At 39.0% G+C, this 117,894-nt stretch overlaps 2 protein-coding genes across 2 annotated transcripts; both read right to left on the bottom strand.

Annotated features, from left to right (window-relative positions):
- Positions 1-5,638: 5,638 nt before the first annotated feature.
- On the bottom strand, positions 5,639-53,951 carry fam180a (family with sequence similarity 180 member A). The gene is made up of 3 exons (XM_088646918.1): positions 53,692-53,951; positions 10,190-10,287; positions 5,639-6,895 (listed from the first exon to the last, which is right to left on the bottom strand). Exons 1-3 carry the CDS (start codon positions 53,768-53,770, stop codon positions 6,572-6,574), a joined length of 501 nt encoding a protein of 166 aa, XP_088503044.1. The 5' UTR covers positions 53,771-53,951; the 3' UTR covers positions 5,639-6,571.
- A 34,227-nt stretch (positions 53,952-88,178) lies between these two features.
- mtpn (myotrophin) lies at positions 88,179-117,373 on the bottom strand. Its single transcript, XM_088646917.1, has 4 exons — positions 117,042-117,373; positions 110,189-110,302; positions 106,200-106,283; positions 88,179-89,425 (listed from the first exon to the last, which is right to left on the bottom strand). The coding sequence occupies exons 1-4, from the start codon at positions 117,111-117,113 to the stop codon at positions 89,339-89,341; spliced, it is 357 nt and encodes a 118-aa protein (XP_088503043.1). The 5' UTR covers positions 117,114-117,373; the 3' UTR covers positions 88,179-89,338.
- Positions 117,374-117,894: the final 521 nt, after the last annotated feature.

Raw genomic sequence — 117,894 nt, 5'->3', positions numbered from 1 at the left:
AAAATCCCCACGGGGCCAATTGAGGCTGATTTTTTAATAGCAAATTAATTTGCAGCATTAATAAAAATATGTAGACAAAACATTCTGCAGCCTTGGGGAACCTCTCCTATACTACTTGATTAACACAGCAAAAATGTTGGGATAAAAGGAAATAATAAGAATATAATACATTCATATTATGCTAATGCCTATGATTCCTTCTCCTCTAGTATTACTCCCTCTTGTTTCTTCTTGCAGGTCATGACACAGTACAAGAATAAGTAATAGGTTTATTCTATGTTGAAAAGAGAAGAAAGAAAACACAACATTTCTTAATGGAAAACTTTAAGTTAAACAAGGGAAGGGGGAATGGTGATTTGTTTTACATTTGCAGTAATCGGAGAACAGCCTATCAACAAGATAGGCAAACAATTTTTTTTATTTAAAAAAATAAATAAAAAAATAAGAAACAATGACATGTTCCTGCCTAACTAAAGCATTGTGTGACTTTAAAAGCTCTAAAAAATGGTTTAGATAGTTAAAAACCACTTTTTAATTGAACATTTAAAATACCTGAATTTAATTAAAAAATATACTGATTGTACTGATAATATGTCTTGATAGTAATATTAATATGGAGTCGTGTAACTAAGCAACTAAAATATCGCAAGGGGACATTTTGGAAACATTTGACATTCATTTTTAAATACATATATAAATATATTATTGTCCTTATAGTGGTAATAGGTAATGGACTGTCATGCAGTGCGCTACAACCAGACGGTTCAAACCCGATCAGAGAATTACTTTGTTTCTTACATAACCGAATATATAAAAATAGTCCACTATTATAGCTTGTTGTTGGCTACAGTGTGAGTGTGTGTATCTGGATGAATTATTATGAGTGATGGTTTCGTAATTTAGGATTTCTTCATGCAATTCTTTAAGATAAAGGAAGGAAAAAAGAGGGCTGTACTGTCATCTCACTGCAACCGGCTTGTACCATTTGTATGCCTGCTATTCGTTACAATATTAATAATGAATGACCATGGACAAAATGTAAACTGAAGAGTTAGAGAAGACACGTTGAGTCTTGTCTTTTCAGCTTGGAATGTAACTTTTACAGTGATCCTTTTGGCTATATTTTTACATGAGTAAAATATGAGTAAATGAGTAAAAGTAGATTGGATTAATAACTGAAGTAAGAAAACTGCTTTGGCACAGTGGGCGGTGAGACCTGGCTGGGGGGGGTGGGGTGGTATTTTGATTTTCCTGTGCAAACTGTATTCGCTACAATACTATAATGAGTCCCTAAGGCATACTGTTCAAATTTCGGAATTATAAAAAATGAACCTTTGTTAAATTTGCACAAGAGACAAAATGTACCTTATGAGAAGTTGTGTACTGCATACAAAGTAGCAGATTTTGACAAGCAGCTAATTTTGCTTGAAGAATTTAAAATCTGTACTGTCTGTACTGTAGCTTTATTTAATTGAGCAGAAAGTCACCTTGCTCTTACAAGCGGCTCTGTTAAGCAGAGTTTGTGTTAACACACCACACCCTTTGAATGAGCTTTAATCAACTTTGTCAGTTTTCCTTCCCCCCTGGTGCGAGGTGACAATGCAGGAAACTGGTTTTTTATTTTACTGGGAGTGTGAACATTGAGTGAGCACTGGGGCGTACAATGAGACTAACACAGTGAGATTACTGAGATGGATAGTTTTAGTAAATATGTTGACAAATATCTGAACTTTTGCAAGATACAATTCTATCCAGCTGTGAATCAGCTACAGAAGCAAACCATTCAAAATGAGCGAGGTACGCTGCTGTACAACGCGGTGGGCTTGTCACAACATAACGTGTCATATTCATACCGCATTATTCCGCATGCAAATTAGATTATGTTTATAGTATCCGGAATCACCTTGTAAAACTGCCAGGTGGAGCTATTTTAATTGTTCAAAGAAATGCTTGTTAAAAGAAAACTCATGCTATTGTAGGGCTATAACTGCAGACCTCAAGACATATAAGGCAGATGCTTAAGCCATCACATCACAGACACAGTCACATGGAAAGCAGTGAAACAGCTGTACACATATCAATAAAATATCTTATACTACTTTTTGTGCTACAGTATATGAATATAATTATATCATTTTTAATTTGTTTAGATATATTATATTCCCTGTTAATCAAATTCTAGAAGTATGCTTTTGTTTATGCAGATAACGAGCGAAATTCACAGAAAAGGTTAAAACACTATTACTTTTCACAAACTATTGTAGCGCCATGCGGGGCGCTTTAGCATGAACACGCAAGGCCGGCTGAGAACAGTGCCTGGGGGTGGGACTATGGGACTGTATATAGTAGGGCGGAGGCTGGGAGACAGCCCCTTCGTGTCTATGTGTCAGTGGAGGTGCAGCGCTGTAACCCCTGTCCTTGTGTGTGTACCTTTCCCGGTTCAAGTTCAAGTTAATAATTGTGTTCAACCATATTCTCTGAGTCCCATGCCTGCTCCATTCCGTACCAAAACCCGAATTCGTTACAGTATATAAACTAAATATGGTCAGAAGGAACACGTAAAAACGTTTCCAAAATAACCACATGTAAGACTTTGATGCTTAAAATGTTTAGGGAGAAAGTAGAATACTGTTGTGTATTTTTTCTTTAAAATACATTGGTGAACATATTAACCATATTATGTAAACTATATATGGCTGGTATTGACCAGCCATATACAGTTTACATAATATGTTTATGTTCCTAAATTAATATAGTTTCTGACCATCAGATGCGTTATGCTCCTCTTCTTTTATGCTCAGCTACTAAAATTTCCCTTTAGTTGTAAAATTCCATATAAATATTTAATACTAAGCGGATTAAAACGTGCACAGTAAAGAGATTAAATGATTAAATCTTTTCACTAATGACCAATGTACTACGAGAACCCCTGTCGGTCATTTTAGCCAGCCAATCATGTACTGCGGTACGCTGCAGTGGCTTGTGGGTAGTTGCGTGCAAGATGGGTTTGTACCTTGCAGTTTGAATGGCTGCATCTGTACGTGACCTTGCCCCCATGAAATTGTAGGAAAGAGGTTTAGTGGGCAGTGTAGTGACCATAGAATGTTTTAGTATACCGTACAGTATAACAGTATAAAGCAAGTATGTTTTTTATGTTTGTAATTTCTATTCTTGCAAGTACATTTTGTGTTCAGTTTGCTTCTGTGTGTTAGCTGGTGGGCAAACGTTCGAGGTGAAAATTCATCCACAAGGAGTGTACCTTTAAAGCAGAGATGACCGCACCAAACTTTATCGGCTCTGTATGTCGCTCAAGCCATTTCTCTTTGACACTTTCTTTAGTCTTAGAGGTGGGAAGACGCCTCCCCGGTCCCCCTTCCCTCTGCTTGCCTCACCTGTTCCCATTTTTAACCATTCTGTATCTGAATCGCAATGGGTGAGGGAGAGTAGGGAGAGAGAAACAAAGTGAACCCTGGTTTTATGATACTAGTCAGATTTAACATATTGTAACGCATATGGCCTCCGTTGCTTGTGAGAGCCGGCTTACCAGCGTGGTGACGTCACCGCCCTTCCCTGTGAATAGCAGGGACCGCAGCCAGTGGGCTGATGGGAGATTTCCCTTTGGCTCAAGTGGCTGGGTCCCTGCGGAGTGATGCCGGAGGCCGGGGTTCAAGTCCCCGATGGTGGAGGGGCGGCAGAAGCGAGGGCACCAACGTGAACCCTGAAGTGTTACAGTATGTTTGAACACAGGCTTGCAAATTATTTTTTACAAGATGTGGAAGTGCAACAATTTATCACAGTGCAAATTCTAAGACTAATTATTAATAAAATAATAAAATTAATAAAATATTGAACTGTGATATAACAGTCAGAAATCCAATCAGTGCCGCCTCTTCTCTGACAGAGCTCAGTGGGCTGTGCGCTGTTTCCTCAAATCACCTGCTAATTCATTTCACACCTAGAGAAGACAGGAGAATGTGATTGTACTGTGTACAAAATGTGTGTTGCATTTACAAACTTAAAGTGTTTAGGATATTTAATTAAAAAGTTAAAAAACTTACAGCTGACAAAGATTCTAAGGTGATCACAAGGAAAAAAAATCACCCATTTTTTATGGATTTCGTGTTTTTAACTTAGCACGTTTTTATGGGTTTGAAAACCAGGCAATATGTATTTGAGGCACACATGTTATTGTTTCCTATTTTTGATTTTCTTAAAATTAAAAGAATCGGTTGCCCATCGGGCCACACAATATTATGTTACATTTTTATGGTTTTGAGAGACTTCAGAAGGCTTCAACTGATGCATGAAAAAAAGGCATAAAGCCTTCTCGGGTTATGTCACTTGCACCTGCACTACTATTAGTAGTCACCTGCACCTGGGATCCGCTTTATTCAAACTAAAGTTCCTAAAAATGCAACCAGGTACTAGATATTGTTTAAATAAAATCTGTGAAAATTTTAACAAATCGCAATCTTTAAACCTGTAGGTTGCAGGCTCTGTGTCATTTGTTCACATTTATTGACATCTGAAACGTCATGTCTCATAAACAGGTATTTTAATAAATGAAGCTTATGAAAACCAAAGAAAAAAATGACTCTGAAAAAGATGCAAGAAGCTTGAAATTATTATTGTTAAATGAATACTGTTAATAATGACCAGACACATTATTATAGTTTCAGTGGTATTTTTAATACTGCTTTGTTATACTCGATTCAAATTAAAATATATATGATTTCGTTTTAAGGCTTGAATGGTGTTAAATTGCCCCACTGAATAAAGTATTTTGAATTATAAACTGGTGGAATAGTTGACAGTATTCATGTTTGCTAATTCCCGGTTTATTTCATTATTAATATAACTTAACATTGAATATGTTATAATATATATATACAAAAAAAACGTTAATATAGTGTACATAATACTTCATCATGCGTGAATGAGTGAAATTAAAAATAAAACGTGTTTACAAAGAAAGTGGATTACAGTAATACTACCAGCTATATAAATCCATATATTTGATACACGATTCCATATTATATGCCCTATTAATCAAATTCTAAAAAGTATGCGTTTCTCTTACTGTGATAACGAGCAGAAAATAAAAGGCTAATCACATAACTCACCTAACTTTGAACGTGTTGTGATATTTAGAAATACCAACAAATTCAATATAGTGTCAATAATATTTACTATTTTAGTTTTTCAAAGAAATGTTTATTTGTTAAAAAAAAATCATAGTGAGAGCTGCAGTTGAACTCCCCAACTTCCAGCATGCAAGTAACTTGCCTAAGCCATTACACCAACGCGCATCTTGACAACTTGGGCCATAACTGAACAAGGCAAGCTAAAAGTTTCCAAGTAATCGCGGGTGAATTAGTCAAATTGATGCAGATGTTTACAAAGAAAGTGTACTACTGTGATAATTTGAGCTATATGAATATAATTATATTGTTAATTTCTTTAGATTCACGATTCCATATTATATTCCTTATTAATCAATTCTAAAAAGTATGTGTTTTTTCTGATAACCAGTGCAAATATTCATAGAAAAGGTTAAAACATAATGTTTTGTGAAGTATATAAACTTAATATAGTCAGAAGGAGCACATAAAGATTATTCAAAAATAACCACAGTATGTAACTGAATGAAAGACTTTAATGCTTAAAATGTTTATGATGAAAATTGAATACTGGTGTATATTTCTTATTTAAACTACCAATACCAGCCACATACAGTTTACATTATACGTTTATGTTCCTAAATTAATATTGTTTATGACCTTCAGACATGTTATGCTCCTCTTCTTTTTATGCTTAGCTACTTAAATTTCCCTTTAGTTGTAAAATTCCATATTAATATTCAATATTAAGCGGATTTAAACATGCACAGTAAAGAGATTAAATGAACCACCATGAGTGCCGCCTGTAGGTCATGGTGGCCAGCCAATCATGTACTGCAGTATAACGGTAAGGGGTTGTACTGTGCATTTTGAATGGCTGCATCTGTATACTATATACTGTAGTACATTATGCAACAGTATAGAAGTGGACTTGGTTATATGCAAATTTAGCTATTTGCAACAGATCTCTGCACTGAACTCTTGCAAATATTGAGATCCTACTGTACTGTATAAAGCATTTGTCCTGCATTTAGAACCCACCCTTTTCAGTGACTGATTGTGATTTAGTTCCTTGCAATGGATATCAGATAAAGCATTGCCTATGACAGGTGTTCAACTTTAAACTTCATTCAGTCTTATTTTCATATTTGATTTCAAATAAATTGTTTTTCACTAAAATATAGTAGAACCTAATTTTATGGACTGCCCTACCAAAATTATTAGTTATTGTCATGAACATATTAACAATTTAAATTTAAACATATTTGGTGAAATACATATGCATATTGTATAAATGCAATATATACTACATATTTTGTCCTGGTATATTCAATGCATTTCACAGGAAATGCTATACAATTAAAAACATAACAAGTAGAAGTGGTGATTGCCAGCTTTATGTAGAACATATAAAATATATGGACAAAAGCATTAATATGCTTTTTTTTCTCTTAATATAGTAGGTCTTGTTTTAAAGCTTTGTAGAGTTTCACAAATGATTCTGCCCACATGTCCTTCTGGTGTCCTTTTGACTGAATCAGTTTGTGTGCTGTGTACACCAATGTCAAAACAGTTCGCTCAAAATCGTTCTTTCTTAGTGGTCCCACATGCATAGAAAGCATAGAGGTTAGCCGCCTGACTTCTGTGATTTTCCTTGGGAGTACATCTTCGCAGATCACTTCTAGATTCTTGCTTTTCCTCAGTGATGCCAGCTCCTCATCTTTTATTAAAAAGTGATCATATATATTATCCATCCACAATCCATGTAGTAAGATCTGAAAAGAGAAGCAAATCAGAAAACAGAACAGAGAAAGAACAATTTTCTAATCTGTTTAACATTTGTTTCAAACTTGAAATTATGGAAGCTCTTGGAATGAGCATTATATTCTGACATTCTTTTCTGAAATATTGAAAAAAAAGTACAGAGCTTTGTAGTTACATTTTACTGACTAGCTACAAAAGGGCTTTTATCTGAAATATATTTAACCAGATGTTTTTTATATTTTACATTGTTTAAAATATAAAAACTTTCTTTTCTTTTTCAAAACGTTTTTTTTAATCTACAGGCCCAGCTACTCTAAATGCCCTGTACTTATGTATGTATAAAACTGACATTTTTCTTGTACTAACAATTTCTCAGTGTAGAACAGCTATGGACCCAAAGATACGTTCATTGGTTCCAATTTTATTTAGAAATAGTAGAAATGTTGTTTCAGAGGTTCCTTTCTCATACCTTTAAAATGATAAGGCAACGTTCTACTTTCAATAAACTGGTTCATCACATTATGATTCCTTAAAACTTATTTTATAATAATAATTCACAACAAAACTGATCCTCCAGATCAATTTCCTGATTGTAAACAGAGAATCTGGTTAAATTCAATCATATATTTAAATCAGAACACATTCATAAAAATTAGATTTACTGTATAATATTTAGCAATGATTGTCTTCACAATGAATGGCAGAGTGTGTAAAATTACAATGCTCAAAAGGCATGTGAAAAAGATACATGGAATTTCCTTTTTAGATTCTGACTAACATGGGCTTTGGCTATAATTTTGTCTAAAATCAGAACCAGATTTTTTTTATAAATATTTTTTTTACAACTTTAACTTCTTTAGAAACAATTATTTTCTTAGAAAAAATAAAGTTTCTGGTAAAAGGCTGTGTATAATATGATTTCTGTAGTGAAGCTTCTATTAAAAGAGATTCAAGAATAATGCAATCTCTAGTGTAAGTGTTCAGTAGTGTCACTGGAGGGAACAGTTCTTCCTTGTATAATCCTTTTTACAACTGAATTTTCATAGGGGATTATTTATTTACAACCAAAGAAATGTTGTCTTCTGACTCTTCTGTGTACTACATGTGATATGCTGCATAGATTTTGTTTTTTAGTAATTACATTTTTTATTTCAATTTTTTACATAGGTACTATATTATGAATATTTTTTCCGATTATGTTGGAAATGTATTTTATAAGGTGAGCACAGTGAAGGACTGGTTAACATTGTTGCCACCCAGTGCTGGGACCCTGGTTTCAATTCAGGACCTGGGTTGCAATCTGCATGGAGTTTGTTCTCCCCGTGTTCAAGTGGGTTTGCTCCAGGTGTTCAGAAAATGGATGGCTGGGTAGAAAATGGGTGGATGTATTTCAGAATTTACTTTTATTGAGTCTGTTCTTCCTATAATTTCATGTTACAAAGATGTTTCCTTTTTTCTTTCCTTTTGTAGCGGCGAGGCTTATTAATAAGAAAGAATTAAGTGTTCTGAGCCTTCCCAAATGAGGCCCCATTTCTCTGTTCATCTCTGTGGTGCAGCCACAGAGAAACTATTCATGCAGGCTGATTTAAGGTTTCCTTTGATAAGGTTTCCTAGGACAGCTCCCAAAGGGGGATGCACTTAGCTAAGCCTGGCTATCATGTTCAATGGTCATCCATTGGCGCCTATCTGTCTAGGGAGTGCCAGATGGACATCTGGACTGCATTCCTAAGTGTCAGGAGTAAGTGACTCATATCTCACCTTGATCAACCAATCAGGGACTGGTAGGGCCGAGTAACCCACGTGGGACTCTGATGCCCATGGAACTTTCAGCCAATCAACGAGCTGAAGTTCCTCCAGGTAAAAACAGGCAACAAAGAGAGCCTGAGAGATTCAGTGGAGAATTCTGAGACTTTTCTAAAGGGAATTCAAAGGAGAATCCCAGGGCAGGATGGCCCAGAAGCAGAAGGCTCCTGAGGGAAGGACATTCTCGCAGCGCTCCTCCTGACCATCCTGAGACTCAGCCCGGACAACCACGGAACGGCCAGTGTGTCCGAGTGCCAGAACTTTCCTTTGTTCTAAGAGTCTAGAGCGGAGGTTGCCAGAGAGTAACCAGAGGATCCACCCGAGGTTAGCACCAGCAGCAGGCCTCGTGAACAGGTCAGAACTGTGGACAGCTGAATCACTATTCAGAACTAGCTCTTCATCAGGAACGAACTGGTCCTCTTCCTGACTTGCTGGGACCCACAGTCATCTTTTCTCCTGTGCGCAAACTTTGCTAGTTAAAACCAACACAAACTACCCGGTCAGTGAGCATCAGCACCGCACCGTTGCAAGCCACACAGCACAGTCTGGCACCGAGCCAGAGAGCGCGGATTGGACAGCAACAGCCTGCAACTGTTTCTTTGTGCCCGCAGGAGATCTGAATCCCCAGAGATTGGATGAGTATTCAACTTCAATGCATTACAGCTCGAGAATTCAATTGTTATCCCAACCAGTTGATATCAATTTAATTCCTAAGAGTTATGTACTTGTTTTGAGTATCTAATGTAGAAGTTATAACCAAGTTCATTTATGAAACGGTCTTAATGAATGATATACTGAACGTATGTCCTCTTGATATGTGTAACACTTTGTAACTGACTGAATATATACCTTTTGTATTCTGATAACCCTCGCGATAAGACCTGTTAGGTTTATATGCATATTCTATGTATTAATAAATGTATCCTCGTGTATTAGTACCTGTGTGTGTGCGTTGTTTGAGTTATGTTGCATGGTTGGATTCTAAAGCCATCAAAAGAATCAATTTTGTGATTTACTGCTACAATTAATAATTGTCCCAGTAAATGCCCAAACCCTACAGAACTGGTGCCTTCAGAGAGCACACTACATTTAATTTGGCGTCCCTGGGCCGGCTATGGCAATGCTACACTTTTATATATATTTTTATATTTATATTTCATTTTAAATGTTTATAATGTATATAAATGTATTAACTGATATTTAAATGTTCAAATAAACGGTTAAATAGTTATTTTAATTATTTTAGTGATTAATATATTAGACCTCTAAAGTGTAGAAATAGAATCCTGAAAAAATTGGATTATCAATTAATGAGTTAGCTGGATGTAACAGTTTTTGGTCTGTAGATTGACAAAGGATTAAATGGTCCATTGAAACCTTCCTTTTGTTTGATAGTTATGAAACTAGGAAAACATTGAATTATAGCATAATGACTCAGGCATTGAAATTATGAAATTTATTAACCTTAAATAATTTCTAGCTTTTAGAGGGATATGTCTTACCTCATAGAGCATGTTGACCTCCTCCACAGAGGTCTGAAAAGTAGGATTCAATAAACTGACTGTTCCTCTCTTCACTCTAAGCGCTGATGGATATAGAGCTGAAAGGCACAGGTAATGGCAAGAAAAGAAAGTTCACACATCATGTTACACATCACACCACAGAGATTATTTAAATTCAGATTTATGATACAAATGTGTATCTTTTTTATTTTTATATGTTTGTTTTTGGATGATTGTTTTTACTTAGAGAAATATAACTTGCAGACCAGAACATTAAGAGAAGTTAGCAGAAGATGGATTGAGAGAGAGTGGGAGAAATCACGCACATCTTAATGAGGAAGAATTATAATGCATGCTCTGAATAGCAATGCATTTTCCAAGGACACAGCGGGGTATGCAGCGGTAAAACGCGGTGGGCGTGTCGCGGTATAACATGTCATAGCATGCCATACCGTATAATACCGCATAATAACGCAAGTCAGATAAAAGTATCTGGAATTACTGCCAGGTGTAGCTAATAAAGCTCAACCTCTCATGTTGAGCTGTCAACAGAAAACACCCGGTTTTGACTCCCAATCACTGCTGAGGGACAATCTTTATTCAATTAAGAATTTAAGTTGTATACTCGTTAGACTTTTAAATTTAAACTGTATTACAGCATGTTAATCATTATACAATAAAATTGGTATATTTTATGAAAGCAAGATTGCTCAGTTGGACAAAAGTACACAACCTACCACCTTTATCATAAATATTTTAATTATGCAGAAATATCTTATGCATCAAAGTCTTTACCGAAGATATTACTAATAATATTAATAATGAATGACCTTGGACAAGCTGTAAACTCAAACTACCCTGGTCCACATTCTTTGTAACTGTCTTTGTAAACGAAAATACTTTATTTTTTCATTGACAAAAAGTAACACCACAGCATTTCGTTGATCCGATCATGCATTTGTTTCAAATAATACAAAGTACAGTAATTCTTGAGAATCTCCAATTCACCATGCCTTTCACATGCTCATAAAATATATTAATTTAGGAACATAAACATATTATTGTATGTAAACTGTACTGTATATGGTTGGTCTTGGTATTTTAAAGAAAAAAACACACACCAGTATTCCATTTCTCCCTAAACATTTTAAGCATCAAAGTCTTACATGTGGTTATTTCGGAAACATTTTTATGTGCTCCTTGCTCCTTCTGACCATGTTACTGTACGTTTATACAGTATACAGTACTTTGTGAGAAAAGTGATAGTTTTAAGTTTTTCTGCAAATACGCGTGATACCGGAGTAAACAAGCATACTTTTAGAATTTGCTTAATAGGGAATATAATATGGAATCGCATATCTAAAGAAATTAATAACAATATAATTATATTCATGTACTGTAACACAAACAGTTGTATACTGTATACACATATTTATTGATATGTGTATGGCTGTTTCAGCATTTGTCGTGTGACTGTGTTAGTGGTGTGATGGTTTAAGCGCTTGCCTTATAAGCAAGGGGTCGGCTGTTCAAATCCAGCTATCGCCATGAGTTTTCTTTTAACAAACATTTCTTTGAAAAACTAAAATAGCAATATTATGGACACTCTATTGACTTTTTTATATTTCTAAATATCACAACACTTTCGAATCTAAGTCATTTTTTAATAACAACGAATAGTCACCGTCTTTCCCTCTGAGTAGCAGGAACCTGTATCGTGTGGATCGTGTTTAGATATCCCTTCAGATTTAAAAGATTATTATTAATATCTTCAGTGTTGCATCTTTCCAGTTTAGCTGATCTTTTGCTGCTTACGCATGCTTACACAGCTCCCTAGGTAAATTATCATACTTGACTGAGAAAGCTTTAGAGAACTTAACATTTTTATTATCAACAAATTGTAAATATGACGTTTACATTGGCGTTATTAATTTTTCACTTGAGTGTATGGAGGAGTGTCAGCTGTCAATGAGAGCAGACCCCCCTCTTAGGCTGGGCAAATGATTTTTTTAATTTTTAAAAAAGAAATAAAAAAGTAGATATAATGATATAAACATTTACTGCAATACAATACTGCAATGTTTCGGCTGTGAATTCTTCTTCAGGTGTGAGGGTCTTCAGCTCAAAATGAAACGTTTGGAGTTTGTAAGGCTGTTTCGTGTTCTTCCTAGGATTGTTGAGGGGGGTGGGGGGCATTCGAAATTGTGAGTTATGCAAGTCAGATTATGAATGAATAAAAACATTTTATTAAAAACGCGTTTGAGTTTGTTTGGGTGCTGTACCAGCTGTACAGAAAATTAAAGTGCCCTTTTTCACTCAATGGGTGTCTGAGTCGCTGTGTCAGCCCTATATACTGTAATAATGCCACAATATGTCTTTTATGTGTCACAAAAAATTGACTTGCTTTAACAAAATATATTTACTAATCCTTTCGCCTGGCAATCAACCTGAATGTCCAACTATCTGTGAAACCAAAAGAACCACAATTGAACGAGTGTTGATAATAAGAGAATAATAAGAGTCCCAGTCACCCCCATTTCCATTTAAATCGCAAACGCGTGTTTGATTAAATGTCTTTATTGATTCACAATCTGCAACGTAAATCATTATCTTTGTCTTCTGCATAATAATGTTCACCTCGCTGTCCAGCATATTAATAATTGTAATAATAATAAACTTTATTTTATATAGCGCCTTTAAAGGTGGCTTGTCAAAGCGCTTTACAGGATAACAACAACAATAACAACAACAATATTGTATTTCATTGCACTTTGTCAGATCGTCTTATAATCACTTGTTGCCAGAATACCACCCCCCCACTCCAGAAATCATTTGTTTTGTTTTGCTTAGAGTGAGGTCAATGTAAACATCACACCTCTATAATAAAAAGTTCTATACAAATGCAGAGAATCATCAATACATACTGTATCACTATATATGTGTTTGTTATCTTAGCTTGTAATACAAAGTTGATCAGTTCTGAAATGACTGATCTTGTATTATCTGATCAGTAATTATCTAGTATTGTACTGATTTCTATATTGTTTTTATTTGTTGAGTATGTCAATTATGTTGTTCACTTGCATTTTTATAGAATACAATTGTGAATAATAAGCAAAATAATATTCAAGTGGTAGAACTGCCAGTGTGCATTGGCTGCAAAGATACTAGCAAAGGTTAATTGCACTATGAACCGCATAAAGAAATGTAAAATAGTCTTCTTTAGGTGTGAGGGCAGGAGTGGATTGTAGCAGGAATAAACAGCAAATCACAGGAGAACAAAGGGCAGGGCAGGTGAGAAGAGTATCCTGAGTGATCAGTGGGAAGAGGTGTGAAGATGAAATCGGTAAACGAACACAGTGATTTAAAAAATAGATCGGTCTGTTATTGAGAGCGGGGGGAAAGTGTAATCTGCCTGATACAACTATTAAGAACAATATAAGAATTTAATCTTAAAGAAGAAGTCTAAAGAACACTGGACAGCAGACTGTTGCTAGCTTCTGACAAGACAGACCGTAGCTTTTCCACTTTTTTGTTTCCCTTTAGTTTCCCTACCGGCCATGTAATATAGAAGTTTATTTTAAAAGGAACATAGAGAAACTAGGAACTAGAGAAATCAAGAAAGGCTTTTTTTCAATAGAATTAATGAATGCACATCCTGTTCACTGGGTTATTTAAATCCACATCGAGCAATCTCCAATACGTTCAGAATTTGATAGCCAGAATCCTGTATTGCTTTTAGATGCCACTTTTAATGGTGCTATATAAAATAAAGTAATATATTTACAGTAACTTAAAGTATATATTTAAAGTAATAATTTAACAATATTTGTAAATGTTTTATGATATGACTATGTTGTGAATGTCTGTAGATTGTATCTTATTTTTAGTTTTTGTTTTGTTTCACATTAATTTTATAAGAGAGGGTGTCATAGAGAAGACTCCTTTACCCCCATCTTGATTAAAATCGCTAACATGTGTTTCATAAAATACTTTTATTTTTCACAATCTGGCAATGCCAGACAGAATTCACATTCACTGTGCCCAAACGGCCTTGCAGATCAGAAAATCAAGGAAGAAAACAATTATCACGCCAAGCTTCTCAATGGAATTGCTTTAACTTGCTAATGTGGTACTGTAACAGTCCGGGTGGGGCAAGCTTCTAATGTCTCCTGACTTGGGCGAAAGGAACCCGTCTTTCATTGGAAGACAATTAACATATTCTACCTGTACATGAGAATGTAATGCTGGCACTTGGGCGTGATGGGGTGCTGTACCAGCTGTACAGAAAATTATTCAACGAGTTGTTTTTCATTCCATCCTGAATGATAATGACACAATAATATAAACACCCCTTAAGGTAGGAAATCAAATTTTTTAATTAAAAAAAAGAGATGTAAAGATGTGTTCCTGTTTAACTTAGAAATTGCATGACTTTAAAAGTGATAAAAACAGGTTTTGATAGTTAATGGCCACTTTTTGTGCATGATAAACAATTCGGGCACAGAATGGTTAAAAAGAAAGTCAGACAGGCAGGGGGGATGATAATGATATCAGAGCGCCCTACATTACAAATTCCAAGCATTTCATTTTGAGCTGAAGACCCTCACACCTGAAGAAGGATTCTCAGCCAAAACCTTGCACTATTGTATTGGAGTAAATGTTTATATCATTATATCTCTTTTTTTATTTCTTTTTAAACATTTGTTAAAAAAGTTTTAAAAAAAAGTCCCAAAGTTTCCATAATATTGCTATTGCTAATTGCTATTGCTACTGTCTGAGTCTCTGTGTCTACATTGTTTGTAAACAAACCGGTTTCACAGGTATTTTCAACCCCCAGTAAATTTCAAAAGTCACAAGATTTTGAAACACGAGGGCGGCGCCGATGCACTGCAAGTCCCCGTTACCCCCATTTTGATTTAAACCGCAAATGCGTGTTTAATTAAATGTCCTTATTGATTCACAATCTGACAAATGCAATATAAATCATTGTCTTTGTCTTCTAAGTATCTTAATAAACTTTCAGCATAGCTTTCTCCCTATTTAGATGTATTTTTCTTGGGATTTTGGGATCAAACATGGAAAGATTAGATTGTAATCGTTTTTATTTTTTAAATACATTTTAGAAAAGTGTAATCTATACTAAAAAGCTGTATTTATTTAATACCACTTGATAATTATATTAATAGAGATAAGAATTCAAGTTGATACTGTTTAGACTATTAATTATTTTAAACTGTTTTACAGCATCATAAACATGCTTAAAAGAGAAGAGAGAAAACGCAACGTTTTGGCTGTGAAGCCTTCTTCAGGTGTGAGGGTCTTCAGCTCAAAACGAAATGCTAAAATGTAATGTAGACTCTGAACTTGTTCAACTATGATGTGGGCTTGCTTGAGGTCACTGCCTTTCATCTGAAATCCTGCTTGAATCCTGCTAAACTAAAAATTAGACACAAGAAGAGAAGAGGCTCTGGTGAAATTTCTCTGTGAACTGAAGAGTTAAAGTGTAAAGTGTCTCCTCCTTTTAACGGGCAGAGACATGGTGCTTTAAACAAGAGAGTGTGGCGTTACTTTTTGTCAGTGAAAAAGTGTGTGTCTCTCTCTCTTTAAGGAAATGCCTCTCCCTGTTCAATCCATTGGAAAAAAGAAAAGGAGCATAAATCGTCTGATGGTCATAAACAATATTAATTTAGCATCAGAGATATTTTTTAACTGCACTGCATCGGAGAGAATACCATAGTGCGTTTTTTTTTTACTCCCTGGCGGAAACGGGCTTCCATAAGAATCAGTATACTGCAGCTTCTGGGAAATACATTTTTCCTGCATAAAAGTTTAACCCGTTCAGAGCGCCCTACATTACAAACTCCAAGCGTTTCATTTTGAGCTGAAGACCCTCACACCTGAAGAAGGATTCACAGCCAAAACGTTGCAGTATTGTATTGCAGTAAATGTTAATGTCATTATATCTAATTTTTTATTTCTTTTTTAAAAATTAAAAAAATCGTTTGCCCAGCCTAAGAGAGGGGTCTGCTCTCATTGACAGCTGACACTCCTTTATACACTCAAGTGAAAAATTAATAACGTCAATGTAAACGTCGTATTTATAATTTGTTGATAATAAAAATGTTAAGTTCTCTAAAGCTTTCACTATGATAATTTACCTAGGGAGCTGTGTAAGCATGTGTAGGCAGCAAAAGATCAGCTAAACTGGGAAGATGCGACACTGAAGATATTAGTAATAACCTTTTAAATCTGTAGGGAGATCTAAAAGGGATCCACACAATCCACACAATATAGGTTCCTGCTACTGAAGCGATTCAGAGGGAAAGACGGTGACTATTCGTTGTTATTAAAAAATGACTTAGATTCGAACGTTGTGAGATTTAGAAAAGTCAATAGAGTGTCCATAATATTGTTATGGAAAACTCATGGTGATAGCTGGATTTGAACAGCCAACCCCTCGCTTATAAGGTAGGCATTTAAACCATCACACCAGTAACACAGTCGCATGACATGTGCTCTAACAGCCATACACATATCAATAGATATGTGTATATACTACTGTTTGTGTTACAGTACAGTAATATAATTATATCATTATTAATTTCTTGAGATACGCGATTCCATGTAATATTCCCTTTTAATCAAATTCTAAAAGCATGCTTGTTTACTCTGGTATCGAGCGTATTTGCAGAAAAGCTTAAAACTATCACTTTTCTCACAAAGTACTGTATACTCTATAAACGTACAGTAACATGGTCAGAAGGAGCAAGGAGCACGTAAAAATGTTTCCGAAATAACCACATAAAAGACTTCGATGCTTAAAATGTTTAGAGAGAAATGGAATACTGGTGTGTATTTTTTCTTTAAAATACCAAGACCAGCAATATACAGTTTACATAATATGTTTATGTTCCTAAATTAATATTGTTTATGACCTTCAGATGCGTTGTGCTCCTATTCTTTTTATGCTCAGCTACTAAAATTTCCCTTTAGTGGTAAAATTCCATATAAATATTCAATACTAAGCGGATTAAAATGTGCACAGTAAAGAGATTAAATGATTAAATCTTTTCACTACCGACCAATCCACCATGAGTGCCCCTGTTGGTCATTTTGGCCAGCCAATCACGTACCGTGGTAGGTCGCGGTGGCGCACGGGTAGATGCCCGCGGTACGGGTTTGTACCATGCATTTTGAATGGCTGCATCTGTAAGTCTCAAATACTATTGTAGTGGTTTGATAGGTTTACTGAGACAATTATTAATTGTAGCAGTAATCACGAGGTTGTTCGTTGGGGTTTTTAGAAAATCAATCGTCAGAACAACTAACAACGCACACACACGGGTTCAATACACGGGATACATTTATTAATATAAACTGTGCACCAAACATATACTAGTCTGCCTGGATACGAGCGGCAGACCTTACTGTGAGGGTTATCAATATACAAGGTATATAATCTCGAAGAGATGCAAACACAAAGAGATACACAACAGAGAATATATGTCAATATATATCGTTCGGTTACCAAATCGCTAATCAGTGTTATTACCCACTGTTACTCTAAGCTCGGAAGTAAATACATTACTCATGAATTAAATTGATAACAACTTGTGTTGAGGTAAAATTAAATTCTCGAGACGCAATGTAGAACATGGGGTTTACTTATCCACTGTGTATGGATTTGGAATTTCCCGGCACGAACACCAAACCAGCTGACAGGCTCTGTTGCAGCCTCTGTTCCAGCGGTTGTCCAATGGGCGTTGTGGCTACCGGCTACCGGCCAACCAGTCGAGGTGCAGCTCGGTGTAGGACGGGCGGAGGAATCTGACTGCGGTGCGCAGGGCAGTCGTTGCTCCGAGGGGATCTACCAGCAGTCCGGCTGGCTAGTAGAAAGTCTCTATGCAAAAAGTGTGACCGCGAGTCCTCACAAGTCACTCTTTTGCCTGGGAAGAAACTGGTTCGTTCCCGGTCCAGCGCTGCTTCTGAATAAGCTATTCAGGTTGTCGACGAGGGTCCAACTGTAGGCTGCCGTTGATCAAGCGGAGCATTCACGTTGGTAGAATTCTGAGTACGTACGGGATCCTCGGCCTCGCGCTTAGAACAAAGTCCAAGTCCTTTTGCAGACAACAGCAGTTGTCACGTGATTGTCTCTGAGGATGCGCGAAAATGGCCAAGGAGAGCACAGAACTGAGCTTGCGCTCCCTTTTTGATCAAGACCCAGATGTGTGCTGATTGGTTGAGAGTTTGGCGGGCATTGGAGACCCACGTGGTATTACCACGCCCTGCCAGTCCCTGATTGGTTGGTCAAGGTGAGATATAAGTCACTTACTCTTGACACTTAGGAATGCAGTCCAGATGTCCATTCGGCACTCCCTAGACTGATAGGCGCCAATGGATGACCATTGATCATTATAGCCAGGCTTAGCTAATTGCATCCCCGTCTGGGAGCTTGGTTCTTATCACAAGAAAACATCTTAAATCAGCTTGCATGAATTCTTTCTCTGTGGCTGCACCACAGAGATGGAGGGTGAGATGGGGCCTCTTTTAGGAGCATACCAATGCTTAATTCTGTCTTATTAACAAGCATTGCCGCTACACTATCTTATGTCTTCTTCGCCAGCAACTGGCTGCAGCGATGCTGTGTAATTCTGTCCTGTTCATATGTTTGCCAAAGCACAGCTTATGTGGTAAAGTTTTTCTTATTAATTAAAATATTTTAACTACCTGTAACTGAAAATGAAGCAAAATAGTGTTATTATAAGCACAACAATAAAGTAATTATAGTCATAAACATGGTACGTGTTTTATTTGTTAATGGACTCATGCTGTGTTACATATATTCTCCACATCTTTTTATTTCCCCACAAAGAAAATTTTCCATCTGGGACAGCAAAGAAATTAAGTAAATAAAGACAAGTTTATGTCAATAATATAAATTATCTGCAGTCTACAGTGTGATAGGCATAACTGCTTTAAAGTCTGTATACAGTTCTAGGATACAAACTAAACCACTGGTGTCAAGCGATCAGTTAAATGTCAGCTAGTTTGACATTAAGGATATAACAATGGTTCAACTAAGAGGAGGTAAAACAGCCTATCTACAACACATTTAACAGTTAACAAATGATTCAAGGATTTCATCCCAATGATTCTTGAAAGAAGGCAAGGCATTAGCTTCAACAACATGGCTGTTGTTCCACTGTTGTACTACAGATCCACAACATCATGACTTAGCCAGCAGCCATATCACTCTGAAACTCACAACTGGCAACCCACTGAATGTAAGCAGGTATGAGCCTAGTCAGTACCTGGATGGGAGGCCTCCTAGGAAAAATTAAGATAGCTGCTGGAAGAGGTGTTCACGAGGAATGACAGCAGCCAAAAGCTTGGGAGAAATTAGAATCGTTTATTGGGATGTGGAGATTTGGCGTAACCCGCTTGGCTGAGGGCCAACTTCCCGGCCATTGGACAGGGAGGATAGGACCCCCATGCGACCAATTGGGTAGCTGCAAAGGTGGAGAGGGGGTGGAGGAGGGATGCAGAAAACGAACGAGGAAGAGGAGAGGGTGACGTTTGATATATGTGTATGGAGACCGGTTGCTTACGTCAGGATTAGTGAGAATTGCAGCAGCTGTGTCGAATGAGCGCGGCTGCCTTCATTCCTCCCGAACTTTCATTTAAAACTCCATTTAGTGGGGCCAGCAGGGGGTGCTCACCCTGCTGTCCATGTGAGTCCTAATGCCCCAGTATAGTGATGGGGATACTATACTGTAAACAGGTGCTCTCTCTCGGATGAGACGTAAAACCGAGGTCCTGACTCTCTGTGGTCATTTAAAAAAAAATCCCAGGGTGTTTCTCGAAAAAAATAGGGTTGTAACCCTGGTGTCCTGGCTGAATTTCCCATTGGCCCTTACCAGACATGGCCTATGAAAATGGCTTCATTACTCTGCTCTCCTCCCCACCGATAGCTCATGTGTGGTGAGTGTTCTGGCGCACTATGGCTGCTGCTGCATTATCCCGGTGGATAATGGTGGACATTGGTGGTGGTGGAGGGGAGTCCCCATTACCTGTAAAGGGCTTTGAGTGGTGTGTCCATAAACGCGCTATATAAGTGTAAGCAATTATTATTATTATAAAGTGTGAACAGAACTGGAGAGCTCACGCAGCAATGAGGGGCAATAGATCGTGACTCGGAAAGAGTTTTGTTGACCCTGATATACTGTGTACAATTTGTTACGAATGAATGGTACCATCTTAAAATGTTATGAATAACGGACATTTGCTTCAACTTGCTTATCAATAGATGGGGCTGCAGCGTATTAAATACAGAGCTGAAGTCCACCAACAGCATCTGAGCATAGGCATTGGGGTCCTCTAGTTGTTTTAGAACAAGATGCACAATGCTGTTAATTGTATCATCGGTGTCCTGCCGGTGTTTATATGCAAACTGATATAGATCCAGTACTGTGTTCACTTCTGAGCACAGCATCGATATCATAATGCTCTCAAAGCATTTCATCACAACAGATGTCAGTGCTACCAGCCTGTAGTCATTGTTATCTGAGGGACAGGGTTTTTTGGGTATTGGAGTATTGCTTTTTTCCACAGTGCTGGAACAGAGTGAGAGTGAACAGACTTCTGAAAGATAGGACACAATGCTGGTGTTAATTCCTCTGCACAATTTTTAAAAGAGATTGTAAAGGAAAAATTCATCAGAGGAGCAGAACACAGTCTTGTGCAGATTCAGTTTTATTGAGTTCAATAAGTCCAACAATACACGCTGGGTCTACCCCTCAGAACAGAGAAACTGCAACGGTTTCACAGCTCTTATATACAGTCAGAAGAAAGGTTGTTTCACAATCTGAGTGCTTGTCCTGTTCTTTGATATGTAATTACTTCCTGTCCTGCTCTGTCTAGGTTCTGTCCTTTGATATGCAGCAAACATTGGTCTGCTTTATCCTGTTTGTGGGTGTTATTTCTGTCTTTTATTATGTAGCATTTAGTCACTGGGGCTGCTAAAGCAGGTCAGCTTTATGGCATCTTAGCGTAACTTTTGTTTAAGGCTAAATTAACAGACCCCAGCAACACCTCTCACAGTGTGCTTAAGTGGTGACATTGTGATGCTGGATAAGTGAGATATACAGTATACATATCCCACTTCAGTCTCTCCTGTTAACCACCTGGCGATAGCCCTGGTAGGTTACCTATTAACCTCCACGTACACATCAGCAGAGCCCGTCGACTCATTTGACCTGGCGTTTTGGGTAATTTGCACTCCTCTTACAGCCTTAGCCATTCCCTATTGGAAGGACCTGAGCTTGGGAGTTTTGGATTTGATTTCCTGAACTCTGTTGAAGAATTGGTGGTGTGGGTGAGGGGTCACTGGTAAAACCCTAGTTCTTCTTCTCTGACTAGATGGACCAATTAATATTTCATGAATAGAAATCTCACAGTTTGGTAATAAATAATGATACTAGTCACAGAAACTAGCACTGAGGCTCCTTATGTGGCAACTGGCCAATGTCTCACCAACCTTGTTAAGAGCTATACATACCAATCATTACAGAGTCTGCCAACCTAATCATTATTCTGTGCTCCAGATTGACTTTTAATTTAGTCTTTTTGAATGACTGTCCTGTCTGTGTAACGAACAGTTCTTTCCAGACCCTATGCGGATGACACAATCCGGGGTAGTGAGGAAACACTGGGGAGAAAAGCCATGCAGGAATCGGGAATGAATACGGGGGGGCATGTCCAAAGTGCGCAGGTGTCCAGGGCAAACAATCCAAAGAAGAAATCCAATGCGAAATCCAAAAACACAAGCATAAGTCCATGGCCAGGTGGACTATCCAAAACAAAGGATTAAAAACTGGTACCGGGTCAGAACTGACGGGAGGGGAACGGGAACAGAGAATAAAACCTTAACGGGACCAGGCGCTTCCAGGTCCAGGACTTGCACAATACGGAGATCAGATGCAGAGCCCGGAGCGCCCTTAAGGAGGAGGGACTACAATCGTGACAGTCTGTTAATTACAGGACTGAAATTAACAGACTTGTAATTGCAGGTTAAACTACAGTACCTCTCCTAGTTCTCCATCTTCAGTCAGCTCTGCATTTTACTCATAATGGCTTCCACATTTCCACACCATTGCACAAATCACCACCAGTTCACTACTAAATGAACTACTCTAAATTATCATGTTTAACTTGGTCCAATTGGTGTCACACTCTCCGAAAGCTCAGTTTGTCATTGGTCAAATACAATGTAGATAATCCAGTTTCTTTGGAATTAACGTAAAATACAATTTCAGACATTAGACTGCAACATATAACACTTTCCTTGGTTGTCTCATAACAAAGAATATCATCAGGCACCTCTGCAATAACAGGATATTTCACAGGCCTCTGATGTGCACAAAATAAAATACAACACTGTTCCTTACACTTACATTTACCATCTGTCAGTTTATCCCCCCCTCATAGTTCAATCCAGTTTCCCAGATAAATGGGGCAGTTCTGTCCATCCTGAAGATTGGGATCCATAGTTTGGATAAGAATTATAAATGTTAGCTTGAGATTGTTGTAGTGATGACTTGGTGGTCCTCTAGGTCAAACCCATCTCTGAACCCAAAAATGGCAGGTTTCTTTGTCAATCCAGTCCCTCTTGCTGGGAGTTGAACACACTTTCCCAGGCCTCAAACAGATTCATTAATTGAGTTGTGCTTTATGACTGATAGGGTAACGGAAGCAGGGCCTTCGCTCTTAGAGTGCTCAGATATTATAACACTTGTAATGAGATTATTAAGAAAGCAGCTACTTGCCTTCCTGTTGAAGAAACAGAATGTTAATAACAGAGGTTTTTTTACACCAATTCTTTTCTCTCTACTTTCAACATTTTCTCACAAGATGTCCAAACAAACACAGGTCGTTATTCGTTAAGAATTCATGTTGATCTGGGTAGAAATCCTGCCCAATAGACTAGACCCATGCTCTTCCCTTGTCTCCTAACTAAGGGAGGTATGGTCAGTCAAGGTTACCTCTCAGCTCTGATAAGCCAGGGCCTACTGGTTTGTGCTCCTTCCATGAGGTCACAGAACTGACTGTACTGCCCAATTACTTGTCATAAAATTTCAGTGCTTAACAGGCCAGACTCTTGTGACTCTTATCTACCTCAGAGTTCCTGTATTTAAGTAATGAGAATACCTCTGGAATCCCTTCTCACCAGGTGGTGCACCCTGCTGTTTCCATTCTGTCTCATCTCTAAAGGAGGCTCATTCTTGGAGATCTTAGGTATTTGCATTTTCTACTCTGTAAGCGCCTGAACCTAGCAGCAGTGAGCAAGTACTGCAGTCATGTGTTAGGCAGCTAAGTACTATATTCCATCCCTGGCATCATGTCTAAAGGCCATCAGGTTTCCAAGATGATACCTTCATATTACTAAATCTCTCATATTTACATATAGAAGGTAACAAGCCACATTCCAGACTCTATTTATACATTTTTCCATCACCTTTTGCCACATATGTAAGTAGAGAAAAGACTTTCAAATTTCAATCTAGTCTTGAATATTGTGGATTATATCTTACACCTTTTGACCAACAGATCACAAAGAGTGAGACCGAAAGGTGTTACTGTATATCGGAGCAGCTTTGTTCTCCCACTGGATTCCCTTAGGGCTCTGTGTTGTCCCACACCCTATATATTCTGTATACAAACAACTCTAGAATCCCTTTTGAGAACACATTGTTAAATTTGCTGTGACTGTCATTGTCAGTCTTCTCCTAAACATAGATGACTACAGCTTTCAGACGTCTAAGTCAAACATATAGTGAGGAAGACCAACATAGTCATAGCTGCCAAGACCAACCTTTATAGTGCTGAAAGCACCCTTACTCATGTCTCCGTCACACCTCAACTCGATTTCTGTAATAAGTTTACAGTGGGTCTCTCTATTCACCTTCTAAATAACCCATATGGTATAAACTCCACTGTGTGACTTCTAACACATTTAAGGCTCTGTGATCACATTGCTCTAACTGTGACATCTCTTCACTGGCTCTCCATTATTCAGCTCATTGCCTTCAAAATTTTCATTTTAACCCTGCAATGCTTTACATTTTAATTACTTACTGTGAAATAAGCAGGGCCTAATTCTCTGCTAAGGCACATTTATTAATAGTTCATTTAGTATTTTCAGGACGTGTGATTTTAGCCACCTTGTTCTACAGCTCTGGAGCTCACTCCCTGTCAGTCTGAGAACTATAAACTCTTTTTGAGGTCTTACTTCTAAAATAGGGGTCCTAATCTTATTTTTCATCTGTTTTTTTACTGCTTTATTTATCTCAGCTTTGCAGGGGATCTGGAGCTCATCCCTATCCAACACCCTGAAAGAGGCACCAGTTCACCACAAGGCACACACAGACACAGGGCTCTATACACACTCTCACCAAGGTCAACATTTGACCCACCAACATGTTTCCGGACTCTGGGAGGAATCTGGAGCATAGGCATGGAACCCACAAAAAATGCTGGGAGAAGTTATAGACTCAATGCACACATAACCCCATTAATTGAACACAAGGCTAAGCAGTATGAGGAACAAGTGCTAATCACTGTGAGATTGTGCTCTCTTCATATATTTCAACTTTGTTTCAACTAAATTTATATAGCTAATTTAATACAAATACTATCTGGCTCATTTATATATCTTAGTCATTTAGGTCTACCTGTACTCTGTTGGTATTTGTATTTTTACATTTTAGATGCTCTTATATTTTCTGTTCACATGAGTTGCTTCCTGATTTACTTTAATCAAGTCTCTAATGTCTAGCCAGTCTGGCTGGCTAAACACACTCATATAGTCATCTTTTGAAACTCACAACCACACACAGAGCTCTTTCACCTACACACACGCACACATACATACACGTCGGCACACAAATTCATAAAAACCACACATATTGTACATATCTATAGCATTTTGCATTACATTTGGAAATTGTTGGATTATGTGTTGTATTTCATGAACATTTTAGTTATAATTTTGATTATAGTTGTAGCGGCAATGCTTGTTAATAAGGCAGAATTAAGTGTTGCTGTGCTTTCCCAAATGAGGCCCCATCTCTCTTTTCATCTCTGTGGTGCAGCCACAGAGAAGCTATTAATGCAGGCTGATTTAAAGATGTTTTCTTTTGATAAGGGACAGCTCCCAAATGGGGATGCACTTAGCTAAGCCTGGCTATCATGATCAATGGTCATCCATTGGCGCCTATCTGTCTAGGGAGTGCCAGATGGACATCTGGACTGCATTCCTAAGTGTCAGGAGTAAGTGACTCATATCTCACCTTGATCAACCAATCAGGGACTGGTAGGGCCGAGTAACCCACGTGGGACTCTGATGCCCATGGAACTTTCAGCCAATCAACGAGCTGAAGTTCCTCCAGGTAAAAACAGGCAACACAGAGAGCCTGAGAGATTCAGTGGAGAATTCTGAGACTTTTCTAAAGGGAATTCAAAGGAGAATTCCAGGGCAGGGCGGCCCAGGAGCAGAAGGCTCCCGAGGGCAGGACATTCTCGCAGCGCGCCTCCTGACCATCCTGAGACTCAGCCCGGACAACCACGGAATGGCCAGTGTGTCCGAGTGCCAGAACTTTGCTTTGTTCTAAGAGTCGAGAGCGGAGGTTGCCAGAGAGTAACCAGAGGATCCACCCGAGGTTAGCAAGCCTCATGAACAGGTCGGAACTGTGGGCAGCTGAATCAGTATTCAGAACTAGCGCTTCATCAGGAACGAATCAGTCCTCTTTCTGACCTGCTGGGACCCACAGTCATCTTTTCTCCTGAGCACAACTTTGCTAGTTTCAGCCAACACTAACTAGCCAGTCAGTGAGCATCAGCAGCGCACCATCGCAAGCCACATAGCACAGCCTGGCACCTAGCCAGACAGTACGGATTGGACAGCAACAGCCTGCAACTGTTTCTTTGTGCCCACAGGAGATCTGAATCCCCAGAGATTGGATGAGTATTCAACTTCAATGCATTACAGCTCGATAATTCAATTGTTATCCCAACCAGTTGATATCAATTTAATTCCTAAGAGTCATGTACTTGTTTTGAGTATCTAATGTAGAAGTTGTAACCAAGCTCAATTACGAAATGGTCTAAATGAATGATATACTGAACGTATGTCCTCTTTATATATGTAACTCTTCCTAACTGACTGAATATATATCTTTTGTATTCTGATAACCCTCACAATAAGATCTGTTAGGTTTACATGCATATATGTATTAATAAATGTATCCACGTGTATTTATACCTGTGTGTGTGCGTTGTTTGAGTTATATCGCATGGTTGGATTCTAAGGCCATCAAAAGAATCATTTTGTGATTTACTTTTACAATTAATAATTGTCCCAGTAAATGCCCAAACCCTATAGAACTGGTGCCTTCAGAGAGTACACTAAATAGTTTTAGTATAAATGTGGTATACTTTTTACCTTTACTTGTATTTATTCTAACAGTTGTGTAACTTTTAATAAACACAGCATCATGTATTCCATTTAGTTTCTTTTCAACAAGCAATGTTTGTTACTTCCAATCAGGTTGCAATCCATTTTTATTACTTATCCTACTTTTGAGCACACGTTCTGTGCTATAGTTTTCTGTATTATTCTTTCTCGCCCTCACCAGGGTTATGCGGTGGAAGGCAGAAGGTTATTCTTCACGTTTATACTCCTGTTCTTTCTTATATCACCCATCCAAATTTATACTTCTGTCCTCTCCACACCTCACATTCTTCTCCATCATCGCTACTTCTCACAGCCCGTCACTACCTTTTTTTATCCTTTTTGTTAGTTGCACAACCCCTTATTTCAACTTTGCTTTTTTAAGTTGACTTCTTTTCTTGACTTAGCATTGCTAACCAACATTCGTATGAATTTCCTTTCCATATTCTCATAATTTAACAACACTACAATTGCCATTCTGTTTTATTTCAATCTTAATACACAACTTTTGTTTTCGTGTTCCCTTTACCATCTTATTCATTATAATACTCCTCTTTAAGTGGTCTAGAACCGACCCTGTTTTATCTGGATTAGATATCATCTCCAGATCTATCAGTGCTGCCAGTGGAGCTGCCGGCAGACTTACAAGTACCCTTGTGAAGCAGTCAATCAGTGAACATGTGTCACGCCTTCATCCCACCACATTTTCACATGGAAGCGCACTCGCACTAATCACAATCCAGCCCTGAGCACTTCTGCTAAACGACACCGCTCCTGCCAATCAGCCAACCACGACACTCCATCAATCACCTTCTCCCTCGCACAATACTTAAACCCTTCAGAAGCCCCTATTCTTTGCCTGGTATTGTTTGTTTGTTTGTTTGTTTGTTTGTTTGTTTGTTTGTTTGTTTGTTTACCTTAGATTCTGTTTTCCTTCTTGCTCTTTGTTACTAGCCATAGAACTCACCTTTGACTACATCTACTGTCTTGCCCCTTCAGATTTGGAAGCCTGCTCGTTGACCTTTTGACTCACGGAACTGCTTTTTCGACTACAATTTCAGTCTTGCCCTATTCTGGTTTGAAACCTTCTCTCTTGCCTTTTTCTACAATCCTCGGAACTCAATTCAGAACACCTCTTGTCTAGCCCCCTAAGGTACCACATAGGGTTCATCTTCCCGTTTCCTCTGCGGGCCAATCCTGATAGAATACCGAGTGCTAATCATGGACCCCCGAGGACCTATAGTCTATATCCTCCCTCCTTAATCAGCACTCGCAAGCTCTGACCCAGTTTCATCACTCCCTTCAGCTCCTCGCAGATCAGGTCTCTCGGCTCTCGGCTACTCCAGCCTCCACCCCTGCACCTGTCCAGATACCTGCCCTGCTACCTGCTCCCGCAGCTGCTGCTGCCTCGCCGCTTCCTACAGTCCTGCCGCTGATTCCACCAGACAAGTTTGACGGGAATCCTATGAAATGCCGGAGTTTCATTGCACAGTGCTGTTTATGCATTCAGATGCACCCGGAATGCTTTACTTCTAATCGCGAAGCAATTGGATGCATCATCTCTCTCCTTACAGCTAGGGCTCTGGACTGGGCAACAGCTCTACTGTCTAGAGCAGGTCCTGAACTTTTGGACTTTTACCTTTTCATTGAGAAACTCCGGACGACTCTCGACCTCACTTGCCCGGATCTCGTCAATCTCTGCCTGTCCTCTATGCAACAGGGACCATGACCCCTACAGGACTATATAATTGATCTTCAGGCTCTGGCCACTGACTCCGCCTGGAACAACGAAGCTCTTATTTGCCAATTTCGTAAGGGTCTCTCCAAGGAACTGAAGGACCACCTAGTCTTTATTCCTCTTAGCCCTCACTCGCTGGATCTCGCTATTTCCCAGGTGGTTAAATTAGACGCTTGCCTTCAGGCGAAGAAGACAGAACCTCTCCAGGAGGATGCAGGCACACCTCTCCTTCCACCAAGAGAACCCGCAATATCTCATACTCAACTTACCCTGGAGGGGAAGGACTGTGCCTCTACCGAGGCTCTCCAGGACATCTCCTTTCCGCCTGTCCCACTAAATCCTGCAGTACCCAACCTGCGCGCTCAATTTCTACCACGGTTAGCAGTTCCTTCCCTTCCTCTGCGCCTTCGGGTCTGTTTCTGTGCTTTTGTCCTGGAATTCTTTTAAAATCTCCCTTTTGGCTTTTATTGATTCAGGTGCTGCCGAAAACCTCCTAGACACCTCACTCGTCAGGAAAACGAAAATCCCCACTGTGCCCCTATCTCCGCCTATCTCAGTCCACTCACTGAATGGGTCACCCTTGTCACCTGGATTGATTGAACTCCAAACTATTCCACTTACCCTCACCATCGACGCCACCCATGTGGAACAAATCCAATTTCTCATCCTGGATTCTCCATCACACCCACTCCTATTAAGATACCCCTGGCTTCTTAAACACAATCCCAACTTTTCCTGGTCATGTAACAAAATCCTCTCCTGGAGTCACCGCTGCCGTCGTCCTCTCAGGATTTCCTCAGCTCAACTACCACAAGACAACCCCTCCCTCATCCAGTCTCAATATGCTGATCTGCGCTCAGCATCCAGTAAACGGAAGGCTCTGTCACTTCTTCCGCACCACCCCTACAACTGTGCAATAGATCTTCTTTCTGGAACCCTTTCTCCCAGAGGGCATATCTATCCACTTTCTAGGGTGGAGTTTAGAGCCCTAGAGGAATACAGATGCAGCCATTCAAAGTGCACGGCACAAACACGTACCGCAGGCATTTGGCAACGTCATAGCGCGTCATCACGTGTCATAACGCGTCATACCGCGGTACGTGATTGGTTGGCCAAAATGACCGACAGGGGCACTCGTAGTGCGTTGGTCAGTCGTGGAAAGATTTAAATGTCTTTACTGTGCACGGATTGAATATTTATATGGAATTTTACCACTGAAGGGAGATTTTAGTAGCATAAAAAGAATAGGAGCATAACGCATGTGAAGGTCATAAACTATATTAATTTTGGAACATAAACATACAGTATTATGTAAACTGTATATGGCTGGTCTCTGTACTTTAAAGAAAAAATACACACCAGTATTCCATTTCTCCCTAAACATTTTAAGCATCAAAGTTTTTAACTAACATGTGAAATAACATGTGTATACAGTACTCTGTGAGAAAAGTGGTAGTTTTAAGCTTTTCTGCGAAGACGCTCGATACCAGAGTAAACAAGCATACTTTTAGAATTTAATTAATAGGGAATATAATATGGAATTGTGTATCTGAATAAATTAATAATGATATAATTATATTCATGTACTGCAACACAAACAGTAGTACTGTATATACTGTACACAAACAATGTGTAGGGCTGTTTCACCACTCATCGTGTGACCGTGAGAGTGGCATGATGATCTTATAAGTGCCTGACTTATAAGTGAGAGGTTGGCTGTTCAAATCCAGCTAGTACCATGACTTTTCTTTTAACAAACATTTCTTTGAAAAAATAAAATAGCAATATTATGGACAATTAATTGACTTTTTTATATTTCTAAATATCACAACATGTTCGAATCTAAGTCATTTTTTAATAACAACGAATACTTATCACTGTCTTTCCCTCTGAATCGCTCTAGAAGCAGGAACCGGTATCGTGTGGGGATCCCTTTAGATCTCCCTTCAGATTTAAAAGGTTATTAATAATATCTTCGGTGTCGCATCTTCCCAGTTTAGCTGATCTTTTGCTGCCTACGCATGCTTACACAGCTCCCGGGGTAAACTATCGTACTTGACTGAGAAAGCTTTAGAGAACTTTTTGTAATTGTAATATCAACAAATTGTAAATACAACGTTTACATTGGCGTTACTCATTTTTCACTTGAGTGTATGGAGGAGTGTCAGCTGTCAATGAGAGCAGACCTCCCTCTGTGGGTGCGCAAACGATTTTTAAAATTTTTATAAAGAAATAAAAAATGAGATATAATGATATTGTAACGCTATGGGGTTTTTGGAGTGGGGGCAGCGGTCCCCCTGGGTTCCAGTTAGTGCGTGATTACGCATCAATGAAAAACTGGAGGTTTAAAAAAAGAGAATTCGCTCACTTTTAGGTGGAGGCTGTGAAGTGTTTCACAAGTCGTGGTCTTCAAATTGCATTTAGTTTGAAGGCTTTCTGTGTTTCCCCTCCAAAGGTATGGACAGAAGAATATTCGAGCATGGTCAAAAAGCGTGGTTTATATGGTCTGTAGCTCAAATTCTGCTTAATTAAAAATTAGACACAACAAGAGTATTATTGGACAATATTGTGATGCTGAAAAAATCAATAACGATATAAATTCAAAGATCTAAATATATTTAATGCTTACGCCTGACATTAGAGGTGCCGGCCTGCACGGTGACCACTCGACAGCCGGCTGGCTGTGCCGAAAAATAAATAAAAACCGGTCTAACAACTCTTCAGCATACTTAAGCATACTGTAGTTTTTGTTAACACAAGTTTATCAGTGAAAAGACCACTCGCATTATCAGAGTAGAATAGGCATGCCTTCCAATCAAAGACAGTCCCCCTTCCCCCCACGGAAAGACAGACAAATGTTTTCACTGCCTGTTTAGTAGCTATTCAGAGGGAAATGCGGTGATGTCACCGCGCAGGTAAGCACCTCTAATGTCAGAGGTGCTCTGAAATATAGGACCAAAATATGAATTAGCTGAAATAATGTTTGTCTGTTAATCAAAGAATAAATTTCATTTAGACCATACATTCCATATTAAGCCAATGTGAGCATTGCTATAACAAGCACATTTGTCACAAGTGAATTAAATCAGTGAGTCTAAAAATGTTTTTTTTTATATAGTGTATAGTATGTTAAGGGCACTAGAAATGTATGTGAATCTTGTATTTTAAGTAACTACTAACTACCAAGTGAGCCAAATAGCCACCTCTTATGTACATAAAAATTTAGAATAAAAGATACTGATGAACCACTGCAACGTGAGAATACAGAACAGCGTTCACCTTTCATCTATTCCATTATTCATTTCACAAGACTGAAATTAATTTTGCCAAAGTTGATAACTGACAAATCATCTAGTTTCTTACAAAATTATTCAGACCTTGTTTTCACATTATGGTTCTTTAAAGCTTGCAATCATGGTGTTACGCATTCCACTCACGCCTCTCTTCCTTCTTGCATTCCCACGCGCACACCCTGTAAAACAAGCTCACGCCGCAAGTAAACGCCAATCACCTTTCTCTCCCATCTCTATTTTCTCTATCTCCTTTTTCTTCACTTCCCCGCTCACTATTGCGGATTCTCTTCGAGCTCCCTAGTGCGCGTTTATCTCTTGCTTTTCTCCGGTTTTCGATCTCCTAGCCTGCTTCTCGTTTTCGGTTTCGCCTTGTGATTTGGATTGCTGCTTCCTCGTTTGTACTTCCGTGTTCTGACCTATTAGCCTGCTTCCTGGATTCGATTTCGCCTAGTGTTTTTGGATTGTTGCTTCCTCCTTGTCTCTCCATGTTCTGACTTACTCACCTGCCTCTGGTTTTCGTTTTTGCCTAGCGTATCTGCTTAGTGTCTTTCTCTTGTCTTGAGTCCTGCATAGGATCCTATTGCCCTAGCAGCCCTAATCTTACAGAATAGTGAGCCAACATGGATCCAGCGGACCAGAACACCACCACCACCTTTTTGCAACAGCAGTCCCAGGCTCTTCTACAACTGACCACTGCAGTTCAACGCCTAGTGGACCACACCACCCGGCCACCACCCTCTCCAGTGGCTCCCATGCCTGTCCCTCCCCTGGCTGCTGCTGCTTGCCCCTCGCCCCCTCCCACCCCGGAGAAATTTGAGGGTGACCCAGCAAAGCTTCAGAATTTTTTAACCCAGTGCTGGATGGCCTTCCACCTTCGCCCAGACTGTTTTACCTCTGACAGAGAGAAGATTGCCTTCATGGTCTCCCACCTCTCTGGTCGAGCCCTGGACTGGGCTACCTCCCTCCTCGCTCGGAATCTCCCAGTGACTGCTGATGTCAACTGGTTCTCTGCTGCCATGCAGTCCATTTTTGGTCAGCTCCACTCCCACCATATTGCCATCTCCCGTCTCACATCTCTCACCCAGGGTTCCCGTTCTCTTCAAGATTATGCCATGGAATTCCTCCTCCTGGCCTCCCAAGTCCCCTGGAATGAAGAGGCTCTTATTCACCAGTTCTGCCAGGGCTTGTCTTCTGCTTTCCAGGACCACCTCACATATCTCCCATTGGACTTTCCCTCCTTGGAGCACCTCATCTCCCGTCTGGCTGAAATTGACATCAGGCTCCAAGAACAACGCTCCCGGCCTCTACCCCCTCCTGCCACCTCCCGCCTGACCTCCTTCTCCAGGCTGTCTTCTGAGGAGTGACGCCGCCGACTCTCCCAGGGTTGTTGCCTTTATTGCGGGGCTGCCGGCCATCTCTGAGCTTCATGCCCTCTCTGCCCCCCCTGTACTTCCCTGCCCTCTGCCAAGGTCAGTTTTACTTGCCCCTTCTGCCTCTTCTGGCCTCTTTTTGCCCGCACTAGTTTCAGGGGATGGATTCAAAGAATCTCTTCTGGCTTTTGTTGATTCAGGCGCAGAGGAAAACTTCCTAGACTCAGGACTCGCCACCACTTGGAATATTCCTCGCATCCCTGTTTCTCCCCCTATTCGCCTCCTCATCCTGGACGGATCCCCTCTCACTCTTGTTGAATGACAAACAATTCCCCTTACTCTCCGCATTGGCGCCCTCCACACTGAGAGCATCCAATTCCTACTCCTCCACTCTCCTTCCCATCCTCTGGTTCTTGGATATCCTTGGTTGAAGATGCACAACCCCCACTTTCACTGGTCCAACAGTGAACTACTCGCCTGGGGACCCAATTGTCATCATCGTTGTCTGCAGTTGCCTCTCAGACTTTCCTCTGTTCACATCTCCCAGGAGGACACCATCGGGATCCCTTCTGTATATTCTGACCTGCACCTCGCCTTCAGCAAGCAAAAAGCACTCTCTTTGCTGCCACACCATCCCTCCGATTGCGCCATTGACCTACTGCCTGGAACCCTCCCTCCGAGAGGAAGAATCTACCCTCTTTCTCTTAATGAATCTGACGCCCTGGAGTCCTACATCCGTGATTCCTTGGAATCTGGCTTCATTCGCCCGTCTACTTGTCCGGCCTGTGCAGGTTTCTTTTTCGTGGAGAAGGACGGATCCCTGCAGCCCTGCATCGATTATAGAGGTCTTAATGAGATTACTATCAAGAACCCCCGGTATCCCCTTCCACTCATTAACTCTGCATTGGAATCTCTTCAGGGGGCCTCTGTCTTCACCAAACATGACCTACGGGGTGCCTACAACCTCATTCACATCCGTGAAGGTGACGAGTGGAAGACAGCCTTCATTACTACTCTTGGTCATTATGAATATCAGGTCATGCCCTTTGGCCTGGCTAATGCTCCTGCTGTATTCCAGGGCTTCATGAATGACATTTTTAGGGACATTGTTCAGAAGTATGTTTTGGTTTACCTTGATGATATTTTAATTTTTTCTTGCAACATGGATGATCATGTCCTTCACGTCTGCGAAGTTCTCACCTGACTCCTCAATAACCATCTCTATGCCAAGTTGGAGAAGTGTACTTTCCATACGTCCAGGATCCACTTTCTAGGATATATAATCTCCTCTCTGGGTGTTGAGATGGACCCTGCTAAGGTCTCTGCTGTCCTGGACTGGCCCACACCCAAGAACCTGAAAGAAGTGCAGCGTTTCCTAGGCTTTGCCAACTTTTACCACCGTTTCATCCGAAACTTCAGTTCTGTTGTAGCACCCATCACCTCCCTTACTCGTAAAGGTCCTGGACTGGGTAGGTGGACCCCAGAGGCTGATAGGGCCTTTCCTCATCTCAAGCAGAACTTCTCCTCAGCCCCAGTTCTCCGTCATCCCGATCCCTCTCTTCCTTTTGTGCTCGAGGTCGATGCCTCCGTTCTTGGGGTTGGTGCCATTTTATCTCAACGCCATGGTCCGAAGGGTACGCTCCAATTGTGTGCCTTTTTTTCAAGACGCCTATCCCCTGCCGAGATGAATTATGATGTTGGGAACAGGGAACTTTTGGCCATCGAGCTTGCCTTGGAGGAGTGGAGACACTGGCTGGAAGGGGCCATCCATCCCTTTACTATCCTCACTGACCACAAGAACTTGGCCTACCTGCAATCTGCTAAACGCCTCAACCCCCGCCAGGCTAGATGGTCCCTGTTCTTCTCCAGGTTCCGTTTTTTCATTACCTATAGTCCAGGCTCCAAGAATCTCAAAGCTGATGCCCTTTCCCGCATTCACGACCCCACGGACTCCAAAGACCCTCCAGTGCCCATCGTGCCGCCTGACAGGTTCCTCGCAGCTGTACATTGGGACATCGAGGACAATGTGAGACGGGCTCTCCGGAACCTCACAGTTCCTCCCCAGTGCCCCCCAGACCGACTCTTTGTTCCTGATTCAGTGCGCTCCGCAGTTCTTCAATGGGGCCATGACTCCCGCTTCGCTGCTCACTCTGGCACCCGTCGTTCCATTGAATTCATTTCCAGGGACTTCTGGTGGCCTTCCCTAAAATCTAATGTAACAGAATATGTAAGAGCCTGCCCCACCTAGTCCTGCATAGGATCCTATTGCCCTAGCAGCCCTAATCTTACACATGGCTTTGAAGTAGCAATTAATATTTGTACATACACAACTAACTCCACACATTCAAAGCAAAAAAAGAGAGATGTAAATAGGTAATTAACAGAAAAGAAAAAATGGGAAAGTCAAGATTGCTGAAGTATTCCAAGCCTTTTGCTTGTCAAAACTAATTTAATTCAGGTGCACAAACATACCGTTTGGTGGCTTCTGTCTGTGTGTAACAATATTGGTTTACATGAATTCAGAATATATGCACCCATCTCCGTAAGGTCCCTCAGTCAGGCATTAATACTTTCATTGAAGTTTAAATAAAGTTGATGTTTTGTCTTTTGGCTAGACTTGACTATTTAGTTATGAGATGTACAATAGATTGTCATTAAACAACCTTATGTTTATTAATCTTCCTTGTTACGCACAGTGAGAATGATAATGTAATGATAATTAATTTAATCACAGAGTGCTCATAAATTGTGCTAGGAAGATAACAGATAAGTGTTCTGAAAGGTCACATATAAACAGGTTTTCGATGGACAGAATGATAGATTAACATACATCCAATTTTATTATAAGGGACTCTGGTCGTTATCCTTAACGGAAACAATTCAGTTTATACTACAGTATATTTTGCTTTGCTTGGTAAAATTTGCATGGTCACTTGTTCTTAATCTTTATAGATATCCATCAATACCACATCAATCAACGCTATTATCAGTTCAGGGAAAGATATTCTGCTTGCAATATGCATGAAGGTGTGGGTTTTAACAGCAATTGTAACAGCTCTTATCTGTTACTAAAGGGTGGAAATATTTCATTGTAAAAAGAAAAGGAAGTAGATTACAACTTACATCCTCAGATGGCTGTTTATTCTCATTATGAGAGCTTTCTTTGTTGGAATAAGGTTGCTAATTCCAACTGAATAAATTATTTTTTTTCCTCAAATATAACAAAGAGAATTCCATATAGTACAAATGCAAGCAGTTCTCATGGCCAGATTCAAATTTTTTTATCTTAATTTCTATGGGTATGTGGACACCTTTTCAAGGGCATTTTGTGAAATAAAATAAATTTGTAATCAGTGTTCAATAAATGTAATGTTAAGATTGAGAGTTTTTGTGAAATCCCTCTGGGACAGGACAGTGTCTTTCTGGGATATTGATTAGGCAGAGTTGCAGCAGGAGATGCATGTCAACTCTCCTTAATTCAGTAACGCTGCACCTCCATCTGTATTATTTTTTTATCTTTTTCTACCAACCTCTTCAAGAACACACTGTCATGTTAAGTGAAAAAAAAAACAATAACAAAGAGAAACACACTGCCTTGAACCCTAGAAAATGACAAGTTTTAATTTTAGTGTTTAGTTTATAAGCTTGTTATTTTAGTTGGTTTTGTTACATTATTAATTTGGGTGTCTCCTCTTGCCAGAAAGCGCTAAAGACACTCTTGCATTTTGAGTGTGGGTTTTGACTTTTTTTAAATTGCAACCCATAAATAAAGCCATATGGATGTTTTTAGGTCACATATCCACAGCTGGCAACTTTTTCATGAATGTTCATGTCACGCCCTCTGCAGCCAGAGGGCGCTCCTATTCTGTCCTGTCCCTAGTTTCCGGCCTGTCGTCCTTCTGCTCCCTCTCTTTCCCTTGGGCTATATATTTCCGGGTCTTGCACTCTGTCCTCACTCAGCATTCATGTTCGGATGTCCTGAGACCCGCCTAACACCAGGTCGCCCCACGTTGGCTACCTGAGGGCATAGGTTTCTATACGGCACTCCTGAACTCTTTGCACTAAGGAGCCCGGGCCTTTTTCCCATCTCGCCGCTACGCATATGGGTCTTTTTCCGCTCTCCTGCCTCATCACGGATAGTCCCTTTGGACGTCCATGACAGTTCAAAAACATGATGACATGAGAAAGTGTTACCTGTAGGTTACCTGATAACTCTTGGGGTGCGACACTGGAAGTGAATTGCAGAATGCTGGAAATACACAACTCAGTAGAAATGGCAAGCAGCTTGGGTGTGGGAGCAGAGCATAAGCAGGGTTGATCATCTCCCAGTGGATCTAGAAGACTTCCCTGAAGCATTTCTCTTGATCTGTGAATCTCTTTGGGCAAGACCCCACCTCACAGGGGAATCTCAGGTGGTTGTCTCTACCTTAAGCCCTGATGATGCTTAACATTTCAAGAAGCCACTGTCCTCCAAAGTTCAAAAAGGAGATTGAGTGATTCCTGGAGTTCACTGGTTTTTAAAGATTTATTAATTACATCACCACCACTGGGCCCCTGTCATTGAACTCGCTACAAAAGGTAACCCAGACACAGATTAGAGGATGGATCAGTACCCTGCTGCTTTCCAGACTATTACAGATCAATTCTGCCAAGTCTAAGTGTTGCACTGCCCTGACCTTTCTCACCTCTTGAAGATGATGTATAGCTATAATGGTTATAGGCATAGAGTAATATCTGTATATATACAGTAGTACTGTAGCTGGCAAGTATTGTGGTGCAGTGCCTTTTTTTCATTTCCTTTTTTTCCCTCAGTTGGTTTAATTCAGGTTCAGTATACACAGTACACTGCACCACACCTTTACAGACCTTACATTCCATACCTATTGCTACAATTAGTATCTCAGGAACAGCAACAGTGTGTTTTTGATTCCATGTGAATATCATTTTCAGATGTAATAGCACTAAGTGTGGCCCAAACTTAAAAAGGAGGTAGATTTTCTTTGTTCAAGCCTAAGGAGTCTTGAGAGAGAGCACATTTCATGTCATTGGTTTTCACCTGTGAAAAAAATTGCCAGTTGAGTAGCATTTGGAAAAATGTTTATCTTTATAGTGACTGCTTTGGGTTGTGTGGGTAAACCTGGTTGTTGTTTACTGCTAGAATGATCTGCAAATAACTTTTATGTGAGCAATCCTGCTAACAGGACCTTTAGTTTTTACATGTACAGTATTTAGATCTCAAACAGTTCTCTGTTGGAATTAATTCTATTTAAATATAGTGAACACCTTCTTAAAAGTTCAGCTTGTATTTTTCATTGGGCTGTTCTGAAACAGAAGTAATTTAAAAAATACTTAGTGTTATTTATCTCTGTGAAAACTGCTACCAATCACATGCAGGAAAAGGTTGGATAATTAGACAATAGTGGATTAGGGGTGGCATGGTGGTGCAGTGGTTAGTATTGCTGCCTTGCTGCAATGGGGCCCTGGGACTGTCTTCTGACAGTCGCTGTTATGAATGTCTGTAGATTGTATCTTATTTTTAGTTTTTGTTTTGTTTCACATTAATTTTATAAGGGAGAGTGTCATAGATAAGACTCCCTTGCCCCCATCTTGATTAAAATACTTTTATTTTTTCAAAATCTGACAATGCCAGACAGAATTCACATTTGCTGTAGCCAAAGGGCCTTGCAGATCAGATGATCAAGGAACGAAACAATTCTCGCGCCCGGCTCCTCAATGGAATCGCTTTAACCTGCTAATGCATCAAACACATTTACTGGCGTATTGTGTTTTAAAGAAGATGGGAGTTTTTTTAAATACATTTTAGAAAAGTGTAATCTATACTGAAAAGCTGTATTTATTCAATACCACTTGATAGTTACATTAATAGAGATAAGAATTCAAGTTGATACTGTTTAGACTTTTAATTATTTTAAACTGTACTACAGCATCACAATACACAATGCAACGTAAATCGCTACCTTGTCTTCTGCATAATAATGTTCACCTCTCTGTCCAGCAAATTAACAATAGTAATAATAATGAACTTTATCGTATATAGCGCCTTTAAAGGTGGCTTCTCAAAGCGCTTTACAGGATAAAAACAACAATAACAACAAAAATACTGTATTTCACAGCACTTTGACAGATCATCTTTAAATCAATTGTTGTCAGAATTTCCACGCCTCCAAACTAACAAGGGCTCTGAAAATGCCCTGTGGGCATTTCATTGATAAACTTGTGTTAACAAAAACACAAGTTTGCTTAGAGTTGTTAAACCGTTTTTTAGCTATTTTTTGGCACAGCCAGCCGGCTGTCGAGTGGTATTAAATGCAACTTTTTTGTATAGATGACTTTGCTAAAATGTATTTAAAAATAAAAATGATTACACTTGGCACGCCTGTAGCTTTTTCACGAAACCTTCATATCTTTGGAGGGGAAACACAGAAGGCCTTCAAACTAAATGCATTTTGAAGACCACGACTTGTGGTTCACAGCCTCCACATAAAACTATCAGTGAGCTAATTCTCTTTTTTTAAACCTCCGGTTTTTCATTGATGCGTAATCACGCACTAACTGGAACCCAGGGGGACCACTAACAGGTCTGTGATGCCCTTAGATGTCCGGGGCTGCACGCGCGCCACACTGAATGGATCAGCGTGTGTCTACCCTTCGCCCCTCCAAAAACCCCATAGTGTTACAATATCATTATATCTAATTTTTTATTTCTTTATAAAAATTTAAGAAATCATTTGCGCACCCACAGTGGGGGGTTCTGCTCTCACTGACAGCTGACACTCCTCCATACGCTCAAGTGAAAAATTAATAACGCCAATGTAAACGTCGTATTTACAATTTGTTGATAAAAATGTTAAGTTCTCTAAAGCTTTCTCAGTCAAGTATGATAGTTTACCCAGGGAGCTGTGTAAGCATGCATAGGCAGCAAAAGATCAGCTAAACTGGGAAGATGCGACACCGAAGATATTATTAATAACCTTTTAAATCTAAAGGGAGATCTAAAGGGATCCCCACACGATACAGGTTTCTGCTTCTAGAGCGAAAGACAGTGATAAGTATTCGTTGTTATTAAAAAATGACTTAGATTCGAACATGTTGTGATATTTAGAAATATAAAAAAGTCAATTAATTGTCCATAATATTGCTATTTTATTTTTTCATAGAAATGTTTGTTAAAAGAAAGGTCGTGGTACTAGCTGGATTTGAACAGCCGACCTCTCGTTTACAAGTCAGGTACTTAGACCATCATGCCACTCTCACGGTCACATGATGAGCGGTGAAACAGCCCTACACATTGTTTGTGTACAGTATATACAGTACTACTGTTTGTGTTGCAGTACATGAATATAATTATATCGTTATTAATTTCTTTAGATACGCGATTCCATAGTATATTCCCTATTAATTAAATTCTAAAAGTATGCTTGTTTACTCTGGTATCGAGCGTCTTCGCAGAAAAGCTTAAAACTACCACTTTTCTCACAGAGTACTGTATACATGTTATTTCACATGTTAGTTAAAGAATTTGATGCTTAAAATGTTTAGGGAGAAATGGAATACTGGTATGTATTTTTTCTTTAAAGTACCGAGACCAGCCATATACAGTTTACATAATACTGTATGCTTATGTTCCAAAATTAATATAGTTTATGACCTTCACATGCGTTATGCTCCTTTTCTTTTTATGCTACTAAAATTTCCCTTCGGTGGTAAAATTCCATATAAATATTCAATATTAAAATGTGCACAGTAAAGAAATTAAATATACATATACAGTACAGTTTACATACAGTAATATGTTTATGTTCCTAAATCAATATCTTTTATGAGCATGTGAAAGGCGTGGTGATTCGGAGATTCTCAAAAATTACTGTACTTTGCATGATTGGAAACAAATGCGTGATTGGATCAACGAAATGCTGTGGTGTTACTTTTTGTTAATGAAAAAATAAAGTCTTTTCGTTTACGAAGACGGTTACAAAGAATGTGGACTTGGGTAATACTTTCAGTTTACAGCTTGTCCAAGGTCATTCATAATTAATACTATTAGTAATATCTTCGGTAAAGACTTTGATGGCGACAGCTCAAACGCTGTACATGAGAGGTTAAGCTTTATTAGCTCCACCTTGTGGAAATTCAGGATACGATTCTTTTACTTGTGGTATCATGCGGTATTATTCGAGTTATACTGCGACAAGTGTAATGCGTTTTAACGCGGTATCGCCTGCTTGTTTTGAATGGCTGCATCTGTACATCCGGGAATCCCTGCAGTCAGGTTTTATTCATCCCCCAACGTCTCCAGCGTGCGCTGGGTTTTTTTTTGTTAAGAAGAAAGACGGCTCTCTACGACCCTGTATTGACTACAGGGATCTTAATAAAATCACTATTAAGAACCGCTATCCCCTGCCTCTTATACCAGCTGCTTTAGAATTGTTATGTGTAGCTTCCATCTTTACCAAGTTGGATCTCGGAGGAGCTTACAATCTTATTCGGATCCGTAAGGGGGATGAATGGAAGACTGCCTTTATGACCACCCACGGGCATTACGAGTACCTTGTGATGCCCTTTGGACTTGTTAATGCCCCATCGGTTTTTCAGGCTTTTATGAATGATATCTTCAGGGATCTCACAAATCCGTACTGGTTTATTTGGATGACATCCTAATTTTTTCCTCTAACTTTCAGGATCATATAGCGCACGTGCGGGAGGTCCTATCTCGCCTTATTGAGAATAATCTTTACACCAAGCTGGAAAATGCTCTTTTCATACGCAAAAGACCCATTTTCTCGGCTATGTTATCTCCTCCGGGGGTGTGGAGATAGACCCAGCTAAGGTCCCGGCTATCTAGGTCTGGCCTGCCCCTCGCAAAACAAATTCAACGCTTCCTTGGTTTCACTAACTTCTACAGGCGTTTTATCAGGAACTTTAGTTCCATTGCAGCACCCATCACTGCCCTCACCCGCAAGGGCTCCAACGTTGGTAGATGGACCCCAGAAGCCAACCAAGCATTCCTTAGACTCAAATAACCTCTTTACCACAGCCTGTTGCTGTTGCATCACCCGGATCCCTTTCTCCCGTTTGTAGTGGAAGTGGACACATCTGAATACGGAGTTGGAGCTGTCCTGTCTCAACGCCATGGTGAGAGAAATCTTCCTCATCCCTGTGCTTTCTTTTCTAGGAAACTATCCCCTGCCGAGGTCAACTACGATGTGGGTAATCGAGAGCTCCTAGCCATTAAATTGGCCCTAGAGGAGTGGAGACACTGGCTAGAGGGGGCTCAACACCCCTTTGTGATTATTACTGATTCTTACCATAAGAATCTAACCTATATCCAGTCTGCCAAGCGCTTCAACCCTAGACAGGCAAGGTAGGCCCTGTTCTTTTCCAGATTCGATTTCATCATCACCTACACACCTGGTTCGAAGAACCTGAAGGCTGACGCCCTCTCCCGCCTGCATGACCATCCAGGCCTTGTCAAGATTCCCGAACATATCATCCCTCCTAACAAGATCCTCGCTGTTGCCCAGAGCTCCATCGATCATCAGGTCAGACGTGGCCTCGCCAACACAACCGTTCCTCCACAATGTCCTTCTGATAGGCTCTTAGTCCCCAATTCATTGTGTTCCTCCATCCTGCAATGGGGGCATGATTCCCGCTCAGCAGGCCTCCCTGGTTCAACAACCCAAGAGTTGTTGTAACACTACCATCATGGTTGTGATAGATCGGTTCTCCAAGGCGGCGCATTTCATACCCTTACCTGCTTTACCCTCAGTCAATGTAATGGCAGACCTATTTGTCCAGCACATCTTCCGCCTCCATGGTATACCTAGGGATATTATTTCTGACAGGGGTCCACAACTTATTTCCAGATTCTGGAAGGCCTTTTGCAAGGCTTTAGGCACCTCTGTTTCTCTCACCTCTGGCTATCACCCAGAGACCAACTGCCAAGCAGAAAGGACTAACCAAAACCTCCTCACCTACTTAAGGTCTTACACCTCATCTGCCCAGGATGACTGGTCCTCTCTGCTCCCCTGGGCAGAATATGCCAACAACTCTCTTCTCACTTCAGCCACTGGAATGTCTCCCTTTTTCTGCTACTTGGGATACCAACCCTCCCTCATCCCTGAAACCACCCTTGGCCACGGACATTCCTGCCATTCGCCTCTATTTTTTAAAACTATGCCGCATCTGGAAATCTGCCAAGGCCACTCTCCAAAGGACTTCCCTGCATCACACGGGCGCTGCCAACAGTCACCGGTGTCTGGCTCCCGACTTTGGAGAGGGCAGTTTGTGTGGCTCTCCACCAGGAACCTACACTTGCATCAACCCTCAAAGAAGCTTGGTCCTCAGTTCATCGGTCCCTTCTGCATCTTCTCTCAAATCACTCCTGTCTCCTACCGCCTGGCTCTCTGGCTCTCCCCCCTCAAGATTCATCCCACTTTTCATGTCTCCGTCTTGCAGCCTTTCTATCACTCTCCTTTTTCTAAACCCCAACCTTGACCTCCCCTCCCCCTCATCTGATTGATGGCCTTCCAGCCTACACAGTCCACAAGATTCTAGACTTCTGTTGGTACAAGGGTTCATGGCAATTCCTGGTGGACTGGGAGGGTTACGGACCAGAGGAGAGATCCTGGATTCCTGAGAAGGACATTCTGGATCGACAATTTCCATCGTACAACCGTGGACAGCTCTACTAGGGTGTCCGAGCCGCCCATGAAGAGGGGGGGGGGGGGTACTGTCACACCTTCATCCCACCACATTCTCCCACAGAAGCGCACTCACACTAATCACACTCCAGCCCTGAGCACTTCTGCTAAACGACACTGCTCCTGCCAATCAACCAACCACAACACTCCTTCTTCTCCTTCGCACAATATTTAAACCTTCAGAAGCCCCTGTTCTTTGCCCGGTATTGGTTGTTCGTTTGTTCACCTACCTCGCCTTAGATTCTGTTTTCCTTCTTGCTCTTTGTTACTAACCACGGAACTCACCTTCGACTACGTCTACTGTCTTGCCCCTTCGGATTTGGAAGCCTACTCCTTGACCTTTTGACTAACAGAACTGCCTTTTTGACTAAGACTTCAGTCTTGCCCTGTTCTGAATTGGAAACCTTCTCTCCTGCTTTTTTCTACGATTCTTGGAACTCGATTCAGACTTCTCCTCTCATCCAGCCCCCTAAGGTACCACATAGGGTCCATCTTCCTGTTTCCTCAGTGGGCGAATCCTGACAATATGAGTCTGGTGTTAGCATACAGGGCCAACTCCTTGCTTAACACTCAGCTCAGCAGTTACTGGTGATTAAACTGCTAGCACATCTGGTTTTGAAACCAAGCTCAGAGGAACTGTGTCTTATCTTAGTTTAGGGATTTTGCCCTGAATCTCGTTGAGACGGGTCCTTGCTCTTTTCCCTATAAACGATTATTTATATTCTCAATATGTTTCTGGTCCTTCCCTTATAGCAACCTAATTGGGTGGTAACATAGTACTCACCCTTTGTGCCATCTGGGAATTACCGGAGACCTGGAGAATCCTTGCCGACTACGGCAAATGTTATGGGAAATTCTTCATCTGAGGAGCAGAACACAGTCTTGTGCAGATTCAGTTTTATTGAGGTCAATAAGTTCATCAACATGTGCTGGATCTGCCCCTCAGAACAGACAAACTGCAAGGGTTTCCCAGCACTTATATTTAGTCAGAAGAAAGGTTGTTTCACAATCTGAGTGCTTGTCCTGTTCTTTGATATGTAATGACTTCTTGTCCTACTCAATCTTGCTCTAGGTTCTGTCCTTTGATATGCAGCAAACATTGCTCTGCTTTATCCTGTTTGTAGGTGCTGTTCCTGTATTTTATTATGTAGCATTAACTCACTGGGACTACTAAAGCAAGTCAGCTTTATGGCATCTTAGTGTAACTTTTGTTTAAGGCTAAATTAACAGTCCCCAGCAACACCTCTCACAGTGTGCTTAAGTGGTGACATTATGATGCTGGATAAGTGAGATATATGTATGTCCCACTTCAAGCGGCAGTGATGCCATCGGGTCCTGTTGCCTTTTTCGCACAAATTTGCTTGAAAGATTGTGTACTCATCTGTGGACTTATTAGAAGCCTACCAGCACTACTGTCAGCTGTAATAGTATCTAATTTATGCACCAAAGAAGGCCTGTGTCTCAAACCACAGATAAAAGTCATTCAGCTCATTTGCTTTAGCCAGCTCATCCATTGTATGGAAGCTCTTCTTTGAAGAATTGACGTTTGTGACTGTTTTAATTGTTTGCCACAACCTCCTGGAGTTCATTGTTTTTTAAAGTCACTCTCCATTGTCTCCTTGTGTTGATTCCTTGCATTCCTGAGATTTAGTTTAAGCTCTTTTTGCAGTAATTTCAGTTGCACTTGATCCTGGTTCTTAAAAGTGAGTCTTTTAGGGTTGATGCAGTCTTTCACATCCTTAGTTATATATGGTTTATTATTTGGGTACACTGTTATGCTTTTCGTGGGGATGACATTCTCCACACATAAATTGGTGTAGTCTGTAACAGTCTCTGTTGCCTCATTAACCTCCAGGGTATTAAATATCTCCCAGTCTGTGCAAAGAAAACACCCTTTCAGCATCTCAATACTATCATCAGTCCATACATTTACAGTCTTAGCAGCTAGGTTCTGCTCTTGAGAGCTGTAAGTGGGGATGAGATGAACAGTATTGTGATCTGAGTTAGACAAAGGTGGTTTGGCTTTGGCGGTATAGGCTTGTTTTATATTACTGCATTTGTCAAGAACTCTGTTCCTTCTCTTCTCACATTTGTTATACTGATCAAACTCAGGCAATGCCATTTCCAGTTTACAGTGGTTAAAATCTCCCAAAATAAGCATAGGAGCTTCCAAAGTCTGCTGGAGTTTCTCATATACACAATCATTTCCACTGGGAGGAACGTAAACGGTGCATATAATAATGTTACTGAATTCTCTCGGAAGGTAGAAAGGGCTGAGACTCAGGCACAAAAGCTCAACATTTTTTTTGCAGATAATCTTCCTCACAGAGTATTGTCTGCATCACTTATCGTTCACAAAGACACAAATACCACCACCTCTGCTTTTTCCAGATGTTTAAATTCTATCTGAGTAAACATGGAAAAACCCCTCACTTTCACAAGAGAGTTGGGGAAGTCTTGTTGAAGCCAGGTCTCAGTAAAGATACAAGACTCACGGTATTCAAAGCATGCTCTGGTATTGATCCAAAGCTCATCCAACTTGTTCCTTAGGGAACGCGTGTTGCTCAGGATCATGGAGTGCAAGGATGGTCTGCTCCCTCTTCTCCTGAGTCACTGCCGAATGCCTCCTCTCTTGCCTCTTCTCTGTGGTCGGCGGTTTCCCCATGCACGAATGTACTCGGGCACATCTTTGAGGAAACTGCATGGGCTAGCCACTTTGCCGGATGGCCGTAATGATAAGAGCGCTTCCCTTGTATAAGAAAGCAGTACGCAACTGTTCCTTATGTGATCCAGCATGAGTAGGCATGTTGTTAGAAAGTTGGACAGGATCAGTGTCGCAAATAGTACCGTGTAGTTTACTCAAATAGACATGCTACAACACTTTAAAAAAAGCTAACTTAAACAAGAATCAAAAGAAACAAGAAAAATAGCAAAACAACAATAACAAAAATAACCAACTAATAAGGAATAAAGAAAAAAAATACAGAAATTATATGAGCACAGGTGTCCGTGTCACAGTAGGGCAGTGCCACGTGAATGACTTAGAGAAAGGAGAATTAAGCCGGAGAGAGTAGAAAAATAAAGAGAAAGGAAGGAAAACAGCAGCTAAGGCAGCTGCTGCACCTTCTTGGAGATTCTGGAGGCTTGCTGACATCGGAAGACCTGAAAGAAAAATGGTGGCACAGAGCCGCTGTCTTTCGAGAGAAGGGGTTGGAGATTCAATTCCATTTCTGGATGAATGTGATGAAGGTTAGATCTCAGCAACGCATTCAGTTCCATCTCATTTACAGAATTGAGATAATTATTTTCCTAATTTGATAATTAAAAATTTTACCAGGTCTTAAGCAGAAGATATTTTAATTAGTATTTACAAAACCCCATGTTGCTCTGCCTCCAGACATAAGGGATTGTACAATTGACTGACACAAGCTAAGGTAACGTGTACATTTTTTAACACGCTTGTGTGAAAATTTGAGTTGCTGAAAACATAGTCAAGTCAATTTATTGATGTGAATTAGGCACAGACCCATCATTGAATTCCTGTAATTGTTTTCCTAGTCATAACCTTCCTTTGAAACTCTTAATTCAAGTCTCATGGCTTAACTTCAAGTCTGGATCTGAATGAAAACATTCCATAAACTTACCTTACAGTTACCGGTAAATACCGCTAGTTACCGTAAATTCTCCTATAATACCGCAAGCAAAACAATAGTATCCGGAATTTCCGCAAGGTGGAGCTAATAAAGCTCAACCTCTCATGTTTGAGCTGTCGCCATCAAAGTCTTTAACGAAGATATTACTAATAGTATTAATAATGAATGACCTTGGACAAGCTGTAAACTCAAAGTATTGCCCTGGTCCACATTATTTTTTTCATTGACCATCTTTGTAAAAGTAACACCACAGCATTTCGCAATCATGCATTTGTTTCCAATCATGCAAAGTACAGTAATTTTTGAGAATCGATTCACCATGCCTTTCACATGCTCATAAAAGAGATTTATTTAGGAACATAAACATATTACCATATGCAAACTGTACTGTATACAGTATATATACATAAATATATGTATATTTAAGGTCTTAACTGTGCCCATTTAAGTATTGAATATTTATACGGAATTTTACCACTGAAGGGAAATCTTAGTAGCTGAGCATAAAAAGAATAGGAGCATACTGTAACGCGTGTGAAGGCCATAAACGATATTAATTTTGGAACATAAACATACAGTATATGGCTGGTCTTGGTACTTAAAAGAAAAAATACACACCAGTATTCCATTTCTCCCTAAACATTTTAAGCATCGAAGTCTTTAACTAACGTGATACCGGAGTCAACAAGCATACTTTTAGAATTTGATTAAAAGGGAATATAATATGGAATCGCATATCTAAAGAAATTAATAACGATATAATTATATTCATGTTGCAAAAAAACTGCAACGGACATAAAAACTCCCTTGCTTTTAACAGAGCGTTTCATAATTTCCAACTACGAAATTTATTTAAACTGCGACACTTATCATTCAACCAGAGCTCGAAATATCACAAGGATCCTCTAGAGCACAACAAAGACTGTATTAAAAGTATACTAGTGACAAACTAGTATACTTTAGATCTTTTTTCTGAACCGGGGAAAATCTGATCATGTTTCTCTATAACAATAATAAAAAACATTATTTTACATATCACCTTTATGTGATATCACCTTAAGGACAGCAGATACAAGGGTTAATTGCACAATGGACCGCGCAAATAAATTTAAAATAGTCTTCTTTAGGTGTGAGGCCAGGAGTGGAGGGCAGAAGGCATAATCAGCAAATTAGGAAAACAAAGAACAGGATAGGTGAGACGTTTATCCATAGAGCGAGTGATCAGAAAAAGGAACAGCTGTTACGCCCAGGTTTTACGCTCTCTCTCTGCTGAATGAATAAAAGCATTTTATTAAAAACGCGTTTGCGTTTGTCTGGGTATTTACTTTGTAATCTGTGGTTTACATCTACTGTATTGCTTTGAGATGCCACTTTTAAAGGTGATATGTAAAATAAAGTTTTCTTATTATTGTTATAGAGAAACATGATCAGATTTTCCCTGGTTCAGAAAAAAGACGATTAAACTGTAATCTTTCCACTTGTATGTCATCGGAAAATACAAGAAGTTTCTGCTTTGTGTAAGGATGGTATCAAAAAGTAATCTAAGTGGTGAGAAAGCTGTGCTCCTCAAAGCGCTTTACAGGATAAAAACAATAACAACAATAGTGTTAAGCTGGGCAAACGATTTTTTTATAGAAATACAAAATGAGATATAATGATGTGTTCCGGCTAAGACATTAACGAGTACAACCCCTTCTCTGTGGGAGTGCTGGCTGTGACAAATTAAACCGGTTTCACAGGTATTTTCAAAGTAGAAGGGGGCGAGATTTCCAGCGAAAGACACCTCCCCCCTCCAAAGCCAAGGAAGTACAGTACTTACTAGTTAAGAAGGCTAGGCTCCTCAATGAAATCGCTTTAACATGCTAATGCATTGGTGTAACAGTCCGGGCATGGCAAGCTTCAAATGTCAACTCGACTCGATTGGAAGACAATGAACATATTCTAGCCCTAAATGAATTAATAGCAAACATGGATAACATTAAAGACATTTTTCCAAAAACGTTTATAATAATACGATCTATAGTTGAAATCTGAGCCTAAATAAAAAGAAAAAGCATTTTCAGAGAGCAATCACGCTGTGTTTATGTAGAAAAAGTGATTAGGTTTATGAGCAATCTAATTACTTATTCGTTTAAAACGCTATATAAAATAAAGTTTATTATTAATTTGCAGGACAGAGCGGTGAACATTATTATGGATAAGACAAAGATAACGATCCTGATCAGTTTAGAAATCTGTGTACGCTGTAAGGTTTTTACTTCTTAAACTTTTAAAATACACGTTTCGAATAGAAAGAAATAATCTTCCTGGTACAGTATGTATAGCAAACCAGCACGTCTTTTTTCTCCAATCAGAGGGGTTAGACGCTTGGTTAAAAGCAAAGGAGATTGTCTGTTATAGTGGACATAAAACAAGAGTTCGCTGGCATTATATCCTAGAAGACACAGACCGGGAAAATGCCCGCAGCGTATTGTGCTTGTACATCGATGGAAATGTTCAAATAAATGTGCAAAAGAAATAAACAAAATAATCATTTATTTCTTTATCATATTGGCTAGCTAATGTCCTCTCTTTGCTAGTTAGTGGCTGTGTTTCTGTGTTGGGTAGCAATGGGTGACTGTTCTCAGGCGGAAGATGTGAACAGCTTAATTTTCGAGTTAAATAATTTTTTAAAATTAAAATTCATTCTATACAGCAATCGCATATTGGGTACCGTTTCATAAAACTTTCATGCTTAAAATGTTTAGGGAGAAATGGAAGACTGATAATGGAATGAAATGGAACGAATGATAAGTGTCGCAGTTTAAATAATTTTCGTAGGAGGGCTTGGACAGATTCCAAGTGCATTTTTGCAATTTACGTTGCATTGTCCATTGTGCTGCTGTAATACAGTTTAAAATAATTCAAAGTCTAAACTGTATCAGCTTTATTTACGGGTTGCAATTTAGAAAAAGTCAAAAACCGCACTCAAAATGCAATTTAGAGCTTTCTGGCAAGAGGAGACACCCAAATTAATAATATAACATGCCACTGTTTGTGCATGAACAAAGTTATACTGCTATTTCCTTAGATACGCGATTAAAAAAAAATTTTTTTTTGAATCCCCGGCGGAACACATTCCATAAGAATCAACGCTTTTCTATATCGCCTTTAAAGTTGGCTTCTCAAAATGCTTTACAGGATAAAAACAACAATAACAGCAACAACAATAATATTGTATTTCATTGCACTTTGAAAACCAAGTAATAACTTAACTATATGTGCAAATGTTTTATGATGTCGCTGTTGTGAATGTCTGTGGAGTGTATCTTATTTGCCTGTCTGTCCTGGCTCTCTCGCTCGCCCACCCCCCCTCTCTCCCTCAATTCAATTAAATTCAAGGTGCTTTCTTAGCATGACAGATGGGTACAATCAGTGTTGGGTATTTACTTTGCTTTGAGATTCCACTTTTAAAGGTGATATATAAAATCAAGGCTTTAACTTGCTTTAACTCCACAAGTCTGAGTCCTCGTGTCTGTCCTATCCGAACCCGAAAGTATACAATATGTATCTTTATAGCAGGTGGTGTACAACTTTTTAGCATAGATTACACTTTTATAAAATGTATTTAAAAAATAAAAACGATTACAATCTAATCTTTCCAGGTTTGATCCCAAGATCCGAAGAAAAATCAATCTAAACGGGGAGAAAGTTATGCTGAAAGTTTATTAAGATACTTAGAAGACAAAGATATCAATTTATGTTGCATTTGTCTGATTGTGAATAAAAAAACACATATATTTAAACACGCATTTACAATTTAAATCAAAACGCAATTTAAATCAATATAAAGTTTATATTGTAACGCATAGGTGACTATTCATTGTTATTAAAATGACTTAAATTCGATCATGTTGTGATATTCAGAAATATAAATTTGTTTGGTGCGAGTGAGGTTTTATTTAATCTCTGACCAAGGGAAACGTTTAATTTTTTCAAAGAAATGTTTGTTAAAAAGAGAAGTCATGGCTCCAGTTGGATTCAATCACAGACCATGTGACGTGGGAGTCAGGAACCTAACCCACAGCGCCACCGGCAAGGTCACATGTGGAGTGCTGAAAAAGCGCTACAGAAACATTATCAACAGACAATGTACAGCGTGTACTATACTTGTGTTGCGGTACATGAATATAATTATATCGTTATTAATTTCTTTAGATACGCGATTCCATATTATATTCCCTTTTCATCAAATTCTAAAAGTATGCTTGTTGACTCCGGTATCACGTTAGTTAAAGACTTCGATGCTTAAAATGTTTAGGGAGAAATGGAATACTGGTGTGTATTTTTTCTTTAAAGTACCAAGACCAGCCATATACTGTATGTTTATGTTCCAAAATTAATATCGTTTATGGCCTTCACACGCGTTACAGTATGCTCCTATTCTTTTTATGCTCAGCTACTAAGATTTCCCTTCAGTGGTAAAATTCCATATAAATATTCAATACTAAAACGGGCACAGTAAAGACGTTTACTGTAAATCTTTCTATGACAGACCAACGGACCACGAGTGCCCCTGTCGGTCAACCAATCATGTACCGCGATACCGCGCGTCATCGTGCATCACAATACGCAACGCCGTAGCCAATTACCTCCGGTACGTGTCTGTACCGTGCACTTTGAATGGCTGCATCTGTAAGTAATTGATTTTGGGGAGTGAGCCACTGCTGTCATCCGTCACCTGACCAGTTGGAGTCAAGGGAATTATTTCTAATTTAAGTTCTCATTTACACCTGTGCCTATAACCCTTGATTACAAACACCAGCTGTGTTTTATAAGATACCGGAAGGGGAAATTATGACCAGTCAGGTGATCCAGGTGTGAATAAATTATGTCAGGACTGTAATAGTCAACTTCTCTCTCAGAGCATATGTCTTTACTGGATGAGCAACTCAGGATCTTGCCTGCTGAACTTTGCATACTGATATGATTTCTCTGGTTTTAGAAATATAAATATATAAATCTCTGTATTAGACATACAAGGTTATGGATATTTGAAATATGTAAGAGGAAAAGGCTGCTTATACTGTATATGCTTTATCATTTTAATTTGATACTACACTGTATTTGTCTTAATTGTCTTAAATTTTTCCGATAACAGAAATAGTAGAATAGATCACAATTGCTTCAATTTACATGTGCAAAATAAAAGTTAAAACATATAAATATTGTTATTGAATTATTTTTTCATTAATTGACATTTAATGATTAATTGCATTTCTATAGTGCCTTTTATGTCAAAGAATTCCAAAGGACTTTTCATGTACAAGAGAGTACCCACTGTACACCATTTAAGTACAGCATCCACCTGGGTGACATGCATCAATATCAATATACAGCAGAACTGATGAAGTGGAAATTGCTTTTCCACAGGATTAAGGGAAGACTTTAGGCAGGCCAGACTGTTGAAGTCCAAAGAAGATTTTTTCCAGGGCACTGGGGCTAACACCTTTCCTCTTTCGAACAGTGCTATGGGATTCTTAATAACTGAGTAGTAAGGACCTCAGTTTAACGGGTCATCTGAAAGACATCTTAAAGCACAGAAATAAAACCATGCTCCCAGTGTGTCACCCTTCCAACAATTATGAGGCATCAAGTTTCTGGTAATTCTTAAATTGATATAGTGATAGTTTTGTTTATTAAAATAAAAAATAATCACCTTGAACACATGAGAAATAAATTCTGTTCTTGCTATCATTTTGTAGATGCAAATTCTAATTTAATTAATCTTGAGTGCTATACTTTTACTAAAGGTATCTTAATAACCTCTGAATTTATGTACAGGTACTGCAAAACATAGGGTAAATGTCTTTAGATACCACATAACTCTGGTCAGTGTTAAAACATTCACAATTTGTTGAAATGTGTTTACACCAAAAACAGAATAAACAAATAACCATTAACCAGAATAACCAATAACCATTTAAAGCCCTGAATTTTAGTGGTGTGTTGTCATACTAAGAGAACATTTCAGTAAGAGTGAAGAGTTGAGCAGCAAAAAATATTTAAGGTGTTAGCTGGAATAAGAAACACATGTATTGATACCATTACCAAGTGTTTGGTAAACTATTTCTGAATTACTGAATAAGAGTGTTTAAAAAGAAGAATGTATATACTTCTGTATGTAGCAGTACAAATCAAAGATTAAGAAAAATTAAAAAAAGCAAAACAGTCTTACCGTCATTCCTCCCATTGGCGGTAGATGTAAAGATGTCATAAAAAACAAGAACAACAATTAAAAGCTTCCAATGAATCATTTTTCTTTTAGAGAGTTAAATTGAAAACCACAGTGCCCACAGTTATAAGAATCACCTCTGTGACACTCTTTCTGTTTTTATGAGGACTGAAGCTGCTGTATTCACCTCATCCAGCTTCTGTGCTTCTTTTCTGGCATCTGGAAGTTATCAGGAACTAAGTTTCCTTCTTGCCAGCTGTTTTACCGGCAGTCAGCTCAATCCCGTTCCCATTTACCCTTGATAACAGCAGTCATTATTTAATTCCTTCAGTCTCAGCTTTGTCATTACTATCAAGTAGCAATTAAATTAAATGTGTTTGATTGTGTAATCCCTAATCTAAATCTCTTTTTTATAATTTTTAATATTCTAAATATGTATATTTATTCTAAAAAATATAATAGGAATAGCAACTTTGTGTACTTGGAAAAAAAGATTTATTTTGATAGTTATGTTTTTTTTGTTTTACAGAACTCTTATAGGGCAGACACACCACGGTCAAGCATGATTTCAAGGGGCCCAGAGTGAAATCAACATTCCTCAAATAATAGTTTAGCAACCTCCACCAAATATTGTGAAGCAAGACAGAGCATTTATTTTACAAGTGAAATGGTTATACCAGACACTTACAGTACACTTGCTTTTAAGAAACCAAAAAGGACTGGAGCATGGAGAGGAAAATCTTGAGCTATCTGAGTAGATATATCACAAAACTTGTCTTCTGTATGTAAGGTGCTCTTGGAGCATATTCTTCTATATCAGTATAAATAAATACTGCTATACATTTACATTTCTTATGTAAATGGGGTCTGTTTTGCTATCACTGAAGAAGACAATCTGTGTTTTTTCAGACATTATTTTGTTATTCTTGTAATGTTGCTTACTGTAAATGTTTTTCTTAATGTGTATATAAATTGCATTTTGTCTTTATGTTAGCTTTCATAACTTGGAGATCACATGATGCTCACAGGGGACACAAAATGTTGCTTCTTGATAATGAAAGGGAAATGGCTGTATTTTAATGAGTATTTCACTCAGATGTTTACTATGGAAGACTTAGAAATCAGTCCTATAATAAATAATATTAATATAGGTTGAAATGTATAGGTATGATAAGCACTTCAGATAAATATACTGGGCATCATATTCTACCAATTGTACTTATGGACACAAGAGATGTTATCCATATGGTGTTAACAAAACTCTGGCAGCAGTCTCTTGAGACAGAGTTAATGTTTACTGATTGGAAAATGTCTATGGTAAAACTATCCATAAAAAGGGTGAATATATTAACCCAAGTAATTATAGATCAATAGGCCTTATTTATATTATATGCAAGGCTACAAAATCAAACCAAAGGACCATCTGTATGGCAATAAGTAAATGGGAAAAATTAAAAAATAAAGATCAAAGCATATATTTGTGATGGCAAGTAGGAGTCTGGTATTTGGTTTTATGCTTTGCACATAGCGTAAAATATTTATCTTGATGAATATTTAATGTAATGTGATACCTTTTGTCTTGAATTATAATTTGAGTTTATTAACACTGTTCTATATCTTAGCAACTTGTACTTTTCTAATTCTCTGTCCCCAACCATTTCCTCATCTCTTTCCATAGGCCTTTTGTTTGTATTATTTTATTCCTAATAAACTAATCTAATTTAATAAAACAAAGCAGTCCTGATTTGAATTCACGCAAATCAACCTCACCTCTATCTTGAGTTCAGATTGTTAAGCATTATGCTTATTATCACATTAAGATCAGTAGATCACAAGACCTGCTTTCACAAGGCTTTACAATACCTTCTCTTGGTGTTTCAATAACGTCTAGAACATGTGGTCTTGTGTTAAAAAGAGTTTACAACATGGTCTAAAGTATAGCCACATGTACTACTCTTCCAGAATGTGTACGTTTGACTAGAGGTTCATGCAAACCTCCAAAACCATCTGATCCACATATGGTTATTTTAGGAAGGTGTTCATGTGCTCCATTACCTACATCTGTTGTAATGGAAAATCAAAAGCCATTCATACAATCATATACACTCATAATTGCAGTTGTACACTCATATACTGTACAATATATAATTACACACACACATTGGTGGACTCAGAGCGATGCTGTCAGTGTGATCATATATACAGACAACATGGTCCAGTGAGACACCTTCAGGAGAGCAAACCTACCCTAGTGCACATTGGTACCCCTGAACACTGGCGCTCTCCAGTGCACTGGACATACAGTAGATGTAGCCAAAACTACGGGGCTTCTTTTCACTGTGGGCAGCCGTTTCACCACAAGCACTGGATGTTCAGTCTGTAGAGGCTGTGGAGAGCTATAAATCTCTGGGAGCTTTGATTAGAGGCTGAGTTACACTGAGGGTAGAAATAATATGCTTTTAAAGACAATGTTAGTGAACAGTGTTAGTGTAGAGTGGCAGGAGAACTACCTGGGATTCAGGGATTTATACCGCAGGTCAGCTCTCACAATGTCTGAGCCCACTGGGATTTTAACCGGCAACCTTCCAGCCACAGGTGCAGAGCCTTAGCCACAGAAGCACCACTCTGCCCCATTAGTATGGGTCCTTATGTCCCAGTATAGTCAGTCAGAATTACACAATACTGTAAAAAGGCGCCATCCTAAATAGGTGCTACACATTGGTGGTGGTGGAAGGGAGTCTCCATTACCTGTAAAGTTCTTTGTATGGAGTGTCCATAATTATTATTATTATTATTATTAATAATAATAATTATAGATAATAATATTAGAGTGTGTGATCTCCTGTGCCTCTTAACAATGTTGAATGTTTAATATATGTAAATGTCCAATAATACTGAAGGTACAGTATGTATTGTGTAAAATATACTGTATGCAAATATAGTGTAAGCAATTATTATTATTATTATTATTATTATTATTATTATTATTAAGCCGTCTACAGGTATGTACTGTAAATGTCTCTGAATGTTGTGATAACTGTATATGCTTTTGGCAACACATCCATTTTCAAACACAGATACTGTAATTTGCCATGTCCGCAGCCATACTGCAAAATCAACACTCAGAGATCTTGTTTAGATTACAAGATTAGTTTACAATAGCACTTGCTTAGCTTCCCTGTTTGACTCTCAGTACCTGTTGAAAAAAAACAGAACAAATATTGGTCCTTTTTACATTAGTAGTTTGAAAGATGTATGTGCTCCCATAACAGCATAATAGTTGCTAGTAACACAAACATTACTTTCCAACATTACACTACTCAACATGTCACACATGCAAATCACATGAAATCATAGATATGCCGAATAAATAGTGCAGAATGAACTGTAGTATGTATACTGAACAATGAGATTAATAAACAAAAGTAAATGGAGATTGTTGAATACTCAGAATTTCACTAAATAAAAAATTTTCCTCTCCTTGATCATGGAGGATGGAACTGGAGCATGTGTTGTCCAAATAATAAATAAATTGGTCATGTAAAACTATGCGCTTTTCTGTGCATCTCACTTCATTTGATTTGTGTGTGTGACACATCGGGAATTGTATTTTTTTTTCAATTATTTGATTCATGTGGCCAACATTTTAAAACAACAGAACATTCTATGAAGGAAATATCTAATGTTCTGTTTTAAATATGCTGTACTGTTTCACAATAAAAAAAGGAATTGGACCACCTGTAAATGCAGAAGCAATGTGCTATAGAAAGTAGCATCACTAGTAATTTATTGTCTTATTAATTTACTTTCTTTTTTTAGATTTTAATAATAAAAATATTATACACAGTGATTTTGATTATTAGTATTTAAAAGCAAAATGCACTTAAAAAGCTCTATCATGTTTTATATTTAAGAGCATCTTTAAATTTTCTTACCCTCAACCTGCTGTGAAATAGTAGAACTGGTTTCTACTCCCATCACTGACAGGATGCACATGTTGGTAATTATGCTAATCTACTATTATTAACACGATTTTAAGATTTGATATATAAAAAATTATGAAAATGTCAATAAATTAAACAATTAAACAAAAATACGTAAGGTAAACTCCTTTATACTATTATCTTTATTTATTAGGGAAAGGGTCTTAAACATAGTTAGAACCTTCTAGCTCACAGGGAAAAATTCTACCACTGAAACAAACTGTCCCTCGGGTTTAACAATTTAAATTAAATACTACAATAGTTACTTTTTCCATTTTCTACATAAATTTTGATGAAACTACAGATACAAGCCTTACATTTTCCATTGCAACAATCACGACAGCAAATGTAGTTAAAAAGAGCACATCAACATGTTTCCAAAATAACCACAAGTGAACAAGTCAAAGAATTTTACACACGTTTCTAGAAAAAGTGTATCTACCCTAGCACAACCATTGAAATAAATATAATATATGACGTTATTGCCCTCATCCGAGCCAAAAACAGCCCCGGACTATCAACTCTCCTTTGGTGTTTCCCTTCCACCCTAACACACTTTCTATCCCCAGGACCATTAAGTACAACGTTTCCATCCTACAGGCTGATCCCTCCACTGGGGCCCTCTTTTCTGACTGCCCCATCATCTCATATTGCTTACAACCTAATCTGTTCTTGTTCACAGCTCCATTGACCGCCTTCTACAATCATCCACATCAGGTAATTTCCCCTGCAGCAGAGCTCGCTGTATCACCTGCAAGTATATATCTAACACCACACTCATTCAAGGCCCCTCAGGACAATTCTGGATCACCCAGGCGACCTATTGTACCTCCAGAAACCTCATTTACTGTATCTCTTGCTGGAAATGCCCAGCTATCTAGGTTAGGAGACTAGGAGACCGCTTCAGAGAACATGTTAGGGCTATGAAGATTAAAGATTTCTCCAAGCCCATTGTTTCTCATTTCACCTCAGATGGCCATGATCACACTGTTCTCTCCTTCTGCGTTCTCAAAGAGGGGTTTTAACTCTTTTGTAGCAGACAAATAAGTTCTGGGTCCCGAGATGAAGTTTAAACAACTGAGTTTATTGCATGCAAGGAACAATAAGATCAAAGTATTGTTTGGAATATAGGTACAAAACTTCCAGTTTATATAGCAAACTTTAGCCATTTCTGACGCAAACTGTTACAGTGGTAATGGGGGGCGGTCACCTGTGTTTGGACATTCCCAAGACCTTGACTACTTTGAATGGCTGGTTTTATCTTTCCTTAGTTAGGGGGTCTCTATCTTGCACTTGGAATCATGGACCTCAGCCATGTGGAGATCTATCATCAGGATCTCGGTATAGCAATATATATTAGACCCAACATGAACTCTGATTATTATTTGTGGCTGATAGATATGACAACACCTGGAATGTATTGATACCATATTCCCCAATATCAGAGTAATGCTCTTCAGGCCTAACAAGCACACTGTTGGCCCACCTTAGGAATTCTGTCATTCACAGAAACAGTAACAACATCTTTCTTTCTGTTCACTCACTCTCTGGTGCAGTGGCTCAGTGACAGTGTGACGAGTGGATCCAGAGATCTCATCCTGTCACTCGGATGGCAGAGTCAGTAGTCAGTACTTGATATGGACCCTCTCAACAGGGATGCAACGTCTGGCAGGGTATCTTCTTCACTCGCACCCATTTGGCAGGTATCAGGTCGTGTCCTCCCCCTACTGGAGGTCCCCAAGCTTCCAGCACCTGTTCATGAGCCCCGCGCACCGCTTCAGTTAACAACTACAATACTGCAATAGATAATTAGTTAGCAAACTCAATGATCCATTAGCCAAATTTGATCCCACCCGCAGGTTACATGGGCCGCAGGTAGACCATCTACTCATGGTGTTCCTTCAGCATGATATTTCATCAGTCAGTCTTTCAGAGTTTCATTCGTTCCACCATCCCCGCAGACTGAGGGTGATGTGGACATTGTAAATCCCACCTCACTCCCAGTGAGGTGATTACAGCCTGACACACCTTTACAGTGTAGTATCTCCCTAGATCAGAATCCAAGCGACAGGGCAGTCCCCACCAAGGGATTATCTTCATCACAGTAACAGAGGAAGTGGCCTCAAACCACCAGGAGAACAGATCCACCATCATTAAGAGTCCAGTGTTCCCTTTACATATTGGCAAGCTACAGTAGTCAATTCGCCAGTGCATGAAAGGTCCCTCAGTGGCAGGCCTTTTGAGCCATCGCACCCACACCTGAGCTGTAGTTCAGTTCATTTGATAAGCATCATATTGAGATACCACATCAGTGGCTACTGCTTTAAACCTAGTCCCCACCCAGTTTTGGGAAAACCAGCGCACCATTTGACTCACACCTGGGTGTCCAATGGAAGGCAACAAAAGCTTAGGCTGTGAGGGCATGCTGGGCGTCTGGTGTGATGGCAGCACCACACCCCATAATCATGCAGCCCCACATTTTTTCCTAACCACGTCCATTTCCCTGTTGTAGAGGCTTCAGCCTGAATGTCATGTAGCTTTCCCTTTTTCACCAACAGTTGTTCCCTCGAGTTACTGGAATCATTTCTTAATTATGTCACTTACACTGTACCACAGCTGTTAGCTTCAGTTAGCAGCTGCAAGTCTTCTAACAGTTCAGAGACCAACCCAGCATTCTTACCTGGAGTCCCTGCTGTGGTGAGGAAATCCTATTCCTCCACAGCCATCCAAAATGTTGGCATACATACACCAAATACAAACAGTATATACTGTAGGTATAAATTGTTACAGTTTTTTCTTTAGCATATTTCCAAGCTTCAATCAGTGCTCTCAACTCGGATTGCTGCACTGAGGCAGTGGGGAGGGACATCTTTCCGGTCGTTAGCACATCGAATTCTGTCATAACAGCTCAGCCTGTTCTCTGCTCTTCCTCATGCACCAGAGAGGACCCATCGGTAAACAGTATTATATCTTCTTAAATCTTCATGCACCCCACCCTTTGGCTACAGCATCTAATGCTCCCGAATAGTACAGTATCCCAGTGGGTGGTGCCTACCTCCATACTCCTGCGTTAGTTGTGTCACAAGATGTCTTTGTGCAGAAAGAAATCAGTTAAACTCCGGTTCCGGTCGAGAGGGAACGCTGGCGCATTTGGCTGCCGCTCCTCTCACCAGTTTTTCATTTCTATCTACTTATTTATGTTTTTTTTCCCTTTTTCTCCTCGATTGCACTGATTTCTAGTTTATCTATTTTCATCCGCTTCACGTTACAAGTTCACGGGTGCGACTTCCACTGCATTGTGAACTTACTCAACTGAAGACTTTCACCTCTTGCTACCGCCTTCTCTGGATTTCCTTCCCGTCTCGTTTCATCAATCATGTCTCTGAGGTACACTGCACTGCAACTTCTTCAACTAAAACAAAGCTACTTCCTGGTCAAAGACACATTCGATTACTGCCGTTTTACTGGGATTTTACGACCGACTCGCTACATCCATCGCAGCACAGGACACCGTTCTCTACGTTCGTCTGCCTGCGGAGTCTCTATCCCTGCCTTTCGCCGCACGTCTGTAAGTCCATCACGTACCGGCGCCGATCTAAAAAATCTCCTCTCACTACCGCACCTGGACCGCACTCCGCTTCCCCCCGCATCCCCGAGACTGGCCAGATCAGCGCTACTCAACACCCGCTCCGTTAACAGCAAGGCTCTTCTTTTATGTGACATTATCAAAGAAAAACAACTGGACCTTCTGTGCTTAACCGAAACATGGCACAAACAAAACGATGGACTCCTGTTCAACCAACTAGTTCCTCCTGGATATGGTTTCTTTGACCTTCCGCGTCTTTCAGGCAGAGGCGGGGGCATCATTGTTATTTACAACCTTTTTTACAGTCTAAGTCCTATAGCTATACCTCCTCCCTCTTCTTTTGAGTGTCTTGTTTTAAATATTTCTATCCCCCAATCTACTATTATTGCCACAGTTTACAGACCACCCAAACCCAGTGGAGTCTTCTTAGGTGAGTTTGCTGATTTTCTCTCATTCTTATCCCTTACATTTAAAAGGATCCTTATTCTAGGGGACTTTAATATACACATTGATTCAACTTCCTCCAGTCTGGCTAAAGACTTCCTTTCTCTTTTGGGATGCTTTGACCTTGCTCAGTTTGTTTGTACCCCTACACATAACAAAGGACACACCTTAGATCTAATTATTGCAAATGACTCCTTTGTCTCCCACTGCTCCCCCCTTGATCTAGGCCTCTCTGACCACTTAGCCATTCTCTTCAATCTGGAATTACCTGTTTCTAACACTTCCCCCTCACGCTCTGTAAATTTCCGCAACTGGCGATCAATTGATCACCCAAGGTTTGCAAATTCTGTTCTGTCCTCCTTATCCTGTTTCTCTTCCTCTGACCCTCTAGAGGACAAAATACAGTTACTTGACAATGCTCTTTTATCTACCCTCGACACCTTTGCTCCTTTAAAAACTCGAACCATCTCCTTCTCTCGCCCTGCCCCCTGGTACAATGACCATCTGCGTTTCATGAAGGCAGCCTCTCGCAAACTTGAGCGTAGGTGGCGTCTTTCCGGCCTAAATGTACATTATCAGGCCTGGAGAGATTACTTATCTGATTATAAGGTTACTATAGAGTCTGCTAGATCCACCTACTTCTCTCACATCATTGAAAATCACCAAAACAATCCCAGACATCTTTTCTCCACCATCAACAGACTGCTCAAGCCAAACTGCCCCACCACATTACCTGCCTCATCACAACTTTGCAACACATTCTTAGATTTCTTTAGTTCTAAGATTGACAACATCCGGCATCACATTCTCTCCACTACGGATATAATTTCCACACCTCCTCCCTCCTCATCCAACTTCTCTGGTTCCCGTCTCTCCAGCTTCTCTCTTCTTGACTCAGCATCCCTAAACAAACTAGTTACGCGCATGAAACCCACCACATCTATTTTAGATCCCATTCCCACCACTTTATTCCAGTCCTGTTTCTCTTCTCTCTGTCCCATTGTCCTCAATATAATACATGAATCCTTGAGCACCGGCATTGTACCAACGGTCCTCAAAACTGCTGCTATTACCCCAGTGCCAAAGAAGCCTAACATGGCTCTCGACAATCTTAACAACTTTCGCCCCATCTCCAACTTACCCTTTCTCTCTAAAATTCTAGAACGTGCTGTCACACTTCAGTTACATAACCACCTCATGACAAACAACCTTTTCGAACCCCTCCAATCTGGCTTCCGTCAACTTCACAGCACAGAAACCGCCCTAGTCAAAGTCACCAACGATCTCCTAATAGCTTCTGATTCTGGTTCTCTTTCCATACTCATCCTTCTTGATCTCAGTGCTGCCTTTGACACTGTTGACCATAACATCTTGCTTTCTCGTCTCGAGACTGTGTTTGGAGTCTCTGACACTGCCCTCAAATGGTTTAAGTCTTACCTCACTGATCGCTGTCACTTTGTCTCTCTCAATGGGTACAGGTCTGAAATTGGTCTTGTCAAGTCTGGTGTCCCTCAGGGCTCAATACTGGGCCCCTTGCTCTTCAGCATTTACATGTTCCCACTTGGTCAGCTTTTAAGATCACATGGCCTCAGCTTTCATTTTTACGCTGACGATACTCAAATATACATCCATACCAAACCCGACACTGATGTGGCTGTCTCTATTCTATCTAATTGCATCTCTGACATAAAAATTTGGATGACTCAAAACTTCCTTCATCTTAACTGTGACAAGACTGAAGTCATGCTTATTGGTACCCCCCATCAACTTCGCAAAGCCAGTCCTGTAACCCTGTCTGTAGATGGCTCTGTACTTGAGCTCCAATCAAAATTGAAAAACCTTGGGGTTATATTCGATTCTGGCTTAACATTCGACCCACATGTACAGCATACTGTCAAAACATCTTTTTTTCACCTTAGAAATATCGCAAGACTACGCCCTATGCTATCATTAACTGTGGCTGAAAAGCTGATCAACATATTTGTATTCTCTCGAATTGACTACTGCAATGCTCTGCTCCCTGGGGTATCTAAATCTACTCTGAACAAGCTGCAGTATGTCCAAAATTCAGCAGCCAGAATCCTGACCAGATCTAGTGCAAGTGTTCACATTACTCCTATCCTGGAGTCCTTGCACTGGCTTCCGGTCAAATTCCGCGTAGACTTTAAAATCCTCATGCTCACCTACAAGGCTTTACATGGCTTGGCACCTCAATACCTGTCTGAACTTTTATCGCCCTACTCCCCACCTCGCAACCTCCGCTCTTCAAATTCTGCCCTCCTTACTGTCCCCCAAGCCCGTCTACATTGTATGGGCGACAGGGCCTTCTCCTGCTATGCCCCCAAGCTCTGGAACTCCTTGCCCAAGGATATTAGAGAGTCACCTTCTCTAAACTCCTTCAAATCCAGACTCAAAACCCTCCTTTTCAGAAAAGCCTTTACTTAACTGGTTCCATTCTTCACCCCTCTGCTCTTCTTAATACCATCTTCCACGGTCTCCTCTATTGTTATTGTTGTATTGCTGTAATTATAATTGTGTCCTGTCTTGTGAAATTTTTCTTATTTATTGTTGTAGTCTTCTTATTTATTGTTATTGTCATCCTGTAAAGCGCTTTGAGAAGCCACCTTTAAAGGCGCTATATAAAATAAAGTTTATTATTATTATTATTATAACCCCTTTTTCACAACTTATATCTTTCTTCAACTCTCATAGCAGAAATGAATCAAAAAACAAAAAAATATCCTGAAACTTGGTTCACACCTTCCCCTTTCTCTCAATGACAGACTTGTTTTTGTGTAATCTTCCCTATTCACATGTAGGTTTCGACTTCACCCCTCTCTTCACCTCTCCCCACTTCAAACAACCTGAGTTGCCTCTCTGTCTCTCCCCTGCTCCCTCCTCCTTCACTCTCCCAGCTTTTGTTATCCTTTCCTATGCTATTTAATCTTTTCTGTCTGCCCTGTCTTTCTCACACCTGAAGAAGGCTCCACAGCCAAAACGTTGTGGTTTCTTTCTTCTCTTTTCAGCATGGAATAAACCTATAACTTGGCCTATATTATATTTATTTTCATAAATTTATATAATTATTTATGTTAAGAAACTTATTTTTATTTTCAGCTACCAAAATGTCCCTTAGTTTTATTATCTCATATTAGTGCTTCATATTAAGTGAATTTAAAGAAGTAGCACTACAAATTGAATGAAGCTAATATTTTAACTAGCATCTAATGTACCACAAGTGCCACCTGTTGATCTTCTTTGGCTAGTAAAGATTCAGTGGACTGTGTACCTTGACACGTCAAAGTCATCTTGACATGGTAATGAGTTTTGCTATGTAATCTGAGCGGCTCCAACAGAATGTGCTGTTTTACACAAAAGTACAAAAAGTATAAGTACAAAAGAGATGCAAATCAGCTTTCATTCAGGTGGGAAATAATCACCACAGGAAACTATCATCAAAGGACACACATTCCAGACTATCACAAGTACCCCAGCAACCCCAGTAGCCAAACCCAATAACCTGTACCAGACAAAAAATCCAGCAGCATTGCTCTCTGTATACTTCATTTGGTGGTTCTTAGGCAACATCTCCAGTTTGGTTGTCCCAAACTACATGGTCCCTTATGCCCCTCCCCTACTTTAATTTCTCGAAGTCTAATGTTCGGTAGGGGAGGAGGAAGAAGATGCCAGAACCCCTGGTGTCCGAGTCCTTTCATGGGTCTCCTCCCTGTTATTTGTCTTGTAATCTTTCCTTCTCCAAAGTTCTCTGACTTCTTCAGACTGGAGCTTTTTAAAGCCCTCTTAACAAGGGCTCATGTCTCGTTCTCAGAACGTTGGAAGTGATCCTTTAACAGCTCAGGACTCACTGAGGTACTGGTTGTATACACATGACCAGGTGTAACAGAGCATTAACATGCTGTTACACCTGTATTCGCACCCTGTTCTAGAATTCCCCTCCTGGTCACAGGCACAACCCCACATGCCACTTCTGAGCTGTGTAGTAATTAACAAGTTTCTGTCAAAGAACCTTTGATAAATGGCAAGTTAAAACAAGGAAATAAAAATTCACCAAACTTACAGAGCATCTGGCCATTGTGATCAATACAGCCCCAGCCTTTGGTCCATTTTTTCACTGTGTGTCATTTGTCCTCTCTTATTCTGTATCTAATGTAATTAAAATAGCATTTTTCCATACTTCATAATTTCAAATTGGTTTCAAATAAAGATAAAATGTATGATTTTGTTGTGATTCCTGTGGTAAGGAATGATGGGTGGTAAAGTTGCATTAGATTTCAATGTAGTTGAGTTTAAACAACACACCTCACAGCTGAAGAAGGCTCAACAGACGAAACGTTGTGTTTTCTTTCTTCTCTTTTCAGCATGGAATAAATCTATTACTTGTTCCTTTGAACAGCTACAAGATTTAAATAAATTTTGTTCACACTGATACGAACAGCCAACGTATCTCCAGTTCCTTCAGAGATGAAGGAGGTGGACGTCTTCTCTACACTCCATGTTCCAGAACTTCCCAAAAAGGTTCAATGATGTTTAGATCTGGTGATTGGGGAGGCCATGGGAGGTGTTTGACTTCATTCCGGTGTTTTAGTAAATCTGTGTAGCAATATGTATGGAGGCTTTATACAGTATATATTTATATATGTTGCTTAATATGCTTGTGCTGTCTTCATGGTATTCTTGGAAAATAAATTAGTTCTGCTTATATCATCCTGATTTGGTTTTAATACTGAAGGCATATAAAAGATAGCATGAAACAAAGTTCCTGTGACTTTTAAAAGTTTTTCATGACTTTAATTTCTTCCACAGATCCAGTCTGTAAACAGCTGTAAAAGCAATTAAAAAAAATAGAATCTTGAATTGGCACATGAATGTTTCTGCTTGGCAGTCTCTTTATTTTGAATATCATATTCCAGAGTTGATCATTTTACATCAAAGTTTCTGTTTTGTAAGATCAGTTTATATTTTAGACCACACATTTCAATTTGATTCAGTATGCCAAACTATTTCAGTTATTGCTACATTGTGGAATGTAATGGAGAAGTACTATATTAGTAATAGAAATATAACTATAAATACACAAGGAGCCTATAATACTGGTTTCATTAAAAATAAAGAAGGATAGCTTAGCGCTTCTGCATAGATATGTCAATTAGTGTTTTAATGAGTATGAAATAGACTCAAAAATGTATTTAACTAAGTATATTCAGTGTATTATGTTGAAATAAAAGTGTTGCACTTTTATTTCAACACTAGCACCAGACATCCAACAGCACAGTGGATAATTTTAAAATGTTTGTGTTTGTGTATGCCCTGTAATGGACTGGCATCCCATCCAGGGTGCAGAAGCAAATATACACTCCAAGGAGCCAACATGAATATTTAAATCACCATGCATTAGTATTGGACAGGTCATCATATTTAATATTGTAAGTAATTCAGATAGTTCAGATTTTTTATAGGGCAGGATTTAGAAGCATGACAAACAAGTTAATTCAACAATGGAGTGGAATCACAAAGTTTAAGGTCAAGGAGGTGACAGAGTAAATAGCTCCTTGATATATCCTTCCTGCAGACTAGCCAAACCACCACTGTGACCAACAGAGTGGGGATTCCCTACATAAGTATAACATGAAGACAGTTTGATAAAACAAACTCATTTGACTGTTGCTAGATCTCAGTTATGCACAGCATTTAGAATGAAACAGATGCAGCAGACAGAATGCAATGAATACAATAAAATCAAAAGATGGATAAAAAGAGATAAGTGTATATAAAAAAAATTAAAAAGATTAAAAACACTGCAAAATATACCAATAGAGAAACGGCAGCCAAAATGTGCTCAGCATACTCTCAGACCAGAACCAGCAAAAAGTTCTCACACAACCTTGATTGTTTACGCTGAACTTCCTCCTGTAGTCACTTAGACATACAGTACCTGCACTCAACTAAGAGAATGGAAAGTTCCCCTTTAATTCCATGACTGGCTAGACAAAAATAGAATCTTAAAATCATGACTTGTGGAACATTGCAGGGACTAAGGAGATTTGACAGTGCAGAATTCTTTTTTTGTAGTTGTTCTTATGTCTTCTTCCCAACAGAAACTATTGAGCACAAATAGTTTCATCTTTTTGAATACATGCGTTCTGTATAGCGTAATAAGGACTTTAATGAGCCATTTTCTTTTCTTCCTAAATGGGCTGTTGACCCTCTGGTAATCAAATTTGTCCCTTATTTTTTGTGTTGTGTGTTTTGGGGTAGACAGTGAGTGATGTTGTAACTGCTAGAGAATGAAAAGGGTATTTACAGAATACTAATGTCTGGTGCTAGTCTGTGGGTGCACTGGTGGTTCTGGGAGATATACAAAACCTGTTTGGGGGGGTCAGTACCTGCCTTTAAGTATCATCAACCGTGACACTTGAAAATATCCTCAGGCAGGATAGAAGTTAGATTCTGTCAAGATAACCAGAACACTAAAAGAGAACTTTAGTCTTCATAAAGGAGTTTTCTGTATTGTTTATTTTGTGGAAATTCTGATTCTGATATTGTGGAATATAGAAGAGGCTTGAGTCTCTCCTTGCCTATGTTACAATTTTTTGTAATAGCCAGTTGATTTTGTTAAGTGTGCTATTGGAAAACAGACTTTCAGATAAATATTTATTTGTATGGGATTTCAAAATTATGGGTTTAAAATACTGTACATACAGTAGGTGAATTGTCATGTCATTTGCCAAACCACTTCATACCATACGGTGTCACGGGAAGCAGAAGCCTACGCAGCAAGCAATGAACGCTAGCCAGGGTACAACCTGGATGTGGCACCAGTTCATCGCAGGGCAAGTGGAAACCCATCATATATGGGGACAATTTGGAGGCCACAGTAAAGACCGAGGGGGGAAATTTGACCCGGACACCGGGATAAATCCCTACTCTTATCACTAACCTCTGGCATCTCCTTCTGCATCTCTGACACCTGCCTTCTCAGGGCAGTCAGAGTGAGTGTCAGTAGCAAACAAACCTACCAAAAATAACCAACTCACAGCATTGACTACAGCAATCAGTCCCCCACAGAATCTTTTAGGGTGGTAGATCTGTTGCCTTCCTAATTTGGCGGAGCATGTGCATGGTGCGTAAGTGTAATTACTTACACTTATAAAGCGCTTTACAGGTATTGGGAACAACGTGCAGCATCTGCCTGGATGATGCCATGGCAGCCATAGTGCGCCAGAACGCTCACCACACATCAGCTATCAATGGGGAGGAGAACAGAGTAATAAAGCCAATTCATAGATGAAGATTATTAGGAGGCCATGATTGGTAAGGGACAATGGAACATTTGGCCAGGACGCCAAGGTTACACCCCTACTCTTTTCAAGAAATGCCCTGGGATTTTTAATGACCACAGAGAGTCAGGGCCTCGGTTTTACATCTCATCCGAAGGACAGTGCCTGTTTACAGTATAGTTTCCTCGTCACTATACTGGGGCATTAGGACCCACAAGGACCTTAGGGTGACCGCCCCCTGCTGGCTCCACTAACACCTCTTCCAGCAGCAACCTTAGTTTTTCCCAGGAGGTCTCCCATCCAGGTACTGACCAGGCTCACACCTGTTTAGCTTCAGTGGGTTGCCAGTTGCGAGTTGCAGAGTGATATGGCTGCTGGCATAACTTTTTCTCGGTATGCCATGTGGCATCCTGTGCAACAACGTCCTGGAAATCTGGGGAGATCTGACACAGCTGCTGATGCCGCTCCTCCATTTCCAGGCCATCTGCTTTTCCGATCTGTTCATGCCTGTGCTCTAGGAACCCCGCTAGGGATGGTGCGGTGGTGGAGCATGCCTGACCCTCAGCTGAGTGGTCATCTGGAGCCCCTGAGTGAGCTGGGATTACTACCTTATGCTCATTGCTCAGGTCCACTCTGCACATGTCCTGATTGAGAAATCCTTCTTTTGGCATGATTAAAATCGTTTGCTGGAGGTGGATGTAGGACACCTGCTTGCCCCACCTTCCCTAAATAGGGGGTCAGGGAGCTGCCCCAGCCCTGAGATAGCTAGTTCACAGTCATTGAACTCGCTATCACTCACCCGGCCCCTTTGTCATGTTCTGCGCTAACAGGCGGGTGGCTTGACCATCCAGCTCCAGTCTGGGTGTTCCACCATTGGTCAGACTCAGACAAACTGAGTTGGTGGCTGGAAGAAAACCTACATGGCTTTCATTCTCTGTCCCTTCCTGGGGACCGGGTGTGTTGGAAATCCTGCCGTCAAGGCAGGAACAATCAGGTCAATCTCACTCACTACCTGGCAGGCCTGAGAAATAGTGTTACCTGCCTGCACGTTCCCTGGGTCACAGAGGAGGGGATTGGCATCTGGGATCAGGTGTGTCCACAGCACACTAGCCACAGTGTTCAGCTGGGCCCCCTGTTTAACCTGTGAATGTTGCACCAGGGTCACCTGGCGGGTCAGGCGGTTGCTCAGAGAACTGCTCCTATGGCAGGGAGGCTGTTGGGACCTTGGTTAGGGCAGGACTTCCCTGTATATCTGGGAAACAAGAAAATATTTGTATTTTTTGTCCAGAGAGAACAGAATGAACCTCTGCATGGGCTACTGTGTTCTGTGGGCACTGTGTGAGCACAGTATAACTCTTGACTCCGCCTTCCTTCTGTGCAACAGGCTTAGAGGTCTTGACCTAAGCCCACAATTTCCCTTAATTAATAATAATAATTGCTTACACTTATATAGTGCTTTTCTGGACATTCCACTCAAAGCGCTTTACAGGTAATGGGGACTCCCCTCCACCACCACCAATGTGCAGCATCCACCTGGATGATGCGACGGCAGCCATAGTGCGCCAGAAAGCTCACCACACATCAGCTATCAGTGGGGAGGAGAGCAGAGTAATGAAGCCAATTCATAGATGGAGATTATTAGGAGGCCATGATTGATAAGGGCCAATGGGAAATTTGGCCAGGAGGCCGGGGTTACACCCCTACTCTTTTCGAGAAATGCCCTGGGATTTTTAATTACCTTACTGGCAATCCACCAAAGGTTACAGCTTGTTGAGCAGGTCCTGCCCAATGAGCAGTGGTTCTGTTTTAAATCCAGAGATATAAACAGGATGCACTACCTCCACTGGCCCCAACCTAAGTGGTATCCACATTCTGTGTAATCCTAGCCTGATTTTGCAGGTAACTGGATATATCCCATTTACAAGGTTCCATTCTAAGTCACATGCCCTTTCCCTTTGCTACCCAGTTGAGCTTGCCAAATAAACCCCGATGATATCAAACACATTTTAGCCCCAGTGTCAATCAGTGCCTCCCTGTGTAAGATGTCTCCCATGGCAACCTTGAGATAAAAGCTTCTGGTTTTTCCTCTCTGTCTTATCTTCCCCAGAAGCTGTCTAGAGCCTGCCTGCTCTCTGTCTTCAGGGTGGAGTCAGCACCCGAGTGGGAGTGGATGACCTCCTCTAGGCAGGGATTCTTCCATCCAGTCAGACAGACTGGGGGAACACCACCCAACACGACAACCACCCCCAACCCACAAAGACACACCCACCTCCACACAACCTGACACCCTTACAACCCCCACCGCCAACTCCCACCTACCCAGTACCCCCACTGTAGCAAACACCACAACCACTGCACCCCCCAGCACACCAAATCCCCTCACAGCACCACTGCCCAAAAGCACATCCACCATGCCGAACACTCAGGGTGACCCACACACACACCCAGCCCCACAGACAGCCCCACTCAACACCACCTCACACACTGCACCCCCCAACGCAGCCCCCCGCCCGGCAGCACAGTCCCTCTCGATAAGATCTGTTAGGTTAACATGCATATTCTATGTATTAATAAATGTATCCTCGTGTATTAGTACCTGTGTATGTGCGTTTGTTTGAGTTATATCGCAAGGTTGGATTCTAAAGCCATTAAAAGAATCAATTTTGTGATTTACAGCTACAATTAATAATTGTCCCCGTAAATGCCCAAACCCTACAGAACTGGTGCCCTCAGAGAGCACACTACACTCTGTTTTTGTTGATGATGTAAATGTCCGACACAAATTGTATACAGTTCCAGATAACAATAATAAATTGCAAAGATAATTCAAACGCTCACAATGAGATATCTAACAATTAGAATGTGGAACATTCAGGGTCTGGGCTCACCAGCATTTGGGCTGAAGAGCACTGATCCCAAGTTTATCAAGAATGTAAAGGAGACAGACATCATGATCCTACAGGAAACATGGTGTCAGGGAGACTTGGCTACCCACTGTCCCCCAGGCTACAGGGAGATCATGGTGCCCTCTGTCAAAAAAAAACAAATCACCCAGGGAAGAGACTCTGGGGGGATCACTGTGTGGTACAGAGCAGAGCTCAGTCACTCCATACAATTAGTAAAGAGAGAAGAGACAAGAGTTTGTCTTAAAATAAAAAGAAATATCATCAGCTCAGTAAATGAGGTTTTCCTGTCTGCTGTCTACATCCCGCCTCAGAATCCCCTTACTACAGTGAGGGAATTCTCCCCAGTCTCCACACGGAGATCAGTCATTTCCAGGGCCAGGGAAACGTGTTGCTCTGTGGTGTTCTCAATGCACATACAGGCACACTGGCAACACTCATGTATACAGACAATCCCCTCTGTACCACACACCGGTCACCTCACACAGGTGCAGCCGTGACACCACGGTCAACAGCACTGGGCGCAAGCTGCTCCAGCTCTGTCAAGGGCTGGGCCTGTACATCCTCAACAGCAGGACTAGAGGGGACTCTCTAGGCAGGTTCACCTACAACTCAGCTCTGGGCAGCAGTGTTGTGGACTGCGCCATCACCGACCTGGACCCCTCCTGTATCAGTGCCTTCACTGTCAGGCCACAAACTCCTCTCTCTGACCACAGCCAAATCACACTCTACATGAAGAGAGCACACCAGCACAGAGACACTGAAACAGCCCAGCCTGCTGTATGACCTCAGCCAGGTGTACAGATGGGACACAGACAACTTAGACAGATACCAAACTGCACTGGACAATGAAGAAATTCAGACACTGTTGGACACATTCCTAAACACTCCATATCAAACCAACAAATTAGGCATAAACTTGGCCACACAAAAACTAAATCACTTATTTCACAAATTAGCATCAAAATCTAAGCTAAAAACAACTAAATAAAAAAAAACTACCAAAAAACAAAAGCAAAAGAAAAGTGGTTTGATAAGGAGTGCAAAAACATCAGAAATGCACTACGACAACTCTCTAATCAAAAACACAGAGAACCACACAACACAGATCTGCGCCTCAGCTACTGTGGCATGGTAAAACTTTACAAACACATGCTGAAAAAGAAAAGAAACACATACATAAACAAACAACTTGCAGAAATTGACGAGTCACTAAATCAGAACTGTTTCTGGGAGAAGTGGAACAATTGAAATAAATCAAAACCAGAAGAATTGGCCATCCAAAATGGAACAATATGGCAAAAAAAAAAACTCTATCAAAAGCTCTCAAATACAAATCAATTTTGGAATTGGCTATCAAAGACAATCAAAACCCCTTAGACTCCCCAATCACTGAGCTGGAGCTACTGGACAAACTCTAGGCCCTCAGACCACGCAAAGCCTGTGGCCAAGATGGAGTCAAGAACGAGATGCTGTGACACGGCAGCTCAAAGTTGCAACAAGCCCAGCTCAAACTCCTCAATCTCATCATGACAGCTGGATGTTTCCCCGAGACCTGGAAACAAGGACTGATCATGCCCATCTATTAGGTTGGAGGTAGACTTGATCCTAACAACTACCAGGGCATCTGTGTGAACATTATCCTGGGGAAGGTATTCTGCAGTATCCTGAATACACGATTACTGGCCTTCCTTCCTTTCGAACACAATGTCCTCAGCAAGAGTCAGATTGGCTTCTTACCAGATCACCGAACATCTGATCACATTTACACCCTACACACACTGATAGACAAACACGTCCACCAATAACACAAACAAAATATTTTTACCTACAGTACATTGTTGATTTCAAAAAGCATTTGACTCAATTTGGCATTAAAGATTGTTTTATAAACTACTCCAAAGTGGCATAGGGGGCAATGTGTATGACATAATTAAATCAATGTATTCAGAGAGTAAATGTTCAGTGAAAATTGGAAACAAAAAGACCACATTCTTCACCCAAGGCCGTGGGGTGAGACAGGGCTTCAGCTTGAGCCCAACACTGTTCAATATCAACGAATTAGCAGAAATGTTGGAACAGTCTGCAGCTCCTGGTCTCACTACATGACGCAGAGATCAAGTTCCTGCAGATGACCTGGTCCTGCTGTCACCCACAGAACAGGGGCTGGAGCAGAACCACGCACTGCTGGAGCAGTACTGTCAGACCTGGGCACTGACAGTCAATCTGGACAAGACCAGAGTTATGGTTTTCCAGAAGAAAGCCAGACCTCAGAGAAACTGGTACAAATTCACACTCAACAACAACATATTGGAGCACACATCTAACTACACATATCTCAGTCTCACCATCATCTCATCTGGGTTTTTGCCCCATATGCCACTTTGGAGTAGTTTTTAAAACAATCTTTAATGCCAAATCGAGTCAAATGCCTGTTATAGTGTGGCCAGACAGGCAGCTATTGAATCCTTTCACTTAGCCTTTTTGCTAGCTTTCTTTAGCCCTTTCATTCCCCCGTTGTCCTCACGACGTTGAGGATGCTAGGTGCAGTCCTGTCTGCCTGCTTTGCGCCAGGGCTTAGCTGGCTCAGGAGCTTCCACTCCTTTGAGCAGGAGGGAATTGTTAACCCTGCCGGCTCTGACGGCAAACACAGTCGCCCGGAGGGACTGTGGACCTCATACTCCCAGTCTTTCTGCACTAATCTACTAATATCAGTCATTTTCATGGTTTGTGCATCAGCATGCATCACAATCATTTTTCTGACTAAAAGGTGGAGATTGGCAAGGAATAAACTGTTGAAATTTGCATTCTCTTCGCAACCCTCATAATTTCGCCCTGCAAAATAAGTGCGTCTAAGTCTCCCGTAATATTTGCGATGGGACTCAGCTCTCTCATGCTTAACATGATGGGCCATGGCCATGGCAGCAGTTGGGTTAATAAACGCACAGCACTCTAAGATCAGGGCTTGGCACAGCTCCTCAAAGTCATTAGAGACCTCTTTTGTCTGCCTAGCCATCCATTCATGTATAGCTCTGCTGGTTGTTTTTCTCACCAGCAACACTTTCTCCTGTTCTGTGGCATCTGACATAAACTGCAGTGTTTAACTGAGCTCATGAATGTAACTCTCGACATTATTCCCTGACACTGTGGGGTCAAATCTCTCTATGTCCTTCGCTAGCTGTCTCAGAGAGTGAGGATTTATTTTCTTAGCTTCTCTGCTGACGGAAGATCACAGGGGAAGATCACAGGGGAGGGCGGTGACGTCACCGCTCTGGTAAGCCGGCTCTTACACACTCTCCCCCACTTAACTCGCCGACCTTGGCGAAGGGCTATCCAACCCCGCTCTGACACCAATGTAACGCTTCGGGGTTCATGTGGGCGTCCTTGCCGCCGCTGCATCTGGTCAGCCCCCCACCGTCTGGGACTCGAACGCAGGCCTCCGGTGTCACTCAACAGGGACCCAGCCTGTTGAGCTAAAGAGAGATCTCCCTTCAGCCCAGCGGCTGTGGGCCCTGCTATTACAGGGAAGGGTGGTGACGTCACCGCTCTTGTAAGCCGGCTTTCACACTCAATGGTGGCCTCTAGCTCTGTTTTAGCCTTCTCAGCGACAGCTTTCTCAACAGACAAGACCTCTGATTTAGCTGAAACTTCTTTGAGTTGGCTTTCACATTGTTCATTTTCTTTTTCTCTCACTGATTATGTCTAACAACTCGACTTGTTCAGTCCTACAGTATGTCTCTCAAGTTTACCCTGAAGCTTTTGGATCTTTGATAACTCGAACAAAGTCAATTCAAGCTGTTTAGCGAGGTTTAAACTTTAAATTAAAGCGAAACTAGATGCGACCTGCATTGCGTTCCCAGAACCTCCCGCATTAAGCTGGTTCGTTACCTTGGCTACCAGGTCTACCTTAAGCTTTTCAATTCGGCAAAATTTAAATTCTCAATACTGTGCCATCTGTCAGGATTGTCGTTTCTAGAGAGCGTGCTTATTAGCGACTAAGTACGAAATCATAGTTCTACCTCAGAGTACCAGTAATGTGATGCAAGCTACATTAAGCGACACTGGCTTGGCAGAACCTTTCAAAATAAAAGTCCCCCAAAACCTGCCTCATAAAAAATAATTCTGTACCAGTTAAAATCACATTCATAGCACAACAACAATTTGTACATCCTCAGAACTAGGTGGAATGTGATAAATAGACCCACAGGTAATATGAAATTGCTGTTCTTCATTAATTTTTTGCTTTCTTACAATCATATTGGTGTTTTTATATCACTTCCTCCTTGCAAATTGACACAGAGCTGTCCACTGCTGGACAGGGAAAAGTATCATTCCTGACCCCCAGAAAATTGTCCCTCTCCAAAAGTAGTTCAGATATATTCTACAGACCCACAGGTAATAGAAAACCACCATGGTTTTCTCAGATAAGTGTCTCTCTCAAAACTGCTGGGGGTTATAGAGCACCTCCCATTCCCAGACTGCGACCATGCTGTCTAACTCCCCTCCTGACCAAACCAAAATTTGTGCCTCTCCAAAAATACCTCAGATCTACTCTACAGACCCTCAGCTAATAGTACATAACCATTGTTTTGTCATATAAGTGTCTTTGCTAAAGTTGCCGTGGTTTATAAGACTACTTGCTGTTCCCAGACTTGGACCGTGCAGTGATGGACCACTTCCCCTCCCGACCAAACCAAAATTTGTGCCTACTCAAAAATTGACTCAGATCTGTTCTACAGACCCCCAACTAATAGTATATAACCATGGTTTTGCCAGATGAGTGTCCTTTGCCAATGTTGCTGGGCCTTTTAGTGCTATGCCTTTTAGGGCCTTTTAGTACTATGCAGTAGAGTTGATATGTAACTGTTCAGTGGCTCCAGGATTTTTCGTGTTTCGTAAGTATTGGCATACTCAACTGTGAGTACATGGTTTGACGAGCATATGTATCTGTCTGATGCCTCCTTTATTTCTAGAAAACAAACACAACATTAGTTTAGTCTATACTATGTGTTGGCTGTGTTGTGATGTTTTGATAATTTGCTTTAATTCTAAATTTCTGTCAAATGCACGAAAGTACCGCCCAATAATGTCCACCTCTACTTATAGACTTTCCTTCATGGCGTATTGTTGATTTAATAGTACATTGCACTTTACTAACTCTTATAGCAATTACAATTCCAAGTGCTGTTCGCATTGGAATGTGCTCTGGGAATCTGAATCACAATAGTTTGTGGACAAGAGCTAAATTGTTGCTTCCAGACCACTGTTTGCTTACACTTTGAGCAATTCTGTGAGACTATGTTCTCTAGCAAAGACTTGTATATGAGGGTCGATAAACTCGTGAAAAACTCAGCTATATGTGCAAGCAAAAAATGACTGACTTCACGTATTTCGGTATGCAAGAAACTACAGTTCTATAAAGTCTACATGGGAAGTAATAAAGGTACTGTTTACTTGGCCACAAACAACCCAGGACATAAGGGGAATTATTAAATTGGCTGGGTCAATTTCTCTTGAAATCTATTGAAGATATCACTTTGCATATCTCATCTAACACTGACTTTGAAAGATAGCTGCTAGGATTGTTGATGGCAGGTTTGATCAAATTCAGTTAACAGCCAGACACAATCTTAAAACCTTTAGAATAGAATTCCATATTTATTTTGGTCTGTATTGCATTCCAATTATCAACACACCACATGACAAAAAACAGCACTTGTTTAGGGCTTTTTTTTAACCTGTTTTTGAGAATATAATGATAGGTGGCTTGTTGTGATCATTTGGATGACCATGCATTTTGTGTTTATTATTTAGACTAAAAATGATTGATTGTATTGATAGGGGGCTTTTGGAATGAATGCCTAAGATGTGGAATTTTCTTTTCTTGTTCCATTCCTCCTCTTCCACAAGGGCAGGAGACATACTTATTCTAGACAAATTCTGTCTTATCTTTTCACAAAGTTCCCTTTCATGTGCTTTGTTAAGAGTTCCTAACCTTTCCACACATTCATTTTGAACTTTACCTCAGAAATTGATATAGTCCATCCATCTTTTCGTATTGCTGAAATCTTCCCATTAGTATGTCTGTCCATATTGGGATTGACGACGGGAAATTTATTTATTTTTTCCAAAAAAAACGTTTTGAATCAAAATAGTCATTGGGCTCTTTGTTCTCCTGTCTGTTTATATCTGCCACTGCCTCAATGTACATTTTTTTAAATGGTGAAGAAATGGAGAATTCACATTCTCTATGCATCCAAAATCAACATCTGAGTCCTCAGCACCTATAACAGTGGGGACACTGCTAGTGTTCAGTCGTGACACTCGACTTCTGAGATTGGAAATTGACTGTGTGACAAGTGTGTTACTGTATCTACTACCCATGAAAATGCAGTTGTCATGAATATGAGCAGACAGGTCTTCTAATCCCATTGAATTAACTGACACTGAAGATATACATGCCGACTCTGCAAAGTTTCCTGAGTTATTTTAGCTGGTTTTGGAAAATTACCACTGTGCTCGTGTTTTAATTTCAGGGGTGTTATTATAACAGCTACCATCTAGATTTATACCATCAAAATCACTTCTACAGGCATCCATACTGTGCATTTTGCTTTCGGAAGGAATAACATGAGGAACAATTTCCTTGGGTGATGGATGCACTACATGCAATACTACTTTCCACTTCTGTGTCACCATTTAGCTTGACCTCCCTCTCCTGGGAAACCATCTGTTTATTGTCTGTCTTACCACAATAAGCCCCCAAAATGAGATAATCCAGCACTGTTTGAGCACCAATGCTGACATGATACATCGATGTTACTTTTTTTTTGGTAACATCTGACTTATGTATTACACTGCTGATTGCTTCACATTTGTTCAAGAAACCGAACCCAGTTTTCAATGCCATGACTTTAATATCACATTTTTCTGAGCAACATAGAAACCCTACAGATTCTATAAGATAAGGCACCCAGACAGTACTGAGGACCTGACACTAGGTTGAGAGCACAGTAGTAATTTTCCAAAACCAGCTTAATAACCCAGGAAGCTTTGCAGAGAGAATTCAAGAAAAAATCGAGGTGAAGTTTTTCAGAAGAACAATACAAACAAAATCACACTTTTCCCTTTCTCAGGAACTGCCTTTTCTGCCTTAGTGCAGCATCTCAAGGGAAGGTACATCAGGAAGTATACATGGGAACATGTGTTTGCAGCAAAAATCAATGAGACAAACCAATATTGTGTCATAATGTTTAAGTCCCACAGGTTTAACAACTGTATTACAAGATGCTCTAGGAACCCCTGTATCTGAAAATACATGGGTACTGTGGTCATAAGTCCTGTAAAACTAATTTTATCACCCCTGAAACCCTGCAAAATCTAAATGTTCAGGTAGTTTACATAGGGCTGACAGAGCATCCTTGTGAGACTTTAAAAGCAAGACCATCTAGTAAACATGAAAGACAATTGGGAGAGGAAATGATAAATGTCAGGGTGTATAAATTATATAATGAGCTGCTAGGAAAGGCGCAAATAATGTCTGGGGTTGGGTACAGCACATCCACTCTGAAAAAAATTAAATCTGAACATCAAGCTACTTGATAGTGACAAACCAGCTGCAGTTCGATTTTTGAAATAGACAACTAAAAGTGGAGATAAAACTAGCAAATATGTGATTAAGCAGCTCTATGAGGACCGCTGCCGTGGTAGAATTCTGGCCATCACAGAGGACAGTCACCACCCCGGGAATGAGTTCTTCACCCCACTGCCCTCAGGCAAGAGATACAAAAGCATATGGACACTTGCCACCAGATTCTTCAATAGCTTCTATCCACAAGCAGTGCAATTGGCGAACACATTCAGCCATGCCCCTCGGACCACACCTAAGCCTCATTATGATTTCTTTTTTATTGCACATCTTCAGTCATTTTTACATGTCTGCATTGTTTACATTCATACTGTTTAGTTGTTTACTTTGTACATTGGCTACTTAGTTGTACATTGTCTACTATTTGTACATTGTCTTGATGCAGTCTGCACTTTGTGTTTTTACACTTGTTTTAACAATCGAGAGACTTTCTGTAAGTAAGAATTCCATTGTACCAGTACATGTACTGGTTACGTATGGCAATAAAGTTCAAGTTCAAGTGAAGTCAGGACAGGTGAAGAGAGGTGTGAAATGAAACCTAAAATGAATAGAGAGAATTTAGAAAGGAAAACCAACTTTGAGAACACAGACAGAGAGATTATTGTGATATTCTAAATTCTCTCTTAAATTAATGCAATTAATTTAAATGTGTTTTATACCCATTTTGAATTAAACCTACGAGGTGCACAGACGTCATGGAAATTGATAAAAGGCAAAGCACAAGTCCAGTGTGGAAGAGTTCCTATAATCATGTGCAGCAGATGTGTTATATGAGATTTTTAACTTGCATTTTCAGATGTCCTTATTTTTAAGATCATCCCCTTTCTGTGGTACTGTAGAAATCCACTATTCCCATTCCAAAAACTGCCTGGCTAACAACTACCATCTCACAATAATTCTCAGTTTACATAGAAATTCTCAAAAGACTTCAATTTAAACCATAACTTGATAAAATGAGTTTCAACAGTCTCAACAGGTGTGACATTCCCCACACTTTCACTGGATTACCACTGGAGCTGTGTTTTGTCCCTCCTACTGTACATTTTTTACACTAATAAGTGTAAGAGCAATCACACAGACATCTCCATTAGTTATTAGCTAAATAATTATGATAAAAAGTCTGTATTACTCTAGTTCAAATATTTCAGTAACAACTGGGAATTAATTGTATTTCTATATAACTAGAATAAACTGATAAATTAGGATTTCTTCCCATAACCTGGGGAGAAGGTGTTTCATTTATCCCTTTACATCTGTATCTACCATTTCGATTCCTCCCTAGCTTGCTACAGTAACACTTTCCTAAATAAGATATTAAAACATTTTAAGATATTTAAAAATAATTTTGAATGTTTTGATCTGGCTCATGTTCATGACCATGGAAAATCTGTTCTTGCACATGTAACAGGGTTCTGCTACTGGAATAGCTCAGCTCCTGCATCAACAGTGCTCTCAGATCAATTCCCTTCGAGTGAGAGGCAGCAGACTACCTTAGGGTTCTCTTTTTAAATTTTATTAAGGATGAAATTGCCAGTATAAGAAGCCAGTCTTGTACTGGTCACGAGAAAGAAAAAAAAAAGATGCCTTTTCTTTTCTGCAAAAATAAAAATAATATCTGCATCTGAGGGTTGGACCCAAGGTTCTGCACTGAACACTTAAGCAGTCATGTGAGCATATTTTATAGCTAGCCCTATCAGGAGGCACAGCTGCCAATCATCTCATTAGTGCAGAATTCCCATGAGGCCATCAGTGCACTAGGGATAAGTGCGGTTCATTATCTTCCTGTGCACTCGTGGCGATGAGTGGATCTTCAGCTGAAAAAAAGATGACAGCTATGACACAAACATATACTGACTTAAACATAACGTGTGAATCTCATTATATTAGATATGCAAAGTTCTTTAAAGCTCACTTTTAGTGCATTTTAAAATAAAAATAATACTGGTATGTGAAATTGAAGAAACAGGATTTGGAACAGCATGCCAAATTATTATCTTCTTTTCTGAAGGACTATTTGATATATTTGATATATGACGCATACTTCAGAAATAAAAACAGATGAGCTTAGGAACTGTAATAACATTCCTGTCACAATGAAATACTACATATGAACAAATCTTAGAAAAATGCAAATCTCTCTTAAATTTGCAGTGGAATTTAATTAATGCAAAAATTTACCTTGTAAATCTAGACTTCTTTTCCTGACTTTAGATGTGTTTAGTTTGCAAGCAAATCAAACTGCTTTCTGCTGAAACTTTTAGGTTGAAAAAATAAGCATTGAGGCAGTGGTGTTACCACCTTAAGTTTTACTGTGGGACAGTGGTTAACATTGTTTCCTTGCAGTGCTGTGGGTTCAATTTCTGGGCTGCCATCTGTGTGCAGTTTTTTTGTTCTCTTCATGTTCACATGGGTTTCCTCTACTGGTACTCTCTGGTACTGGTAGGTTAATTGACTTCTGGGAAAATAGGCCCTGGTTTGAGTGTGTGCGTTGTCTGCCCTAAAATGGACTGGAATCCTGTCCATTCCGTCTCTTGCCTTGCACCAAAAGCATAAGCTCCCTGCTTGATAAAGAGGTTACAAAACAGATGGAATTTTACCACCAAGTCTTGATAGATGACATTGATGCCATATCTCTGAACCTAATCAGTAGTGGGCCAAACTTATGTTAATGGGTCCTTCGAGCTGAGATTTTAAACCAAGGTTCTGACTGCTTAGATATTCAGAACTGCATGTCAGTTTTTTAAAATTAAGTAATTGTCCTAATTTTGTCCTTGTCCAATATCGTGAATTAACTCCAGTCTGGGATTGTAGAGTTTATAGTCCAGGCTTCTTAAAATTAACCCTTAATTTAATTGGTGAAGGTATGAGTCCTGAAATCCATATGCTATTTAGTGATGATGTCTTACATTTGATCCTGCATTGTACTGAATGATTGAGTATTCACTATTGAATTCACTTTTGACTATTGAATGATAAAGTATTCACTGAGCCTCTTGTAAGTGCTTTGGGGTGAAAAATATTATAAGTGAAAGAAATGGCTAAATTTTGCTTTCACATTTCTATGTTTATGTACAAATGCAGGATATTTTTCAAATGAAAAATTGTCTAATCATAGAAAGGAGGTTTTCTGGACTAAGCATTTTGTTGTAACATGACAGTATGTCTGACTGCTGTGGAACATCCTGTTCACTCTTTCCTGCTATTTCTTTCTCAAAACAGTCTGATGGACATGATGTCGTTTCAACATCTTCCCAGCAGGTGGAAGTAGCCTTCAATGTAAGGCATATCAAATCTGCCTTGAAGTGTTATTAAACAATTAAACTATGCTAATTATTATATTTGTTTTTTAATCACAAATTAGAGAATATCTGTGTGCATAAAATAAATTGATATACTAATCTGGTCTCAAACAATACATCTGTAGATCAATTTTCCTGCACATGGTGTAACATTCAATTTGCTTTTTTTCTCAGAAAATTTGTTTAGGCTACATTACAAATCAAGCTCAACATAGATGTACAAATACAGTTTCACAAGCATTATAATGCTTGTAGCTATTTTTTTTTGTCAAAGTTAGCAAAATAGTCAAGGGAAATAAAAACAAAATGCAGCATACACTCCTGTTTATAATCATAAAGTTTTAAAAATAAATAATGGAAGTACCACATGAGTTTAACTTTGAAGTAACTAAATCACAATTACACATTTTGATATATGAGTTTTCAAAGCAACATGAGGCAACTAACACAGTTTCAAAGAGGCCAAATAGATGGTGCCTGGATTGAAGGTGCATTGGTCACACAAAATATAAAACTATTTAATGTGTAGCGGGGAAAAGTCTCAAAAATAATGACAGCATATGACAAACATGGACATCTGCATCGGCAAAGAGGAACAGTGGTCGCAAGTTGAAGGTCACTAACAGGGATAGATGGAAACTTCACATGAGAGTTGCTAAATGCCACAAAAGTACAGCCTCAAAAATTACCACAGAATTCAATCAGCACCTCTGTGACCCAGTCTCAACAAAAACTATATGTTGTGACCTTCTATTCAGAAACCACTTGAATCCAAGGCCAATGCACAAAGACGCATATCCTGGTGTAAGGAGCTTCTGGACCCCTGAGCAATGGCAAAAAGTAATTACTCTGATGAGTCATCTTTCACCCCATTTTCTTACATCTGGATGGGTTTATGTTTGGATAAAGCCAAAGGACGCCTTCAACCCACAATGTCTCTTGCCAACTGTTAAACATGGTGGGGGATCCGTGATAGCATTGGCAGCCATCATTAGGTCTGATGATTGCTCTGTACGGTCGTATAACAGCCAAGGAATGAGGCTTTTTTACAGGACCAGGTGCACCCTATGGGGCAAACACTGTTCCCTCATGATGTTCCTATATTCCAGGATAATAATGCCCCCATACACACTGCTAAACAAATTCAGGAGTGGTTTCATGAACACCAGGATGAAGTCAAACGCCTTCTATGGCCTGCCCAATCACCAGATCTAAACATCGATGAACATTTATGGGAAGTACTGGAGCGCAGAGTGTATAATAGATTTCCACCTCATTCATCCCTCAAAGAACTAGAGGCTTTTCTTCTTGAAGAATGGTGCTGTATCGCACTACACACAGTTTAGGACTTGAATGACAGCATTCCAAGAAAGACTGAAGCTGTTCTGAAGGCAAAGTGTGGTCCTACTCCTTGGTCCTTGATATTAATATATTGTTAGGTATTTCCGTTATTTGTCCATCCCCTGTACAGTGACTACAAGACTACATAACTGAATATAATGGTAACTGATGGAAACCGATACTAACAATTTAGGAAACTTCTTCTTTAAGGCAGACTATAGTTCATTCAGGCAATAAGATTAGTAGCTTTAAAATTTAACAAGGCTTGCATTATCATATAATATTTTATTACATTCTGCAGATTTATCCAAAGAAGCCATAGAACTGTAATAGGAGACAGTGAAGACGTAGTCAATAAAATTAATCAACAGGGGCTTTCAGCTGGAGACATATCTAAAACTCCAGTAGAATTGAAGATTAAATGGTTTCAGAAAGACTTCTAAGTAATTCAAACTTAGAAAAAGAGAAAAAATAATCATTTGTAAATTAAGTTTAGAAAGAACCAAAATAGGATTCTAAAGATTACCTTTAATGAAGTAAGTTTCTTAATTGAATTTTGGGAGAAGTACTGTAAATAATAGATTAACATATGCCATTTTTCTCGAGGCCCGAGGAGACGTAAAGATAAGGTAATTTAAATCATGACATTGCATTGCCTTTTCGGTTTTTAGACTTTTTCTTCAGCTACTACAATTTATTAAATAACATTATTATGGACTTGTGTTATCAAGTCTGGTATCAAAACTTTAACAGAGAACCTAAAAAACAGGGTGAAACTGACCTGCTTACTTAGTTGAAACTGAGTTTTCAGGAAAGGTGAACAGAGGAACAAAGTAAATCTCCTGGTTTCCTGTAATTCATTAACTTTTTGCTAAATTATTAATTTTCATCAACACACAGAAGCACAAGATAAAAGACAGAACAGACAGCGAGAGGAACAGGAGATGAAGAGAGAAACGGGAAAGGTACAGAAGAAAGAAGAGTTCCAGGCGAGAGGAACTTGTTCGTACCTGCTTTGGAGACCAGAGGTCTAGCTAAGTAGTTTGAACCTTGTTTACGAAAGCATCTAGTCCTTTATTTTAGGAAATTAAAATTTCCTTTATTGTGGAATTCTCCGGCCAAAAACATTTTCTCCTAAATTAAGGGTGCATTATCTTTTGAGATTCCACATTAAGGAAAGGGGGATTTAGCACTGGCTCATTCTTTTAATTTACGATGCTGGGTGCTTCCCGTTTGCCTGTTTAGGCATTACTTAGCATGTCAGGTTACATGGTTAGCATTTCAATTTTATGGATCTTAAGAATGTAGCTAAAACACTGTTCTGTAAATCTGTTCTGTGTACCCTTTATATTGTGTTTTGTGTAATGTGTTGTGTCTTTTAGTTTGTATTAATATTTGAACAAGTAATCGGTTTATTCCATGCTGAAAAGAGAAGAAAGAAAACACAATGTTTCGGCCATGGAGCCTTCCTCAGGTGTGTCAGAAGGAAGGTTCCACGGGTGAAATATTTTCTTTCTTCAGCATGGAATAAACCTGTTAACTTGTTCCTTTGCAACCTACGCATACTGATGCAACCTGAATTATTACTATTTGTCCTAGATCGCCTTTCATTTTTTTATTTTGTTGGAGAGTGCTTTATCTTTTAATGCATTTTTTTCTATGAAGAAATGTGTGAAATACATCTGGGTTGATTAGGTAACAGCATTTTTTTAAATAATCATTAATGACTAACTGTAACTGATTTGTTGCAGGGTGTTACTTTTCTCCAATATGATTCTAATTACAAAATCTTAGTTTTGTTTTTGACCACTAAACAGGTGTTAAATATGACAAGATAAAAAGATAATGTAAACTCATGAGCATACTGAATGCTTGGGACATTGGACTGATAATCAGTTTCCTTCTCAAAAGCATACAAAAAGAGTGAATACAAAAGTTGTATGCATATATTTGTTGGATTATCATGGCAAGAAACAATAAATTGTAGGGTTAACAATTGCAAAACAAGCATTGGTTAGCATTTATCCCAGTTATCTGAACAAAGGTTAGTCTGATTTAGGGCCTTAAATAGATTACATTTATAAGTGTACATGGGAAAAGTTTAAATGTTTTATATCTTAAAACACTTTTTGAATTTAAATGGTCCCCAACAACCATTTGACTTCAAAACCTTGTGCAAATATTGTGTTATTTTATGAAAAAATATTTCTGAATAATTAAAAAGTTATGGTTGAAGCTGACCCCTTATTACTGGTTGAAGTGGTGTCCTTCAAGAAACAAACTAACAAAACTGACAACTGACATCCTCTCACCTGTAATATGTCTCATCTTCTTATGATATATATATATTTAAAGCTGTTAGAGCATGTTCTTACAGTGAAATCAGTGTTGTGTCATAGTGCTAAATACAGTATACTTATATTTAATAGTTCTTATAATAATGTTTTTCAGACATATTAGAAGGATCAGACTCACTGTTAGTGTGGCATCAGTAATTTATCCTAGACAAGTGGGACAATTCCAGGACAGATTTGCAGCATTTCACTTATTACCCTTCAACCTTTTGATGATAACTGAATCTTCCCAAAAAAAGAATGTTGATCTCTGTTGCTCACAAGGGCCTATAGTTTGTGCACCTGTATACATAAGTCCTCAAAAGGGAAACTTCCTCTTTAGCTCTCTATCAAAAAGAGATACGTTGCTATAATCATGTGCAAGAAGTGTGCATATTTTTAGCAACACACTACCCCTATTTAATAAGTGTTGTCTCACTTTATCTAAGTTCATTATCTACTGCTCCAGGGTGTATAATTTTCTAATCTTAAATTCCAAGTTATTAGGTAAGAGAGACAGGTTACAAAATGACCAAACAGATAGAATATTCAGCATTAACAGGTTGCTCAAGCTCCAGAATTGCCACTGGTAGTAAATAACAATAAGCAAAGCAAAGGTTTCTCGAAAAGAGTAGAGATGTAACCCCGGCGTCCTGGCCAAATTTCCCAGTGGCCTTTACCAATCTTGACCTCCTAATAATCCCCATCTATGAATTGGCTTCATTTCTCTGCTCTCCTCCTCACTGTTAACTGATGTGTGGTGAGTGTTCTGGTGCACTATGGCTGCCGTCGCATCATCCAGGTGGATTCTGCACATTGGTGGTGGTGGAGGGGAGTCCTCATTACCTGTAAAACGCATTGAGTGGAGTGTCCAGAAAAGCACTATATAAGTGTAAACAATTATATTATTACAAAGGTTGATTTTACAAGAACTAAGAAATTGATTTCAATTTATATCAGTGGAAATGTATCCCAAACTTATTCAAATTACAAAACTGACTACATTTGTTTAAGATTTATTTTCAAAGTTTTTGAAAGATTAAAAACTTTTCAAATCTTAACACTGCATTGCAAAGAATATTGAATATTACATATTACATATAGCCGCTTCCTTCCCTAGGAAAAAATGTTTTACTGTTTTATGTTTTACATTTACTACCTTTTGGATAAGACATTATGTTGAAAGCTGTGCAAAGTTTTGTACTTCTTGTTAATAACTGTGATACTAAAGTTCAAGTGGAACTAATCAGGCAAAGGTGTTCTCCCTTATACTAAACAAACTCTGGCAAATCTCTCTCTTTTTAGGAGTCATGTTTACGGACAATCTCTAATTTTATTAATAGCTAAAAAAGTATGTTTTTCTGCCAAGTATTGCTACTTGAATTTAGTATTGTACAATGCTAGGATATCAGGGCAGCTTTTGAATGTCACGTAAAAGGAACATTTTTGCTATCAGGTAGCTTAACTTCCTAATTTTAAATCATATACCACAAGAAGAAAAATGTCATTTTAAGCCTAAAGATCTAAAGCACTCACCACCAAAGAAACAAAAACAACTATGGCAATTCTGCAATCTATGTTAAGAACAAAATGTCCCACTTATCAATATTCATACAATGGCAGCAATGAATTCCAGTTAACCACAAATCATGGAATTTTGGAGGATGTTGGCAGTAACTTTTATTGGAACAATAAAACTTATTTTAGTCAAACAGTTCTTCTCTACCAGAAACACGCACTTGGGAGTCTGAATCAGCACACAAATTACAGTTGGAACTGCAGACTGGCTTCACAATCCTAGTCTTCACTTTTAAAGTGATCCATTTTTAATACTCAATGCACTAGAGGCAATGACACCATGGGCCTTTAACTTTCTCCATCCACACACAACTTCTTAACCTCCTTATCATGCAAAAATAAAATAATGTAGAGGAAGAAAACTCAAAGATAAAGCAATAAAGCAAAACAATTATGTTTTTTCCAGATACAAGGCTTCATTATCTATATGCTCAAATAATGGATGTTAGGTTTTTGATAAAGTTTCGAGGCAATAAAATATACACTATTTAAAAAAAATGACTTGTCTGGATTATCCCCTTTGCTCCCCAACAATGATGTCATATATAACACTTATTTTACTAAGCAGTGTAGATAATATAGAAAGCAGAGCATTAATAGCAGGTTGTGCATGCATTGAGACCATTGTTTTCTTTATAAAGTGAAGAGGATAAAAATTTGTATACTTTATTCTACTAACCATCCAAAAACCTATTCAGAACTGAGTTACACCAGTCTGTCAGGCTATTTGTAAAAAATAGGGACTAAATAAAGGTTTTACAAACACAAATAAGGGATTTTTATCAAATGTTAAAAGATGTTTGCTTAGTTGCCAATACCAATAGCAGCCACCACTGCCAAGCAGACTGTGCCTCTTGACACATACGAGGTGATCACAGAGAAAATACGCCACATGCATATGCTACCAGAGATTTCAGATTCTTAATATTAATTAATTGATCCCTACAGTTCATTCTTAAAAAGAAAATACTTAATTTCTTTCCCTCATATTAGAACTTGATCTGGTCCAGAACTGCAAAGCCAACACCTAAGAAGTGTAGCTCAGTCTCTATGAAAATTTTTTCTTGATGAAATCCACTGCTGGGTAGTTTTTGCTCCTTGGTTTTGGTCCTGAAGGCAGACACAATTGAAGAGGAGGAGGTAATGTAAGCAAAAAATTAAAAAGGAGGCGAAGCAGGTAGAAGACTGTGGCTAAGGAAAGATGCCTGTCCACCTTTCCACTACTCTGTCTCTTTTTTCACTTCAGTAAAGCTTTGATGTCTGCGCTCTCAGCTGCTTCAAAGGCATTCATTCCATCTGGTCCTTTCATTTCCTTGTCAGCACCCTGTAAAAAAATAAAAATAAAAGGGGGATTAAAAATGACATCCAAAGGTATTCCTTCGGTCCTCAAGTCTTCATTCTAAAAAAATAACTAGAGGAAAATACATATACAACAACATTTCTTCTCTACTATAAGTTATTATTCAGCAATGTGAAACTCAGAAGAAGGCTTAAATGGAAATCCCACTCACCACAGGTCTTATTACCAATTTAATAGGTATTAAATTGAGCTATTATTATAGATATAAATTGGGATATTAAATTTATAGATATTTTAATAGATATTAAATTGGGCATCAATTTAGGCAAAATTTAGAACATTTGCAGTTTCATAAACACAACTCCAAAACATTAGAGATCATCAGAAAGGTGAAGAAAACTCCAATCTTCATGTCAAAAAACACAAGAGGAACTTATAAAATGCATAATGCAGCAGACTCCGTGATGTTGGCTCCCTATAGACAGCACAAATGATGAAACCCACCTCATTCGTTAGTGCTACGTTTTTGCCAGTTTGTGCCGTTGAGCAGTGTTTGTGCTGCTTCTGTTTCTGCGAAATAGCGCCTTGTTTTTTCGGGGTCGTGACATCACTCAGCCCCCCTGCAACATCATAGGGGAACTGTACTGGTCTCATTCGTTAGTGCTGCGTTTGTGCCGGTTTGTGTAATTGAAAGTAACTTCCTAGCTGCTTTCGTTGCCTAGATATAGTGCCTTGTTTTTGGGGTGATCATGTGACCATGCACAGTGACTTTGACCTCCAGTGACCCCATCTGCCGAGTTCAAGCGTTCTGTTACTGGAGCGAGAGTAACATTTCTGCAATTGTATTTCTCTGTTTATCCAGGTGGGGGGCGGCGGTTGATTTTGCTTTTAATACCAGTATCTTCTGTGTATTCGTGTGATCAGGAAAATTAAAAACTGTCACCAATATCATACCCTAATCAGAACAGTTGCGGATGTAGCCTTAAAAGGTGAACATCACCAAAAAACTGCATGTTCTTAGAAAGAGGCTTTAACTAACATGTTTCAATATTTCGTAGCTGTGTTCTTCTTTAAAAATCTGAAGAAGTAATTGGTTTCTCATAGTGTAATTTTAGAATTTATATGTAAATCAAGGACCGTTTAAAGATTCGACCCTCGGAAAAGAAAGAAGCTGGGAAGTTACTTTCAACAGCAAAAACCGGCACAAACACAGCACTGACGAATGAGACCGGTTTGGTTTCTCTACGACGTTGTAGGGGGGCTGAGGAATGTCACGACCCTGAAAAAACAAGTCGCTATATCTTGGAAACAAAAGCAGGACAAATGCTACTTTCAATGGCATAAACCAGCACAAAGGTAGCACTAACGAATGAGGTGGGTTTAATCATTTGTGCTGTCTGTAGGGAGGTCAACTTTATGGAGCTAGATTTCAAGGCACCTGTCTGTGTCTATAATGTTGAATGACATGCCAGACTGGATATTAGAAGATGTCTCTTTAACTGTCATTAAAAAAAAGCATTAACAATTGTGCACTGTCCTTTTTTAAGATGAAAGCCTAGCTACACTGATATCAAATAATAGCCTTGTGCTGACATTTGTAGATGCTCAAGATGCGAACAAAAAACAATTCACACCTAATAAGGACTACAAAATAAAACTTTAAATACTTAAAATAATCAGTACATTTACTTATTAGTATTAATACTGCTTTAGCAGGTCCCAAAGCTAATTTAAGAATTAATAAATTAATGACATTTTACTAGATTCAATTTAGTCCAAGTGACATCAATGAAAATCTTTAATTCAAAAATAATTATTTTAACTTGTTAATAGATTGAATATTTTTTATCTGGAATTATAAAAATGGTTAGTAACAGAATAAATTTGAAACTTTAAACAAAATTTTGAATTAGCTAATAGAGAGCTCAGTGGGAACAAAACCCTCTGTAAATCCCAAGTCAGAAATATTTGCAAACACTAAACCCTCTTGCATCTAAGACCATGGAACTGTGGAATTCTGTCCCTCTTACTAATTAGTCATTAAAAACCCTAATAGATGGAATCCTTGTAATTATAATACAGCAGATTTTTATATAGTAGATTTTGTCCGTTAAATCCTAAGTCTTATAAGACTTTTTGGATCACTTTCAACAAAAGAACTAGACAAGTCATGAATATGAAATCGGAAAGATGAGGACAGTCTTGTATTCCAATGATCCAAATAGTTTCATTTACAGATGCAGCCATTCAAAATGCGCGGTAAAAACCCGCGGTACAGTAACCTACTCGCAGGGCACCGGAGGGCACCGCGGTAAGTGATTGGCTGGCCAAAATGACTGACAGGGGCACTTGTGGTGCATTGGTTGGTAGTGAAAAGATTTAATCATTTAATGTCTTTACTGTGCACATTTTAATCCGCTTAGTTTTGAATATTTATATGGAATTTTACCACTAAAGGGAAATTTTAGGAGCTGAGCACAAAAAGAAGAGGAGCATAACGCATCTGAAGGTCATAAACGATATTAATTTAGGAACATAAACATTACTGTATGTACATAAACTGTACTGTGTATGGCTGGTCTTGATAGTTTAAAGAAAAATTACACACCAGTCTTCCATTTCTCCCTAAACATTTTAAGCATGAAAGTTTTATGAAACGGTACCCAAATATGTGATTGCTGTATAGAATGAATTTTAATTTTTAAAAATTATTTAACACGAAAATTAATCGGTTTACATCTTCCGCCTGAGAACAGTCACCCGTTGCTACCCAACGCAGAAACACAGCCACTAACTAGCAAAGAGAGGACATTAGCTAGCCAATATGATAAAGAAATAAATGATTATTTTGTTTATTTCTTTTGCACATTTATTTGAACATTTCCATCGATTGTACAAGCACTTGGAAACTGTCCAATCCCTAGTTCATCAGGCATTTTACCGGTCTGGTGCCGGTCTGTGTCTTCTAGGATATAATGACAGCGAACTCTTGTTTTTATGTCCACTATAACAATCTCCTTTGCTTTTAACCGAGCGTTTAATAATTTCCTAAAATGAAAATGATTTACTTTATTTCCCTCACGGGATCAATAAAAGTATCTATCATCTGTCTAAACTATGGGACAGAATTCTGGGTCTCCCCATACCAGAGATTATGGTAGGGCTTCAGAATGGTGATTGGCTGACACCATCTGACACCCCTCTGATTGGAGAAAAAAGACGTGCTGGTTTGCTATATATACAGTACTGTACCAGGAAGAGGATTTCTTTCTGTTCGAAACGTGTATTTTAAAAGTTTAAGAAGTAAAAACCATACAGCGTACACAGATTTCTAAACTGATCAGGATCGTTATCTTTGTCTTATGCATAATAATGTTCACCGCTATGTCTAGCAAATTAATAATAAACTTTATTTTATATAGCGTTTTAAATAAATAAGTAATTAGATTGCTCATAAACCTAATCACTTGCTTTTTCTTTTTATTTAGGCTCAGATTCCAACTATAGATCGTATTATTAATAACCATAATAACAACCAACCAACAAAAACAACCATATAAACATAATACCAACCAAAAACATAGATAACGACCACAATACAAAATCAAATATATCAAACCATTATACTCTCGCAAATTCCTCCAATTATCATAATCCCGCCCCTTATGCAAAACCAAACCCTCCTCCCATCCCAGTTTATCCTCTTTATCATAAACAAAATCCACCTCAACTTTCAACATAAAGCATTACTGCTTACTGGGTTTTTGAGGGGGGGGGGGGGGGAGGTGTCTTTCGCTGGAAATCTCGCCTGCTTCTACTTTACGAGTACAACCCCCTCTCTGCCGGTGTGCTGGCTGTGACGAATTAAACCGGTTTCACAGGTATTTTCAAAGTAGGAAGTACAGTGTTAAGTGGTAGCTGGGCTCCTCAATGGAATCGCTTTAACATGCTAATGCGTTGGTGTATCAGTCCGGGAGGGGCAAGCTTCCAATGTCAACTCGACTCGATTGGAAGACAATGAACGTATTTTAGCACTAAATGAATTAATAGCAAACGTGGTTTACATAAAATACATTTTTCCAAGAAAGTTTATAATAATATGATCTATAGTTGAAATCTGAGCCTAAATATAAAGGAAAAGCATTTTCAGAGAGCAATCACGCTGTGTTTATGTAGAAAAAGCGATTAGGTTTATGAGCAATCTAATTACCTATTCGCTTAAAACGCTATATAAAATAAAGTTTATTTAGAGATGAATGATCAGTGTCGCAGTTTAAATAATTTTCGTAGGAGGGCTTGGACAGATTCCAAGTGCATTTTTGCAATTTACGTTGCATTGTCCAATGTGCTGTTGTAATACAGTTTAGAATACAGTTAGTCTAAGCTTTATCAGCTTTATTTATGGGTTGCAATTTAGAAAAAGTCAAAAACCGCACTCAAAATGCAATTTAGAGCTTTCTGGCAAGAGGAGACACCCAAATTATAATGTAACATGCCACTGTTTGTGCATGAACAAAGTTATACTGCAATTTTCCTTAGATACGCGATTAAAAAAAATAAATTTTTTGAATCCCCGGCGGAACACACTCCATAAGAATCAGCGCTTTTATACAGTATATCGCCTTTAAACACATATATTTAAACACGCGTTTACGATTTAAATAAAAACGCGATTCAAATCAATATAAATGTTTATTTTGTAACACATAGGTGACTATACATTGTTACTAAAAAGACTTAAATTCGATCATGTTGTAATATTTAGAAATATTAATTTGTTTGGTGCGAGTGAGGTTTTATTTAATCTCTGACCAAGGGAAACGTTTCATTTTTTCAAAGAAATGTTTGTTAAAAAATAAAGTCATAGTTCCATGGGATTCAATCACAGACCATGTGACATGGGAGTCAGGAAACTAACACACAGCGCCACCAGATTTGATAATGCTATAAAAACGCTATAAAATAATGTGACTAGGCACAGAACAAGTTTACAGCACAGTTCAATAATAAATGCTGACCATGACTTTAGAAGCATAAATTACCTTACACTCAATTTAAACACAAGCTGTCTTTAGCCCTCTAAGCTGGTTCATACAGAAATGTAGAGATCCAGGCTCAGAACACACAGCTTCATTAGCGAATACATATGCAGGACAACTAGAGAAGACGTTTTACAGAGGATGGATTTTTAGAAACATCCCATCAGTGACATCACTGAAGTCAACTCCTAGGTACTGTAACTGTCGTGTGGATAGTTTCACAAGAATCGGACAAAGGTTTAAGCATCGCTTGTTCTAGATAAAACTGCAAAAAAAACAAAACAACAACCCGTAATGTACTTCTTTGCGGCTCTGTTTGCCCAAATCATATATTCTTGAGATATGCGATTCCCTATTATATTCCCTTTTCATCAAATTCTAAAAGTATGCTTGTTGACTCCGGTATCACGTTAGTTAAAGACTTCGATGCTTAAAATGTTTAGGGAGAAATGGAATACTGGTGTGTATGTTTTCTTTAACGTACCGAGACCAGCCATATACTGTATGTTTAAGTACCAAAATTAATATCGTTTATGGCCTTCACACGCGTTGCAGTATGCTCCTATTCTTTTTATGCTCAGGCACTAAGATTTCCATTCAGTAGTAAAATTCCATATAAATATTCAATACTTATATGGGCACAGTTAAGACATTAAATATACATATACATACTGTATACAGTACAGTTTGCATACGGTAATATGTTTATGTTCCTAAATCAATCTCTTTTATGAGCATGTGAAAGGCATGGTGAATCGATTCTCAAAAATTACTGTACTTTGCATGATTGGAAACAAATGCGTGATTGCGAAATGCTGTGGTGTTACTTTTACAAAGACGGTCAATGAAAAAAAGAATGTTGACCAGGGCAATACTTTGAGTTTACACTTACAGCTTGTTCAAGGTCGTTCATTATTAATACTATTAGTAATATCTTCATTAAAGACTTTGATGGCGACAGGTATCACGTTAGTTAAAGACTTCGATGCGTAAAATGTTTAGGGAGAAATGGAATACTGGTGTGTATGTTTTCTTCAAAGTACCGAGACCAGCCATATACTGTATGTTTAAGTTCCAAAATTAATATCGTTTATGGCCTTCACACGCGTTGCAGTATGCTCCTATTCTTTTTATGCTCAGGCACTAAGATTTCCTTCAGTGGTAAAATTCCATATAAATATTAAATACTACAACGGGCACAGTAAAGACGTTTACTGTAAATCTCTCTACAACAGACCAACGGACCACGAGTGCCCCTGTCGGTCAACCAATCACGTACCGCGGTACCCCGCGTCATCTTGCGTCACGATGCACGACGCCGTAGCCAATTACCTCCGGTATCTGTCTGTACCGCGCACTTTGAATGGCTGCTTCTGTACAATCGGCGCCACCTCTTCTCTGACTGAGCTCAGTGGGCGGTGCGCTGTTTTCTCAAATCAACTGCTAATTAATTTCACACCTGGAGAAGACAGGTGATTGTGATGTGATGTGATTGTACCAAATCTGAATAAAATGTGTGTTTTGTTTACAAACTTATTTTTTATTTATGATGTTAAATTAAATAGTAAAAAGAAACTTACAGCTGACCCAAAGATTCTAAGGTGACCACAAGGAAGAAAAATCACAATTTTTTTGTGGATTTCATGTTTCTATCTAAACCGATTTTTATGGGTTTTAAAACCATGCAATGTCTATTTGACACACTTTTTTGTTTTCTATTTTTGATTTTCTTTAAAATTAAAAGAATCGGATGCCCATTGAGCCACACAATATTTTGTTACATTTTTATGTTTCTGAGAGACTTCAAAACCCTTCAACTGATGCATAAAAAATATAGCATAATGCCTTCTCGGGTTATGAAGTCACTTGCACCTGTAATCCGCTTTATTCAAACTAAGGTTTTTAAAAACGCAACCAGGTACTAGATATTGTTTAAATAAAAGCTGTGAAATTTTTACAAATCACAATCTTTATGGCTCTGTGTCATTTGTTCACAAAGTTATTGACATCTGAAACGTCGTGTCTCATAAATAGGTATTTTAATAAGCGAAGCTTATGAAAACCGAAGAAAAAACAATGACTGAAAAAGATACTTGAAATTATTATTAAAATAATACTGTTAATAGTGAATAGATAAGAGAGACGAACGGGAACAGAGATAATAATATAATTTTATTGTTTTTGTATGTTTTTGCAAACTATGCAGTCTAGTGGCTTGACATACAGTAGGCTTTGTGCTCAAATATATATATAAAGATGCTGCCGGTCCTTGGTCAGTAAGATAAGGGGGAAAGTATTTGGTAAGCTGGCTGTATGCCCAGAATATGAAAAGAACTAACTGTTGTCTAGTCTGCAACTTAGATATAATTAATTGTCAGGTGTTGCTGTTTTATCATTTGTTGTAGTGTACATAATATTTACTATTTTATTTTTTTTAAAGTATTTGTTAGAAGAAAACCTCTACAGTAAGCAGGTATTGAACCCAGATCGCCTAGACAGAACCTCTATTGACAAACCCGCTGCACCAACGGGCTTCTCAGAAACATGGCTGAGATGAACAGCTTAAAAAGGTTCCGAAACTAATCATGCATGAATGAGTCAAATAAAAAATAAAACGAAAGTAGATTACAGTAATACATCCAGCTATATAAATACATAGGAACAAGTAATAGGTTTATTCCCTTCTGAAAAGAGAAGAAAAACAACAACATTTCGGCCGTTGAGCCTTCTTCAGGTGTGGGAGCTCATTAAAACATTATATTTTTTTATGAAGTAAATAAACTTAATATAGTCAGAAGAAGCACTTAAAAACTTTTCCAAAATAATCACAGTATGTGACCGAATGAAAGACTTTGATGCTTAAAATGTTTATAAAGAAAGTGGAATGCTGGTGTGTATTTTTTAAACTACCAATACCAGCCATATACAGTTTACATAATATGTTTATGTTCCTAAATTAATATCTTATGAGCATGTGAAAGGCATGGTGAATCGACACGTTATCTCCTCTTCTTTTCATGCTTAGCTACTAAAATTTCCCTTTAGCTGTAAAATTCCATATTAATATTCAATATTAAGCAGATTTAAACATGCACAGTAAAGTGATTAAATAAAGCAATTGTTTTACTAATAACCAATGCACCACGAGTGGCGCCTGTCGGTCACATACTGTGGTATAACGCACTGAACTGCAGATAATTTCACGCGGGGTGGGGTTTTACTGTGCATTTTGAATGGCTGCATCTGTATACACAATGGGCTCATGAAAGCCTTCTAAAAAAAGAAGGCTTTGATTCTTGATTAGTAACAGCTCAGGGAAGGTGACTCTCTGATATCTTTTGGGATAGACTACCAGAGCTTTTGGGGCACATCAGGAGAAGGCCCTGTCACCCATAGAGTGTAAATAGGTCAGGGAGAGAGATAGGAGTTCAAGTTCAAGTTTATTGTCATTATACTCATATACAGGTATATGGTATAATGAAATGCTATTTAGCTAGCTCTCAGACTATAAGTAGTACAAAAAAACAACAACAATACAACTGTATAATAAAAGAAAAACAAAGACAACAGGCAATGTGCAAAACAACATCAGATGTGCAAAAACATGCATCAACAGAATGAAATAAAGGATAGAAAATTATGGGGAGTGAGCTTTTTGACAGGTAGAGGTAGATTTCAATGTGTGTTTGAGTTTTTGGTAAGAAAGAAGGCACTGTGAGGTTCAGATCATAGGTGAGGAGACATGAATTTGAAAAATGAAGACTGCGAGGAGGGAAGTAGGGCGATAGTAGCTCAGACAGGTAATGAGGTACTAAGCCACACAGAGCCTTATAAGTGAGCAAGAGGATTTTAAGTCGAGACAAAGCCAGTGCAAAGACTCCAGGATAGGAGTAATGTGATAATTTACACTAGACCTGGTCAGGATTCTAGCTGCCAAGTTCTGGACATACTGTAGTTGTGGATTTAGATACCTCAGTGAGCAGAACACGCAAGTGTTGACCAGCTTTTCAACACCAGTTAGCAACAACATAGGATGTAGTCTGGCAATATGGAAGAAAGGTGGAAGAAAAGTGTTTTGACAATATGTTTCACATGTGTGTCAAACATCAAGCTTGAATCAAATATCACCCCCAATTTCTTCAATTCAGATTGAAGTACATTACCATGCACAGTTAAGGTAAATGCCTTAGCTTTTTTGAGTCATCCATGTTTTTATGGCAGAGATGTAATTAGAGAGCAGATACAGCAACATCAGTGTCATGTTTAGAATTGATGTACATTTAAGTAAAATAAATGCAAAATATAAGTATATATAAAACATAAATCAGGGATTCAAGAACATTTAGTTGTTTTAAGCACAGCCTAAGAGGTTTTCAAAAATCCATTTTATGATAGCTTTATCTTCTGTATAAACTTTATTTCTTGGCTCTGTAATGTGTTTTTACGGACTATAGCACTTGACCCTGAGGGGGCATATATTATTTGTAGGAGAGTCTTTTCTCACATTCTACATAGCCTTGCAAACACAAATCCAACATATTTGGTAGAAAAGATACAACATTTTGGATGTGTGGACTAATCAGGAATGTCTACCTGCTTCTTATACACAAGTGAAAACATTACCATTTTACATAAAATGCTACATGAAACTAGTGAAACAAATTACAATTGAAAGGAACAGGACTAAATTCTTCAAACAGTTGCTGAATCATTACAGATACTACACAGAATGATCTTCAGACTACTAATAAAATGCTAAGTTTAACAGGAAATCTACAAATATACATCTTATAACTCACTTCCTGACTATATTTTCACACTTCGAAGTCACCATTTTTGTCTGACAATCTTTAACTCACATTAGGCTGAACTAGTGATTCTCAGCTTCCAATTACTATAATTGCAGTGTGACAGTATTGTGTACCTGATGTGTCTGTTTTAAAGATCTTTTAAAATTTTCATCCTAGAGAAACTGAAGAGCAACTTATTTTCAAACTTCTTAAATAAAGAATGTAATCTGATTCAACGTGATTCAGTCTTGCTTAGCCCATTGTTCATTACAAGGGTGTCTTTATTCACAGAAGATGTCAAACAAAACGTTCTGATGTTTAAGACATGACATGCATCATTAGCCCTCATTAGATTCAACTTTGGCAGCTCTTGGTCAAGCAATTGTCTTGGTCTCCCTTCTTGCTATATCTTTGCACTGTTTCTCTATTCCAAAACAGCAGGCTTTTGTCAATGTCACTTTTATAAAAGTCTGAAACATTTCCACATTTACCGATTCCAATTACACATTGTTCAATATCTTTCACGGTAGACACAGATAAACAATCAAAATGTACATATCTCTGCATGGTTCTTTATGGTACTGAAATATAGGGTGACATTCCTTTCTCTAACTGTAATACCATTTTTACTTTCTGCACAGGAAAATGGCTTAGGTTTGCTTTTTAAATGTACGTTGCAATACTGTCATATGTTCCTTTTATAATTAACTGGATTTATTATTTTTTTAAACAAGCACAGGCTATTTTAAATATATCAGAAGATTGCCAAGCTTCTGGCAAATTTTTCTTTCTGGCTTCTGTTGAAAACACTGCAATGCTGTGTTCATAAAATAATGTTGCAGCAGTGTTTTCTTACAAATATCACACTACCATTTTTGTGTTACGTCCCCATGAATGTGCCACCTATGTGCACTTCTCGGTCAATATAAATGGCACTTCACTGAAACAATTTCATATTGGAGTAGTCCAGTATATGGCTGGTCTCGGTACTTTAAAGAAAACATACACGAAACATGGTTTCATTATGACTAGAATCGGTCTTGAGATATTTTTAACTTGATTTACAGTATTTGAGAGGTATGTCTTAACACCGATACTACAGTACGTAAATACTGCTCACGTATATGTTTCTAGGTTTATATTATGCATTTCATACGGTCAAATTACTTTTGAGCAACTAATAAGAAGCGCGAAACGGTATGCGTTTTAGTTTCGTTTTGTGCTGGGACTCTGCTTTTAACAATGTCGCCGTGGATTGATTAGAGATATCAAGTACATACAAGTCATTTTTTAAATGTTGTAGTTCGTCTTGTAAAAATGTTAAGAGTACATCATCTATCAACAGTTACACAGGTTCTGTTTCCATATTGCGGATTTTGGTTGCGTAATATTATTTTCTAGGTTTCACGTTGTGAATATATGATTTGGGCAAACAGAGCCGCAAAGAAGTACATTATGGGTTGTTGTTTTGTTTTTTTTGCAGTTTTATCTAGAACAAACGATGCTTAAACCTTTGTCTGATTCTTGTGAAACTATCCACACGACAGTTACAGTACCTACTGTAGGAGTTGACTTCAGTGATGTCACTGATGGGATGTTTCTAAAAATCCATCCTCTGTAAAACATCTTCTCTAGTTGTCCTGCATATGTATTCGCTAATGAAGCTGTGTGTTCTGAGCCTGGATCTCTACATTTCTGTATGAACCAGCTTAGAGGGCTAAAGACAGCTTGTGTTTAAATTGAGTGTAAGGTAATTTATGCTTCTAAAGTCATGGTCAGCATTTATTATTGTACTGTGCTGTAAACTTGTTCTGTGCCTAGTCACATCATTTTATAGCGTTTTTATAGCGTTGTCAAATCTGGTGGCGCTGTGTGTTAGTTTCCTGACTCCCATGTCACATGGTCTGTGATTGAATCCCATGGAACTATGACTTTATTTTTTAACAAACATTTCTTTGAAAAAATGAAACGTTTCCCTTGGTCAGAGATTAAATAAAACCTCACTCGCACCAAACAAATTTATATTTCTAAATATCACAACATGATCGAATTTAAGTCTTTTTAATAACAATGAATAGTCACCTATGCGTTACAAAATAAACATTTATATTGATTTGAATCGCGTTTTGATTTAAATCGTAAACGTGTGTTTAAATATATGTGTTTAAAAGCGATAAACTGTATAAAAGCACTGATTCTTATGGAGTGTGTTCCGCCGGGGATTCAAAAAAAATTTTTTTTTTTAATCGCGTATCTAAGGAAAATTGCAGTATAACTTTGTTCATGCACAAACAGTGGCATGTTACATTATAATTTGGGTGTCTCCTCTTGCCAGAAAGCTCTAAATTGCAACGTAAATTGCAAAAATGCACTTGGAATCTGTCCAAGCCCTCCTACGAAAATTATTTAAACTGCGACACTGATCATTCATCTCTAAATAAACTTTATTTTATATAGCGTTTTAAGCGAATAGGTAATTAGATTGCTCAAAAACCTAATCGCTTTTTCTACATAAACACAGCGTGATTGCTCTCTGAAAATGCTTTTCCTTTATATTTAGGCTCAGATTTCAACTATAGATCGTATTATTATAAACTTTCTTGGAAAAATGTATTTTATATAAACCATGTTTGCTATTAATTCATTTAGGGCTAAAATACGTTCATTGTCTTCCAGTCGAGTCGAGTTGACATTGGAAGCTTGCCACTCCCGGACTGTTAAACCAACGCATTAGCATGTTAAAGCGATTCTATTGAGGAGCCCAGCTACCACTTAACACTGTACTTCCTACTTATACCTGTGAAACCGGTTTAATTCATCACAGCCAGCACTTCGGCAGAGAGGGGGTTGTACTCGTAAAGTAGAAGCAGGCGAGATTTCCAGCGAAAGACACCTCCCCCCCCTCAAAAACCCAGTAAGCAGTAATGCTTTATGTTGAAAATCGAGGTGGATTTTGAGGATGATAAAGAGGATAAACTGGGATGGGAAAATGGTTTGGTTTTGCATAAGGGGCGGGATTATGATAATTGGAGGAATTTGCGAGAGTATAATGGTTTGATATATTTGATTTTGTATTGTGGTCGTTATCTATGTTTTTGGTTGGTATTATGTTTATATGGTTGTTTTTGTTGGTTGGTTGTTATTATGGTTATTAATAATACGATCTATAGTTGAAATCTGAGCCTAAATAAAAAAAAAAGTAAGTGATTAGGTTTATGAGCAATCTAATTACTTATTCGTTTAAAACGCTATATAAAATAAAGTTTATTATTAATTTGCTAGACAGAGCGGTGAACATTATAATGCATAAGACAAAGATAACGAAATCTGTGTACGCTGTAAGGTTTTTACTTTTAAAATACACATTTCGAACAGAAAGAAATCCTCTTCCTGGTACAGTACTGTATGTATAGCAAACCAGCACGTCTTTTTTCTCCAATCAGAGGGGTGTCAGATGGTGTCAGCCAATCACCATTCTGAAGCCCTACCATAATCTCTGGTATGGGGTATGGGGAGAATTCTGTCCCATAGTTTAGACAGATGATAGATACTTTTATTGATCCCGTGAGGGAAATAAAGTAAATCATTTTCATTTTAGGAAATTATTAAACGCTCGGTTAAAAGCAAAGGAGATTGTTATAGTGGACATAAAAACAAGAGTTCGCCGTCATTATATCCTAGAAGACACAGACCGGCACCAGACCGGTAAAATGCCTGATGAACTAGGGATTGGACAGTTTCCAAGTGCTTGTACAATCGATGGAAATGTTCAAATAAATGTGCAAAAGAAATAAACAAAATAATCATTTATTTCTTTCTATCATATTGGCTAGCTAATGTCCTCTCTTTGCTAGTTAGTGGCTGTGTTTCTGCGTTGGGTAGCAACGGGTGACTGTTCTCAGGCGGAAGATGTAAACAGCTTAATTTTCGTGTTAAATAATTTTTAAAAATTAAAATTCATTCTATACAGCAATCACATATTTGGGTACCGTTTCATAAAACTTTCATGCTTAAAACGTTTAGGGAGAAATGGAAGACTGGTGTGTATTTTTTCTTTAAACTATCAAGACCAGCCATACACAGTACAGTTTATGTACATACAGTAATGTTTATGTTCCTAAATTAATATCGTTTATGACCTTCAGATGCGTTATGCTCCTCTTCTTTTTATGCTCAGCTACTAAAATTTCCCTTTAGTGGTAAAATTCCATATAAATATTCAAAACCAAGCGGATTAAAATGTGCACAGTAAAGACATTAAATGATTAAATCTTTTCACTACCAACCAATGCAACACGAGTGCCCCTGTCGGTCATTTTGGCCAGCCAATCACTTACCGCGGTGCCCTCCGGTGCCCTGCAGATAGGTTACTGTACCGTGGGTTTTTACCGCGCATTTTGAATGGCTGCATCTGTACCTACTGTGATTCGGACACGGAATGGTTAAAGATGTCGACAAGTTAGGCGTCTTCCCGCCTCCATAACTAAAATGCCTTGGCTTAAGCAACATACACAGTTGTGTAACTGACAGTTCGAGGTAGCCTATCGTGTAAATTTCACTTTATTGTGGATAGGTTAAGCTTTCGAAACTCAGCCCCAAAGTCATGTGACTGATTTTTCGCCCTGTTTCATTGATAAACACAATGATCACAAGCACAACCATGGTAACTGGGATGTGTAGTTTTTAATTCAGTTTGAATTATAACTGTACGTACTGTCTTCGTATTTGGCCAGGGCTTTAAAGAGAGGGCGCGCCAAAAATTCTGCCATTGTCTCCGAATGTTTGCCCAGCTTTTTAACAAAATATTTGTGTTTAAGACTTGATAAGGGAACCTGAGAGGTGTTAAGAAAATCTGTTTTGGACGAAGAAATGGAGTAAGATTTGCATATCGATGAACCTGCAGTAGCGAGTTATACGAAAGCAATGCCTCTTCACCCTTGCCTCCTCTCTTCTCTCCACATCAACCTCAACAGTGACTTACAATAGCCGTCGCCCTCCTCCACCTCAACACACCAAGCTGCTGCCTTTACTACCTCACTACTAACAAAAAAATCTCTTAAAATTGAAAACACAATAATGTTAATAATTTTCTTGATTTGATACTTCCAGATTAACAATTTGTTTAAATGTTTATTTTACTGTTTACTTTTTACTGTTAACTTTTTTTAACTCATTTTCTTTTTGCAAATTAACTTTGTCTAATTAGTTAAATTAATTAATAAAACAATTTAGGGGCTTTAATAATTACAGATGCAGCCAATCAAAACGACCGGGTTATACCACGGTAAAACGCGGTTTGCGTTTCGCAGTATAACAAGGGTTAATTACAGTGTAATTCTATACCATTCTAAAGGAATGTGTGCTACAAATGAAAGCGGCCAATTGTATTTAAAAAAAGTTATCTCCAGCAAATAGGGAGATAGGAGAATGTGCGTGATTTTGGAACAATGGCAATGTTGTAAACACAGGAAAGCATAACAGAAAAACAGAAAAATATGTAAGAACTGTTCTAGGTTAATTTGAGAAAAATACACTGAGCGTTTCTGTTTCACTCCCATGCACATGAAATAAAAACTTCTTTTAACTTCCGAGACAGGCTCCTGAAATGGAAATGGGGAAAAATGCAAGCTTGCGGACTGCTAAAGCAGGTAAGTCCCACACTACTTGTGAAGAACTTTGTTTACCGTTGTCAAAAGAACTGACATGTATTAGGTGTAGAGAAAAAGCTGCTAAACAGCTCGACCTGCTGCCCCCTCCAAAAGACAGTCACTCATGGAATTATTGATATGGCGGATGATGTCAAACGTACACTGATAGAGAGCGTTAAAATGAGCAGATGCTTTTCACTGCAATTAGATGAGGCTGTAAATGTTGGCCAAATTTGGTCAATTTGCTCGTTAAATACGAGTTTGAGGGCATGTCCCATGAGGACTTGCTGTTCTGTAAGCCGCTACCAAAAGGAACTACAGGAGAGCACATATTTCACCTTCTGAATGAAAAAATGGCATTGACTGGATAAAATGCGCCAGAGTTTGTACAGATGGTACTAGAGCGATGACAAGCCGACACAGCATGTAGTTGCACAAATTAGAGAGGTTTCTCCAGATATGAACCGCAGCTTCCACAGCGAGGCCTTTGCCGTCAAGAAAATGCCTGACGATATAAAATCTGTTAGACACTGTTGTGAATTGTCTCAAGACTCGACCAATGAATTCACATCTGCTTTGCTCGACTAAACAGACTCACCCCTCTCACTGAAATAGTGCCTTTTTATTGTTTATTTTTAATTGTTGTTATTCTGTCATTCTGTAAAGCGCTTAGAGAAGCCACCTTTAAAGGCACTATATCAAATGAAGTTTATTATTATAATATTTATTATAAGTGTGAGTATGTGCATGCATGTGCGCTCTTGATGGTCATTGAGATTTTCTGGGGTTCCTATGAGAAGATGACTTGTAGATGGTACCTGGATGCTTTGGTTTGACCAGGGGTGGTACTTGGTCAAAAAAGTTTGAGAACTACTGCATTAGTAACCGTAACAGTAATAGTAAAATTGTAGCTTTATTTAGTGTTTTCTTAGTCTCAAAATCATATTTCTTATTATGTCTAATATAAACAAATTACATATGTACACTGAAGTTAAGAAGGTGTGAGCCTTGATGGGAGACCTCCTAGAAAACCTAAGGATGCTGCTGGAAGAGGTGTTAGTGAGGCCAGTAGAAGGCACACACCCTGCAGTTTGTGTGGATCTTAATACCTCATTATAGTGCCAGGGATACTATACAAATGTCCAGAAAAGTGATATACAAGTGTATGGAATTATTTATCTGCAAGGAAATCTATATGGTGAGTGGACTCCTTCACATTATTATTATACCAAATGGAAAGGAAAGGATCGCTTGGTGAAGAGGGTTTAATCTTAGCAAAGTAGTTACCATATATAATGCAGAATAAGAAGAAAAGCAGTACCTTGGATAGCAGGATCTTGACACAGGCAACATGGCCCTCATAGGTAGCAGAGAGGAGAGGAGTGATGTTATGTTTATCAGGTGCCTGTAGAAAGTAAAAAGAGCAAAGAGCAAACTTTTGTTACATGGAACAATAGCAATAACAATTACAACAAATATAATCACTGCTACACAACAAAACTACATCTTCCAAAATGAAAATGAAATTAAATTACTAGAACAGATTACTACAACAAGTACATCCAGATTTTGCTCATAAATTGAGTCTTTATTGGAATCAAATGGTTTGTTAAGTAAGATAGCCACACACATCTCATACTTCTTAAATATAACAGATTGTGAGTTATTTTTGCTTCTGAGACTAGATCCCCTAAATGCTTGAATGACAAACAAAAAACAGGATGACTAATTCTGTGACTGTAAATGTGTGTACCTTCTCACCTTCTACCTGCATTATGATGTCATTAAAGCATTTAATATTTAGGCACATTGTTTAGGAGGATTAAGAAATAACTTGTGAATTAACCTAAAAATAAAAAAAAAACAATTAATTAAATCTGAAACTGGTTTCACCACACTTTTTTTTGTTATTAATGTTGGCCTTGTGTAGAATGTAGTGTTTAACTTGCATGGTGAAAAAAACGTACACATCAGGGATAGCCAAACCTATCCCTAGAGACCTGGTGTGTCCACAGATCTTGATTCTAATTGAGGCCTTAAGTGCATATGTGAAATTTAAGAAGGCACACTTGTGGAGTGTAAAACATTAGAATGTGAATAACATTCACTGTTCTCTGTCAACTTGTGTTCTCTCACTAGTCTCTGATCCACAGATAACAGGGTTTCCCACATTTGTATACAGGGCAGATGGTCTGCTTGCTCAAAAATTGGTGCCACCTGTTCAAACAAATGTGTGAACACCAACAAACTGTACACAATAACCCATCATGTAATACTGTTGTGTAGTAATACATTGCAAGATCATTTTTTGATGTGAATAAACTATCAATCCAAATAGTATATAATCACAATTTTCTACACCAAATCTCATACATTGGGGTTTTGGACCCTTGAGAGCTATGTTAGCAATTGACATAGAAAACAAACACAAGGTTTCCTTGCTATTGAATTGGGGGATCACAGATTTGAACTCCTAACTGAACTTTGCCAATACCTCTAACAATTCAGGTGGGTAGCTACATCAGCATGTGTAGGCTGCAAAGGGACAAGTAATAGGTTTATTCCATGCTGAAAAAAAGAAGAAAGAAAACACAATGTGACGGCCATGTAGCCTTCTTCAGGTGTGAGGTGTGATTCTTCTTCAGGTGAGAGCACACCTGAAGGAGGCTCACACCTGAAGGAGGCTCCATGGCCGTAACCTTGTGTTTTTTTCAGCATGGAAAAACCTATTACTTGTTCCTCTCTAACAATAGCTGTTATAATAATAATTGCTTACACTTCTATAGCACTTTTCTGGACACTCCACTCAAACTGCTTTACAGGTTATGGGGACTCCCCTCCACCACCACCAATGTGCAGCATCCACCTGGATGATGCAACGGCAGCCATAGGGCGCCAGAACGCTCACCACACATCAGCTATCAGTGGGGAGGAGAGCAGAGTAATGAAGCCAATTCAGAGATGAGGATTATTAAGAGGCCATGATTGGTAAGGGCCAATGGGAAATATGACCAGGACACCGGGGTTACATCCCTACTCTTTTCTAGAAACACCCTGGGATTTTTAATGACCACAGAGAGTCAGGACCTCAGTTTTACATCTCATCCGAAGGACACCGCCTGTTTACAGTATAGTGTCCCCGTCACTATACTGGGGCATTAGGACCCACACAGACCACAGAGTGAGCGCCCCCTGCTGGCCCCACTAACACCTCTTCCAGCAGCAACCTTAGTTTTTCCCAGGAGGTCTCCCATCCAGGTACTGACCAGGCTCACATCTGCTTAGTTTCAGTGGGCTGTCAGTTGTGAGTTGCAGTGACATGGCTGCTTCTGTTAGAGAAACGGTTAAGCTTCTTACTGGCTTCCAGTCTCCAAGATGCTCACAGGACTCTTCCAAACACTAAATCTGTCCCAGAGATTGTGAATTGTAGAAAGACGAAAACTCCACAGTCACTTGAGTAGCCAGATTCAAGCACAGACTGTTCTAAAGACCAACATTCTCATAAATTGTCCTCAGCAATGCTAGACAAAGCTCCTTCTCTCTTTCTCTGCATGGGACAGTCCCAGCACGGATTAAGCCGTATTAAGCTTTTCACTGCCCAGACGAAGATGATCAGATCATTTTATGAGCCATATACAATTTCTTGTATTAGGAATTTGTCATTTCACATACCCCAGATTGCTCTCTGAAACACACAGACAAGGAGAGAAGCTAGGGGGTCAGAGCGCAGGGTCAGCCATTTATACGGCGCACCCGGAGCAGCCCAACTGAGTAGGATTCCTGTGCCAGCCACGGGATTTGAACCAGCAACCTTCCAGCCACAGGTGCAGATCCTTAGCCACTGCTCCGCCCAAGTACCATGAATAGTTGACACTTGTGTTAGACGTTATTGTAGTTTATTTTAATCTGTTGTACTACTTCTTTAAGACCACACTTGTTTTAACTTAATTTGCCATGAATGTGTTTTTTTGCTATTTTTCTAAAGTTATTCATATTCTGTAATTTTCTAAAGATGTTTTTTAAAGATTTGTTTGGTTGAAGTCACTGCTGCTCAAGGGGGTCAAACCAGTTCCTGAAAGCATAGGTTCACATACTTTTTCCGACATTTAACGTTGGATCATTTCAATCAATAAATTAATGAAAAAGTATATCCTTTAGTGTGTTATTTGTTTTATTGGATTCTCTTTATCTATTTTTATTACTTAGATGAAGATCTGATCACATTTTAGGTCAAAGTTCTTCAGAAATTCAGAAAAATCTAAAAGGTTCACAAACTTTTATAGCACCACTGCAGGTCTTAGTTACCAGAATATTTGCAGCTCTTTTTCTACAAATATTATAATGGTGATCAGTGTAAGAACTTTAAAACAAACCTTACGATGTTTAAATTTACTTTGCTGTAAACACTATTCAGACATTGTGGAGATTATACAGATACCAACTGATACATCTCAAGTGTATTCAAAATGGATTGGTGGTCACTCAAGAGACAGATTGCAGTTGTAATTCACCATGATGGAGTTAATTAACGCTGGCGATGTGTAATTCAACAGAGAATATATTACAACCTTGGACCCAATTATAGGTGACATAAGGACAGCTTTAACAAATTGAAACCTTATGGCATATGTATTAATATGGCGATAGATGAGTTTTCAAGGTATATTACCTGGACTGAAGCCTATAAACAGTAATCCCAAGGTTGTTGCAGGCAAAAAATAAATTTCATTAAAGCTGGCAGTGTCTGTATCTGACAGAGCAAGTACAGAACTTTGCAGTTCCATACAACCATAGTCCCCTACTAATGTATTTCTGATGTTGCTTAGTGGTCGTAAAATGCACCTCCGCTGAAAACCAGGGCAACACATTAAATACAGTAAACCATATTTCTCTTAAAGAGATACACATACCGCATGTTTTTTTTTAAATAGGATAATATTATCTGGAAGTACCTTGTGAAACCACCAGGTGGAGCTAATAAAGCTCAACGTAAATGTAGAGCATTTGAGCTGTCGCCAGAAAACGCGCAGTTTTGAAAAAAGTAATAAACCTGACTGTAGCTGGAGTTCATTGAAAGAGGAATCTGGAATGAATTTGCTGGAGCATGGATCTGAAACAAGCAGAACCAATACTGGATAATGGCCAGAATGGGAAATATAAAAGTTAACATGTAGACGACCAGGAAGACAAGCGTTAAAATACTGGACCAAAAGCATTTTTGTAAACCTCTGGAGGTTAGAAGAAGCAAGGTTCAAATAAAATTTGAGTCTGATTACATGTAAGTGAACCTTAGACATGTTCAGTACTTACATTGACATCTGCTCCTTGGGAGAGAAGAAATTCAAGCATCTCAGATTGCCCACAATCAGCAGCATAATGTAGTGGCTTCCTTCCTCCTTCAAGAGTCCGGTTTACATCGTCACCCTGCAAAAAAAGGCAAATAAACTTGCAGAACAGATAAGATTTCCTGAAAATCAGAAATGGATTGCACAGAATAACTGGAACACAATGATGTTCATCTGGTGTGATGTTATGGTGATGATGCATAAGAGATACAAAATTGTATCTCGCGATACTGATGGATGTGTACCTTGAACAGAGGCTGGCAACCTATGGCTCCACAATGTTCTAAAAACCATAACATCAGTTTTCATTTGTAGAAGGATGAATGTTTCTGAGAAGCCGTCACCCACAACTGAAGTTTTAAAATTTTAAAGGCTAAAGATAAACCAGGCTTCAGACTTCTACCCCAATCCCTTTAATTCTACTCACTGCATTACATGATTTTTCCAGCATTCTGTTAGAATAAAGCTCTTTCAAGGTACATGAAGATTAGTAGCAGTAAATACTGTCATGCAATGCAAATATAAATTCACATTTGTGGATAAAAAGAAAATAGATGATGAAACAGAAGAATAATTCAGAAAATATTAGACTTACACCAAACTCAGCTGGGTTCCCGTCACATTTAAACAACTGACAACAAAGTTTGAACCTTGAGAGGCCTATACACAAATATTTCATTTCCTAAGAAAAATCCAATTCAAGATTTGAAGAAAACAACATCTGTTGAGCTAAAGCACAAAGCAGGGAAGAGCAAGAATACCTTTTCAATAAAAATGCAAACAGATGTAGGAGTGAAGCAATTAATCTGAAACTGGCAGATTTTTAAGCCTAGGATTTGTGCACTTCAAAATTCAGCAGCCTAGTAACAATCTACAAATCTATTGACACTAAAACACACAAGGAAAGAAATGCATGGTCTCTGTAAACAGGATCAACTTATGCAGGCTTAGGCCAAGTGGTAACTTCCCGCAGGTGACAAAGTGGCATGTAAAAATTACACCACCCCCCCCCACAAACCTAGCTATCCAATAGCTAGCTCGAATCTTTCCACTTGAAACACATTGCTGTTTGCTATATTTTGTAGGCATCAACCCATTGTGTTATTTTTGCTACTGAGATTCATTACAAGCAGAGATCAGGCCACAGACAGGAGTTCTAGTTCCAACAATAGGTGGTTTATTCCCCTTAAGTTTATAGTGGGCATGCTAATTACTAGGAGAGAGAAAGGGGAATAGAAAGAGAAGGGGACCGCAGTCTCCAATAGCAAGAGATGTGGCAAACCTTTTATAGGGTAATGCAAGAGGAAACAGACACAGTCAGGGTCAAGGATGAGAAGGAAGTGGGATAGTCAAACACTGGAGGGGAGCAGAATGCTACATAGTGACAGATACAGTATTGCACTGTAAACTGGTATGCCTGTAGCTTAGTGATCTAGTGTATAACCTGCCTTCATATTCTTCATGTTGTTTGAAAGAGAGAAGCCATTGGAAGCTGCATGGTTAGTGCAAAGTGTAAAGAGGAGCCTGCAGATGTGGTGTTGGAAGTGTTCGACAGTATTCACTATGGTCAGCAGCTCAAGATGGATGACACAGTAGTTGCTCTCCTCTGTATTATGCAATAATTCTCCCTCACCTGTATTCTGTGACAAGAGCTCTGCTCTGGCATCAGTTTCGTGGAGAAATGGTAGCTTTGAGTCTGTTGCAGCCAGGATTAGGGTATCACACAAACCCATTTTAGCATGTCCCCAAGGTCTCCTTTCTTGCCTCAGTTTACTCAAATGTCACTCTTTTCCTAATGAGCTTGTTGGACAGCAATGGTGGCAAAGTCAGCCACAAAGTTGTCTGGGGCAGATCCTTATCTGTCACAAGCTGCTGGGGGTAGGCCAATCCCACACAGTTACGACCTTGTCCTTTTCAGTGACAACTCTGACCCAGGAAGAAGATCTCTGTCTGCAACAGGTGGTATTTGTCTGGATGCAGCTTCAGGCCTGCTGCAGCAATTCTCTCCAAGACCAGGCTGACGGCATGGAGTGCACTGTCAAAGAAGCAATCATGCACCATCAAGCCATCCAGGTACACAAGGCACTGTGTCAGGGGAACTGGTAATGGGTTGACTGGCAAGGGTGCTGATGGTAAGAGGCTCACTGACGGAGGCACTGGTGGTGGAGGTCTTGCCAAGGGGCTTGTGAAAGAAAGAGGAGACGGCAGTCTGTTAGCTTTTTCCCGGCACCATGCAGTATGGATGGATGGTGTTTGTTGGGCCCCCTAGAAAATGAATGAGACCTAAGCAGAAGTCAAGCTGTGCCCTAAGAAAGTCCAGCCCCAAGATGTATCTATCTTGGATGGGAGCACTCCCCTGAAGTGCAAGTTCCCTGCAAGTTCCCTGCTTGTATGATTACTGTTGTTCACCCATACATTGGGTTTCTTCTCCAGTAATCATACTTAAGTTTCAGGCTAGTGGGCTATAACGGTGCACCCAGAGACAAGAGATCAGGGTGGACAATGGTGAGCAACTATCCCATGTACACTAGTGCCTGGCTTGGGGCCCCTTCAACCATAACTTGGAGGTGATAGTACAAATGGGTTTTTGACATGGGAGCTGAGTGCATGTTGAGCACTAACAGGCCAGTTTGCACTCCCGGAAGGACTCCCCTGGCTCATGGCCCATCTCGCTGAGTACACATCATCGAATCAGTCAAATTCCTTACTTTGCATGACTCAAACTACTTTCTAATTTCTTTAAGGGCATAATTCCACTCTGAAAGCTTTAAACTAATTCCAGTCCTTCTTTGTTCTCTGTCTAAGCAAGGGAATCTGCTCTGTGACCGCAGTATAAACAGCCATGCTCTTGCTTTTCCTTCAACCCCGTTGATTAGTCTTGACTTGCTTCTTGCTGTGATCTGGCATCATCTATACTGGCACTGGGTGAAAGGCTGGATTTATCTCCCTTCTTGATACCAATGCAATGAGCCCTGCACCCTAGTTTATTACCCTTGAGAGAAAAGAGGTCCACATTCTCCTGCAGCAAGATGCAGCAAGATGAGGCAAAACAGAAAGGAAATATATTTATAGGGTAAAGGTAGAAGAAAAAGATGCAGTCAGAGTTGAAAGGGAAGTGATTGGTAGGCCCAACACCTGGTGGAGCAAAATGTTACAGTAATTTATTCACTTTGAAAATTGAGTGGCTTCCTTTCCCTTTGTTTTCTTTTAGAAATTAAGTTGTGATTCCGCACAGGAAACCCTGCGTTTCTTTTAGTTACTAATCTAACTCTCATGATTCCAAAACCATAATGTGTAAGATTTTCCATCAAAACCTGTGATGTATTGCTTTATTTTATACACATACAAAAATTGGTTAACTAACAGAATCATGAGTCACTTCAACAATATCAAAATTTTACGTTCATAACTATTTTTTTTTATCAACCTAGACTTGTTGCAAATTCATAAGAGTTTTAGGCCATGACATGAGACCAGGAGATTTGAAAGCTATGCAATTACATGCCATCGTGGCTGCTGCAGTGTATTACCATAAAATAGTATTTCAATACAGATTCCTGGGTACATATTTCAAGCATTCAAGCAGGTGCCACTACAAGAAACTATGCTATGGCTGAAGTTAGGAATGCCTAACCTGACAGCTACAACAACCTGAAACATTTTGCTTTCTCTCCATTTTTGAAGCAAGTAACATAGTATGTTAATAAGTGTTCTCAATTGTGTTATATAACTTTACAAATAATTTTATAATTACATAAACCTGTTTTTTAATAATTCACTCATTTCAATACTGTAGTTACTTTAATAAACCTTCAGCCAATGAAAGTTTTATTGTACTCTGCAGCCCATTTACACATGAATGTAAAGATTGTTAGTTTTATTGTTCATTTGTAATAGCTTATTTATTCATTGAGTACACAAGAGCTCTCATAAATCACATGGAGAAAATAAAAAAAAATAAAAACTGCGGTTCAGTACCATTCTAGTTATTTTGTCTTTCATATGATGGTGAGGTTATAAATGCTACTGAAAAGGAGCAATCTAATATTAAACAACATACACACACACTTAACACACACAAGTATTTAACTGAAAGTTATGATGGTCTATCATTACTTATTATCTAAACATCCAGTCATTTGCAGAATCCAGAATTGCAGATTAATATAAATGGAAATATCTTAGGCTACTTAGGCTGTTGAAATTCCAAACGTCAAGCACTAGCTTAAAGTGCTGATCTGTGAATCTGAAAAGTATGCCATGGATTTTCATGTACATCAAAATTGGTAATATACATTCTATAGTAATGTCATAGAAACAAATGGGGGAAATCTTACTTTTTCTGTGTATTATTTTAACACTCCAAAATCCAGATGGGGAATCACTAGTACTCCATAGCTTCTATCTGTGAAATGTAACTAGCAAATGTAAATAGAACTAGTAGTACCCATCTTTTCCATGTTGTGCTATTGTTCTGCTTCCATTGTGTAGCACAGTTTCTCATGTGTCACAGGAAGACTTAAATTCTTACTGTGGATTCAAGTTAATATCTCACAAACACATTACCAAATAGGTCAAAAGTTGGACTCAGTGCTTAAAACTGTTTATACAAAAAACTTAAATCTAAATTATTTAACTAAAATCTAAAATGAACTAATGTGGATAACCCACAAACAAAAAAGGGACAAAAAACTGTAATACCTTTCACAATGTCTGTAACAACTTCAACAATAAGAAGTTAATTGACAATTTGATACATTAGAAAATATTGCTTGCAATGGAAAAGAAAACTTGTACAGTAGGAGGTAACTTTAGAGGAAAAAGGCTTTGTGGAAGTGGCATTGACATCTGAAAGTGTAATGTGAGGAAAATCCTTATTTGCTTTAGATTTCCAACTAAATACAGCATCTTTACTCTTTTTGTAATATTGTGTCAGGTTTTTTATGTTTATTGATGGCTAACTCCTGTGATAACATCTTTGCAAAATTTATGATTCGACAGCAACAGAAAAAAGTTAAAGAAAAAAACATCATTCTTACAGAAATATGCATTATATATGCTCAAAATATCCATATGTTTTATATAAGAATAATGCATTAAGTAAAAAATACAATCCACATATACTTCCTACCATCTATTAACTGCTTCCTCCAATTCAGGGTCTTTTTTTTTTTTATAAATGGGAGACGTTTCCATACCTTCGATGGATTTTTTGTTCCTAATTTTCCAGGAATGAGAAGGAATACAATACTATTAAGGCCTGCCTATCCTACGTACAGGTTTTTGTGGGTGCCAGTATTGTTAGCAGCATTTTATATTTGCAACTAAACTGCGGAAACACCTAACCAAACTTCCTGCTCTAAGATATAAAAGTAATCTCCTGCTAACTCATTTTCTTCCTATATTAGCAGTGCCTCACAACCAGTAAATGTGAATAACTAAGGAAACAGTTACCTATAAATCTATTAATGCATTTTCTAATTGCTTTATGCAATACAGGGTTGCAGGGACACCAGAGCCTAAACCAGCAAGCAACAGGTGCAATGCACGATGCACCCTGGACAGGACAACAGTCCACTGCAAGGGACACACAATCACAAACATGCACACACTCACACAAGGGCCAATTTTACCGACGCCAGTTAACATACTGGTATATCTTTGGAATGTGGGAGGAAATCGGAGCACCAAACCACGTGAACAGGGGAAGAACATACTGTACAAACCAGATGGCACCCCAAGAATTGAACCCAGGATACCTGCACAGCGAGGCAGTAATGTTGATGGCAGAACAGTGGCACAGCTGTTATCCCATATCATGTTTGGTAGTTATAATAACTATGAGATTAAATAAAAATAATTCATCCACTTATCTGGACACTCAACTCAAAGCACTTTACAGGTAATTGGGACTCCCCTCTACAACTGAGTTGCAGGTTGATATCGCTGCTGCCAAATAACCACACAATAGACGTATTTTGTGGGCAAGTTTATCTAGTCGGTGGGTTAGAAAATGGGTTAACAGAATTAGTAAAACCGATAAAATATTATAGCTTGTATTTTGAAGAACTATAAGGTTTACCAAAATCTAAAGGTGTTTTTGCTGTGGCATTATAACACTAATCACAGATGAACTCGTACAGCATTAATGCCGACATACTAATAGACTAATAAAAGCAGAGACGTTTAGGAAGCATACGTATACATGAGTATTGAAGGTTCCGCACAATGTCATGTTCGGCGGTGTTTTGAATTTAAATCTTAAAAGTTACCTTAACCAATATCAAATAAAATTATTTTTTAGGATTAACATTACACAAAGGCCCATATAGCCAAGCTACGAATAATGCAAAGCTTTTTGCAAGGATCAGAAAAATGTGAAGTCATCCTACTGAATAGGAAGAGTGCAACTTTCCACAGAACGAACCCGTTAAAAAACAACCGTTTTAATAGTAATAAAATGTCATTAGCCTTTTTTCTTTATTTTTCCCCAATGCCGTCAGCATACGTCCACCACACAATTCAATCCGCAGAGCGACAACCGGGCCTGTACTATACGCTATACTGTGTTAAAAGATTTACATAACCATACTATAGAAACATATATTCATAACAGCATTTCAAACAAAGAACGCTTGGGCCTCTACACACTTAACGTTTTTCATATCGAACCACATACGAACACCAAAACTCAATTAAATGCAGTTAGCATTAAATCCATTAGCTGTCTCTAGACACAATATTCTCCCGGAATCCCTAACAGGTAAGAACCTCTTTTAGATAAATATAGCCGTATAGATAGTTTTATCTTCCTTTACCTTAGCAAGAAAGTCCTTCACTACATCCAAATCTCCATTCTTCAAGGCCCACATCAGTTCCTTGTCCCCCATTTTTTCCTGATTTTGATGCGGCGACTTCCCTCTGACAACCTCAAGCTCTGCGGCGCTTTGTGATTGTCCTTCTCCTTCCAGATTCTTTACAAAATTTCTGTAACGAATTCTGTCACCTCCTGCAAATTAAACCGTAAACAATTAAAATACAAAACAAACTTTCAAACGCCAGCTGAAAAGGATACGCCTTTTTTAGTATGAATGCACGTCCAGAGCCTTACAGACCCGGAAGGTAACCAACAATTGCTTGCATCATCATGACGTTGCTCTGTTCTGATGTTAAGTTTTCAAAGTAGATGGCTGTGTCACGACACTTCCCTTGGCTAGACTGCAGACCAGTTTGCGCATGACGTCACAATATGTGCAGCCGTGTTTTGGACAGCTTTGTAGGGAAACTACCGCTAGTTGCGGAGCCAAACATGGATCTGGTGAATATGGATATTAAAGTCGGAGAAGTGGATGCTATTGAAATCCCTTTGTGTTTCACTAGTTTCATACCATACGGTCTCATGACAGTGGGTACAGTCAGAATTGTCTTTGCTGTAAACAAATTATAATAGATTATATTGCCTTTAAAGAACATGCTTTGATATTATGTGATTAAGATTTTTCAGTTTATCTCTGCAGCATTAAAGACAAAATAGATTTGAGTATTACAATGTACTCTTATCATAATGATGATCACTGTAACATGACAATGTATTTGAATCATCATTAAATGTCCACTGTATTGGCAATTCCTCCTTTGGAATATTTAAAAACAGGACAAACAGATCAATAC

This window comes from Lepisosteus platostomus, chromosome 9 (assembly GCF_059453375.1).
Source record: "Lepisosteus platostomus isolate fLepPlt1 chromosome 9, fLepPlt1.hap1, whole genome shotgun sequence".
Classification (NCBI taxonomy): Eukaryota; Metazoa; Chordata; class Actinopteri; order Semionotiformes; family Lepisosteidae; genus Lepisosteus; species Lepisosteus platostomus.
This window is presented reverse-complemented; position numbering and strand designations above follow the sequence as displayed.

Coding starts and splice junctions, on each gene's coding strand:
- fam180a (XM_088646918.1), bottom strand. CDS start 53,770: ATGATTCATTGGAAGCTTTTAATTGTTGTTCTTGTTTTTTATGACATC. Junction 10,288..53,691: donor CGCCAATGGGAGGAATGACG/GTAAGACTGTTT, acceptor TGTGCCTTTCAG/CTCTATATCCATCAGCGCTT. Junction 6,896..10,189: donor AGGTCAACATGCTCTATGAG/GTAAGACATATC, acceptor TTCTCTTTTCAG/ATCTTACTACATGGATTGTG.
- mtpn (XM_088646917.1), bottom strand. CDS start 117,113: ATGGGGGACAAGGAACTGATGTGGGCCTTGAAGAATGGAGATTTGGAT. Junction 110,303..117,041: donor TGAAGGACTTTCTTGCTAAG/GTAAAGGAAGAT, acceptor CTTTTTTTGCAG/GGTGACGATGTAAACCGGAC. Junction 106,284..110,188: donor CCCAAGGAGCAGATGTCAAT/GTAAGTACTGAA, acceptor TACTTTCTACAG/GCACCTGATAAACATAACAT.